Source organism: Xenopus laevis, chromosome 2S, assembly GCF_017654675.1.
Source record: "Xenopus laevis strain J_2021 chromosome 2S, Xenopus_laevis_v10.1, whole genome shotgun sequence".
Taxonomy (NCBI): domain Eukaryota; kingdom Metazoa; phylum Chordata; class Amphibia; order Anura; family Pipidae; genus Xenopus; species Xenopus laevis.
The window spans coordinates 23,268,796-23,390,691 of NC_054374.1; the positions used below are offsets into that span (position 1 = coordinate 23,268,796).

At 41.1% G+C, this 121,896-nt stretch overlaps 1 protein-coding gene across 1 annotated transcript; it reads left to right on the forward strand.

Moving 5' to 3' along the window:
- Positions 1-77,532: 77,532 nt before the first annotated feature.
- Positions 77,533-120,983, forward strand: abcg1.S (ATP binding cassette subfamily G member 1 S homeolog). Its single transcript, XM_018248534.2, has 15 exons — positions 77,533-78,068; positions 83,672-83,906; positions 104,338-104,455; positions 106,226-106,358; positions 107,078-107,128; positions 108,520-108,665; positions 111,013-111,136; positions 111,452-111,566; positions 112,445-112,590; positions 112,693-112,794; positions 114,219-114,387; positions 115,982-116,082; positions 116,942-117,100; positions 117,924-118,042; positions 119,014-120,983. The coding sequence occupies exons 1-15, from the start codon at positions 78,021-78,023 to the stop codon at positions 119,240-119,242; spliced, it is 1,995 nt and encodes a 664-aa protein (XP_018104023.2). The 5' UTR covers positions 77,533-78,020; the 3' UTR covers positions 119,243-120,983.
- The last annotated feature ends 913 nt before the right edge of the window (positions 120,984-121,896 follow it).

A 121,896-nucleotide genomic window follows, 5' to 3' on the forward strand; every position in this document is an offset into this window, starting at 1 on the left:
CCATAAAGCTTGTAGTTGAATTTTGCAGTAGGTCTCTGTTATGGAAACCTAACCACGGCTACTTGAGGTGTCTGTTGATTGGCAAAGAGAACAGAAGCTGTCAACTCACATTTTCATGAATATCATTCTGTGAGGTGTTCCCCATTTATTGGTGTGTTTCCCCTTCACTTTACCACAATATTCAATCAATATCAATCAACAAACAATAGCACTGCCCACTGTGCCCTTATTTTGGATATTGCTTTGGCAATGCAGTCACATGAATTGGATAGACCAGCATGTCCATCCACAGTCTCCAATGTTTAGTTAAGGACATTTGTGCTGCTTTACATAGAACTTATGCATATATTGGAACATTCCAATTATGCTCCATGTCAAAAGTTAGTTTGGAAGATTTAAGCTCATCCTTCTTTTCATCCTTCAGATTTTTGGCAGTGTTTATTTACAGCCATAAATTTAATACATACGGCTCAGTGGAACATCCCAATTATGCTCCATGTCAGCAGTTCATTTGGAAGAGTTACGCTTAGCCTTGTGTGTCAGATTTTTGACAGTGTTTATCTACAGCCATACATTTAATACACAAGGTTTAGTGGAACATTCCAATTATGCTCCATGTCAGCAGTTCATTTGTAAAAGTTATGCTTAGCCTTGTGTGTTAGGTCTTTGTCAGTGTTCATTAACAGCCATAAGTCTAATAAACAAAGCTCAGTGGAACAATCCTATTATGGTCCATGGCTGTTTTTTTTTCAATGAACACCTTAGTGGCCATGCATTTGCACCAACCAACAGTGGCGTCAGTTATTCAAACCCCCAAAAGCTTGCCTCCTTGAATTTAGATGTCCCTTTGGCCTCGACTATTGTGCTGAAGTCTGGCACTTGTTTTAGTGACATTTCTATACGTCTTGTTACACAAGCTATGTCAGGGAAGGTTAAACTCATCATTACACCCCTTTTGCACACAGTGTGATGAGCTGCTATTCTGGAGGAACCTGAAACTGGAAAGGAGAGCATTGATGGGAAGAGACAGAAGCTTCTATTAGTCACAGTCCAGTGTCATTTTGCCATTTGCTTAGTTATGGGAAAGGGCAATACAAGCAACAATCACTCTCCATAAAAATAAGCACAGCATGCACACCTTTTGTCAGCACATTCTTTTGGTTCAAATAGATTTAAGTCAGAGAAAGCTGCTCTTTGTTCAGTAGAAACACAAATATCCTGAAAGCCCGAAACCATAAAGTCAGAGAATGAACAGTGTATAACTGAATTCGTAAATGGGGCGTTCCAAATTCAGAGCATGTGCCAGTAAAGACAAATTCACAGCATACATGGTATACACAATTATACACAATTAGTTGTCAGTTAAAAAATATGGTTTTAACCCCTTGACCGTGACTGGTAAGATGATCAGTGACTGTACACATCTGCACTGTGATTGGCTGTTTGCAGTTTAAAGTGAGCCAGCAAGCAAATAGAGCCAATCACAGCCCAGTGCGGGATTGAAATAGAACAAGGTTGGGCCCACTGAAGTACACATGCACTTACCTGTCATTATCAGAGATTGTCAGTGACAGTGGTAAACAAGGGAGGGTGCGGTGAAGCAAGCAGAGAGCAAGCACTTTGACTATGTCATGTGTCTGATATGGGTTTGTGTTTGTGGGACACAATTCGCTGCACCTATGTGATTAAAGGGGTTGTTCACCTTTAAATTAACTTTTAGTATTATGCAGAGAGTGATATTCTGAGACAATTTGCAATTGGTTTTCAATTTTTATTATTTGTGGTTTTTGAGTCATTTAGCTTTTTATTCAGCAGCTCTCCAGTTTGTGATTTCAGCAAGTTTGCTATGGTCCAAATTACCCTAGCAACCGTACAATAATTTGAATAATAGACTAGAAAATGAATAGGAGAGACCTGAATAGAAAGACGAGTAATAAAAAGTGGCAATAACAATACATAAGTTGCTTACAGAGCATTTGCTTTTTAGATGGGGTCAGTGACCCCCATCTGAAAGCTGAAAAGAGTCAGAAGACGAAAGCAAATAATTCAAAAACTAAGAAATTTTAACTTAAAGGAGTAGGAAAGGTTTAAACTAAGTCAGCTTTATAAGAAAGGGCTAAATAAATATACCCGTAAACATTAAAATAATTCTGCTCTGAGTCCTCTGTCAAAAGAAACACAGCAGTTCTTTCCTACTATTGTGTACTCATGGGCTTCTGTATCAGACTTCCTGCCTCCAGCTTAAACCTCCTTGCCCCAGGCAAGAGCATGCTCAGTTTGCTCCTCTTCCCCCTCCCTTCTCTGCTGTAATCTGAGCCCAGAGCTATAATTGAGCAGAGAGAGAGTCGGGCAAAAAGTGATGTCACACCAAGCTTATACTGCAGCTGCTATCCTAAACAAACAGAGAGCTTCTAGAGTTTTTTACTCAGGTATGGTAAAACGTTCTACAGAATAAATATAACATTCTAGCTTGCACTAATGCAGCTAATCTATTGCCAATAAAATGCCTCCGTAGCCTTCCGTCTCCTTTAAACGTGAACCACCCCTTTAAGCTTGTTACTCATGAACGAGTCAGATGATTTTCCTGAGATACACTGTAGCTCAAACTGCAAGCAACTCTGGCAAATAAAGCAATCCATGTACTTGCACTGTCAACTTTCTCCTCTCCAGACTTTGTTATTATTGGCAGAAAAAATTGACCTTATGGGAAGGTTAGAAAATCCCACTGGGTGAGGGACACATCGCCTCAGTTTGCATTACTTTACAATCATTGGATTGTGGCCAAATGATCAAATCAGCTCGATTAGACCCAGCACATAGGTGACCAAAATGGACAAGATCCTAATTTATCAGTCAATACAGGGATTTGGTTGTGTTGAGCTATTAAAAAGGTTGCGGGAGCACTCCAAGTAAAATGCATGATTGTATATTTAAATACTTATCTGGCCAAATTAGCTACAAACATACAAGAAAGAGGGGATTGATCAATGCACATTTCCTGGTCCTCTATTTTAGTAGTAATTCAGTATCAACGCAGGGGCATATACTTTCAACAACATGAGCTTTTAGTTACAATGTTACATGATCATATGGTGACCAGGGTATGTAATCAAACTCCTTTATTTTGTATGTTTGAGTTACGCTACTAGTCTTGACAAGAGTATAAAACATTTGTTGAATAAAGATTATTTATTGCTTTCTCTCACATTTGATTTTCTTTTAGTCTACTTGCCTCCGTAGGATTTTCGTTCCCAAACTAAGACGCCTGGTTAATGACCGGGACACAGTCTGAAGGCCAGTTAGGCTGAGATTTGAGATGAATTCTTAGCGATGTCACTTTTTGATCCTTCAATGTCGGCTCTTCCTATCATTGTGAAGCAGCATTGACCAAGCGTTGGATTGTCCACCCTGATGATGGGTGTGAGGACTCAGCGCGCACGAGAGCGCACGCCAAGACGGACGCCGGCGCAAATTCGCATGCGTCTTCGCGCGTCGCGCGCCGAAATGGATGCAGGCGCAAAAACGCCCGCTAATGTGAAGGTGCACTGCGTGATGACGCAGGACGCAGGCGTCATTACGTTTGACGCCAAAATACCCCTTTAAAAGGACGCTCAAGGAAAGGCTCTGTGCTTGTTGATAATTTAACCTGCTCCTGAACGTTTGGAAACTTTGAGTCTTGATTCTGGTTTTGACTCGGCTTTGGATATCGAACTCCGCCTGCATTTGACCCCAGCCTGTTTATCCGTTACGACTGAACTCTGCCTGCATTCGACCTCGGCCTGCTTCCCGATTACGACTGAACTCCGCCTGCACCGACCCAGCCTGCCCCTCGACTATTGTTCTGCCTACTCCGCCTGATTACTGTCGTCTGCTATATCTTGTGTCACTCCTGCTGGACCTCGTCTCCTCACATCTGGACTCTGGACAGGTGAGGCCTGACAATGGGTTAAATATTGATGTAAACCTATGAGCATTTCTGTAATAGAATAATATTTAGCAAACTACTTCCTTTTATGAAAAATAGAGCATTCCTAAAAATGTCCCCATACAAAGAACAACTGTGCAAAACAATGTGCACATCCCCTTCTTTCAGAAAACAAATCTTCACATTCTTTATTAAAGATGTGATGTTAAATAAGATTGAACATAGAAAATAATAATAGTAGATGGGAATACTGAGGGTATGTAAAAACTTGACAAAAAATAGGATGTATGATATAACTTTTTTGATTAACTGTCATAATTGTTTTATTTGGATTTGCATTATGAATTTTTATATGCTAATATGGACTACAAGCGATCGGATTATAATATGGACTGAGAAAATCATGGTCACTGCAATTTGAAGACAAAAACAGGACGCGTGACCATGGTAACCACTATGTGTAAATAGGTGCGCTGCAAGAACATAGTAACATAGTAACATAGTAAGTAAGGTTGAAAAAAGACATGTCCATTGAGTTCAACCTTTTTTTTTTTTATTAACTACCTATCTGCCAGTTGATCGAGAGGAAGGCAAAAAACCCATCTCAAGCCTCTCCAATTTGCCTTAGAGGGGGAAAAATTCCTTCCTGACTCCAAAATGGCAATAGGACTAATCGCTGGATCAACTTGGACTATAAGCTATTTCCCATAACCCTGTATTCCCTCACTTGCTAAAAAGCCATCCAACCCCTTCTAAAAGCTATCTAATGTATCAGCCTGTACCACTGATTCAGGGAGAGAATTCCACATCTTCACAGCTCTCACTGTAAAAAACCCCTTCCCAATATTTAGACAGAACCTCTTTTCTTCTAATCGGAATGGGTGACCTCGTGTCAGCTGGAAAGACCTACTGGTAAATAAATCATTAGAGAGATTATTATATGATCCCCTTATATATTTATACATAGTCAGCATATCACCCCTTAAGCGCCTCTTCTCCAGCGTGAACATCCCCAATTTGGCCAGTCTTTCCTCATAGCTAAGATTGTCAATACCTTTTACCAGCTTAGTTGCCCTTCTCTGTACCCTCTCTAATACAATAATGTCCTGTTTGAGTGATGGAGACCAAAACTGTATGGCATATTCTAGATGGGGCCTTACAAGTGCTCTATACAGTGGAAGAATGACCCCCTCCTCCCATGACTCTATGCCCCTTTTAATACAGCTCAAGACCTTATTTGCCCTTGATGCTGCTGACTGGCATTGCTTGCGATAGAAGCCTTTGAAGAAGTCGGAAGTGACGAAACGCGTCAGGCAGGGCGGAGTGACGTCATCCAGAGTGCTTCCAGGAAGAGATACGGTGTGGTACTGGCCCACGTGACTCCGTTACGGAACACAGCAAACTGGACAGTTGCACTAGCGTCTGAAAAGACTGTTAAGCGCCTTATATCTGGTTTTATGTGAGTGTAACTTTAAATTTTTTTTATGTATATTAAAGCGATTTTACACTATTAAAAGCACATCTCTCCATATAAAACGTCTGTAAGTACCCAACCATTTTTTGTGGCGGATCACAGAAGGATAAAAAACTAATGTGACTGGGTCCTGCTGAATGAAAGAGCTGGCTATACACGCGAATGTGTAAATAAAAGCAACCTCACACAAAAGGGTGTTGAAAAACAAACAAACTTACTACACTATATTGGAAAATTATATTTTTCCCTCCATTTCATTTTCTCTTGTCTATCCCTGAACTTCCTTGAGAAGCCCTGTTTCACAGGTTTTTGTATATTTTCTGTAGGGTGTTTCATCCTGGCAGTTCTAGAGGTCCAGCAGCAAGTCACACCTTGCAGGAAATATTTTCCCAACATTTCTGGAAATGTACAATACGGGGCAGATGTATCAAGGGTCGAATTGTAAATTGGAATCTGAATTTTTGAGTGTCAAAATTCACACATTTAAATGTTAATCCTCCTATTTGAATGTAAATTTGAACGTGAGATTTATCATGCCTCGACCATGGAAACAGTCCTAATTAGAATATTCGCCACGTAAAACCTGCCGAGTTCATGTACAAGTCAATGGCAGACGTCCGTTGAGCCATTTGGAGATGTTAATATAGCTTCCCTGACATTCAAGGTTTTTTTTTCGGGAGAAAAACTCGATTCCTACAAATCTGAATATGAATTTTCAGGTTGCAATCAGTTGATCAAATAGTAGACATTCAAATTTTTTCTTAAAAAACCTCCCTGTCGAATTGTGAGTATATACGAATTTTAAAAAATTCACATGAATTCAAAATAAATGATAAATGGGCCTCTATGTATAGAATAAGGAAGGTATAAGGATTTCCCTAATGCAGTTACACCGGATGTATTGATAGGGAAGGGCTTGTGCAATACTGACACGGGTTTGTGCACCACTGACTTGGTACAAACTTGGACAATGAAGGTGGAGTGTCACATGATACACTAGTTATGACTTATTGCTTGGAAAGTCCCTTTGACAGACAAGGTCATTTTGAAAAATATTTTACATTAGTGCCCCCTTGCCCTGGCTGGGACATCATAGAAGGAGTGCTAAAATGTGCAATTTGCCAATTAGTTCCCATGTGGTCATATCATATCTTCGTTTGGATCAAGTACAAGCTACTGTTTTATCATAATAGGAAAAAGTAAATCAGTTAGAAAAATTTGGATTATTTGGATACAATGGAGTCTATGGGAGACTGCCTTTCTGTAATTCGGAACTTTCTGGATAATGGGTTTCTGGATAACCGGTCCCATACTTGTACCTTGTATTTGATCACAATTATAGGTGGCTCAGTCATTGAGGGGCAGAGTTATCAAAGGTTGAATTGAAAATTCAAATTTTTAAATCTGAATTTTGAGTTTATTTTAGTGTAATTCGACTCGAGTTTAAAAAAAACACCCAAAAGGAAACAATTTCCCAGTGTAATATACATTCATTACATATGGTTAAAGTTATGTGTAAAGGTAATGGCTGCTGAAACAAGTGTGTCGCTTGCTAAAGTCAGAACCAACAGTGCAGACAAATACTGCTTTCAGTTGCAAAGCTTTTCATGGACCTGTCACAGATTTATTTTTCTCCTTCCTGCTAGAGACCCTCCGTTGACCCAACGTGGCCAAACCAGTTAATACAGGACTATCCTAACCCCAAGCTGTGGTGGTGTCACGATGGGTAACCGAAAACCCAGATGCCGGTCACAGCTCACCCTTCTGCCTATAATAGCCACCTTTTGCTTTGGGTGGAGCCCTCTGCTACTCAGGTGCAGCCAGGTCTGAAAGTGGGAGGATAAGGGCAAAGGTTCTGAGCAAGCAAGGGAACCAGATCATATAATGAGGAATGAGGTAGCTTACAAGGTCAGGCAGGCCAGGTCAAAACGAATCGTAATGCTGTACAAAGTCGGGATCCAAAAGAGAAGTCAAGCAGGCAAATAAGGTCACGATACAGGTAGGGGTCAGAATCAGATTAGCAGAATAGAATCACTCCTAGGAACTATACTAGATAGACCTATGACGGGCATGGAAGAAACTGAGAGGTAGGGATTTATAGACTGGATAATTAGAGATAATTAGAGGTTAACCACCTATAGTCATCTTCCTGCCTGAAAAACTAAGGATATTATTAAAGTGAACCAGGAACCCAGCAGTCAGCAGTGAGAGACAAGGAGACCATACAGCAAACTATGTTTCAAATCCAGGCAGGATGTTACAGGTGGCGCGTGGTTCAAGGGGATGCCTATACACCTCTCAACCACCTGCCCCATCTCAGTGCACAATGTTGAACCCAGCTTTATTTAGAGCTATGTGCAGTGTTGCACTCTTACCCTTGTACGTTGTCCCTGGATTGAAAAAGAAAATAAGCACGTTGGTACTAAGGATGAAACCCCTTTACATTGAGCTTCCTACTTGTGAGCACTACATCCATGGATAGGGGGCAGTTATTGTACCATTTACTCCTCTGTGCCTTACTCTATACACAACCTGCTCTCACCTTTTAGTTGTAGTGTCATTGTGTCAGCATCCACCATCACACACTTTTCTGGAAAAGAATGAGCTTCTAGCTGGACTTTCAGGTGTGTCTAGGAGCATGTAAGCAGTATCGACACATCTAAAGAAGGCCATTCATTCACACATTACATTTTACTGTAGTTTCATACGATTAACTGTGCGTTTATGATGGTCCGCCGCTCTTCACCAGTATCAATAAAGTGTTTGGGGATTGGGTAGGTCAGAAAATTTCATTTGTCGATTCACCATGTTGGGCAGTTCAGGTCACATCAGCAGATGAGAAAGTGACGAGGAGCTGCACGAATGACTGGACCATACCATGTGTCGCACCTTCAGACAAATCGAATTCCTGCTAAAATGAGGCTCAGCTTTGGCTGAATTCGGTGCATCCTTGGTTATAAACGTCCCCTTAGGAATTATGTACTTTACCCATGTTACATTATCTTTATACTCCCATAATATTATAGAAAAATACCTGTTCACATTGCCATGAGTCTTTGTGGCTTTTAGAAGGAGAAGGTGCTGGAGAAATGTCATATAGTTTGTAGAATGAGACAGTTATATTAACAAGGTTTTTATTGTTGAGTAAATATGGGCGTTCTTTCCTCCAAAATGCCATTTCAATGGTTTTTATCTTGTTTGTCAGCGCCAGTGTGTATTGCATTTCTGACCTTTCGATTAAGGGGTGGAGGGACTGTTGTGCTTAAGGCTGAATGTTAGTAAGTATGGCAGCTTTCATTCATAAATAAAACAAGTTGTTTTTTATACTAGAGTTTATTGTGCTCACAGGGTTATTGGTCACCTGGATAGCTGGTTGTCTTTGTTGGATGGGCTTAACTTATTATAACTTGTCTAGACTTATTTGGCCAATCCATCCAAAAGGTACCTCAGTTCAGCCACGAGTCCCCCCAATCATCCCTAACAATGAGAATTCAGATAATCCTAGAAACAGAGAACATTTACAAAAGGGTACAATGGATGAGGACTGTATGGTGCCATTTAGTGATCCAGTTCAGTTACCCTCATCACTCCATCACAGGCTAGCTATTGACTGACTCTGGTGCCACACTAAACACGAGGGAATAATGCCAGGATGTGAGCATGCTGTACTTTGGAGTGGAATTCACTGGCACCAAGGGACATGTGCACATTGACTCACAAAAGGGTTATCCTATATTCTATGAGACTCTAGATGCAAATGCAAGAACACTAAGGGGTGTAAAAGCTTGCTTCTAGGGTCTGGATGCTCTGTGCACCTCATGCCAGATAAAACCCCAGTGGAGGGTGCAGAGGCTCTATCTATCTTACAAGTCTGAATGAGATACAGGTTGGGCGGCAGGATTTCCCCAGCCACTCCTCATGACTGCAATGCTGCCAATCAAAGGCAACACTGTATGTATTAGGGGAACATAGGTTTCTGCAGTTTGCTTTGGAGCACTGTGGAGCTGTAGCAATTTTTTTGCCTGCACCTGCCGATGCTGATTTTTGCACTTTGTATGGGATTTTCTATCCAGTGGAGCCAGAGCACTAAAGGGGTGCGCTCTTGCACATCTGCCATGGTTCAGTTTAATGACTCATATAGACTTTTACTGTAATTACTCTAACAATCTGGTGCAACCTTCTGGCAGAGTGATTACTATGCAATACTATGAAGGGGCAATTGTGAGCCTTTTGCTGCCAAAAGTTGGAAATAATACCAGCGGCAAAGTGCTCACTATAATGCAGTGTGCCATTGCCCAAAACGTCCCCTGCTTACTTAATTTAAAGGGATTGGAACACTACAAGAAGTCTATTTGATGTGATTAGGAAGGCTGGGGCAAGATGTCTGAGGAACGATGGAGACTGAAAGGGCAAACTGCAATATTAATATTGCCAAATGAAAGGCACAATGGGAAACTATAAATAAAAAGCACCACACAGTGCAACAAAGGCCTACAAACTCTAAACAAATTCCATTTGGTTAAATGAATACACACTCTCCCCCTTGTATCATTCACAAATATATATAAATATTTACATAGGCGGTAAAACCATTTATATTATGTCCTACCATAGACCTAAGCAGGTCACATGAAGGCCAACAATCAGATCACACAAGACTGGATATGGATGGATATATATGTGGATGTTAGAGCATTGCAGAGTACATTTAAAATACTCAAGATTTGTAACCATAGTGAGGAGCATTGCTCATCTGCTCTAACCCTTCTAAATTCTCTGAGACCATGAAATAGAGATTATTTGGAAAGTTCTGCCTATTCTCTTAAGAAAGAAAACAAATGTCAAATGCTTCTCTATTGCCATTAAACAAATGGAGCATGGCATTGACACCCAGGGTTGGCTGTAGAGCCAGTGTTAAGGCAGCTAATAAGCTCTGCAGACTTATTGCCAGAGAGAGAAAGTGTGACAACATATATAATCAGCACCAAGTCTAGCAGCAAGGTGTAAATCCATTGTTCAGATGCACTGTTTATTCTAAGTACAGGAGAAACAGGTAAAGCTAGACACAGAGAAGGATGGACAGAATGTGGGTAATAAACTGATATATATGATATTTAAAAGGAGGCACAAGGTGCAGAACACCTTTCAGTTACTGTAAGTCAATTTCTTGGCTCAGGGGCCAAATCACAAGATATAAATTGGATTATCATGGTTTGGCCCAGCATTTTGGTGGCCAATTTGGGCAATGGTCCCATTAGTATATATGCCCATCTTAACACTTTCCTTAACACAGAGCTCTGTAGTGCCTTACTTTATCTTCAACTCAAGCCTGGCAGCTACTATATATTGGCACCCAAGACATGGTGCTTTATTGTCCTACCCACTGCCCCCAGTCAGTCCTTCCATTGCTGCCACTTAATCCTGCAGCCAATACCCACTGATCTAATCTAAAGAGAAGAAATACGATGCTCACTTTATTGTAGCCAGGGAGTTCTCTATTTGAGGTAGAGGGTGCAAGCATTAAGTTGCCAGTAATCTGCACAGTAACGGAGGGACCTGTTTTTCTTCCGAACGAGGACAATGTGCAAGGACCAAAGACTTTCCCTAATGCCACTTCCTTTCAACATCTTGGGGGGCAACCTTTTCACCTCTTGGCACAAGGCAGGCTGAATGTTTTGCTACCGATCAATCCATACCTTGATCCACACTTGCCCTATGAAGGCTAGCAACCTTGTCATTCATGGTGGCAGCTCTTGCAATATTTTGTTTAGGACTCGAATGGCTCCTCCCCCCTGCAGTATCAGTCTCTGGGGCATCCACTGTCACCATTGGTGGAGCCTCTTTTTCCAATCATATTTCCCTCTTGGCTCCACTCAATAGCCTGTCTCAGGATAACATGTAGTAAGAGACTGCTGTCCACCCTGATCTTATCTGTCAGGGCCGTCCTCAGGGTGGGGTCATGGAGGACCGCTGGTCATGGACGCTTATTGACCACAACTAGGCATTGGCATCGGCTTTAGTTTATTCCAAATGTCCACTTCAACCCCCCCCCACAGACTGTGCTTCCCACCCCACTGTGCCTTGCACACCTCTGGTTTCAGACCTGATACATTGTGCTCTGTCAAATGATTCCCATATTCCATCCAAGTTCCAACTCTAAGCTCTATTATGGAGTTCTGTCTGTGGGTGCAGATACAGTGCAGCTGGGGGAGGGGGGATGTGCAAAGTGAATAAAAGCACAGTGCTTTATGCAGGTTTTTTGTGGGGGGGACTTTAAATCTTACACCCTCAGTTCTAAATTACCCCCTAAAGGGCAAGTTTACAAGGGTCCAGATGAAAAAAGCTTTTCACTGCAGTTTTCATAGAGAATTTTTATTTTTCATAATTCTGTGCATATATGTTAAATTAATTCTGCAATTTATTCTGTGGAAAATGGTGCCACTAAAGGCTCATCATCCTCTGGAGGCTGCCATTTCCCTAGGGCTTACACAAACGTTACTATAAGGATGTTGAACAAACACCCCGCTAGTGACCATGTCAATGAAATTCATTTGCTTATGTACACAGCCAGTCCATACACAAACTTGAACAAAACGCAACTCATCACTACTTCTTGTTGCATCACAAAAACTGATCTCTTTTGTCTGTAAATCTAATGCAAGTCCTCTAATGCAATAAAAATGTTTTTCTGGGAACAGATGCTGCAGAAGTAGCACATACAGTATCTACAATGAATGCCTACAAAAACAAAGTGTTGGTCTGAAAAATTCTTGACATTGTGGATGTTTTGGAACTGGAACTCAGAGTTTTTGTTATCCACTCAGATAAATCTGCTGACATTTTTAAAATGTTTTACTGCACTGTAAAAGGCACTAATAAGGCAAAGGCACATTGGAAGATTCAAGGAATTTTTGTCACCTCAACAATTTCCAGCCCAGCAAAATTGTTGGGCCTGTGGGTTCAGACAATTGTCATTGGAATGGATGAGAGGTGTTTTGCTGTGCTGTAAATCACTTTGGTGGCAACAAGTCTGCAATTGTCTTGGTAAAACCAAATTGCTCATATGCACAACTGGACCTCTAGTGAGAAGTTCTGTCTGGTGCATGATCCTCTGGGGAGATGGGACACTCAAAAGGGAAATCAAGTGAGGAACTAGACCCTCACGTTTATTGAGTCAATCAGATGACCAAACAAAGTTTGGTGGCTCCTTATTCAGGGGATGCCACAAACCAATCACTCATTAACCATTCAGATAATTGACTTCTTGCCCTATCATAAATGTAAATGAGGCCCTTTTACATCACTATCACCCAACCTATTGTTTAGTCGATACTCTGGGCTGAAATGCCATAGACTGTTTACCTACATAATATAAACTATGAAACCAATACTGTCTACTTTGCCTCAAACTCCACAGCAGCTAAAGAACGTCCACTACATCCAGACAGGGACCTGGCCAGAGCCAAACATAAACCGCAAATTAAACAACAATATATTGATCTGATTTGTACCAACCACAGAAGGTATAGTTGGTTTCACAGAGGTCTGGAGACATGAAGTTAGGACCCCTGGTGAATCATTATTCTCAACTCTTCAAAGTCTGGGTAGATCAAAGAAAGCATTTCTCATTGCACAGTCCTTAAATTCTACCAGCTGAGCAGGTTTAAAAGATATATTTGTACAAGTACAGGTAGATTAACTGTCCAAATAATTGGAACACTTAAGCCTTAGCAGTAATAGCTTTCAAAACTGAGATACTCTGCTGTTGGGTTCTTATTACACTGTAACCCTGGCATTTTTTGCTATGCTGTATTTTTTATTAAGTTGACAAGGATGTCATGAATGGAATTACTACAGTATTGCAAAATGTGTGCAGTGCAAGTCCTAGTAACACAGTTGTGGAAGGTAGTAAGAGCCACATGAACTCACCAACTTTTTCATGGTGGTTCTAGCCTGGGTTAACACCAATTTGGTTCCTATCAGTGAAGAGGAAGAGGTCATTGGGATATACTGGGAAGAGCCTGCAAGAATATCCAATTCGGTTCAGAATGTTTGGAAGTGTCTGAGTTGTAAGGCCAGTCTTGTCAAAGGAAGGAGCTGCCTTAGCCAGGCTGAGGAAGAATGTAGTAATAAGACTGAAGAGGGGTTTTTCATGAGTAGAGTATTTACTCACCACATATAGGAAGTGGCAAGGTGCACCGCCCTGAGCCCACAGCTTGGGGAGCGGACAACCGTGAGTAAATATGATGGCAGGCAATCAAATAAAGGCAATCTTCCAACGAATTGTAGAAATCAAGTAGAAAAGATTTATTGTGTCCTCCGTCTTACGTGTTTCTTGTTACAAACACTTAATCATAGGCTTTTAAGGAAGAATGAACCCAATAATATGTCAGAAGAATAGAGAAAAAGGCTACACTGCAGTCAATAGCTCTATGTGTAGCACCAGGTACAACTGTAACTCTACTGCCATGTGGAGAAAAAGCATAGTGTGCCATAGTCCTAAGGAGAGGAAAATGATATTACAGAGCCATTACTCAAATGCTTATGCACAGTAGTAACAAAAGGAATCGGGAAAAGGGACACTCCAGAGCCGGGCAGACAATCTTGCGTGTCTGGAAAAGGCAGAGAATCAAAAAACCAACAAAAAAATACGTGCACCCAGGAGGGGTGATCAGTTCAGTGTCATTTGGGTTTTTTCATAGTTTTGACTCTGATGTGACATAAGACTAGTGATGAGCGAAATTCTTTTCCAGGTTTCATGGCAAAAGAGACGCCCATAGACTCCAATGGGTGAAAAATTTTGTTGCACATCCGAAAAAATAGTTGCCCATAAACTTCAATGCATTTGGCGATTTTTTTTTGCTATTTTGCGTAATGGGTCAGATTTAAGTAAGACATGAGATCTAGCGTCATGATACCAGCATCAAGGAGGCACAGGAGACCCAATATGGGTAAAGCTGGCCTTGATACCAGGTTTAGTTGCACATTAGATGGCATCTACAATAGTCTTGCCCAAAAAGGCTATTACAGTGTATGAAAGCTAACAACTACCATAGTGGGTATTGTGATTGTGTACAAACTATTGCGAAAGTAATCGGGACTGTCTAAACTCAAAGAAATTCCAACCAAATAGTAGGGCTAGTATGTACACTCCGGGCTAGAATGTACATGTGATAGACGCAAAGATCTGATCGTACGAATCGAGGATTCGAGGACCGGCATTTTTCGTCCAGCGGAGATCGGTCGTTTGGTCGATCGGACAGGTTAAAAGATTTCTGTCGGCTGCCGATAATATCTCTGCGTGTATTGCCGATCATACGATTTTCAGAGGGAGACTGTCACTAGCTTTTGTCGGACATAACTATCGTACGATTGCTGTCAGGGGCAGAACATCGGCTGATCTGTTCTTTTGTACTTTATTTGATCTGAATGGTTAGTGGCAGGTCGGGAGATGGGGACGTCCGATCGTACGATGATTCGTATGATTGGATCTTTGCATCTATGGCCAACTTAAGGCTCCTAAATCCCCTGGATAGTAGCAATTTTTGTATTAGTGTCCCCTTGATTAGATTAATTGTCATTGTTATGATGCCCCATAGCTACAGTATTTCAGGTACTCAGCTTCTCCCAGAAATGTCTTGGAAACACACCTGCAGTATGTGTTGGTTGTTATGTTTGGGAGGAACTGTGAATTTAACAGCTTTACTGTATTAATAGTATTTGGCTGGAGTTTACAGTATGGAGCTCCTGTCTGATAACCATCTCAGGTAACAACTCAGTGTGGCTCCAGTGATTAGTGTTAGCCTATGTGTTTCCTTCTACATCATGGTTTCTTCATTTCTTAATCCATGGTTCCCCAACCTTTTTTACCATTGAGCCAAATTCAGTTGTAAAAGGAGTTGGAGAAAAATACATGAGAAATACACAATTTCATGGGGGTGCACAATAAGTGCTGTGATTGACCATTTGGTAGCCCCAATGTGGACTGGCAGCCTACAGGAGGTTCTTTTTGGCAGTACCACCTGGTTTTTATGCCACCAAAACTTGCCTTCAAGCCTGGAATTCAAAAACAAGCACCTGCTTTGGGCCACTGGGAGCATCATACAAGGGGTATCCACTCACTGTTTCATCCCCAGCCACTATGTGGCCCCTATGTGCAATGCTATATGAGCACTCTACAAGTTACACACATACCCTTTTCTACACATACACACTTTTTAGGGTGTCACATATTTTGTGCCTACATACTTCCCCCAACCCCCTGCTCATGAAGACAGTGCTGCAGATCTGAACACAGGTATTAAGGAAATGAAAACAGGTCTTGCACAAAGCAGGGTGCACATGACAAAAAATGTGTAAATGCATTCAATCTCTTTCATTTTTTGGTGCTCTCTTCTTTTAATGGTGCAAATATAGTATAATAAACATACACCTTACCAATGTAAGGGTTATACTGCATAATGTGTAACAAACTGATAGGGTAAACCAACTTATTTTCGTTAATGCTCCCAATCCTCAACTCAAACAAGTTGGAAAGAAAATCACCATGGCAGAAATAGACACATCCTATAAACCCTACACTCAGTTCTGTACCTCTGCTCCTGATGAACAGTAATTCTGTCCCATTATTACATATAGAAGAGCGGGACATTGCTTTGCTTTAAAGTAATCATTTAAGTGAATGTTTTCAGAAAGTAGAAAGGATGTGCTTCCCATGTTTTGCCTATGGCAGGTATCTTTTTAGAACATGAATTATCAGGGCTTAATGCACACCTTCCTGCACCAGTATCTCCCACTGACCACGCGTTTTGCATGGAGTGAATAGGAAACAGCTGCTGACACCGAAAAGTGATTAGATCGATGTTATTAAAAGTGTACAGATGGCACCACGCTTGCCCTAATATCTGTAATAAAGCGCAGGAATACAATAAAAATTAATATATACAATATATTTTTAATACTTTGATAGGATCTTATTTTTCTAGAGCTACAGGTTAAAATCATAGTAAGGTTTGAGTTGCCTTGCGGGCTAAAGAATTTCCCAAACATGTTTATACAAGGGATTTACCCTTTACAGAGTTAGGATCACGTGACAAGGCAAATGTTTGCACTGGGATTAAACCAGTGACAATCACTTCTGGGCTTGGCAACACTTCAGTGCTGTCATATAAAGGGCAAAGCATTAATTTCTAATGGAGCAAAATGGGTGTTACTATAGTAGGAAGCTGGCACACTGGCATTGGGCCCTACTCCCATGCTCCCTATGAGAAAGTCAGGGGGAAACATGTTAGGCAAGATACCTATCTCCCCCATAAAACCCTATGGAATACACCCCTTATGGAAAAATTTGAGGGCAAAGGTATTGTAAATAATAAGCCATTAAGTACCGTTAAGACAGAGGGAATGTATCCCATTTAAGGAGTAATTATTTAGCTACAGACCAATTTGTATGAACATAATATATATAATTTGTACTAGAATAGAACTTACTTTTCATTTGACAATTCAATAATTTCTATTTTTTTTTATTATAGAGCGGTAAGGCCTAGTGTATTCCAGCTGCTGGAGAAACACCAGAGACCTGTATTTGGTGCAAGTCCTTTTTCATACTTGGAAATCATCCTTCAATGCTTGTGTGCTTGAAAAGAAACCCGGAGATGTGTCAAAATTTTCCACATTGCACCTGTTTATTTCACAAACCTATAAGTGTACATTTGTTTTTTCAAAAGATGGAAATGTCCTTTCCGGTGTTTTGATGGTGTTTATTTTTCTGTGGTTGGAAACCGCTGCATGCATCATGGCGTGGAGTTCAGTCGACCATGCACAGGTCAAGTTGAGGGATAAATGATTGTGCTTGAGGACAATTGAATGCGTATTAGAGTCTCACCCATGCAGGTTTTCAAATTGCACTGATCTGTGTGCTCACTGCTGATTGCAAATTTACTGAAATGCGTGTGACCCTGTCTCTTATTCATAGGGCTCATTTATGAATGCAACTGCAGGGTGCAGAATGTAATTCTGAGTACAAATCACAAAGGAGTTATTCCCAGAATTCCAGTGTAATTGAGACCTCACTCTGAGATGCAATCAAATCAGGTGCAAGTTGTGCCTAGTGGTTTCAGAGTGGTGGTTACAAGCTCTCGTGCAAAGTAATGTTGGTATCTGATCCACTGGGTGCAAGCCCATTCATCAGAGGAGGTAGGATGTGTGTGGAAGTGCAGGGGTACATTTTTATTCAATTACCTTCATGAATTGCTTGAATAGTCACTCTTCATCAGAGAATGTTGTCTTAGTGAATTAATGCAAGGGCATACATAGAGTTTGTATGTTGTGTTGTCAAAAGCATTAATACTGGTGTTTATATACCACAGCACGTTTTTCGGTTAGGTGGTTTTGTCTTTTTCAGAAGTTCCCAAGCACTTTACCTGGTTAAGTTGACCTACTTAACAATAGGTCAAGGGGACCTTTATGATCTAGGATGCACTGAATTCAGCCAAAGTCTAGTTAAGGACTACTGTCTAGTTGTATAACTATTTTCTTATGACATTGTCACGACCGGCACCCAATTCCAGAACAGATGCCAAGTACCCTGGTCTCGGCTCGGCTTCACCAGTAGTGTGACCACCGTTGGGCTTCGGGAGGAGCCCTCAGCTTACTTGGGTGCCACCTGGACTTAACGAGGGGAACAAGGCGAGATGTTCTGGCTGGCAAAGGGGCACGGCTGTTAGCAGAGTCTTTTGGGCCGAAGGTCACAGTACAAATGGAGCAGGCAAGTGAATCGTCAAACAGGCTGGGTCGAGGCAGGCAGATATCAAGAATTGTCAGGCAGGCAAGGGTCAAAACTGGGTAATCAAACAGATGGGGTCAGGCAGAAAGAGTAGTCAAGATGAAGGCAAAAGTCAGGATTCGGATATCAGAATTGTCAGGAACAGGCAGGGATCAAAACCAGAATAACAGACACAAGTTTCACAGGAACAGCACAAGGCTTCATAGAATCAAGATTCTTTCATGGGCAAGGGGCTGTACACAGAATGGCCCTTAAATAGTTTAAAGTTTCGCGCCAAACGTGCGCCAAAAACGTGCTGGCGCAAACACCCCAGCGTGCCTGCGCCTCTAAGAGATGCGCAGGCATGCAGCGCGCGCCCTGGAAACAAAATGGCGCCGGCTCAAGGATCATGCGGCGGGCATCCCCGCCGATGGCATGGCGGGCTACCCCACCGCACAGGTATCCCCATACCCCTTACAGACATGTTGTTCTGGCCAAAGAATCTAAACATATGATTTTGACAATGTTTCCTCCCTAGTAGATACAACTGACACAGCTTATTGAGTTCTGCCCATGAACATAAAATGATTTGCTGGTTTTTTTATAGTGTCCCTGTAAACCAAACATATATGCTGATGCCATTCCCTTACCTAGGCTTACAGCAATAGTAAAAATAACAAAAAAGTGCACCTTTAGTAAAGCACTGAAGAAGATTTTTCGTTATCCATATGTTTAAGTCTAGTGTTATATTATGAAGCCAAAATGGCAAACTAATCTCTTTATGTGTGATAACAGCCAAATAGCCACTCAGCTGAACGGAGATGGGGCATGGAGCGTATCCACTTTTCTCAGCATGAAAAAGATATGCAGGCTGAGAACAGCTGATCCAGTGCTTTGTCTGTCCTTGGCCTTAACGTCTATGGGAAACTTGCTCAAACCTTGACAAATGTTCTTTGGAGTTTTCACTTCCTAGCGCAAGCGGTACTCTTGACCAAGAACCCTTTCCCACCAAAGAAAGAATATTGGTGTACTTAAAATTAATGAGGCTTAATCACACCACTGAAGTTTTGCATCACCCGAGACAAGCTATTGAAGGCACTGAGGTGAGCAGTAGATGTTCCAGCCCCAGTATTAATCCTTTCATTTTTATAGGTATAAAAATTGAAACAATAGCAAGTGAATACCATGCCCTGTGTAGGAAGTAGGATGGCTGGTCCTTTGTCGTCACTCGTATAGAGAACAAAAAAAGGAAAAAATTAAATAAACAAAGTGACTAAACACAAAATGTACTCATTCAGCCCAGGTGCATATTTTACACAAGTCTTTCCACGATTTGGGTAAAGTTTTAAGTCATAGGGAGACAAAACAGGTTTGTCTTCCTATTAAGGAAAGATTGCCATTCAGTGACGGTGATTAGTTCAGCAGCCTCTCCCTCTTACCTCACAGCTCCTTAAATTGGAGGACAGCGGAGCTGCATGTCAGTACTGTCATTGGTGCTACTGGGGTGAGGAGGAAGACTCACAATGGCGCGATGGATTTATTTATTCACTATTATTGCCATCAACGGTAAGTCTCTTCACTATTTTCCTTTTTTTTGGTGCCAATCATGAAACCAGACTTGGCTGTCCACTGCCTAAAGAAGAAAAATAACCAGTCAATGGATTTTGTAATATATATACAAATTTACTTTAATAAAATCCGAACGCCGTGGGTCACGTTTCAGTGGTGCTCTATCTGGGAAGTTTGCTGCTCAACAGTTGTGCAGAGATCCAAATAAATCACAAAATGTATGCACATTTTGCTATGTGTGTGCCATCTGAATCTTCTTAGTTACTGCTGTATATACAAATTTAGACTAATTACAGTATCTGTCAATAAACTAAAATTAAGATTTCATTTGAGAAATTCCGTTATTTATATTTATTTATATTTAAATATATTTTTACTATATGTATACCATTAAAGAAAGAATCTTATTCTTCGCAAGATATTTCCAGAAAAATAACCACATGTTGAAATATAATTTTTTATTTTATAAGTATCACAATTAATTTTTTCCTGGTATCTATTTAAATTATATAGAACTAATAGAACTAACAAACAACTAATTATATATATCAAATTAATTAATACAATTAAATAAATTAAATATATATTTAATATATTTAATTTCATATACTGAAATTGTATATATATATATATATATATATATATATATATATATATATATATATATATATATATATATATATATATATATATATATATATAAAAATTGTATAAATATATAAAAAATATAAATAAAATTGTAGTACAGTTATGGGACTTGTTATCCAGAATGCTTGAGACCTGAAGTTTTCGGGATAATGGATCTTTCCGTAATTTGGATCTTCATACCTTAAGTCTACTAGAAAATCATGTAAACATTAAAAAAACCCAATAGGCAGGTATTGCCTCAATAAGAATTAATTATACCTTAGATGGGATCAAGTACACTCTACTGTTTTATTATTACAGAAAAAAAGGAAATAATTTTTAAAAATTTGGATTATTTGGATAAAATAGAGTCTATGATAGATGGGCTTTCCGTTTTTCAGATCTTTCTGGATAATGGGTTTCTGGATAAAGGATCCCATACCTGTATATTGTTTGGGCTTCCTAATTATTTCCTACAATTGCAAAGGCATTAGTAGGATGATTATTTGTTATGTTTCAGATGAATTATTTAGCCAATAATTGGAATTTCTAAAACATTACCTACTACCAGGTTCCGCTATATATAATGTGAAAATGTATATATATATATAAATTAATATAAATATATATATATATATTTATAAAACTGTGGTTGTACCATCCTTTAGAACAATCATGTCCAAGTCCTGGAAAAAGGATTAGCATGGGTTTAAATGTTGTTAAGTGCCGACTCTGAGAAGCTCCACGTAATCTTTGCAAAGTGCAGGTTAAAACTTTTTGGTCAGGTGTTACTCAACCTCTAGTAGTCATTGGGTTGCTGGTGTTTTTTGTTCAACAGCAGTGGAACCCAATGGTGTAACTAGATATTACTGGGCCCCACAGCAAATTATTTTTCAGGCCCCAAATATGTCTAGAGGTTGACTTATTTTATCAATATTTATTCAAAATATATATGAATTAGGACCTCATGGGGCCTCTATACCTCCTGGGTCCCCCCTGCAGCTGCAGGGTCTGCTTCCTCTTTAGTTACACCCCTGGTTGAACCATTCCAGGCACAGTTACCCTGATGAGTTCAGGCAGTCTAAACGATAGTACAAAAAAAACCATAATTTGCATTATATTAGCTGTGTTTATTATATTAAATGTACAAATGAAAAAAATAGTAGAGAGAACACTTATCCATCCCACATGCAGCTCGTTGGACAGTGGTGTTTGTCAGCCTTTCCATTTCCAGGGGAGAACCTTACAGCATAGTTATTTACATTGCTTTGTACTTGAGAGTAGTAATACAAACACGCTTGAGAAAACACTCCGTTACAAAGAAGGACGAGGTAAAGATCAAAGGATGCCCTTATTGTTTGCACTGCTTTGTAGAAGAGTTTCTGCAGCTGCACAGGAGCCATTATAAACCTGGAGCATCTATTTTTCATCCTACATTCACTAAACACATACGTGCAAATACATATATGTAGCAAGCAATAGGCAACGTAGATTCTGAAACATGAAACTGTTTTCCTAGATGGAATCATCAGTATTGACTTATGGCTCTACAGGTTAAGACTATAACTTTGCCCCCCCCAATATAGGAAGTCTTAATATTTAATATTTATTTCACGAAAACAAAGGAGAGATACATAATTCTAAAGAGGGTGCATTGGCCCTGAAATACAGACCATAGTTTATTGTTCACATAAAGGGGCAAACATTAAACATTAAAACATTAAAAAAAAAAGTTTAGCAGTTTCCCAAGAAAGAATGTTGTTTATCATGTAACAGATCATGGTGCCCCAAGGAAATAAAGTGAGTGATTATCTGCGTTTTGTAAATAGAAAGCTTTTTCTTTTTAAGCTGTAGTAAGTTTTGTTTGGTTAAAGAGAGTTTAATAACCAGACCAAATGTGATGTCTTCTGAATCTCTCAACAGATTTATTTACAGCCTCAACCCTTGCTCAGTCAAGCACTGACTACACAACTACAGCCAGTTCTTCAAATACTTTATCCACATTAAGTTATTCAGTGACCATTATCACAGACTCACAGTCATTAAGCACAACTGCAGTGACAGTATTGTCCTCAGCAGTTAGTTCAAGTGCAGTCACATCTTCTGTCTCTACCGACACACCCACTGAAAGTTCCTCCAAACCTTTATCAACTGCTGCAATTACATCTTCTACCCTTGCTAATACAGCTGCTGCCACTTCCTCCAATCCTCCATCCAGTGCTGTGGCTACAGCCTCCACCACTTGTAACAGAACCGCTGCAAGTTCCTCCAATTCTCTGTCCAGTGTTGCGGCCACATCCTCTACCCTTGATAACACAGCCACTGCTAGTTCCTCCAATCCTCAGTCCAGTGCTGTCACCTCACCCTCCACCCTTGGTAACACACTGGCTGCAAGTTCCTCCAATCCTCTGTCCAGTGTTTCTGGCGCATCCTCCACCCTTGATAACACAGCCGCTGCCAGTTTCTCCAATCCTCTGTCCAGTGCTGTGGTCACATCATCCACCCTTGGTAACACACCGGCTGCAAGTTCCTCCAATCCTATGTCCAGTGCTGCGGCCGCATTTTCCACCCTTGGTAACACCCCAGCTGCAAGTACCTCCAATCCTCTATCCAGTGCTGTGGCTACATCCTCCACCATTGGTAACACAGCCGATGCTAGTTCCTCCAACCCAATGTCCAGTGCTGCAGCCGCATCCTCAACCCTTGGTAAATCAGCCACTGTCAGTTCCTCCAACCCTTTGTCCAGTGCTGCGGCCGCATCCTCTACCCTTGGTAACACAGCCACTGCCAGTTCCTCCAATCCACTGTCCAGTGCTGCAGCCGCATCCTCCACCCTTGGTAACACAGCTGCAGTCACTTCCTCCAACCCTCTGTCCAGTGCTGCGGCCGCATCCTCCACCCTTGATAACACAGCCAGTGCCACTTCCTCCAACCCTCTGTCCAGTGCTGCGGCCGCATCCTCCACCCTTGATAACACAGCCACTGCCAGTTCCTCCAACCCACTGTCCAGTGCTGGGGCCGCATCCTCCACCCTTGGTAACACAGCTGCAGTCACTTCCTCCAACCCTCTGTCCAGTGCTGCGGCTGCATCCTCCACCCTTGGTAACACAGCCGCTGCCAGTTCCTCCAACCCTCTGTCCAGTGCTTGGACTGCATTTTCCACCCTTGGTATCACAGCCACTGCCAGTTCCTCCAGCCCTCTGTCCAGTGCTGCGGCCGCATCCTCCACCCTTGGTAACACAGCCACTGTCGTTTCCTCCAACCCACTGTCCAGTGCTGCAGCCGCATCCTCCAACCTTGGTAACACAGCCACTGTCGCTTCCTCCAACCCACTGTCTAGTGCTGTGGCCGCATCCTCCACCCTTAGCAACACAGCCGCTTTCACTTCCTCCAACCCACTGTCCAGTGCTGCAGCCGCATCCTCTACCCTTGGTAACACAGCCACTGCCAGTTCCTCCAACCCACTGTCCAGTGCTGCAGCCGCATCCTCCACCATTGATAACACAGCCTCTGCCAGTTCCTCCAACCCACTGTCCAGTGCTGGGGCTGCATCCTCCACCCTTGGTAACACAGCTGCAGTCACTTCCTCCAACCCTCTGTCCAGTGCTGCTGCCACATCCTCCACCATTGATAACACAGCCTCTGCCAGTTCCTCCAACCCACTGTCCAGTGCTGGGGCTGCATCCTCCACCCTTGGTAACACAGCCACTGCCAGTTCCTCCAGCCCTCTGTCCAGTGCTGCGGCCGCATCCTCCACCCTTGGTAACACAGCCACTGTCGCTTCCTCCAACCCACTGTCCAGTGCTGCGGCCGCATCCTCCAACCTTGGTAACACAGCCACTGTCGCTTCCTCCAACCCACTGTCTAGTGCTGTGGCTGCATCCTCCACCCTTAGCAACACAGCCGCTTTCACTTCCTCCAACCCACTATCCAGTGCTGCAGCCGCATCCTCTAGCCTTGGTAACACAGCCACTGCCAGTTCCTCCAACCCACTGTCCAGTGCTGCAGCCGCATCCTCCACCCCTGGTAATACAGCCACTGCCAGTTCCTCCAACCCACTGTCCAGTGCTGCAGCCACATCCTCCACCCCTGGTAATACAGCCGCTGCCAGTTCCTCCAACCCACTGTCCAGTGCTGCAGCCGCATCCTCCACACTTGGTAACACAGCCGCTGCCAGTTCCTCCAATCCTCTGTCCAGTGCTGCAGCTGCATCCTCCACTCTCGGTAACACAGTTGCTGCCAGCTCCACCAACCCTCTGTCCAGTGCTGCAGCCGCATCCTCAACCCTTGGTAACACAGCCGTTGTCACTTCCTCCAACCTTCTGTCCAGTGCTGCGGCCGCATCTTTAACCCTTAGTAACACAGCCTCTGCCAGTTCCTCCAACCCTCTGTCCAGTGCTTGGACCGCATCCTCCACTATTGGTAACACAGCTGCTGTCACCTCCTCCAATCCACTGTCCAGTGCTGCAGCCGCATCCTCCACCCTTGGTAACACAGCTGCTGCCACCTCCTCCAACCCACTCTCCAGTGCTGCGGGTGCATCCTCCACCCTTGGTAACACAGTTGCTGCCCGTTCCTCAAACCCACTCTACAGTGCCAGTTCCTCCAACCCACTGTCCAGTGCGGCAGCCGCATATTCCACCCTTGTTAACACAGCCACTGTCACCTCCTCCAACCCACTCTCCAGTGCTGCGGGGTCATCCTCCACCCTAGCTAACACAGCAGTGGCCAGTTCCTCCAACCAACTGTCCATTGTTGCACCCACATCTTCCACTCTTAGCAACACAGCCACTGCCACTTCCTCCAACCCTCTGTCCAGTGCTGCTGCATCCTCCACCCTTGGCAACTCAGCCGTTGCCAGTTCCTCCAACCTTTTTTCCAGCACTGCAGTATCGACTTCTACCATTGCTAACACAGCTGCTGCTAGCTCCTCCAGCCCAATCTCCAGTTCTGTGGCCACATCCTCCACCCTTGGAAACACAGCAGCTGCCAGTTCCTACTCCAACCCTCTGTCCAATGCTGCAGCCTCTTCCTCCTCCCTTGGTAACACAGCCACTGCCAGCTCCTCCAACACACTGTCCATTGCTGCGGCTGCATCCTCCACTCTTAGCAACACAGCCACTGCCAGTTCCTCCAACCCACTGTCCAGTGCTGCGACCACATCCTCCACCTTTGGTAACACACCTGCTTCCACCTCCTCCAATCCTCTCTTCAGTGCTGCAACCACAACCTCCACCCTTGCTAACACAGCCGCTGCCAGTTCCTCCAACCCTCTGTCCAGTTCTATGGCTGCATCCTCCACCATTGCTAATATGCCCACTGCCACTTCCACCAATACTCTGTCCAGTGCTATGACCACATCATCAACCCTTCCTAACACAGCCACTACCAGTTCTACAAATTCAGCAATGATAACAGGCACTACTAATTCTGCAACAACAGCTGCAGCATCCCAAACTACCTCAGGCATGATAACAAGTATGTTCCCAGTCAGCACACCAGGAATAACCACATCAACAACCACTACCAGTACATTTATCACAACCATGGTACCATCAACACCTGCAATATCTGCAGCAACCAGCACTACCACTGCATCAACAAATACAACATCTGTGGCACCATCCAGTGCTACAACCAGCACTACCACTCCATCAACAAATACAACAACTGTGGCACCATCCAGTGCTACAACCAGCACTACCACTCCATCAACAAATACAACAAATGTGGCACCATCCAGTGCTAGAACCAGCACTAACACTGCATCAACAAATACAACAACTATGGCACCATCCAGTGCTACAACCAGCGCTACCACTGCATCAACAAATACAACAACTGTGGCACCATCCAGTGCTACAACCAGTGCTACCACTGCATCAACAACTACAACAACTGTGGCACCATCCAGTGCTACAACCAGCGCTACCACTGCATCAACAAATACAACATCTGTGGAACCATCCAGTGCTACAACCAGCACTACCACTGCATCAACAAATACAACAACTGTGGCACCATCCAGTGCTACAACCAGCACTACCACTGCATCAACAACTACATCAACTGTGGCACCATCCAGTGCTACAACCAGCACTACCACTGCATCAACAACTACATCTACTGTGGCACCATCAACACCTGCAATATCTGCAGCAACCAGCACTACCACTGCATCAACAAATACAACAACTGTGGTACCATCCAGTGCTACAACCAGCACTACTACTACATCAACAACTACAACAACTGTGGCACCATCCAGTGCTACAACCAGCACTACCACTGCATCAACAACTACAACAACTGTGGCACCATCCAGTGCTACAACCATCATAGCTACTACATCAACAACTACATCTACTGTGGCACCATCCACATCTACAACAACCACCACAACTACCCCAACAACCACAACCACTCCAACCTCAGCAGCACTTTCTGTTTGTGGTGAGTTGCTAATAGATTTAATTATGCCTTATTTATTTAGTGTACTATAATTATGTGATGGAAATAATCTGTCATTTTTGTTATTAGCACAAGCAACCGTGTCTGTTGTCCTAGCCAATGTGGCAAGTGATGAGATTCAGATCATAACAAATGCTCAAGGAGGACCAAGTGGAGCTCAATTCAATATGATCATATCTTCTGGCAATCCAGTTGCTCAACAGACAACAACTTCTAATTCAATAGTTACATTCTCCAGCCTGCTTCCATCTACTCAGTATAATATAACCGTTCAACAACAGTCTTGCCCAATGAATGCCGACTTTATCACCAGTGTTACCACAGGTGAGTATTATATTCATTTTATATCTAGAATACTATACACTATGTAATATTAAGTCATTGTTTTAAGTCTTAGAACACAATTCCTCAAGGGTATCTTCCATTATACACTCTGCCCTAGCTTGTGGCACCCTTGTAGTAAACACTTTTGTGCTTTGTATAGGATAAATATCACAAGAATTCACAAGTTATTCAGCTGTGAACCTGACAGTAGTTTCTATCATCAGGACTTTTTGACTAGGTATAAGGACAAAATCGGGTTATATATAGTTTTGGGGGCCGATTCACTAACTTCGAGTGAAGGATTCGGAAAAAAAAAATTCGAATTTCGAAGTGTTTTTTGGGCTACTTTGACCATCGAATGGGCTACTTCGACCTTCGACTACGACTTTGAATCGAAGGATTCAAACTAAAAATCGTTCGACTATTCGACTATTCGATAGTCGAAGTACTGTCTCTTTAAGAAAAAACTTCGACCCCCTAGTTCGCCATCTAAAAGCTACCGAAGTCAATGTTAGCCTATCGGGTAGGTCCCCATAGGCTTTCCTGAGTTTTTTTGGTCAAAGGATAATCCTTCGATCGTTCGATTAAAATTCTTCGAATCGTTCGATTCGAAGAATTTAATTGTTCGATCGAAGGATTATTCCTTCGATCGTTCGATCAAATTATTTGCGCTAAAATCCTTCGACTTCGATATTCGAAGTTGAAGGATTTTAATTCCCAGTCGAATATCGAGGGTTAATTAACCCTCGATATTCAACCCTTGGTGAATCGGCCCCTTGATGTTGGCTCGTCTTGAGGCATCAGTTGCACAACTTCATCAAGCATCATTGTTTTGTTTGCATTTAACAGCACAACTAATTTACCCTTTGCTTTGCAGTGGGAAGAATCTTCGCTGCACAAATTCGAATAACTAATAGCGTATACACGGCTGAGTTTGCAAATAAAACCGGCACAAAATTCAAAGAATTTGCAAAGAACTTCACAAATGAAGTGAGTTGTATCCCTAGCTGCTTTTTCACGTACCATATACTGTATTTTTTGTCTTTCTCTGGTATATATAGAATTTTCAGCCCCCATAGCAAAATGTTTCCATACTGAAAAATCTATTGCGAACACGAAAAAACAAAGTAATTTCAGTTGTTTTTGAAATGTTCATTGGGAGTTTTGCTAATGAAGATTTGATTCAGTAAATTTATGATGATTTCCCCCATGCTTTGTTTTCCCCACGTCATTAAAGGGGGTTTTAACTAAAGTCTGAAATGCCACAGTCTGCCTGCCCACAACCATTTCTGAAACAATTTAATGTATCTTTGCCTTACGTCCCCCTTCTTAGGTTTCAAAGAATTTCGACGCTGTTAGCATGGCCAAGTATAAGGCTGGGAAGATGCGAGTGGATGTAACAGATCTCAAGAATGGAAGTGTTGTTGTTGACTTTAACATAATCACAGACGTAGCAGAAAATTTGACAACAAGTAACGTGTCCCAGATCTTCACCGACGCACTCAACAAAAGCACCACATTTGCCGTTGACCCTCGTTCTTACAGTTTCAAAGGTATGGACTTTTATTTATCCATTGGGCTCATTGCGTGTCTTTGGAAAACTTAAAGTTTCCATATGTCTTATATGAAAACTTTTCATGAGTATGTATATTTTTAACAAAAAAAATAATAACAGTAAAGTAAAGTCTTTTTATTTCACAGCTGCAAACTCTGACCCTGTAGAAAACTCTACAAACTGTAGAAAAACTGTACAAAAAACTCTACAAAACTGTAGCAAACTCTGACCCTTTGCAGCAGTTGCAAAGAAGCCAATCCTAATAAAGTATGTGGTCCATCATAGACAAATAATAACAAATTAAACTTTTCTTACAGTTCAAAATGCCTGTGGCACCGGAGTAAGTCCCTGCTCTCAGTATGCCACCTGCACATCTGACAATGGGGTTGCTTCATGTAAATGCAATACAGGGTTTAATGACACCAGCCCGTCTGCTCCTGGACAAATCTGCATAGGTAAGACAAGAACTTATGATATGGTTACTTATTGTTACTAAACAGGGGAAATTTTGATTCTGAGACCTTACTCATTTTCCTTTTGCAGATATAAATGAGTGTTCTGTTGGTACCAACAATTGTTCAAGTGTTCTTCTGCTTAGGAAAAAAATTAGAAACCTCAAATAACTTTTATCACATCTTTCCTAAGCAGAAGAACATCAGAGCAGCCTCTTTCTTTCTCCTGACAACTTCCTTGACTACTTGGTAGTCAGACTGGTGGGAAACTGACCAGCAGGTGGCGCTGTTGTAACAAAATTCATTCATATTAACAGTACATGTATCCCTTAATATCTTAGTATTAAAAATAAACAAATAATAAATGTACAAGTGCTTAGAATAGCACCCTCATCAATTTTACATTCACTTATTTTAAAGGTTTACTTATCCTTTAAATACATTGTGCTGTTCTAATGAGGTATTTTGAAAGCCTCTAGCAAGTAATGTAGTAGTACTCCTACTTTGTTATCTCAGGGAAAAAATGATTCAGGTACACTCATACTGTACCATCAATGGGAATCAATATGGCAGTCTAGGGATGGGCGAATTTTTTCGCCTCGTTTCGCCGAAAAAATTACGCCCATAGACTCGTATGGCAGCGTGCGTCAAAAAAAAAAGATGCGCGTCAAAACAGTTTCGCCGCGCGTCAAAATTTTTTTGACGCCCATAGACTTTAATGGGCGTCTGCGACATTTCGCCGGCGGCGAATTTTTGGCGAAGCGAAACGGGTCAAATTCGCCCATCTCTGTATGGCACTCATATTTTAAAATATTAATATACAGAGAAGAAATGTGTGTGCAAAAATGTATGTCCTCATCCTGTACCATCTAGAGGAAACAATATGGCAGCTTCCATATGTATAAATAAAATTATATGAATATAGAACATTCAGGGGCACATTTACTAATGGTCGAATATCGAGGGTTAATTAACCCTCGATATTCAACCCTCGAAGTTAAATCCTTCGACTTCGAATATCGAAGTCGAAGGATTTAGCGCTATTCGTTCGATCCAACGATTCGAAGGATTTTAATCCATCGATCGAACGAAATTCCTTCGATCAGAAATTGGCTAGAAAGCCTATGGGGACCTTCCCCATAGGCTAACATTGATGCTCGATAGGTTTTAGGTGGCGAAGTAGGTGGTCGAAGTTTTTTTTACTTCGACAGTACTTCGACTATCGAATGGTCAAATAGTCGAACTATTTTTAGCTTGAATCGTTCGAGTCGTAGTCGAAGGTCGAAGTAGCCAATTCGATGGTCTAAGTAGCCAAAAAAATACTTCGAAATTCAAAGTATTTTTTATTCTATTCCTTCACGCCAGCTAAGTAAATGTGCCCCTCAGTATTCTCTATGTCAGGGGCATAACTACAGTGGAAGCTGCGACACTGCGGCTGCAGGGGGGGGGGGCAGGAGGTATAGGGGCCCTAATTCAAATACAATTTTAATAAATATTGTTAAAACAGGTAAACCCCTAGACATTTTTGGGGCCTGAAAAAAAATTTGCTGTGGGGCCCAGAATCTAGTTATGCCACTGCTCTAGGTACAGGCTGGTTTGCTATGCATTCATATTTAATTATTATGTTTACAGTGATTCCTACACCAACATCTACATCAGCAACAACCACTGTTGCCGGAAGCAATGTGATTGTGGACTATTCGTGGAGAACGGCGACCATTGTGATGGGTGTGCTTCTGGGAGTTGCTCTGCTATTGGCCGTGCTGGCCTTGGTTGTATGTCTTTACTCAAAGAAAAGGATTGGTATCTACAAGCCCAACATCCGTGAGAGTATCAGAAGCTTTACTTATAATTACATATAAGGGCTGGTGCAGAAGTAGCCAACAATGTATTTATTATGCATCTCTAATCAAATATATAACTATCTAATCTATGTTGGGAATGAGAAAGAAAGAAGTGTCTCTTTTCTAAATATATTTTGAAGTGCACTGTATTCTGCCTGCTTGGTGTGTTGTAACCTTGCAGAACACAGGCTTGAGTGTTGGTAACTTAATGCAACTTGAGGAAACAATTCTTGGCACGAAAACGTCTATATGCACTAGAGTAGTGATCCCCAACCAGTTGCTCCCAGTGTCCACACATCAGCTGCTTATTTTTGAATTCATGGCTTGGAGGCAAGTTTTAGTTGCATAAAAACCACCTGTACTGCCAAACAGAAACTCCTGAAGGCAGTGGCTCATCACAGTGGCTACCATTAGTCAATCACAACCCATAATTGGGACCCCCAGGAACTTTTCGCATGCTTTTGTTGCTCTCCAACTTTTTTTTACATTTCAATGTGGGTCATGGGTAAAAAGGGTTTGGGATCCCTGCACTAGAAGGATACGAGGTGGCGGCTAAGTACAGCACCCATGGCACGGACACCTTAAATCGAAATAGCAATAAAGCTATACGAATGTCCTTTATCTTGCACTTTAACCCAAAGCTCATATTTTATTTGTATGATCTTTTTCTGTTTTTTTTATAATTTGGCCATGGCTTCAACCACCTAAAGAAGGAGCACGTTATTGCAAAACATACATAGAATGCATTTCTTGCCATAAATGAGTTACCAGGGTTATCCACCGATGTTCTACAATAAATTTAGCTTGATTAAAGAAATGATAAGAATATCTCTTTTACTAATCTTGGTTGGAGACGAGTCTTCTTATCAAATGCATTGACCAGACACCAACTTTTTGGCTTTCGAGTTGCTCTGGAATAAAACTACCCCTATCTGCTAATTTGATATTATATTTGATTGTATAAAATCTTTCTAAAAAGAGCAAACAATATCTGAGGATTCTGTTACCCGGATAGTAAAGGGTGGGATTTCATTTCAAATACACCTGCAAAAAACCCAATATTTAAGTCCAAGGCAATGTTTATTGGTTGCATATAATAATAATAATATAATGTAGAGGAATCATACCAAACCCTTATATCATATAATATGATGTATACGTTACCTTCATCTCATTTCAATTCATTTTGATCACATTCTGTTTAGCTCACATGATCCTGAACAATGTCTGTTATCTTGTATTAATTTATAGAAGATATTAAAATATTTATTATGTACAAATGCTCCAAATAATTTATTTATTATTTTGTTATTTAACATGTACAGAATAAATAATATTTTTAGTAATACCTGTTGTTAATTGCGCTGAATTATTTGCAGAAGTTAAATGTCTGCCTGGATTGGTTGTTATAGTAGGTATTTTCAAGAAAGGTTTGTGTGTCTTTTAGAAAGTAAAGCAAGAAATCACACATTGTTATTATTATTACTCTCAGCAGAGTGTTGTTCCAGAGACTGGTCGGAATGTAATGTTAGAAATTCTTCTAATACAAACTTGAGAGAATTTCAGAGTCTTTTTTAAGCCATTCTTTGTATCATATAGAAGAAGTTAAAATTATTGAGCAATATAATTTTTTTCTTTCTTCAACCACATTACTATAAGTGCACCTAGTACATAGAGACATGCACACTTCCTTTATTCAAAATCCATCTTTGTGATCCTATATATGATTTAACCTCAAGCCAATTAAATGTATTTTCATATCTTATGAAAAAGTATCCAGAAACTGATTTGAAGGTGCACAATGTCTGCTCAACTGCAAAATGAGCCAACAGAATTCAATGACAGGGACAAACGCACACACCATGCACTTGATGAAGGACTTTTCACTATAATAAAACATTCAAAGATTTTTGCAGAAGCAATAACATGGAGTTTGCCTTTGTCCCTATCATGTAATTCAACCTCCTTTAGCTCATACATAAAGTTACATGCAGATTATATTTTCAATAGAATCCATGACAGCAAATAAACACTTACCCTATATTGTGGCCCAGTTGGTCTTCAGTCTAGGCCATTTATAACAAGGTCATACATATACTGTATAGAAACATTTGGGTAACAGTCACCCTGCTATAATTCCAGGGGTACCCATGGCACAAATAAGCACTCACCCCAAATATCCCCCTAAATGGCATTCAGGCTGGGCCCCCTTAGCTCATAATAAGGTTACAGATATATAGAAACTTGGGGTAACAGTCACCCTGCTATAGTTCCAGGGGTACCCAGGGCACAAATAACACTCCCCCCTACATATCCCCCTAACTGGCCTTCAGGCTGGGCCCTCTTAGTTCATAAAAAGGTTACAGAGATATAGAAACATTGGGGTTACAGTCACCCTGCTATAGTTCCAGGGGTACCCAGGGCACAAATAGACACTCACCCCAAATCTCACCCTAACTGGCCTTCAGGCTGGACCCTCTTAGCTCAACTGAAATTAGTTAAAATTGAAAAGCACCTTTACTCCACCAACGGTGAATCCTGACATTACACTGTTCAAACATTCTATTGAACAGGAGGGATTAAACAGAGCTTTTACCTGTATGTACAAGAATAATCTAAACAAGCAGGAACGAGCGGCCATAAAAACCCTTACGAGTGACACTGGCATTGTTATCCTCCCTGCGGATAAGGATGGGGGTACTGTTATACTGAATTATAGTGACTACAGGTCTGATATTATGAAACAACTTGCGGATACTAATGTCTATACATGTTTATCTGGTGATCCATTGAGCCAATTTAAAAATAAAGTCCATAATACAGTGTTAAATGCCTTTGAGGAAGGATTGATTAATGCACAGTTGAAAGTTTTTTTGATACACGAACATCCTAAGTGCCCTGTGCTCTACACTTTGCCAAAAGTACACAAGAGTCTGACGAGTCCACCGAGTCAACAATTGTGTCTGGCCGTGACTCTTTACTCCATCCAATCGGCTTGTATATAGATACTATTTTACAGCCAGTAGTTACAGACATCCAGGACCGCTATGGGTACCGCCATGGCACCGGCCTATGCCAATTTATTCATGCATCAGTATGAACAGCAATATATTCTGCCAAAGTTTAGAGACAGGTTACTTTTTTTTCGTCACTATATTGACGATTTGATCATTGTGTTGCGTGGTACTAAAGTACAGTTTACTAAAATGGCCAATCAGCTTAAAGGGATCCTGTCATCGGAAAACATGTTTTTTTCAAAACGCACCAGTTAATAGTGCTACTCCAGCAGAATTCTGCACTGAAATCCATTTCTCAAAAGAGCAAACAGATGTTTTTATATTCAATTTTGAAATCTGACATGGGGCTAGACATTTTGTCAATTTCCCCGCTGCCCCTGGTCATGTGACTTGTGCCTGCACTTTAGGAGAGAAATGCTTTCTGGCAGGTTGCTGTTTTTCCTTCTCAATGTAACTGAATGTGTCTCAGTGGGACATGGGTTTTTACTATTGAGTGTTGTTCTTAGATCTACCAGGGAGCTGTTATCTTGTGTTAGGGAGCTGTTATCTGGTTACCTTCCCATTGTTCTTTTGTTTGTCTGCTGGGGGGGAAAAGGGAGGGGAGTGATATCACTCCAACTTGCAGTACAGCAGTAAAGAGTGAAGTTTATCAGAGCACAAGTCACATGACTTGGGGCAGCTGGGAAATTGACAATATGTCTAGCCCCATGTCAGATTTTCCCATGACAGTATCCCTTTAACTCGATTGATAGTCCAGTAGGTTTTACTTATGATATGCATCCCTTTTAAATTAATGTCTTGGATGTTACCCTTACTTTGAATGGTTCTTCATTGGACCATTTTATCATAAACCCACCGAAAAAAATGTCCTTCTTCATTATGCTAGTTGTTTCCCTAATCCCATGAAAATGTCCCTACCAATTTCCCAATTTTGCAGAGTTCTGTTCAATCAGTAAGTGATAAGCAAATTTTGGATACGTGGAACTGTGGTTACACTGATAGAATACTAGGTGTGACCCTAGAGAAAGCACATAAATGCCATCAGGGGTTAACCATGCCTAACGCTAGCCAGTAAAGTTTAATTTTTACCACAAAATTCAATTCTTGTACTAAAAATATGGGCAGATTCATTAAAAAACAATGGAGCATCATATAGGCTGATAAAGATCTGGCCAGGATCATACCACATCCTCCTATGATTTGTAACAACCTCTTGGTGACCCCCCTGAAGCCAAGCTTGTACATTATTACCTACTTACAGGTCCTGAGTCCTGTTTGCAAGGTGAAAGGGTACTGGGAATTCTTCTCTGGCAGTGCCTTCACCTAATGGAATCTGGGAATACACCTGCGGGTGGCCCCCTTAGGAAAACATTCAACACCCACTTTGCTTTTATAAAAACATCAACTTTATACAAAGAAAGTGTAAATTAAAGGGTAAGTAAAACTGTACATTTGCATTCATACAATTTACCCACTACCCTGGGAACCTGTGGCAGTCCCATCCTGGCACCTCCCTGCCAGGCAAAGTCCCGCACTACTCCCTTTGGCAGAATCAGAGAGTCTCAGTCCCTTTCCCCAAAGAAGTATCAATGTCCCAGTTAGCACTACCTGCCCAAATACCTTTCCCACTGGAAAGTACTTGCTCCCATGTGGCAGGCACACAAACAGCCTGTTTCCCAAACAGGAGATTGCTGGATCCTTATTCTTTTTCTACCCTCTCTCAAGCAACACTCACCAGGGGATTCACACAGACGGGTAGGCTCACACAGAGCTGGAACAGGCATCCACAGCTATGAGGTCTTTAGAAACTCCAGATTCTCCTAGCCGAGCACACAACAGGGCTTTACATCCTTCAGGGTATTACTCCCAACGCAGTCCATAACGTGAGCATGATTACCCCCTTGACTCCTCACATCCAGCTCCCAATGTTGTCTATAAGGTGAGCACACAGAATTCCAGATTTTGGAGCACCAGACCCTCCAAGTCTAGCTCCCAGGCTTGGGGCCGCCTACCCCAACCTCAGAGGCCGACTGTCTCTACATCTTGCAGCCTGAATCACTATATCCTCATGAAATAGTATCCAGCAGTAAGAGAAAAGAACTTTATTAATGGCTGCGTGAGCACATGGCATCTCCTTTTATAGTGGTGCAGCAGTGACACCTTGTGGCTTTCTTCAGTATCTGTCATGCTGCACCAGCACAAGGGCTCTTGCCCCTGCCAGAACCCAGGAAACCCCATAGCTCAGCCCAACAGGGGATTTCCAGAAATGGGGTCACTCTGTAGAGAATTAACCCTATGGATCCCTACATTTACTTTTTTAGTTATTTGCAGTTAATACAATTTTGAAACAGTGCTTTATTCATGTTTGTTGTATTAAGTAACAATTGATTATCTACATGTCACTGACTTTCTGAGCTACATGTTTTTATACAATGTAATTTCCCTAGTCATGTACACATCCTATCGGTGTTCTGGTTTTAATATTCATAATTTTTTTCTACCTTGGTACAGGGTTATTTTCGCCTTTAATTTACACATTATTTGGGTGGATGGGTGTGATTGGATGTTTTCTTCCTGTTCACATGATTTTGCTATTCATGATTGGGTGAGTGCTTCCATATTTTACCTATTTAATGTGATCATTTTATAACTGCTACGGTCTTGATAAAGGTCTTAGAGAGAGACTGAAACGTTCTAAAGCAGCAAATGAACAGCACTCACAGGTCTCTTATGAGCAAAAAGAAGTGTTTTTATTCCAACATTTCGGCTCAAATGATGGTTACAGTCCTGCAAGAAAGACGCTAAGGGAAGTGAGGATGATACTAACATGGGTAAGGAGTTTAATTTGCGAAACTCTGGCATTACTGGGTGAGATGTTCATCCAAGTACTTGTTTTTAAACATTTTTTACATGTATATACACAGGGGAGAATAATACTACTGTTGCAGCACTAATTGGGGGATTTTGTTCCATATAGATGGGATGTGCAAGTGCTTGGGTCACTATCACAATAATATTAATACACACCCACTTGAGCTTCACTGTTGTCACGATATATACTTAGTCACTAATGAGGTGCACACCTGGTTATGATGTCCTGGTTGTGTTTTGGCGCCATTACTGTCTTCTTAGTTGGATGTTGTTCGTGTTGTGGGGATTTCCCGATGATGGCTCAAGTCTAAGTGCCGAAAAAGGTGGAATAAAAACATTTATTATTGTTTATAAGAGTCCTATGAGTGTGGTTCATTTGCTGCTTTAGATATTTATCTTTATAACCAGCACCCAGGCATTTGTCATATGGGCTCTTAGTACTGGGGTGTTTTCTGAACAAGGATTTTTAGTGAAGTGAATGCATGTAACTGCTCAATACTGATTATTGGCAAAAACCAAATTGGTTGTATTAGCTCGTTAAGCCTTGAACTTCATAGGCAGGTGTGTCCAATCATGAGAAACGGTATTTAAGGTGGCCAATTGCAAGTTGTGCTTCTGTTTTTCTCTTGTCTGCAGAGTGACAGTATGGGATCCTCAAAGCAACTCTCAAAAGATCTGAAAAAAAGATTGTTCAGTATCATGGTTTAGGGGAAGGCTCAAAAAAGCTATCTCAGAGGTTTAAACTGTCAGTTTCGACTGTAAGGAATGTAATCGGGAAATGGAAGGCCACAGGCACAGTTGCTGTAAAACTCAGGTCTGGCAGGTCAAGAAAAATACAGTTGCGGCATATGCAGAGGATTGTAAGAAATGTTACAGACAACCCAAAGATCACCTCCAAAGACCTGCAAGAACATCTTGCTGCAGATCGTGTATCTGTACATTGTTCTACAATTCAGCGTAATTTGCACAAAGAACATCTGTATGGCAGGGTGAGAAAGATGCCCTTTCTGCACTCACACCACAAACAGAGTCGCTTGTTGTATGCAAAAGCTCATTTAGACAAGCCACAGTCATTTTGGGGACAAAATTGTAGTTACATACTGTAGTTAAATTGGGTTGAAAAAAGACAAAGTCCATCAAGTTCAACCCCTCCTTCCATACACACACCCCTCCATACTTTCACATAAATTCTATGTACCCATAGAATATAGAGTTTATATCACAATAGCCTTTGATATTATGTCTGTCCAAAAAATCATCCAAGCCATTCTTAAAGGCATTAACTGAATTAGCATCACAACATCACCCGGCAGTGCATTCCACAACATCACTGTCCTCACTGTGAAGAACCACCTACTCTGCTTCTACTGAAAGTTCTTTTCTTCTAGTCTGAAGGGTGGCCTCTGGTACGGTGATCCACTTTATGGGTAAAAAGGTCCCCTGCTATTTGTCTATAATGTCCTCTAATGAACTTGGAAAGTGTAATCATGTCCCCTCGCAAGCACCTTTTTTCCAGAGAAAACAACCCCAATCTTGACAGTCTACCCTCATAATTTAAGTCTTCCCTCCCTCTAACCAATTTAGATGCACTTAGTCTCTGCACTCTCTCCAGCTCATTTATATCCCTCTTATGGACTGGAGTCCAAAACTGCACTGCATACTCCAGATGAGGCCTTACCAGGGACCTATAAAGAGGCATAATTATGTTTCATCCCTTGAGTTAATGCCCTTTTTTATGCAAGACAGAACTTTATTTGCTTTAGTAGCCACAGAATGACACTGCCCAGAATTAGACAACCTTTAATCTACAAAAAACCCTAAATCCTTCTCATTTAAAGAAACTCCCAACACACTGCCATTTAGTATATACAGTAACTTGCATTTATATTATTTTTGCCAAAGTGCATAACCTGCATTTATCAACATTGAACCTCATTTTCCAGTTTGCTGCCCAGTTTTCCAATTTAGACAAATCACTCTGCAAAGTGGCAGCATCCTGCATGGAACCTATAGTTCTGCACAATTTAGTATCATCTGCAAAAATAAAACAGTATTTGAAACCAATATCATGGAAAATCTATGGGATGATTTGAAGCAGGCTGTCCATGCTCAGCAGCCATCAAATTTATCTGAAGACTGCTCCAACTGCGCATGTGCCGAAACTACGCTTACTTACCAAAGATTACAGAGGTGCTGGAAGATGTCGACCATTAGCTCAGCTGAATCTGCAACGAGGGGTAAGTACAGGCTTAAGGGCATTTACAGGTGTTAACACACCTGTGGGGGGAACAGGGAGGGGGGACTATGGAGGGTAGGGGGTAGGGTTTTTATTAGTTGAGAGGTTTAATTCCCCTTTAAGAATAAAGATCTGCTTTAAAGTGCTTTCCTTTTTAACACATGCAATTATGATTCTTTCACAGTACTCTACAGTCCTATGGCACTGCATTTGCAGATAGTTCTCTCTGAAAATGTCCATTCTTATTATCCTGTTACCTGTTGTCCAATACGATGGGTGTGAAGGAGGCTTGATCTGTTCAGTGGTACTGGGTGTGCTGCAGTGGTAGGAGCCGTTCAAGGTTGCAGCTCCTGGTGCAAAGAGTCACTGATATCTGGAAGGCAACTGAGGATGTTTTAAAATAGGCAAATGCATCCTTCACTTTTTCTCTTGTTCATTTCTAAGAATACAGTTCAATCTACTTTACTGGTTCCTTAAGTTGGGTCCTCCCCATTGGGGTTTCAAGTAGCAAACTGTCTGCCAGTGACAATAAGTTTTATTAATGATAGAAATAACCAACTTCCGGCATAGCCTCAATTCTGGGGCATTGTCGCCAAGTATTTGGCGTCATCTATTGGCTATGATCCAAAGCAGCAAAATCATGGAAGAGAATGGAGACCAACGTTTATAGGACTACACTGACACCTACTGGAGAGTATGTTACCCTGTAGGGCATTTATCTTGTGCAGTTTTCCCAGCACGTCCCTTAACTTCTTATCTAGTTGGCTCACCTTCTTACGTCAGACTGTAAAGGCCAAATATTTGACAATTCACATAGTATGAAAGAGGCCACAAACATCCGCATCATGGAGGCACATAGATGTAACTAGGAGCCCTTTGTGTGGCAGCCAATGTGGCAGATTTTCAATGAAGATGAATGAACGAATACCAGTTCGGTAGATGCCATGGAATGTAATATATAAGGCTTTGTGCGGATCAGTTGCAGAGCAAGGCTCACGAGCAGCTTCCACCAGCGACAGACTAACCTGAAGGTGAGGCAGGAAGAATGAAAAGAGGCCGGAGAGTCTGGACGAAGTAACAAGGGTGAGATGGACGAGGTCAAACAGATCCGGGTCAAAGGCAGGCAGCTCAGGTTCGTAATGAAGTCAGGCCGAGGTCAGATGCAGGCAGATCAGGTTCGTAATGAAGTCAGGCCGAGGTCAGATGCAGGCAGATCAGGTTCGTAGTGAAATCAGGCCGAGGTCGGATGCAGGCAGAGTTCAAGCGAGTCAGGAATAGCCGAGTCAACAACAGGAGATCAAATATAACAAAGCTGGGGTCTCTTGGAAATGAACTAAGATAACCTAGCAATTTGTTTGTATGTCAACTGAGTTGATATAGGCCCAGCGTAAACTCGCATGCACAGAAACGCAGGGCGACGCAACGCACGAACATACGCACGTGCGCCGAGACGCGCACGCGACAATGCGCATGCACATCAAGGCGCACACTCGTGCACGAACGCACGGGCGCGTCTTCGCTGGCGACTGCGACCAACTACTTGCCTGCAGGGATGAATAGAACCTGACATCCCCTCTACACAGCGGTGAGTGGCCTTACAGTAATAACCGCGTGTGATTGAAAAATCCAGGGTCCACCTTGTACAGTTCAGTAAATCCCATTTTTATGATGACGGTGCCATTGTACCAATACTTGATTGTTTTTCAACAAACAATTAAAGGGCAACTACACTTTCTAATAAATACATGCTTTACCCTCTATGCCCAACTTAAGTTGCATTAGTTATTATTTTACTCAAACATTTGTCTTTATTTCCATAGTCATGGTATACAAGAAGAAGGAATTATATATGTCCCAGATGTTCTTAAAGATCCAGATCACCTACCCTTAGTGTGGGCTTTACAATAGGGCAATAAATCTATGGGACCACTCATGCCATTGAGGCACAGAACAACAAGACAAAAGCATGGCTCCCTCCTTTGCAAATATTTTAGTAGTCGACCCGATTCATAGTAGTTCCTATAATTGAAAAGGGATTACAATCTCAGCCTGCCAATTATAGACCAGTAAGTTTGGTGGGAAAATTAATTGAAGGCTTCTTAAGGGATCACATTCAAAATTTGGTCGGGAATTGTAAATGGAATTATGAGCAGCATGGCTTTATGAAGGATATGTCGTGTCAAACTAATTTGATTGCTTTTTATGATGAGGTAAGTAAGATGCTGGACAGTGGGGGGGGCAGCAGATCTGATCTATTTGGATTTTGCCAAAGCGTGCTTTTTTAGTTTCTAAACAAAGAGCTGTTGGCTACTGGCTACAGGTTTGGGCACAGAGGGTGGTTATTAATGGTGAATTCTCTACTTGGATTAATTTCTTAGTGGGTTCCCTCAGGGCTCTGTATTAGGTCCACTTTTATGTAACTTGTTCATTAATGACTTAGGGTATGTAATGTATCAGTGTTTGCAGATGACACAAAACTATCCAATTAAAACAGCCCAATTAATTCCATCCAGGATGTGGCATCCTTGCAACAGGATCTTGACAAACTGGCAATCTGGGCAGCTAAGTGGCAAATGAGATTCAATGTTGATAAATGTAAAGTCAGGGGCGATCCTGGTCCCTCTGCCACCTGAGGCAGCAGCTGTTGCTGCTGCCCCCCCTCCCCCGGAAATTCGCTATTAAAGTACCAGGAGCAGCATTTTTGCCTGGTACATAGTGGGGCACTGCCGCCTGAGGCGACAGCCTCAACTTGCCTCATTGGCGATGCACCCCTGTGTAAAGTCATGCACCTGGGATGTAAAAATATCCAAGCCATTTATACCTTAATGGGACTGCACGAGGCAAATCCATAATGGAAAAGGACCTTGGAGTAGGGATGTAGCGAACTGTTCGCTGGCGAACTTGTTCGCGCGAACTTCGACCGTTCGCGTCCGCCGAATGTTCGCGAACGTCGCGCGACGTTCGCATTTTGAGTTCGCGTTCGATTCGAATACAAATCGTTCGACCATTCGAATTCCTTCGACCGCTAAAAATCGAATGATTTCCATTCGTTCGAACGATTGTAAGCATTCGATCGAATGAAAAGCATTCGATCGAATGCTTCGATCGTTCGATTCGAATGAAAATCGTTCGATCGAACGATTAAAATCCTTCGATCGTTCGAATCGAACGATTTTAGCGGGTGTTCGTAGTTCGCGAACTGTTCGCGAACGTTTGCAACGGCGTTCGCGAACACCAAATCGGCAGTTCGCTACATCCCTACCTTGGAGTCCTTGTAGATAAACTTGGGTGTAGCAAGCAATGTCAGTCAGCAGCATCAATAGCAAATATGAACTTGAGCTGTATTAAAAGGGGCATAAATTTGCAGGAGGAGGGGGTTATTCTTCCACTGTATAGAGCACTGGTAAAGCCCCATCTAGAATATGCCGTACAGTTTTGGTCTCCAGTGCTCAAACAGGACATTATTGAATTAGAGAGGGTACAGAGAAGGGCAACTAAGCTGGTAAAAAGTATGGAAAATCTTAGCTATGAGGAAAGATTGGCCAAGTTGGGTTAAGTAGAGGCGCCTAAAGGGTGATATGATAACTATGTATAAATATATAAGGGGATCATATAATAATCTCTCTAATGCTTTATTTACCAGTAGGTCTTTCCAGCTGACACAAGGTCACCCATTCCGATTAGTAAAAATGAGGTTCCGCTTAAATATTCGGAAAGGGGTTTGTTACAGTGAGAGCTGTGAAGATGTGGAATTCTCTCCCTGAATCAGTTGTACAGGCTGATACATTAGATAGCTTTAAGAAGGGGTTGGATGGTGTTTAGCAAGTGAGGGAATACAGGGATATGGGAGATAGCTCATAGTCCAAGTTGATCCAGGGACTGGTCCAATAACCATATTTGAGTCAGGAAGGAATTTTCCCCCTCTCAGGTAAATTGGAGAGGCTTCAAATGGGTTTATTTTGCCTTCCTTTGGATCAACTAGCAGTTAGGCAGATTATATATAGACTTAAAAGGTTGAACTTGACGGATGTGTGTCTTTTTTCACCTTAACTTTCTATGTAAAGGCCAGGGGCATAACTACAGAGGAAGCAGACCCTGTGGCTGCAGGGGGGCCCAGGAGATATAGGGGCCCCATGAGGCCCTAATCCATATACAATTTCAATAAATATTGGTAAAACAGGTCAACCTTGAGACATTTTGGGGCCTGAAAAATTATTTGCTGTGGGGCCCAGTAATATCTAGTTACGCACTGGTAAAGTCCATTCTGTGAGAGAGAGAGAGAGAGAGAGAGAGAGATCCATAGAAAACTGTATAGTTAAAAATGTGATCCCTACTGTAAGTTATAAGGATATTAGATATTAGAAGTCACTGAGGGGTTCTGTGAATATATAAAGGCACAAGGCTGCAGGCTGAGTTATACAGGGAACTCTGAGTATCACTCATGTATTATAAGGGATAATGTACCCCCTACTTTAAATGATAAGGATATTAGAAGTCACCGAGGAGTTCTGTGACCATATAAAGGCAAAAGCTTCAAAATTTGTAGTAAAGGACAACTAGAACCTGAGAAATTATTTGGCTACAATGAATGTACCTTAGGCAAGAGTTCTTGTAGAACTAGAACAGAGGTTAATTATATCCTATGAATTTATGAAGACTCGGAGAAGACAAGAACCCTAATTTCTTAATAGTAAAGGTTTGTACTCGCCCTTCCTAAATCTGACAATCATATCCTGGGAAACCATTTATTTGTGCCACCTTGGACTACAACCTATTAAACTGGAATAGAAGGAACCAGCCTTTTGCATATATTTTGCCCCATCTTGTTACATGAGCTCAAAAATTTCTCTAACCAATGGACATTTACCAAGCATCTCCCCTCTGGCTAGTCCTGCAGTGAGGCAAATGGTACAGCACTTGTTATCCAGGATGCTTGGGACCTGGTGTCTTCCGGATAAGGGATCTTTGCGTAATTTGGATCTTCATACCTTAAGTCCACTAGAGAATCATGTAAACATTAAATAAACCCAATAGGCTGGTTTTGCTTCCAATAAGAATTAATTATATCTTATAAGTACAAGGTACTGTTTCATTATTACAGAGAAAGGGAATCATTTTGGATTATTTGTATAAAATGGAGTCTATGGGAGACGGCCTTTCCGTAATTCGGAGCTTTCTGGATAACGGGTTTCTGGATAACGGGTCCCATACCTGTACCTTGTACTTGATGCCTGCTTGGCCCTGCCCTGCTTGGGTTTCTGGATTACAAGCCCCATACGTGAATCGCCTCCTCAAGGCAGGAGTTGACTCCATTTATCCCTTGGGTACAGGGCCCTGTACTTTGCACTTTCCAGGTAATTATGTTCAATTGATCTTATAGTAAGATTTGCTTTAATGGGAATCTAGATATCTGCATTGGATCCCACTCTTGGAACACTTGTTTGAATGTTATCAAGACAACTGGGGAAATCCCAGATTTATACTACAGCCCATACTGCACCAGGGCAAAGCCTGTAACGTTAAACAGTCTCGAGCAGCAACTACTTGTCTCTCATTCCTCGAGATCCCAATAACCCCCAGGCCGTCTCTTTTACTCCGTTATCCTACGTGACCACTCCAGAACCAAGATCTGCATTGTCTATGTCAGCAAAGCTTTCCAACCATATCATCTGTGTATATTACACGGGATATATATAGCCTTGCTCAAGCAAAACAATGGCATGCATGTACGCACAATATGGGTTATTTTTAACCCATACAGTCAATTATTGCTTGTGCCTTGATGCTTACGTAATAATCCACCAACTAGAGGAAATAAACTTATTTTTAAAGGGGCATTGAACACCCAAAAGGAAACTATTTCCCAGTGTAATATACATTCATTACATATGATTAAAGTTATGTGTAAAGGTAATGGCTGCTGAAAGCTGAGTGTGTCGCTTGCTATAGTCAGAACCAACAGTGCAGACAAATACTGCTTTCAGTTGCAAAGCTCAATGTTGAACTCAGCGCTGTATTTAGAGTTGCACCTTTACCCTTGCACTTTGCGCTTTGTCCCTGGATTCAAAAAGAAAATAAGCACTATGTTAATAAGGATGAAACTCCATAACACTGAGCTTCCTAATTGTGGGCACTACAGCCATGGAAAGGAGCAGTTATGGTACAATTTGCATAGTACTACTCTGTGCCTCACTCTATACACAACCTGCTCTCACATTTTAGTTGCAGTGTCATTATCATTCAGCATCCACCATCATATTTAACATGGAGCAAAAGGAGTTGAATGCTAAAAACCCTCTATAAATGGATTGCGGTGACCCGCCCTTTTATGCTTTAATACTTTTGTAGCTAGCACGCCTTGTCATGTGAAATTGCCTTTCTTCCACTTATACAATGCATAAGGTTGGGGAGTCATGATAATAACCGGAACATTGCTTCTGTATGGGGCATTATCCAATCTCAGAAAGAAGGAATTTACTGACAGTGCTTGTTGCAGGAGAAGAGAAGACTTAAGGGGGAATTTACATATATAGGAATGAAAAGTGCAAAGTGGAATTAATTATTAGAGTGCTGTCTGTGTTAGGTTGTGCTCTATCCAAGAGGAGCAGATTGGCGAGACACATAGATATCACCCTCCCCCCCCCCTTTCTGAGCTTTGTTGCCACAGAAGGGTTCAGGCTTCAATGGGGACCTGTACTTAGTGGCTGCCCTATGGCAGTGTGCAATAACAAGAGGTGGTAGTTGTGACTGGTTGGGAAGGGTTGATGGGGGGGATCTGAACAGTGTTGCAGTTAGGTGGGGGGTCCTACAGGTTAGGTTCTTTGTTGGGCCCAAATAACCTCAGCCCAAACCTGCCAGGTTGCACTTTTAGGGGAGATTGTGGATGCACACCTAAGGCCAATTTCAAAAAGTTTAAAGCCCTGTCTAAATGATTCAAGTAAATATGCAAGTGCATGTAATTTTGAAACAGGGTTTTTTTGTTACAAAGTTATGATCATAATATTGATAAGCCACCATACCACGTCAAGGTAAAACCCCACATGGTGGTCCCTAACTTATTTATCTTAAGTCATAGTAAAAAAAGGAACATTACCTCTCTGTGTAGTAACAATTCTTTATGTAAACATCTCCTGTGCTTTGGTTTCAAACTCTGTGCTAAATCTTCCCCCGCCAACTGCTAAGCGGCTTTTAAGAGGGAGAGACTGCCTTAACCAACGCCCATTTTAGAAAAGTAGAAGTCAGGTGTTGTAATTAAAAACAAAGTAGAGTGATATGTGCAGTTGCACAATAGTGTGTATCCATGTGTAAGTGAAATGTGAAGGTGTGTATGGTAGTGGTAAGGGAAAGTGTATGTGTATTTGGGAGTATGTATGAAAGTAAGCATATAAATAAGTTAGGGACCACCATGTGGGGTTTTACCTTGACGGGGTATGGTGGCTTATCAATATTATGATCATAACTTTGTAACAAAAAAACCCTGTTTCAAAATTACATGCACTGGCATATTTACTTGAATTACTTAGACAGGGCTTTATACTTTTTGAAATTATACTTTTTGAAATTGGCCTTAGGTGTGCATCCACAAACCCCCCCCATATTCAGGTTGCACAGGTTGCGCAAATTCGCCACCGTCACGTCATTTTGTTACTTCGCTGATTACTAACGGGTGCTGGCGTAAATTCGGTAGCGAAGTGGACCTACTCAAGCGCTACTTCGCACCCTTACGCCAGGCGAAGTTGCGCTATGGCGAAAGGACGTAACTACGCTAATTCACTAACTTGCGCATTTTACTGAACGTTAACTCTTGCGCCAGACTTGCCTTCACCGCCTCAGACCAGGCGAAGTGCAATAGAGTAGATAGGGATTTCTTCAAAAAAAGTTGAAATTTTTTCCAAGTCCCAAAAAACGCTGGCGTTTTTTTTTTTTTTTATGGGTGATAGGCTGAAAAAGATCATAGATTTTTTTGGGAGTACCCTCCTTCCCCCCTAAATTTCCTAACATATGGCACCTAAACTATACAGTGGGCACATGTATAGGGCAATATAACAGCTCTATTTTATTATATATACTTTAAGAAGCTTTCCCAGGCTTGTGTAGTGTAATGTATTTGTTGCTACATATACGTCCATTGTACTTTAACTTGGCGGCGTATGCAAATTAGGCATCGCTAGCATAACTTCCCTTTTCGTGATGAATTAACGCTAGTGCAACTTCGCTACCGTTCACCTCCCCGAGCGCAACTTTTTTAGTGAATTAGCGGTGCCGTGGCGAAACCTCGCCTGGCGAAGCCTGCGCTAGCGCAACTCCGCCGATGGCCTGCTGATCTTGACCGGTGTCAATAAAATGTTTGGGGATAGGGTAGGTCAGAAAATGTCATTTTTCGATTCACCTCATTTCCAGTTCAGGGCACATCAGCAGATGAGAAAGTGACGAGGAGCTACACGAATGACTGGACCGGACCATACCATGTGTCGCACCTTGTACGCTCTTTATCTGTTCCACCCATTAGAATGTTTGTCCTGTATATGGCTGCCTTTACCCTTACCGGCCTTCTGGTTGAGCCCTCTTTGTTACTGCTGCAAGATCTCCAGGGGCCTGGGTTTTTATAAAGCAGAGACATTGCAAAGGATAAGAACTTTTAGGGGCATAAAGTCAAAACCATTGGTTGCCCATGGAATTCAATCCATTTTGGAGCATAGACACTTGCATTTACCCTATAAATACATCATCAGCTAAGTTTGGCACATCTGTATTTCAAGAGGAAAGTGAGGGGGAGGCACGTAGACACCCCCTCCCACCCCCTGCCTGTTCTCCTAACTTGTCTTGTCTAAAATAATTGCTGCAGGTCTATGTGAGGTACAGAGTGCAGAAATATCTTATGGGGCAACCCTTTCACCTCTTGGCACAAGGAGGGCTGAATGTTTTGTACCACTCAATCCATACCTTCTTCACCTCCCCTACGGAGGCTAGCAACCTTGTCCAATGACTCACACAGCTCTTGCACCATTTTCTTTAGGCCTCGAATGACTCCTCCCCCTGCAGTATCAGTCTGTGGGGCATCCATTGGCCCCACTGGGAGATCCTCTTTTTCCACTCATATTTCCCTCTTGGCTCCACTCAATAGCCTGTCTCAGAATAACATGGAATACGAGACTGCTGTCCAACTGGATCTTATATTTCAGGGTCCTCCTCAGAGTGGGGCTGTGGAGGCCCCCTGGTCATGGAGCAGGCTTATTGACCACAACTAGGCATAGGTTATCAGCTTTAGTGAGTTTATTCCAAAGTTCCATTTCCCCCCTACAGACTGTGCTCCCCACCCCATTGTGCCTTACACAGCCTCCTCTTCCTACCCACCTCTAGTTTCAGACCTGATGCATTGTGCTCTATGAATGTCAGATGATTCCCATATTTCAGCCATGTTCCAACCCTAAGCTCCATTATGGAGTTCTGTCTGTGGGTGCAGCTCCATGTGGGGGAGGGGTGTGTGCAAAGTGAATAAAAACAGTGTTTTATGCAAGTTTTTTGGGGGGAAGCTTTACATTTTTTTTATTTTTCATAATTCTGCAAATAATTCTGTAGAAAATGGTGCCACTAAAGGCTCATCATCCTCTGGAGAAATGCCATTTCCCTAGGGCTTACACAAACATCACCGTAAGGATGTTGAAGAACACCCCGCTAGTTACCTTGGCACCAGGCAATTAACTTCATTTGCTTATGTACACAGCCAGTCCATACACAAACTTGAACAAAACACAACTCATCACTTCTTGCGTCAGTAAAACTAATCTCTTTTGTCCCTACAACAACATTGTGATTGTCCTCTAATGCAATAAAAATGCTTTTCTGTAGACAGAGGCATCAGAAATAGCACATATCTACAATTAATGTCTACAAAAACAAGGTGTTGGTCTGAAAAATTATTGACGTTGTGGATGAATTGCAACTGAAACTCAGAGTTTTTTGTTATCCCCAGTAAAATACACTAATAGGGCACATTGTGAGATTCAGGCATTTTTGTTACCCCAACAATTTCCAGCCTAGCAATATTGTTGAGTCTGCAGGTGCATGTGTGGCTTCAGACAATTGCCATTGAAATGGATTAGGTTTTTTTTTTGCTGAGCTGCAAATCCCTGGTGGCAACAAGTCTTCAATTGTCTTTGCAAGACCAAATTGTTCATCTGCACAACTGGACCTCTGGTGATAAATTCTGCCTGGTGCATGATCCTCTGGGAAGATGGGACAATCTAAAGGGAAATTAAGAGAGGAAATAGTCCCTCGTGTTTATTGAGTCAATCAGATGATCAAACAACATTTTGGTGGCTCCCTTATCAGGTGATGCTACAAGCTCACCATTGAGATAATTGACCTCTTGCCCTATCATAAATGTAAATGAGACCCAACCTGCCCTTTAGTTGATCTTGAATTATAATTTCCAGTACCCTCTAAGGGCAGAGACACACCTGGAGATTCTTGGCGATTTAGTTGCCCGGTGACAAATCTCCTCTTCTTCGGGCGACTAACCTCCCCGAACTTCCTTTCCCGCCGGCTATAATCAAAATCACCGGTGGGATGGAATTCAGAGCGCTTCATTTTCCAAAGGGTTGCCCTGTAACATATTGCTGTTATTCAAATTCTACAGATGGCACCACGCTTGGCGCAATATCTGTAATAAAGCACAGCAGTAAAATAAAAATAAATATATACAATATATTTTGAATACTTTGATAGGATCTTATTTTTCTAATGCTAAAGTTTACAATCTTAGTAAGGTTTGAATTGCCTTGCGGGCAAAAAATGTTTATACAAGGGATTTAGCCTTTATAGAGTGAGGATTACGTTACAAGACAAATGTTTGCACTGGGATTAAACCACTGACAATCACTTCTGGGTTCGGCAGCACTTCATTACTGTTATATAAAGGGCAAAGTATTCATTTCTAATGCAGCAAAATGCTTTTTATTATTATGCCACAGCCCAATTTGTATGAACATAATATATATAATTTGTTCTAGAATAGAACTTACTTTTCATTTGACAAATCCATCGTTTCTAATTTTCTTTTATTATAGAGCGGTAAGTCTTAAAGGAAATAATGGCCCAGTAACATGGCACATATGGAGTTTTTATGTTGTGTTGTCAATAACATTAATATTAGCGTAAATACAACCACACTTTTTAGAAGTTCACATTTCCCAGAATCCCAATCTAATGAAGATCTACCCATCTATAGGTATGGAATTTTGCTGGCATATTGCTGAATTAAAGAATGGAGTATATTAGCTGACAATGGGTTTACTGTATTTACACCAGTATTAACTTTTTAAAAAATTCACATATAAATGGCACGTGTTCCCTTGCCCTTAGACGTTGGAAGACTTATCAACTCGTCTTAGATAGGAGGTATAAAATGAATCTGGCATGTAAAGACGTATTAAGGGGAGATAGTATCCTCAGGATGAGAAAGAATGACAGGTGTTTCTGACCATATTAAAAGTCCACAATTTAAGAGGGCATCTACATATATAAAACTTTATGAATTCCCATCCAGTCAACTCTGAGGAAGTGCCACACGGGCACGAAACGCGTTAGTTTCTGCACATACCCACTGCCATGTACCTCGCACTGTGTTTTTGAATAAAGCCGCATTTTCAAAAAGCGATTCTCCTTAATACTTGGATCAGCGACGGATAGCGGGTTTCATCTCAATACAGGTATACCGGACGGAAGTGGCCGGGTCCCGCGAGAGCTGCGATCCACATGGAGAGACTGCACGGCTAATGGTGAGCTCCGCTATACTCATACATCCTTAATTTTTGTTCGTTAAGGACAGTGTTGATTCTATACATTACCATTACCTGATGATACTTATGAAACTGCACTTACTGCTATAAAGAACTCTTTCGTGCCAAGAGTAAATGTGGTTGCTTAAAGATATAAATTCCAACAACGTGGACATCGTAATGGCGAATCCACAGAACAATTTGTAGCAGCTTTGAGAGAGCTGGTTGTTAACTGTGCTGGGAATGTACATATTGTGAATTCAGCACTGTGCCCTAATAATGCACAGTCACAGGCAAAATACAGTGCTAAGGAAAGGGATTCACCTACACTGCAAAACCGTGCAGCAAATACAAATAGAAAATACTCCTTTCGCCGTGGTTCAACACAACACAATACTACAAATGTCACAGTATTAAGTGTGGATAAAGCTGGTACATTTATTCCAGACAAGTTTATATGCACTGTCAGTGTCAGTAATGCTTCTGCTGACAAGGGACACTCCATTAACCTGATGTTTGATACAGGTTCAGCTGTTTCTATACTACCAAAGGATATTTTCTTGAAATACTTTGCAAAAGATCCGCTTGTTGAACCTGCCTTGAGACTGGTCAGTTACTTAAAGGATCCAATCCCTGTGCTTGGTTGCTTGCCATTGACTGTACAATTTAAATCAAATACTGCAAAATGTGACTTTTACGTTGTAAATAAGGGTACTGCTATACTTAGAAGTGATCTCTTTGCTGTATTAAACCTACAATTAGTTGATGGTCGCATTACTACAGCACCAGTGCCTGCCACACAGCCAGTTTCTAAAATTTCTCCACAAAGCAACACTTCATTGGGCTGTACAAAGAACTTTGTACACAAAGTTAAGTTGAGACCAGATGTAAAACCAGTACCATTTCCTGATTCAGCATGGGAAAAACTTGCTATTGATATTGTCGGTCCTTTTACAGATGCTCCTATGGACTGCAGATTTCCTATAACCTTGAGAAACTATTACAGTAAATGGACTGAAATTGCATTTGTTTCTCATATAACATCAGCTACTGTAATAACATTTCTGTCTACAGTCTTCAGCAGAGAAGGTAATCCAAAGGAGTTAATATCAGACCGCTGACCACAGTTTGTCTCATCTGAGTTTGAATCCTTTCTGAGAGAGAGGAATATTGTGCATAGGAAATCTTCAGTGTATTACCCACAAGCAAATCGAGCGATTCAACAGTCTGAAATAAGCAGTACAGACTGCAAATCTTAATGGGAAATCTTGGAAAGTATTTACAACAGAGTTCCTACATAACTACAGAGCAATGCACCATGCAACAACCCAATCATCTCCAGCTGAATTATAACATGGCAGACAGATGTGCACTAAGTTACATGTTGCAGACATCAAACTTCCACAAAATACTGTGCCTACAAAATCTACTGCTTACATTGTGTAGCAGCAACAAGCCAAATGCAAGGCTTATACTGACAGAAAACGTGGTGCCAGAGAAGTACACTTTCAGCCTGGATCTTTAGTCAGAATTAAGAAACCAGGAATACTGAAACAAGGACAATCTAAATGTACTACACCACTTGAAGTGAGACGCCAGCGAGGACCATACACATATGAACTGTCTGATGGACGCATATGGAATGCAAGTCATCTTGCTCCTGTTAGATATGACTTTGGAGAAGCTCCATTTGATGAAGGACATTTTCCTACTCTTGATGTCAACTGCAATAGACCTGAAAAAAGTGAAACTGTAAGGCGTACTGAGAGAGAATCAAAAACCTACCTGCATGGACCAAGGACTTTGTTATGTGAAGAATGTATAATATTGTTTTAAAATGCATACTGTTTAATTGTTGCTGTTTATTATAGTTGTCCAAATGCTTTCCTATTATAGGGGGAATATGTGGAGTTTATACAAATGGCCTGTAGATGTCACTGTGCTCAGACTTATACTGTGCATACTTTCTGGACATCTTAAAAGTGAAAGTTACTGTTGTGTAATGGCTGCACTGAAAATCTCAAGATTTCGCATGGGAAAATTTATGAGCTGTGTGTGCCAAGCAGAGTTAAGATGGCCATAGACTCAAAGATCTCATCATACGAATTGAGGATTCGTACGATTTTCAGAACGTGTGTGGAGAGTCCAGACATTTTTCGTCTGGCGGAGATCAGTCGTTTGGTCGATCGGACAGGTTAGAAAATTTCTGTCGGCTGCGGGTAATATCTCTGCGTGTATTGCCGATCGTACGATTTTCAGTGGGAGACTGTCACTAGCTTTGTCTATCGTACGATTGTTGTCAGGGGCAGAACATTGGCTGATCTGTACTTTTACTACTTTATTTGTTCGGAATGGTAAGACTTTGATCTGAATGGTTAGTGGCAGGTCGGGAGATGGGAAAGTCCGATCGTACATTGATTCGTACAATTGGATCTTTGCGTCTGTGGCCAGCTTTAGGGAGTAGCCGAGACAGAGCTTTACCCAGGATGGTTGGTTGTGCTGGGGATCAGGGCCGAGAGACAAAGCAGATGCTAATCCTCCACCTGCTTGTCTTGTATGTGGGGATTATTTCATACTTTCATTGCACAAAAAATAAATACCATCAATGGTCAATGGTATATCCATTGAATTATTCAGGTAGTTGTTAGCTGAAACTGAAAAAAGTGTGAAGGTGTGATGCAGTTGTTATGGTACCATTGTGACCAGGTCTCACTTTCATACCTGTGTGAGTTTCAACCAACACCTACCTGAATAGTTCAATGGAACCATTGTGATTGGATATTGGTGAATATTTCCTTAAAGGGGTTGTTCACATTCCAAACACTTTTTTTTTCATAATAAACAAATTTTTTTTTAATTGCTTTCCATCTTTTACTTTTTACTGTTTTCCCAAAATGTGTGTCTCTGGGGCAGCTTAGTGATCCAGGAGCATCTGGACTGTTACAATTTGCTACATTTAGTTGATACAATTAGTTTTTCTTAGCAGTATATGGGGAATATTAACAACTACTGTATCAATTCAATTCACCTTCCTCTGGATTAGCTAAAAGATCAGTTAGGCTACTTTCACTTACACACAAATGTTGTGTTGATGGTTGAATGCAAGTTTTTTTCTCAGCCTCATTTACTGTTATATTGCGTTTCTTTGAAACTGCAGTAAAAAAAGCAGCTACTGTTTTTTGCAAGGGGACCAAAATATATCTGCATTATACTTTATATGTATACAATCTCCCATAAGTGACAGCTAACATATTCCTTGTGTTTTATGTGAAACAACCCAATCATTAGCCCTGATTTCCAGTAATGTGTATGAACTGAACCTTTTCTATAATTTTGATAATAAAAGAGGGCTATGCATGTTATTTTTAAAATAGTCTGGTCTTTGTCCATGTCAAGTGAAAAATGATTTCAGATCGAAGTGCATCTTTAGACAAAAATTCACCCTGTGTGCTCAAGTGAATGACAACTTTTGCCAATGCTTATAATATGGGGCTAAATAAGATGTTTCCCCACCAGTGGAAACTCACAGGTGAAGAAAATGTTGATGTAACATTAGACTTAGCCTACCCAAACAAAAAAATCACCCTCTGTCTGTCTAATTCTATCTCTTGCTATGCAACACACCTATGGACTTTTCCATTCTCTTCTCCTTATTATTTCTTATCTCATCTCCCTCCATGTACTGTAACTTCTCTTTTCCTTCCCAGTGAGGAGGGCTGCAGATTCTGTGGCATCTGCCTCATTCTCAATCCTGGATTTAAGATATAGTAAGTCACAAGGGGTTGAATAGAAAATGAACAATAAAAAGGGTAAGCAAAAGAGAAAAGAGGAGAGAAGTAGAAAGAGTATAAAGTTATATGAGAAGAAGAGATATATGGTAAAGGAAGAGCAAATATAAGTGATTATTGGCATACATTTCCTTATGGTCCCGTCAGATGAATCCAACACATACACCTGCTCCCTTAATTTGCCAGCTATACAGATTGTGTCTTTTTTAGCAAGCTCCTGAAAATGGACAAGCTTCTCTAGATGTTGAGGCTGGGGGTTACTAAGGTCATTACCTAAAAAAAAGTAAGAATAATGTTCTACACAACAGTAACAATGGTGATTTGCACCCTCTACATTTATAGGTCTATATGTTGAGCTTAAATAAAAAATAATGTTTTTGTGTGTGTAGTACTGTGCATTCACTTTACCTGGTTAGCTGTCATTTATAGGAGATCTTATACATACAATTTATCTATGGGTTTGCACACTCCCAGATACAAAAATTCAAAGACGAGAGTGGTATATATAAAAATAATGTTTTACTTTTATGCAAAATAAACAAAGGGAACAGTTCATTGTTAAATTAGCAAACGTTATGCCTCTACATCATACAACAGTACATATTAGATATACCACCCAATAGTGCAATAGAGCAAAAAAGGTGAAAAAAACGGGCAACAAGGAGCGGATACACCTACCAAGAAATTGAGAATAGCCCCAACGTTTCGGCACCAAGGCCTGCCTGTCAAGGGGATTTTAAAGGCCTTGGTTCCGCCTAAATATTGGGAAGGGGTTTGTTACAGTGAGAGATGTGAAGATGTGGAATTCTCTCCCTGAATCAGTGGTACAGGCTGATACATTAGATAGATTTAAGAAAGGGTTGGATGGTGTTTAGCAAGTGAGGGAATACAGGGTTATGGGAGATAGCTCATAATACAAGTTGATTCAAGGAAGAGTCCGATTGCCATTTTGGAGTCAAGACGGATTTTTTTCCCCCTCTGAGACAAATTGGAGAGACTTCAGATGGGTTTTTTTTTGCCTTCCTCTGGATCAGCTGGTAGTTAGGCAGGTTAAAAAAAAAATTAAAAGGTTGAACTTGATGGAAGTGTGTCTTATTTCAACCTTATTTACTATGTTACTATGTAAGTTGACCTTTAAATCTATTGTCTAGTTTTATGACTATTTTCTTATGACATGTTGTTGTGGCCAAAGAATCTAGACATACGATTTTGACAATGCTTCCTCCCTAGTTGACACAACGGTCACAGCTTATTGAGCTCTGCTCATGAACGTAACACGCTTTGCTTGTTTTTTATAGTATCCCTGTAAACAAAACATATATACTGATGCAATTCAGAGTTTAAGAACCCTTACTGTATGAGTCAGGCTTACAGCAATAGTAAAAATAACAAAAAGTGCACCATTAGTAAAACACTTCTAACAGTTTCCCAGCACTGAACAAGTCTTTCCTTTATCCTCATGTTTGATTCCTGTGTAATATAATGAAGCCAAAATGGAAAAAAAAATCTCTGTATCTACAGAAAATTGGTCTCAAAGGGCTGTGAATCAGCATTCTCATTGGTGAATTATCTTGCATCTTTAATACCCATGTGGAGTCGGTTTAATGTATTATATCTGACCCCCCCCCCAAAAAAATTGGCTATTCAAACAAGCAACTTCACATTTGAGAACAGATCAAAAATTGACTGCGGCAATACACTTGAGGTACGTCGATTTCCGAAGTAGCACGAAGTTTCCCCGTCAGACAACTTTGGGCAACTTCAGAAATCAAAGCGCCGCGAGTGCATTGGCGCAGGAGATTTTTCATTTTAGCAGGCGGAAGGCAGCTCGGGGAGATTTTCGCCCCAAAGAAGAGGCGATTAGTCGCCAGGCGACTAAATCTCCACGAATCTGCCCGTGTGCTAAAGCCCTAAAGGTTAATTAAGCAGATATTTTGGTGACCACTTGTTTTCTAACTAAAGATAATTATAGCAGCAACTATAGCTGTGACTGTTACAATATTCGAATTTGCCCGTATCTTGGTTATTGTCCCAGGAGACCCTAAGATAATGTGGAAGGATACTGAACATTAAATCTCATTTGTTCAAATGGAAATCTTTCCACTTACTTTAGAATTCTCAAGAGTTGTAGGGCACTCTTGAGTTGTTTTATCTTCAAAGCATTAGATTAGTTGTTAAGCTGTTCAAGCTTCCGTTGAATTTCCATGTATTGGCCAGGTCCTCATAGAATGTCCAACAATATGTTCATAGTTTTCATGAATATCTAAGAAGCAAATACATAATCATACCAAATCTCACCCTAACTGGCCATTCTCTAAACCTTTCACCTTTACTAGCTTTCTAGCAAGATGAATTTAGCAGAGAATTATTTTTTCTCCCCAATTATTACCCTCGCTGGCCTTAAATCTAATATAAGTTCTTGGGTGTTTTTACTCCCTAGAACAAGCGGTCTTTACCAAGAATCCTTTCCCACCATAGAAAGAATATTGACTTACCTAAAATTAATGGGGCTTAATCACACCACTCAAGTTTTGCATCACCAGAGACAAGCTATTGAAAGCACTGAGGTAAGCAATAGCTGTTCCAGCCCCAGTATTAATCCTATCATTTTTAAAGGTAAAATAAGTGAAACAATAGCAAGTGAATACCATGCCCTGTGTAGGAAGTAGGATGTCTGGTCCTTTGTTGTCACTGATAGAGAGAAGAAAAAAAGGAAATATTAAATAAACAAAGTGACTAAACACAAAATATACTCATTCAACCCAGGTGCATACTTTACACGTCTTTCCACGATTTAGGTAACGTTTTCAGTCATAGGGAGACAGAAAAAAGGTTTGTCTTCCTATTAAAGAAAGATTTTCATTCAGTGACGTTGATTAGTTCAGCAGCCTCTCCCTCTTACCTCACAGCTCCTTAAATTGGAGAACAGCGGAGCTGCATGTCAGTACTGTCATTGAAGCTACTGGAGTGAGGAGGAAGACTCACAATGGCGCAATGGATTTATTTATTCACTATTATTGCCATCAACGGTAAGTCTATTCACTATTTTGCTTTTTTTTTGGTGCCAATGATGAACAAGACTTGGTTGTCCACTGCTTAAAAAAGAAACATAACCAGTCAATTTTGTAATATATACAAATTTAGACTAATTACAGTATCTGTCTATAAATATATATATATATATATATATATATATATATATATATATATATATATATATATACACACATAAATTAAGATTTAATTGGTGAAACACTGTTAATGATTTTTCAAGGGACTAATATAAAAATAGAAAACTAATCTGAAAAAAATGAAAAGCTTCTTTTTTGTAATTTCAATTATTTAATTATTATTTTTATTTGAGAATAATTTTCCCCTGGTACTTGTATTTAAATATATTTTTACTGTATTTAGTTTTGGATATATATAATTATACAGGTATGGGACCTGTGAATGCTTGGGACCAGGGTTTTTTTTAGATAACGGATCTTTCTGTAATTTGGATCTTCATCATGTAAACTTTAAATAAACCCAAAAGGCTGGTTTTGCTTCCAATAAGGATTAATTATATCTTAGTTTGGATAAAGTACAAGTTACTGTTTTATTATTACAGAGGAAAAGGAAGTAATTAAAAAAAATGAATTATTTTATTATAATTGAGTCTATGGGAGACAGCCTTTCCATAATTTGGAGCTTTCTGGATAAGGGGTTCTGGATAGGGGATAAGGGTTCCTGTAATAGTATTTAACAAGGTGAAATGATATAACTTTTTTTTTTAAATTGAAAGTGACTAAAATACCATTAAATAAAGAATATTATTCCTGACAAGATATTTTCTGAAAAAATAATCACATGTCATATGTTGGAATATTTTTTATTTATAAGTATCACAATTAATTTTTCTCTGGTATCTATTCAAATGCAAATCTATATAACTAATTTATATATATATATATATATATATATATATATATATATATATATATATATATATATATATATATATATATATATATATATATATATATACTGTATATATATATATATATATATATATATATATATATATATATAATATATATATATATATATATATATATATATATATATATATATATATTATAATCAAATATATATTTAATATTTAATTTCATATTTTGAAATTGTTTCCAAATATATATATATTTCATCTGTTCTGTTTTGAACAATTAGAAACATTAACAATTGCATATTTTGTTACTATAGCTGCTCTTTAATATCAGATGAATTGTTTAGCCAATAATTTGAATTTGTTTCTATAAAGGGGAAAGCAGTCTATGTAAATATTAAAAAACAGTTTAGTAGTTTAGTTTCCAGAGAAGGAATGTTGTTCATCATGCAACAGATCTGCATTCAAGGTGCCCCAAGGAAATTAATTGTGTGATTATATGTTTATAAATAGAAAGCTTTTTCTTTTCAAGCTGTAGTAGGTTTTGTTTGGTTAAACTAATAATAATCTACCAGACTGATTGTGATGTCTTCTGAATCTCTCAACAGATTTATTTACAGCCTCAACCCTTGCTCAGTCAAGCACTGACTACACAACTACAGCCAGTTCTTCAAATACTTTATCCACATTAAGTTATTCAGTGACCATTATCACAGACTCACAGTCATTAAGCACAACTGCAGTGACAGTACTGTCTTCAGCAGATAGTTCAAGTGCAGTCACATCTTCTGTCTCTACCGACACACCCACTGCAAGTTCATCCAACCCGTTATCAACTGCTGCAATTACATATTCTACCCTTGCTAATACAGCTGCTGCCAGTTCCTCCAACCCACTATCCAGTGCTGCAGCTGCATCCTCCACCACTGGTAACACAGGCACTGTCAGTTCCTCCAACCCACTGTCCAACACTGTGGCCGCATACTCCACATTTGTTAACACAGCCACTGTCACTTCATCCAACCCACTAGCCAGTGCTGCGGCCGCATCCTCCACCTTTGGTAACACAGCTGCTGCCAGTTCCTCCAACCCACTTTCCAGTGCTGCGGCCGCATCCTCAACGTTTGCTAACACAGCCGCTGTCAGTTCCTCCAACCCACTGTCCAGTGCTGTGGCCGCATCCTCCACATTTGCTAACACAGCCACTGTCAGTTCCTCCAACCCACTGTCCAGTGCTGCGCCCACATCCTCCACCCTTAGTAATACAGCCACTGCCAGTTCCTTTAACCCATTGTCCAGTGCTGCGGCCACATCCTCCACACTTGCTAACACAGCCACTGTCAGTTCCTCCAACCCACTGTCCACTGCTGTGGCCACATCCTCCACATTTGCTAACACAGCAACTGTCAGTTCCTCCAACCCACTGTCCAGTGCTGCGCCCACATCCTCCACCCTTAGTAATACAGCCACTGTCAGTTCCTCCAACCCACTGTCCAGTGCTTCGGCTGCATCCTCCACCCTTAGTAATACAGCCGCTGCCAGTTCCTCTAATCCCCAGACCAGTGCTGTGGCCACATCCTCCACCATTGGCATCACAGCAGCTGCCAGTTCCACCAACCCACTGTCCAGTGCTGCGGCCGCATCCTCCACCCCTGGTAATACAGCCGCTGCCAGTTCCTCCAACCCACTGTCCAGTGCTGCAGCCGCATCCTCCACCCCTGGTAATACAGCCGCTGCCAGTTCCTCCAACCCACTGTCCAATGCTGCGGCTGCATTGACCACCCTTAGTAATACAGCCGCTGCCAGTTCCTCTAATCCCCAGACCAGTGCTGCAGCCACATCCTCCACCCTTGGCAATACAGCCACTGTCAGTTCCTCCAACCCACTGTCCAGTGCTGTTCCCACATCCTCCACCCTTGGTAACACAGCCACTGTCAGTTCCTCCAACCCACTGTCCAGTGCTGCGGCCACATCCTCCACATTTGCTAACACAGCCACTGTCAGTTCCTCCAACCCACTGTCCAGTGCTTCGGCTGCATCCTCCACCCTTAGTAATACAGCTGCTGTCAGTTCCTCTAATCCCCAGACCAGTGCTGCGGCTGCATCCTCCACCCTTGGCAATACAGCCACTGTCAGTTCCTCCAATCCACTGTCCAGTGCTGCAGCCACATCCCCCACTCTTGGCAACACTGCCAGTTCCTCCAACCCACTGTCCAGTGCTGTTCCCACATCCTCCACCCTTGTTAACACAGCCGCTGGCAGTTCCTCCACCCTTAGTAATACAGCTGCAGCCAGTTCCTCCAACCCACTATCCAGTGCGACGACCGCATCCTCCACATTTGTCAATACAGCCACTGTCAGTTCCTCCAACACACTGTCCAGTGCTGCGGCTGCATCCTCCACCCTTGCTAACACAGCCGCTGCCATTTCCTCCAACCCTCTGTCCAGTGCGACGACCGCATCCTCCACCTTTGTCAATACAGCCACTGCCAGTTCCTCCAACCCACTGTCCAGTGCTGCGGCCACAACCCCCACCCTTGGTAAGACAGCCACTGTCAGTTCCTCCAACACACTGTCCAGTGCTGCGCCCGCATCCTCCACCCTTAGTAATACAGCCACTGTCAGTTCCTCCAACCCTCTGTCCAGTGCAGCGCCCACATTCTCCACCCTTGCTAGCACACCCGCTGTCAGTTCATCCAACACACTGTCCAGTGCTGCGGCCGCATCCTCCACCCTTGGTAACACAGCCACTGTCAGTTCCTCCAACCCTCTGTCCAGTGCAGCGCCCACATTCTCCACCCTTGCTAGCACACCCGCTGTCAGTTCATCCAACACACTGACCAGTGCTGCGGCAGCATCCTCCACCCTTGCTAACACAGCTGCTGCCACTTCTTCCAAACCTCTGTCCAGTGCAGTGCCCACATCCTCCACCCTTGCTAGCACAGCCACTGTCAGTTTCTCCAACACACTGGCCAGTGTTGTGACCACATCCTCCACCCTTGCTAACACAGCCGCTGCCAGTTCCTCTAACCCACTGCCCAGTGCTGCAGTCGCATACTCCACTCTTGCTAACACAGCCACTGTCACTTCCTCCAACCCACTGTCCAGTACTGTGGTCGCATCCCCCACCCTTGCTAACACTGCTGCTGCCAGTTCCTCCAACCCTCTGTCCACTGCTGCAGCTGCATCCTCCACTCTTAGTAATACAGCCACTGCCAGTTCCACCAACCCATTGTCCAGTGCTGTGACCACATCCTCCACCCTTGCTAACACAGCCAATGCCAGTTCTATAAATTCAGCAATGATAACAATCACTACTAATTCTGCAACAACAACAACAGCCGCAGTATCCCAAACTACCTCAGGCATGATTACAAGTATTATCCCAGTCAGCACACCAGGAATAACAACATCCACTACCACTACATCTAGCACAACCATGGCACCATCAACACCTGCAATATCTGCAGCAACCAGCACTACCACTGCATCAACAACTACAACAACTGTGGCACCATCCAGTGCTACAACCAGCGCTACCACTGCATCTCCAACTACAACATCTGTGGTACCATCCAGTGCTACAACCAGCGCTACCACTATATCAACAACTACAACATCTGTGGCACCATCCAGTGCTACAACCAGCACTACCACTGCATCTCCAACTACAACATCTGTGGTACCATCCAGTGCTACAACCAGCGCTACCACTATATCAACAACTACAACATCTGTGGCACCATCCAGTGCTACAACCAGCGCTACCACTACATCTACAACTACAACATCTGTGGTACCATCCAGTGCTACAACCAGCGCTACCACTACATCAACAACTACATCAACTGTGGCACCATCCAGTGCTACAACCAGCACTTCCACTACACCAACAACTACATCAACTGTGGCACCATCCAGTGCTACAACCAGCGCTACCACTACATCAACAACTATATCAACTGTGGCACCATCCAGTGCTACAACCAGCGCTGCCACTACACCAACAACTACATCAACTGTGGCACCATCCAGTGCTACAACCAGCACTACCACTACATCAACTGTGGCACCATCCAGTGCTATAACCAGCACTACCACTGCATCAAAAACTACATCAACTGTGGCACCATCCAGTGCTACAACCAGCACTACCACTACATCAACAACTACATCAACTGTGGCACCATCCAGTGCTACAACCAGCACTACCACTACATCAACAACTACATCAACTGTGGCACCATCCAGTGCTACAACCAGCGCTACCACTACATCAACAACTACATCAACTGTGGCACCATCCAGTGCTACAACCAGCGCTGCCACTACACCAACAACTACATCAACTGTGGCACCATCCAGTGCTACAACCAGCACTACCACTACATCAACAACTACATCAACTGTGGCACCATCCAGTGCTACAACCAGCGCTGCCACTACACCAACAACTACATCAACTGTGACCCCATCCAGTGCTACAACCAGCACTACCACTACATCAACAACTACATCAACTGTGGCACCATCCAGTGCTACAACCAGCACTGCCACTACACCAATAACTACATCAACTGTGGCCCCATCCAGTGCTACAACCAGCGCTGCCACTACATCAATAACTACATCAACTGTGACACCATCCAGTGCTGCAACCAGCGCTACCACTACATCAACAACTATATCAACTGTGGCACCATCCAGTGCTACAACCAGCGCTGCCACTACACCAACAACTACATCAACTGTGGCACCATCCAGTGCTACAACCAGCACTACCACTACATCAACAACTACATCAACTGTGGCACCATCCAGTGCTACAACCAGCGCTGCCACTACATCAACAACTACATCAAATGTGGCATTATCCAGTGCTACAACCAGCGCTGCCACTACATCAACAACTACATCAACTGTGGCACCATCCAGTGCTACAACCAGCGCTGCCACTACATCAACAATTACATCAACTGTGGCACCATCCAGTGCTACAACCAGCGCTGCCACTACATCAACAACTACATCAACTGTGGCACCATCCAGTGCTACAACCAGCGCTGCCACTACATCAACAATTACATCAACTGTGGCACCATCCAGTGCTACAACCAGCGCTGCCACTACATCAACAATTACATCAACTGTGGCACCATCCAGTGCTACAACCAGCGCTGCCACTACATCAACAACTACATCAACTGTGTCACCATCCACATCTACAACGACCACCACCACTACCCCAACAACCACAACCACTCCAACCTCAGCAGCACTTTTTGTTTGTGGTGAGTTGCTAATAGATTTAATTCTGCCTTATTTATTTAGTGTAGGATAATTGTGTTATGGAAATAATCTGTCATTTTTGTTTTTAGCTCAAGCAACCGTGTCTGTTGTCCTAGCCAATGTGGCAAGTGAGGAGATTCAGATCATAACAAATGCTCAAGGAGGACCAAGTGGAGCTCAATTCAATGTGATCATATCTTCTGGCAGTGCAGTTGCTCAACAGACAACAACTTCTAATTCAATAGTTACGTTCTCCACCCTGCTTCCATCCACTCAGTATAATGTAACCGTTCAACAACTGTCTTGCCCAATGAATTCCAACTTTATTACCAGTGTTACCACACGTGAGTATTATATTCATTTAGTAAGTAGAATACTAGGAGTATTAAGTCATTGTTTTAAGTCTTAAGAACACAATTCCACAAGAGTATCTTCCATTATAAACTCTGCCCTAGCTTGTAGTACTCTTGCGGTAAATATCACAAGCATTCTTGTGTGAACTTGATGGCAGTCGTTTCCATCATCAGGACTTTTTCACTAGGTATAAGGACAAATTGGATTATATATGGTTTTAATGTTGGCTTGTCTTGAGGCACCAGCTGCATAACTTCATATCAAGCATCATTGTTTTGTTTGCATTTAGCAGCACAACTAATTTACCCTTTGCTTTTCAGTCGGCAGAATCTTCGCTGCACAAATTCGAATAACTAATAGCATATACATGGCTCAGTTTGCAGTTAAAACGAATGCAATATTCAACGAGTTTGCAAAGAACTTCACAGATGAGGTGAGTTGTATCCCCAGCTGCTGTTTTACATACCATATACTTTTTAGCTTTACCTGGAAATATCAAGAATCTTCAGCCCCTGTAACAAAATGTGACCATACTGAAAAATCTATTGCAAACAAGAAAAAACTTAGTTATTTCAATTGTTTTTTAAATGTTCATTGGGTGTTTTGCTAATGAAGATTTGAATTGGTAAATTAATGATGATTTCCCCCATGCTTTTTATTCCCCAAGTGTATCAAAAGGAGGCTTTAGCTAGGGATGCACCAAATCCAGAATTCAGTTCGGGATTCGGCCAGGATTCGGCCTTTTTCCGCAGGATTCGGATTCGGCCGAATCCTTGTGATGGCCTGAACCGAATCCGAATCCTAATTTGCATATGTAAATTAGGGGCAGCGAGGTAAATCACGCATCTTTTCATCAAAAAATAAGATTTTTTTCCACTTTTTCTTTCCCTGCCCCTAATTTGTATATGCAAATTAGGATTCGGGTTCGGTATTCGGACGAATCTTTCATCAGGGATTCGGCCGAATCCCAAATAGTGGATTCGGTGCATCCGTAGTTTAAGCTATAGTCTTGCCTGAAATGCCACTGTCTGCCTGCCCACAACCATTTCTGAAACAATTTAATTTATCTTTGCCTTCTGTCCCCTTCTTAGTTGTTAAAGAATTTCGACGCTGTTAGCATGGCCATGTATAAGGCTGGGAAGATGCGAGTGGAAGTAACAGATCTCAATGGAAGTGTTGTTGACTTTAACATAATCACAGACGTAGCAGAAAATTTTACAACAAGTAACGTGTCCCAGATCTTCACCGACGCACTCAACAAAAGCACCACATTTGCCGTTGACCCAAGTTCTTACAGTTTCAGAGGTATGGACTTTTTTTTTTTATCCATCGGACTCATTGTGCATCTTTGGAAAAGTTTCCATATGTCTTATATGAAAACTTTTCATGAGTATGTATACTTTTTAACAAAAAAATAATAACAGAAAAGTGGTCTTTTTATTTCACTGCTGCAAACACTGATCCTGTAGAAACCAGGCAGCAGTTGCAAAGAAGCCATTCCTAATACAGTATGTGGTCCATCATAGACAAATCATAACAAATTAAACTTTTCTTACAGTTCAAAATGCCTGTGGCACCGGAGTAATTCCCTGCTCTCAGGATGCCACCTGCACATCTGACAATGGGGTTGCTTCATGTAAATGCAATACAGGGTTTAATGACACCAGCCCGTCTTCTCCTGGACAAATCTGCATAGGTAAGACAAGAACTTATGATATGGTTACTTATTGTTAATGATACAAAACAGGGGAAATTTTGATTCTGATACCTTACTCGGTTTCCTTTTGCAGATATAAATGAGTGTTCTGGTGGTACCAACAATTGTTCAAGTTTGGCATCATGTACTAATACCATAGGTAGCTACCAATGCCAATGCTACCCTGGAATAACAGATGGGAACTCCTCCAATCCTGGACGCCAATGCATTGGTGAGTACGTAGACCATTCACCTAGACAGAAGCAGTGAGAAGAGGAATCAATCACTGACTCTTATAATGGATAACAAATTGACAGTAGGGAAAATCCGGCAGGTGGAGTTCAAATGCCACTTCTTTCGTGAAGGCCAGTTTAGTTCTGTAGAATGTAAGCACAAGGTTATCAAAGCTTTGTTCTACACCATTGCATTAATACATTATGATGTGATTTTCATGTTCTAGGAAGAGATTTCCAAACATTTGAAGAATGTATCTAGTTGTCTATTCTAGTGTTGTTTAGTGCTGGCACATCCGCTGCTCATGTATAATTAATATCATTTTGAAATAATCATAAAAGTGAAAGTTGCAGCAAAGAACTACAAGATTGAATCAATCGTTAATAACTACATTGAAGAGTTTCATAATATAGAGTCTGCAATATATCTTTACACCATGCCCTACTTTTCCATTTTATGCAAAATGTTTGCTGAAATTAGAGGCAGATTTAACAAAATTCCCATTTTCAAATTCTGGAGGATTTTTGAATAGAAAAGAATACATTTGCCCACTTTTGTAATTTACATTGATGATTTGTTTTGTTTTTATTCCAAGATATTAAGGGATACATGTACTGTTAATATGAATGAATTTTGTTACAACACCACCACCTTCTGTTCAGTTTCCCACCAGTCTGACCACCAAGTAGTCAAGGAAGTTGTCAGGAGAAAGAAAGAGGCTGCTCTGATGTTCTTCTGCTTTGGAAAGGTTTGAGAAAGGTTTTTATTTTTTCCTAAGCAGAAGAACATCAGAGCAGCCTCTTTCTTTCTCCTGACAACTTCCTTGACTACTTGGTGGTCAGACTGGTGGGAAACTGACCAGCAGGTGGCGATGTTGTAACTAAATTAATTCAAATTAACAGTACATGTATCCCTTAATATCTTGGAATTAAAAATAAATAAATAATAAATGTAGAAGAATAGCACCTTCATCAATTTTACATTCACTTATTTTAAAGGTTTACTTATCCTTTATATGCATTGTGCTGTTCTTCAAATTCTTTATTTATAATTTTAACAAGGGAGGGGGAAGGGGTACAGAAAAAAAAGGGAGAGGGTTGGGAAAGAAAGGGGAACATTTGTAATAAACATTTATACATTTGTAATATTCAAATCAGCAAGTCAAACAACGAGTCATAGCTTAATTAAAAAAGTGATATCGATTTATACAAGAAAATCAATAGATTACAGCAACAAGTCTATATAACAGCATTGTGCTGTTCTAATGAGGTATTTTGAAAACCTCTAGCAAGTCATTCAATGTAATAGTACTCATTCATATGTTATATGTAATCTATACCTTCATACTGTACCCTCTATGGGAATTGATGTGGCATACATATTTTAAAAATAAATATACAGAGAGGAAATGTGTGTGCAAAAATGTATGTCCTCATCCTTCTAGAGCAGGGGACCCCAACCTTATTTACCTGTGAGCCACACTTGAATGTAAAAACTGCAGGAGACTCTATTGGAGTATACCAGTGTCTTTATATATCCACAACTTGAATTTAAGCAAGGAATTTCAAAATGTGCCCTTACTATGAGGCCACTGGGAGCAACATCAATAGGAGTGGAGAGCAACATGTTGCTCTTGAGCCACTGGTTGGGGATCACTAATCTAGAGTAAATAGTATGGCATCTTCCATATGTATAAATAAAGTTATATGAATATAGAATATTCAGTATTCTCCATGTACAGGCTGGTTTGCTATGCATTCATGTTTAATTATTATGTTTACAGTGGTTCCTACACCAACATCTACATCAGTAACAAGCAAAGTGATCGTGGACTATTCGTGGAAAACGACGACCATTGTGATGGGTGTGCTTCTGGGAGTTGCTCTGCTCTTGGCTGTGCTGGCCTTGGTTGTATGTCTTTACTCAAAGATAAGGAAACCCAACATCAGTGACAGAAGCTTTACATATAATTACATATAAGTGCTGGTGCCAAAGTAGCCAACAATGTATTTATTATATATCTCTAATCAAATTTATAACTATCTAATATGAAATTTATGTTAGAAGCAAGAAAGAGAGAAATGTCTCTTTTGTAAATACATTTTGAAGTGCACAGTTTTCTGCCTGCTTGGTGTGTTGTAACCTTTGCAGAACACAAGCTTGAGTGTTGACAACTCAACGCAACTTGAGGAAACAAGATGTAAAACCTCTATATGCACGAAAAGGAAAACAAGGCAGTGCCTTAAGAAAGCCCCAATGGCACGGACAACTAAAACAAAAATAGCATTAAAGCTATGAGAATGTCCTTTATTTTGCACTTTAACCCAAAGCTCTTATATTTTATTTGTATGTCTTTTTTCTACCTCTGCATTTTCAGATGTATTTTCTATGTAGAACAGACATAGAATTGCCACAAATGAGTTACCAGGGTCACCCACCAAAGTTCTACAAATTTAGCTTGATTAAGGAAATTATAAAAATATATTTTTTACTCCATCGCCATCTTGGTTGGAGACGAGTCTTCTTGTCAAATGCATTGACCAGACACCAACTTTCTGGCTTTCGAGTCGCTCTGAAATAAAAATATCCTTTATCTGCTAATTTGATATTATATTCAACTGTATAAAATCTTTCTATAAAGGGCAAACAATATCTGATGATTCTCTTACCTGGATTTAATTAGTAACAGAATAGTAAAGGGTGGGTTATCATTTCAAATACACCTGCAATAAACCCAATATTTAAGTACAAGGCAGCTCTATTTTTTCATTGTTTGCATTTTCCTATTAATGATATTAAATAGAGGAATCATACCAAACCCTTATATCATATAATAAGTTCATTGTGATCACATTATCCCATGATCCTGAACAATGTATGTTATTAATTTATATAAGTTATTAAAATATTTATTATGTACACTTGCTCCAAATAATTTATTTATTATTTATTTATTAACATGTACAGAATAAATAATATTTTTTGTAATACCTGTTGTTAATTGCGCTGAATTATTTGCAGAATTTAAAGTTCTGTCTGGATTGGTTGTTCTGAAAGAAATAGTAGATATTTTCAAGATTTTGTATGTGTTTTAGAAAGAAAAGCAAGAAATGACATGTTTGTAAGTATTATTACTCTCAGCACAGTGAGAGAGACTGGTCAGAATGTCTTTTTAGAAATTCTTCTAATATAAACTTGAGACAGCTTCAGAGTCTTTTTAAATACATCCTTTGTATCATATAGAAAAAGTTAAAATTATTGAATATAATTTTTTTCTTTCTTCAACCACATTACTATAAGTGCACCTAGTACATAGAGACATGACATGAACACTTCCTTAGTTCAAGATCCATTTTTCTGATCCTATATATGATTCAACCTCCCTTAGCCAAGTAAATGTATTCTTCCTATCTTATTAAAAAGTATCCAAAAACTGATTTCAAGGTGCACATTGTCTACTCAACTGCAAAATGAGGCAACAGAATTCCACGGTAGGGACAAACGCACACACCATGCACTTAATGAAGGGGCTTTTCACTATAATAAAACATTCAAAGATTTTTGTGGAAGCAATTACATGGAGTTTGCCTTTGTCCCTATCATAGAATTTAAACTCCCTTAGCTCATACATAAAGTTACATGCAGATTAAATTTTCAATAAAATCCATGGCAGCAAATAAACACTTACCCCATATTGTGGCCCAGTTGGCCTTCAGTCTAGGCCATTTATAACAAGGTCATGCATACATAGAAACATTTGGGTAACACTCACCCTGCTATAGTTCCAGGGGTACCCAGGGCACAAATAATTGCTCACCCCAAATCTCCCCCTAACTGGCCTTCAGGCCGGGCCCCCTTAGCTCATAACAAGGTTACAGATATATATAGAAACATTGGGGTAACAGTCACCCTGCTATAGTTCCAGGGGTACCCAGGACACAAATAATCGCTCACCCCAAATCTCCACCTAACTGGCCTTCAGGCTGGGCCCCCTTAACTCATAACAAGGTTACAGAGATATAGAAACACTGGGGTAACAGTCACCCTGCTATAGTTCCAGGGGTACCCAGGGTACAAATAAGCACTCACCCCAAATCTCCCCTAACTGGCCTACAGGCTGGGCCCCCTTAGCTCATAACAAGGTTACAGATATATAGAAAAATCGGAATAACATTCGACCCTCCTATAGTTCCAGGGTACCCAGGGCACAAACCCTTTTTCATAGATATAAACAAATACAAGAGTCCTCTGCACTCAACCCATTATCAATATATTTAAGACAGAGACATTTTGTGCATACAGCTACTGAAACCTTATTCATAGACATTTACCCCTTGAACATTGATTTATGTGTATGAAAAAGAGTTCACAAAGTATTAAAAAAAAATCATTATATTGTCTACAAAAGGAGTGAGGAGTGGCAACATTTTAGGCATTGTTGGTAGTTTGCATACCAGAATCTTCTTATTTTACAAGACTCCAACACAAGGAAAGTTCTTCAGAATAACTGATTTATTTATTAGACAAAATAAAAAAATTACCAAGTTTTTATTCATTTCATAGAGCATTCACTGTAAGGAAAAGTACACGGAATTGCCATACAGTACATGGTCAAGACACTCCTTACATCTGAGCAGGTGCAAGTATTATTGGAAAACATGTTGCTCAAGAAACGGTTTCCTGTGCCCAACAGTTTGCAAGCCTTGTGGTCTAACACTACTAAAATATAGCCAGGGTGTGTTTGTGCAGTTCTGTAGCTATAATTCTTAGTTACCATATTTGGGGGAGGGCATTATCATTTTATATTATTTTATTAGTCCCTTTATATAGACTATTACCTATCATTGGTGGGTGATTCTCCTTATTATTTCATCAATATGTGAATGTAAAATTGATAAGGGTTCTATTCTAAGATATTTTGCAATGTATATTGATTTTTTTTTTTAATTCCAAGATATTAAGGGAAATATTTAGTTAATATGTTTTTGCTACAACAGCGCCACCTGCTGGTCAGTCTCCAGCCAGTCTGACCTCCAAGTAGTCAAGGAAGTTGGAAGGAGTTACTTGCAATGTTTCTAAGATCTGTGCCTCCAAAGATGCCCCAGTAGCTCCTCATCTTCTTTTCTGCTGATTCACTGCACATGCTCTGTGCTGCTGTCATTTACTGAGCTTAGGGACCCACTCACAATATACAGTACACATAGAATAGAAATGTCACAATATAAGGCTGATTAGTAATTAATACATATAATTACTACATGGCAGCACAGAAACCAGTACAATTAGCATCAGGATTTAATAATCAGCCCTGTAGCATCAGCTTATATTACAGACAAATTCATTTTCTGCTGGATAATTAGTGACGAGCCCTAAGCTTAGCTTCTCAACAGCTGCTCAGAGCCCACTGAGCATGTGAGTGTCACAGACACTTTCCGAGATGGTGACCCCCTGTGACAAGTTTGAAGTCCTGGATCATATTGACAAGCTGAAATGTTAGGCTGGTGCAATGAGTTCAGTATATAAAATATGGCATTTTTATCCACATTTATTTTTAGGGTTTAGTTCTCCTTTAAGTAATACATGTTGCATTGCAGTTCTAGTAGCGACCAATAGGCAGTATACTTGCACCGTGCTTCCAAACTCTTCTATACGAAATTAAAATGACTGTATTTTAAATAAAACAACAATGGAACCTGTTATAAGGTATGAATCTTGAAGTACTGCCATCATTTCACTTTATAATAATTCTCTGTAATATACAAAATTACCAGCAGGTGGATGCATTGCAGTACATGTACTTTTTATACTGTGCAACATAATCAATAACCTTGCTGCATGTAAGGAATATAATGATTAGTTTGAGGGGTTGGGGATGCTTGTCCTTCCCTATTTCCTTTATGTTTTCTCATTCCTCTTCTTTTTGCCCATATTCTCCTGTCCTCAGTTTCTTTCTTGGCAACCTTGGGTGCCAGATTAGGGCATGAAAAGGCAATAATGAGAACTGGAATCCTCTGTCTCCAGAATCTTGATTCCCTACTAATGGACAAAGCTGAAAATAATTGGGCATGACCCAAATGGATCGGGGTGTGGCAATAAAGTCATTATTTTTATTTTGCACATTTTTATCGAGCTTCAGATATCCGAGCCCATAGCACAAAGCTTGCGCTATTCAGTATGTAAGTACCAGCAGTTTACAGGGCTGTCAATAAATATGAAATAACATGACTATCTTTATTATTGGGTAAGGATTTGTCGTATTTACAAAAAATGCGTCAGGCTTGGGATTTTCTCTACTGTTTGGCTGGAAAGAAATACATTTTTATGCACAACTCCAAGCTGTTGATTTATGCAGCTCTAAAAGCTGTATTTCATGCTTATTGATTTATGACTTTGTTCTTTATAAAAGATCAGGCAGCCTGAGAGACAGAAATACTATAGGAATAAATAGGGATGACAGGAGCAATGAATGGCTGCTTAGTGTGTGAGCAACTAAGTGCCTGCCAATGTGCATTTATTTTCCAAACCCTGCAAAACCCATTGGGTAAGGGAGTTATTCCAGAAATCAGGAGGGAAATAAACTGCACAGTATATTCTATGTGGACACATTTAGATGCTCAATGCTTAGTGATCCATACAGATCTGCTCTATAGTGTGATTAGATTTAAGGGCATATTAGCTAAGCTTGGTGTAAGTGACAAATGTTCTAATGACAAGAAAATTGCATCCTTTAGAAGTTGCATCTGGCACAAGGCATTGTGAACAGTGCCCCCGTCCCCATGGAATAGGGGCCTGTTGACAAAATATATATTCTCCAATGAAAGGTACGGACTAATAGAGCCTGCACTTCAGTTGGCAGTAACAGTAGTGTTCTTTTTTAAATTAAAATATCCCCCGCCAGTGCTAGGCCACCGGTACCTAGAGGGAGCTTGCGGTTCAAGCAGCCATGTTGGGGCACATGCATGCGCATAATGAGAAAATGCCACAAATTGCTTATTATGCGCATGCATGTGATGTCAGAAGCATGTTATGTGCATGCAGGGCCACCATACAACAATATTTTCAAGGCCCCCTGTGCCCCGCCCATCCCAGCCCCCAAGCCCCACCCCAGATCCCGCCCACTCCACATCACAGTTAAAAGACCACACAGGCATCAGCATTAAAAAAGGTAACACCCCCACACACACAAATTATAAAAAGCTATTGGGGACCAGGGCCCCCCTATAAGTTAAAAAACATGGGCGCCAGGGCCCCCCATAAAAGTTTAAAAAAAAATTGGGGCCCCAAAGAATATTTTTTTAAAAAACATTGGCCGAATCGAAAGTAGAGGTCGATCTTGAATGCAGCATGAAAAACATGACACTGATGACCCGGTAAAGTGGGGGTGAAGGTAGCCTGTCTGTGATTGAAGGAGGGGCAAGCTGTCTGCCCTTAGGTCAGTCACTGGGATTGCTAAACTGTCCATCCCAAAGTCTTTCCTTACTGGGGTACCCAGGCAGAGTATTGACTCTGTTAGGTGGAAGATGACCTGCAGGCACTTTCTGACAATGTAAAGGTACACGGGACATTTGATTGTTGTGGTCATCGGGAACCTCACCCGCAGGTATATGCTTTGTGGCTTTTTTCACCCATTGTACAGAATGCTGTCCTCATTAAGAAATGTACCAAGGTCGAGTGCAGATGGATCCAAGACAAGCCCCATAGAGGGCAGAGGCTTTAGTAGGCCCGCCGCAGAGCCTAGACCTGCCAGGTTAGGTTCTGGATGACCATAACAACCCATTGTACCCTTGTGCCTTTACATCAAAAAGGCAGTGTCGGTAGCCCAGGGTGGGGGTGAAGATAGCCTGCCTGTGATGGAAGGAGGGGCAAGCTGTTTGCCCCTAGGTCAGTCAATAGGATTGCCTAGGATTGCCTCCAAAGTAGTAGTCACTCTTGAATGCAGCCAGACAAAAATGGAACGGTTCTGTACAGGCATAAACAACAGGAAACCATCAACTTTGAACTCGGGACATTAAGGGCGGACAACAGACGCTTTAGCTGTTCGCACCACCAAGCCGAATACTGCTGGGGAGAGTTCCAGATGACCACAACAAGCAAATGTCCCTTTGTGTCTCTACATTGACTGGCAGTGCCAACAGTCCATCTACTGCCTAATAGAGTCAATAGGAACCTTGGATTCCTCACTAAGGGAGGCCGCCCATACCATGGCCACATTTTGCCCTTACTTTGCCCATAGCTTGCCCATACCTTGCCCATACCATCAACTTGGGTTTTTTTTTCCCATACAAAACCCTTTTTGGGGTTTGCCTAGCATCAGCCTGCAGTTGACCTGGGCAAATTGCTTTTAAAAAAAAAAGTATTCGAGAAGCTGATTAGTGAAGGTTGGTTACTCGTTTATGTAGCCTGAGGAAATATCTGTTACTTATAGCTCAAAGAATAGGCAACTTGCGGTGATAGGTACCAGGCAGGCTCTAATTCCTGGCCATTGTGGAAAAAAACAGGCAATTTGCTGCATGCGCCAGTTTTGCAGACTCCAAAGTAGTAGTCACTACTGAATGCAGCCAGACAAAAATGGAAGGATTCTAAACAGGCATGAACAACCCTGAAAGCCATACAGGGATTCAAACACGGGACACCAAAGGAGGACAACAACCTAATGTCTCCTTGTGCCTCTACATTTGCTGGCAGTGCCGACAGTCCATCTTCCACCTAATAGAGTAAATATGAACCCTGGGCTCCTCACTAAGGGAGGCATCCCAAATGGTCGAGTGTACCTTGTCCATACCTTGTCCATACCTTGTTCATACTTTTCCCTTACCTTGCCCATAGCTTGCCCTTACCTTGCCTTTGCATGAACTTTGCCTATTATCAGCCTGCAGTTGACCTTGGCAAATTACATAGTTACATAGTTAAATCGGTTTGAAAAAAGGCAAAGTCCATCAAGTTCAACCCCTCCAAATGAAAACACCATCCATACAGACACCCCTCCATGCTTTCACATAAATTAAATATATACCCATACCTATACCAACTATAGAGTTTAGTATCACAATAGCCTTTGATATTATGTCTGTCCAAGAAATCATCCAAGCCATTCTTAAAGGCATTAACTGAATCAGCATCACAACATTACCCGGCAGTGCATTCCACAACCTCACTGTCCTGACTGTAAAGAACAACCTACATTGCTGCAAATGTTTTCTTCTAGTCTAAAGGTGGTGGCCTCTGGTTGGTGATTCTGACTGATCTGAGTCCTTGCCTTGTTTCTGTGCCCTTGTTCCTGATCCCTGCCTGGTACTGACTTCGGCCTAAACATTTAGGGGTGCAAAAACATGGACCTTAATGTCCATTCCAAATGTGCTTGTTTCTGACTCTAATCTCACCTGGCACTAGTTGGAAAGTATGGTGCCTATGGGTGTGAAGAGGTAAATACAGTGCTCAGTTGCACCTTCAGCCTCTGGTGCCCTTGAACAGGCGTATCTGAATTTTGGGTAGGGGACTGGAGAGTTTGAATGCTTACATGTCTTCCCCTACCCACCCCTCATGAATACAGAGGCAGCTCTGCGTTCATTGGGCAGACATAGGTCTTTGTGTTTCATTGTTGCATTTGATTCTGAGTTGCAATATATTTATACAGGCCAACTCCATTAACGTTATCCCTGGTCTGGCCAGTGTTACACTCACTTTTATCTTCTTCATTTGAGGAAGGGGATCCCTTCATTTCTGCCATACTTAATAAAGTACCCTTGTTTTCATCACCTGCTGATAACTGGAGCACCCTAATTACCTGTCTACATGAGAGGAGTAATGCTCCCTATATATATAGATCGACAACTAAGTATAGCAGAGCACATCAGATATAAATAGCTATGGTAATTTGGCATGTCACTGCCTTAAGTTGCTTAACTGTGCATTTTTAAATGGGCTTATAAATAATACAGTAAAATAGCAGGTATAGTAGGGAGAGATGGTGTCTATAGTAACAGCAGGATAATAATCTCTGGAAAGCAGGTCTGGACTGGGAGTCAAAATAGGGCCTTGCATTCCAAGTACACAGAGGTCCAAAGAGTCCTCCACCAGTCCACTAAATAGTGACGGTCTATGGGACCTTACAGCAGGCCCTCTGGCGTTTGCCAGAACCCACAGATTGCCAGTCCGGGCCTGCTGGGAAGGGAGTGTGGCTGTGGGATAGTAGGTATAGTAGGGAGAGATGGTGTCTATAGTAACAGTGGGATAATAGTCTCTGGGAAGGGAGTGTGACTGTGGGATAGCAGGTATAGTAGGGAGAGATGGTGCCTATAGTAACAGTGGGATAATAGTCTCTGAGAAGGGAGTGTGACTGTGGGATAGCAGGTATAGTAGGGAGAGATGGTGCCTATAGTAACAGTGGATAATAGTCTCTGGGAAGGGAGTGTGACTGTGGGATAGCAGGTATAGTAGGGAGAGATGGTGCCTATAGTAACAGTGAGATAATAGTCTCTGGGAAGGGAGTGTGACTGTGGGATAGCAGGTATAGTAGGGAGAGATGGTACCTAGAGTAACAGTGGGATAATAGTCTCTGGGAAGGGAGTGTGACTGTAGGATAGCTGGTATAGTAGGGAGAGATGGTGCCTATAGTAACAGTGGATAATAATCTCTGGGAAGGGAGTGTGACTGTGGAATAGCAGGTATAGTAGGGAGAGATGGTGCCTAAAGTAACAGTAGGATAATAGACTCTGGGAAGGGAGTGTGACTGAGGGATAGCAGGCATAGTAGGGAGAGATGGTGCCTATAGTAACAGTGGGATAATAGTCTCTGGGAAGGGAGTCTGACTGTAGGATAGCAGGTATAGTAGGGAGAGATGGTGTCTATAGTAACAGTGGGATAATAGTCTCTGGGAATTGAGTGTGACTGTGGGATAGCAGGTATAGTAGGGAGAGATGGTGCCTATAGTAACAGTGGGATAATAGTCTCTGGGAAGGGAGTGTGACTGTGGGATAGCAGGTATAGTAGAGAGAGATGGTGCCTATAGTAACAATGGATAATAGTCTCTGGGAAGGGAGTGTGACTGTGGGATAGCAGGTATAGTAGGGAGAGATGGTGCCTATAGTAACAGTGGGATAATAGTCTCTGGGAAAGGAGTGTGACTGTGGGATAGCAGGTATAGTAGGAGAGATGGTGCCTATAGTAACAGTGGATAATAGTCTCTGGGAAGGGAGTGTGACTGTGGGATAGCAGGTATAGTAGGGAGAGATGGTGTCTATAGTAACAGTAGGATAATAGACTCTGGGAAGGGAGTGTGACTGTGGGATAGCAGGTATAGCAGGGAGAGATGGTACCTATAGTAACAGTGGGATAATAGTCTCTGGGAAGGGAGTGTGACTGGGATAGCAAGTAAGGTGCAAATAGAGTGGAGAAGCTGTAGGGAGAAGCTGCGCATAGAGGGGAGAAGATGCGCATAGAGGGGAGAAGCTCGGCGAAGCTGTTGCACATACAGAGCTGTGGGGAGAAGCTGCAGATATAGGGATTAAGATGCGGGAAGAATACCGTTGCACATACAAGGGAGAAGCTGCACATAGAGGGGAGAAGCGGTACATAGAGGGGAGAGGCTGGGGGGGGGGGCAGGTACATGTACAAGGGCCATAGCAAAAAAAAGAAAACAAGAGCACGTTTGGTTACAGCAGCAGAGCCCGCCCCCTTCTTTACCCATAGCCAATGAGGAGAGGCCCATTGCACAGTGTTGGCTGGAGCAGCTGAGCGAGGGAAACATTCAGTACGAAGGCTTCGGAGCTCATTGTTCAGCACCACACGGCCTGGGACAGCGCCCTGAGCTCCCGCCGGGGAATGGCCTGTCTGACCGCAGCTTTCACACTGGGAAACAACAACTCGCTGGTAAGCGCCGCCTTCCCCGGGCACCGAGCGTTGACGCAGTAGCTGCACTTAGCGATTTTTCCCCTGCACTCACCGTGTCTGTTATACTGGGAGGGGGATAATGAGGGTGACAACAGTTTCAGCGTCAGCTCCTAGTCTGTCTGTATGGTATGCTACACAGTGTATATTGCTAGTGGCACAGGCTTTATTAATGGGCTTCTCTCTGTGCTATAGGCTGACATATACTTCATTGCTATTGCATGGCCTGGGATGGTTTGGGCTGTTTGTATGGGGGAGTGAGTGGCAAGTTGTGGGTGGATATAGCTTTTGCAATGCTCAGTATAATGGACTGGTCCAGAAGTAGCCAGGGACTAGCAGTGAGGGCAAAACAGTGCTGGATGTGCCTCTGGGCTTGTGCTGGGAATAGTCAAGGTCAGGGGGTGTAAATTAGTTTTCTGTAACCCTGTGAGTGCTGTGAGTGCGGAGAGCACAGATGAGACAAGGTATAAATGAGCAGGGGTTCATATTGTAATAATGAAAAGGTCAGGGGACTTATTCAAATACAGAAAAAGCAGCTGGAACATTCAGGAAATAAATCATGTCAATGAATTTGTTACCATTAAAACAGTTTGTGCAAATGAACGTGACAGGTTTAACCCCAAACACGCCGCGCCTCGCTAGAGAAACGTTAAAGCCAACGACCGCTCTAACCGTGACATCACCTGATTCTGCAGCCAAAGGGTTAAAGGCAGACGTTGCTTGTAAACACGCAGACACTCATTTCTCACTCATTTGTTTCAATCGGCCCCTCCAGGGAGAAGGTGCTGCTCCTTATTCACATTCAGCTTTAAAGAAAGTGATTTTCCAGTGTCCTGTCCTTTGTTTTGTATGTGGATATGTGCTGGCGCTGCTCTCATTATAGATGGACTCTTGTAACCCCCCAACCCATAACTGATTATTCTAATCCAGGGCAATTGGACCACTGGGATTTGGAATTATACCCTTTTCTGGCTAATCCCCCTACATGACCGGCTAATCCCCCTACATGACCGGTAATCCAGAAAAGCTCTGAATTACAGAATGGCCAATGGCCATCTCCCATAGACTCCATTGTATCCAAATAATCCACATTTTTTAAAAAAGGTTTTCTTTCTTCTCTGTAATAATAAAACAGTATCTTGTACTTGAGCCAAACTAAGATATAATGAATCCTTATTGGAAGCAGAACCAGCCTATTGGGTTTATTTAATGTTTAAATGCTTTTTTTAGTAGATTTAATGTATGAAGATCCAAATTAAAGAAAGATCTGTTTTCCAGAAAACCCCAACTCCTAAGCATTCTGGATAACAGATCCCATACCTCTATCACTAACTGTAGCTGTAGTTCAGCAGCACCCAGGGGAGGTTACAGTTGGATATCTGTAATATTTAGTATAAAACAAAGGATTGTTTATTGAACCATGGAAAATGTCTTATATACCCACTCTAAACCCCCAAATTGTTCATCTACCTTACCCTATAACGGTGTGGAGTATATTACAGGGTCCCACCATCACTCCATGCAAGGGGGGATCCTTAAACAGTTTGGTGGGTGGTAGGTGGCCGTGGTGGGTGCAGTTGGGCAGGAGGAGCATGTCGACCATATTGGGTGCACTATTATGTCACTGCTGATTAAAAATCTGGGAAACACTGAAATTATTCATGCATTTGGTGCATTGTACCAAATGGGGTAGGGGGGTATAGGATAGCTTTAGCTATGTCTGTTTTTTGGCCCATTGGGTTGCAGCTCTTAAAAATGTCTGCACCTGCCGTTATCCCCCTTCTCTGTAGGAGAGTCTGACCGCTAGTTACCTCTGAGCTGTGCTGAGTTGCTGTTACGGGATTCACTGAGCATGCGCTGTGTTAGCTCAATGCATCTCAGGCTTCACATATATAACAGGCAGGAGCTGGGAGTTTCGGAGCACTGTATTAACATAATTTAAAGGAAACTTTCACCTACACTAGTAACATGTACCAGCCATAATGTAAGCAGCCTGACCAGCTACATAAACCTTGTTTTTTTCTGCTGTTTTTCAGTTCTGTACTAAAAGACGTATGTTTCATTCCAAGGGAAAAGCAGAATGATTGTAACAGTTTATTCTTCTTTGCCTTATTCTTCTTCTACCCTCTCATTCAAACTATTGTTTTTTTGTATGGTTAAATACTTTAGCAAGCAGACAGCAGATTAAGGACATGGGGAGTCAAATACCAGTAGGAGCTTCTCCGTTTTTATTTAGCCCATATTTTAACATTCAGAAAAATTAAATCGAGATTGTTAAGACTGTTGGGGCTGCACTCCTTACAGGGGCAAATATGTTGGAGGGGAGCAACCTGATAAACTAAGGTGACAGGAATACTTATTTGTGCCCTGGGTACCCCTGGAACTATAGCAGGGTAACTGTTACCCCAATGTTTCTATATATATCTGTAACATTGTTATGAGCTAAGAGGCCCCAGTCTGAAGGCCAGTTAGGGGGAGATTTGGGGTGAGTGCTTATTTGTGCCCTGGGTACCCCTGGAACTATAGCAGGGTGACTGTTACCCTAATGTTTCTATATATCTGTAACCTTGTTATGAGCTAAGGGGGCCCAGCCTGAAGACCAGTTAGGGGGAGATTTGGAGTGAGTGCTTATTTGTGCCCTGGGTACCCCTGGAATTATAGATTAGTTGACAAAGAGGAGACTAGGCCCATACTGTAAGAAAGACTCTAACATAGCAGAATGAAAACTACATGAGATTGTTTGTTCAATTTTTCCATTGGCTGGGAGACAAAAAGGATTGTAGGCGTCAATTTTCTCTGCTAACTGGCTGCCAGCGAGAAGAAGCATGGGGAATAAAAGAGTAGAGTTTAAAATAAAACCTATTTAGCTTTTGACTAGTCAATACCATTCAGTACATTCTGCTCTTCATCCCTTTGGTGTAAGCAATGTTTCAGGAGAATATGACAGAGAATCTAAAAACAAAGTAGCGCAATTATTAACCTATAGGATTATACTTTCAAGCCTGCTTGTTGCAGAGCAGCCACAGAAGCTTCTTTTTGGCAGTATTTGTGTTTGCTTTTATGGCTGTCTGGGAAATAGCTTCCCTGCCGGAGACACTGCAGTTTTATTCCTGGAAATTGCAAAAGGTTAACGCCTTTTGTTCTTGAGGGCAGGATTACTTTGACATAATTTCTATAGTGTAGAAGAACATGGAAACCTCCAGTTGTCAGGGACTGCTGGGAGTTGTAGTCTAATGAATGCAGGAAGTCTGTAGCACATTGTGCTTTACCCATTGCTCCCACATAGTTGAGTTCAGGTGAATTAGCTGCTGTTGTGCAGGCATTCTTGAATAATGAGTAAAATAGGCAGTAATCCATGTACAGTGTACATACATTCAAGTGATTCTATATTTGGCTCCATTTCTAACTTACACCAACTGCCAAGCTGCACCGTGTGCTAAAGAGATGAGATTTTCAACTCCAGCTTGGGAATGACTTTCAAGAGCTGAGGGATTCAGGGATAAGGGAACAGTAACCTCTAAGGATGGGCGAATTTGACCCGTTTCATTTTGCCAGAAATTTGCAACCAGCGAAATGTCGCCAACGCCCATTAAAGTCTATCGGTTTCAAAAATTTTTTGATGCACGGCTTTTTTTTTTACACACAACGCCATACAAGTCTATGGGTGTCATTTCTGCGGCGAAACACCGTCAAAAAATTCGCCCATCCCTACACTCTCACATTCTTCATTTCCAGAGTTACTTTACACAAAACCTATTGGTTCCAATGGCGTTCGTTAGGGGTTTTTTTTGTCTTTTTCTGAAATATTGACCTTTTCAAGGTCTGGTTTGTGGGGCCATTTCTGTCGTTAGTGGCGTCTGCTTCTTCTGTAGCCTGAGCTCAGCAGTGTTCATAGTCCATATCAGTGCACACTAAAAAAGTGGCAGTTATAGACAGGACGGGAGACCTCCTGATCTTGGGGTCACCAACAAGGAGGTCACATCTAGTGATGGGCAAATTTATTTGGCCAGCTATGGATTCGTGGCTTTTCTACAATTTTTTTTGCAAAACTGCAACAAAAATTGGCATGTTTTTGATGCCCATTGACTTAAATTTGGTTTGTGAATTTTTTTCTGTTTTGCTTTGCGGAAAAATGTGCAAAACTGCAAGAAAATTTGCTAAACTGCAAAAAAATCACAAAATGCATTGAAGTCAATGGGCGTCAAAATTCATTTCTGTGTGACTATTTCTTCGCTCCAAATTCAATGGGAGTTTTTTTCTTTAGGAGACTTTTTTTTGTCCAAATGCATTGAAGTCAATGGGTGTTTTTTTTGTCGCTGCATTTGACTTCAATGATTTTTTTCCCGCAGTTTCTGAATAATTAGAATACCATCTGGTCTGATTGGGGGTTAAAGGAGAAGGAAAGGTTAAAACTAAGTAAGCCTTATCAGAACGGTCCATCTAAATATACCAGTAAACCCCCAAAGTAATGTTGCTCTGAGTCCCCTGTCAAAAGAAACACTGCATTTCTTTCCTTCTATTGTGTTCACATGGGCTTCTGTATCAGACTTCCTGCCTCCAGCTTAAACCTCATTGCCCTGGGCAAGAGCATGCTCAGTTTGCTCCTCTCCCCCCACCCCCTCCCTTCTCTACTGTAATCTGAGCCCAGAGCAGGGAGAGACTCAGGCAGGAAGTGATGTCACACCACATTAATACCGCAGCTCCTATTCTAAACAAACAGAGAGTTTCTAGAGCTTTTTACTCAGGTATGGTAAAACATTCTACAGAATAAATATAGCATTCTAGTTTGCACGATTGCAGCTAATCTATTGGCAATAAAATGGCTCTGTAGCTTTCCTTCTCCTTTAAGTGGGACATGGATGACCCCAATTTCAGGACTCAACAAAGACACTTTACACTGCTGCAACCAGTGCTTTGGACCTAGGTGTCTTATTATGGGTACAATAGGTATATGTATGCCATTAAAGTGCACAAGCAAACTTGTTTTTGAGCCTAGTTTTTGTACATGTATGGGAACTGTTATCAAGAGAGCTCTGAATTACAAAAAAATCTGTCTCACATAAACTATATTCAAATAATCCATTTTTAAAAATAATCCCCTTTTTGCTGTAATGATAAAACAGTACCTTGTACTTGATCCCAACTGAGATCTAATTAATCCTTATTGGAGCCAAACCAGCCTATTGGGTTTATTTAATGTTTACATGATTTTCTAGTCGACTGAAGGTATGAAGATCTAAATGACGGAAAGATCCATTATCCGGAAAGCCCCAGGTCCCATACCTCTATTAGAAAATGCAGTGCCCTGTGAGTCCTGAAAGTCAGGCTGCTGTTTCTTAATTCCCGCGGGAGCATACAGCAACCCTACTGCCTAAAGATCTCCTTAAACAGCCACTGTAGTATTTTCAGGCTGCTGTCTCCATGATTACAGCATAGAAAGCAGTAGAGCACCAGTCCTTGAATATTGGATCCTGCAGATGTTACTGACCCGTTATTTTAAAACAACAAAAATGAATGTCGTTGTCCCTTACAATGCCACTGTGGCTCTGTATTTAGGACAACACTGTCTTGCTCTTAATTTTCAGAACCCTCCTGTGGTGATGGCGGATCCAAAATCAGTCTGCGTGTCTTTGGATGAAGTGGTGTCCAACTGCACTGGGACTCAGGAGATTCCACTGCTTAATGGACACTTAAAGAAGGTGGATAACACCCTCACTGAAGCCCAGCGCTTCTCCTCCCTTCCCAGGAGGCCAGCAGTGAACATTGAATTCAAGGATCTTTCGTTTTCTATCCCAGAAGGCCCGTGGTGGAAAAAGAAAGGTAACAGAACTCCTTGCAAAAGCAGAGGCCGGTGTTTACTGAATTGTGTTATTTGGAACAGTATTCTAGTGATGGGCGAATCTGTGCCATTTTGCTTCGCCGAAAAATTAGTGAAATGCTAAGTCAACAGGCGTCAAAATAATTTTGATTCGCATCAATTTTGACGGAGCGACAATTTTTATATGTGTGACTATTTTGTCCAAATGCATTAAAGTCCGAATAATTTTGACGCGCAACAATTTTATGCCCGTGACTATTCTGACATGCGCCAATTTTTCGCCGGCGCAAATTCACTGCAAATGTGTGCCTGGTGAATTAATTCACCCATCACTACAGCATTATAGTATCTTGGGATGAACAGGTCACTTGTGGGGCTCATTTGCCTATACTGGGCAAATTTGCACCTGGGCAATAACCCATAGCAACCAGTTATTGGCTTTTGTTCAGTCAGCTGTAGGTAGAAGAGTAAAAGAAAAAATGTGATTGGCTGCTATGGGTTACTGACCAGTTGCAAATTTGCCCAGTGTTGATTAATGAGGCCCAGGATGCAAGTTCTTTGTAGTCTTTTGGGAGCCAATATTGAGGACAATATGGAAAATGTGTAGGGAAGAAGATACAGGGGTGATTCTGAGGCCACCCTGTTCTCCTGATCCATGCTTACCATATCAGTGTCGGAGTGGGTAAAACGGGGGCCGCATCACTAGTGCAATGAGCACAATAGAGCTGAAGTTAAAACCCAGAAATTTGTCTCTTAATTGGCCACTCACTGCTGCCTGAGGCAAGGATCTTACCTTTCCTTATGGCAGGAGCGGCCCTGGGAAGGTAACCCTCCAGCTCCAACACAACTCTCCAGTGGCAGGATCCCATGGTATTACTGGTAGCTGGTAGTGATGGGCGAATTTATTCGCCAGACGCGAATTCGCGACAAATTTGCGCGATTCGCAGGCAGCGAATAAATTCGCGAAACGCCCGCAAAAAATTCGCCAGCGTCACAAATTTTTTGCCTTTCGCAAATTTCACGGGAAATTTGTGAATTTTCCGGCAAAGCAAAATGGCACAAATTCGCCCATCACTAGTAGCCGAGACCTGACAGCATCACGAATAAAAAAGACACTTTGCACATTGCTCTGCTTCAGTACATGAGCCCTTCTAATGTAAGAATGAAACAGACTGGTATAGAAACAAACCAACTGCAAATGGAGACTGTCTCCCTAGAACATTAGCATGCCCTTGCTAATTGTGTGCTCCATATTCCTCTAGGGTTATTTATCCTGCTTTGCATTAGAACCTTTTCTTCCAAGAAAGGACTGACTAACCAAATGCTGCTCGGCGCCCCAGGAGGAATCTTTGTGCATTAATTATTGGCATTAATTATTATTGCTGCTATCTGAAATCACATCGCTGCCATGCAGAATGAATCTCATGGGGAACCTCAGCCCTGCTGTAATAGGTTTAACATCATTTGGCAACATCTTACCTTTTCTCTTTTTAAAGTACAGTATAGACCCCAAGCATCACTTTCTCCAGGGCTGGAGGTGTGTCCCCTGGTACAAAATCTTGAAAATCCCCAGACATTGATGGCAGCTCAGACTTCCAAGAGTTTGTTGGACAGCCACGTGCCTTTCCCTGCTGGTTACAGACAGAGATTTTACTGTTGCACAATAACGTTCATTACTTTTTCCAGTAACAGGGTTGAAATCTAAATTACAGGCTGCCATTGAACTCTATTAAACCGGTTGGTGGCTAACTGCTAATATAGATAAGCACAGGCTTCTACCTGATGATTGCTACCTGCAGGCATATAACGGGAAATGATTCATGAGTAATAACAGCTAGTGCACATGTTAATCTGGCTCAGGCACACTTCCAGAAAGAAATAATCATTTGTGTTTTCAATCTTTTAAGATATTAATTTTTACAGTTCATTGCTGTTGGACAGCAGTATGGCATGTCCTACCTGGAGCTTGGTCAGAATATTTTCATTAATAATAAAAGCAGTCAAAGTCAGTTTTAAATGGGGAGAGAAATTAGAAAAAAATAATTCTTAAAAGAGGTGGTTCATCTTTAAATTAACTTTTAGCATAGTGATATTCTAAAACAATCTGCAGTTGGTTTTTATTTTTTACTAGTCATGGTTTTTGAATTATTTATGTTTTTATTCGACAGCTCTACAGTTTGGAATTTCAGCAGCTACCTGGTTGCTAGGGTCCATTATTACCCTAGCAACCAGGCATTGGTTTGAATGAAAGACTGGAATATTAATAGGGGAGGACCTGAATAGGAAGATTAATGATAACAGTAAAACTGTAACCTTACAGAGCATTTGTTGTTTTTTTTAGATGACGGGGGTCAGTGACCCTCATTTGAAAGCTGAAAAAAATCAGAAGAAGAAAGCAAATAATTCAAAAACTATAAATAAGAAACTCCTGCACAAATAAAACTCCTATGTATATAAGAGATATATTTTATAGTATCTCTAATCTATATATATATATTCCTAGTTTTATTTGCGCAGGATGGATGGGAATAATGAGCTCTGTATAGTTAAATATTCAGTCGGGATAGAAAGAAATTTCAGCTCAGAAATTAAAGCCTACACTGCATAAACATGCTATTATTTTACCTCATTGTGAGCAGTGATGAATTGGAGTCTAGAGAATGGGAAAGGATCTGTAGGCTTGTGCAAAGTAAAAGCTTTGTGAATTTGCCACAAAGGACTTAAGCTTTTTATGTGGCCGGACTCTAATCTTTCTGAGTTTGATATAATGACAGACAGTTTAATGCGCAGTAACCCACGTTATGTTCCCTCATTGACTCAGAGCCCATCCTTTGCTTAATTTCAAGGTGGATTTATGTGATGGGGGTAAAAAATCACCAAGCCGTGTTGGTATTTTTAGCAGTCTACTATATTTTAAAATGTTGAACGAGTGCTGAGAATGTGGGATGGAAAAGCTTTTATTTGCGGAAGTATCGGAGCCGCCATTGATTGTGACAGTTGCCAGTGTTCTGAGTGTCGGTTCTCTGCAGGACAAAGGAGTTACTTGCTGGTACTGGTATACAGGGGTGCTTTAAGGTGGTTCCAAAGTGCCCGAATGAGACTTGAAAGTACATTTCCTGAAGGTTCTTGTGTCGGTGGATAGCAGCTTTGAAATATGTTGTGATGGGTTTATATTCACTGTATGATTTACAAGCAACTCTATGGGAGTCACTATCAGGGCCGCCATCAGGGGGCACAGGGGGTATGAGTGTACTGGGCCCAGGCCTGAAGGGGGCCTGGCAGTGCTGAACATTTGAAAGAGCCGGGCCCCCTTAACAGCGTTGAAGCCCGAAGCCGTGCCGCCTCCTTCCAAAATCCTGAATGCGGAAGTGCCAAAAAGCCGAAGTCTCGAATGCGGAAGTGCTGAAAAGCCGAACAGCCGAAGTTCTGAAGCGGCGAAAAGACCCAAAGTCACGAAAACAGCCAAAGCCGTAGTCCCGAAGTGGCACAAAGACCCAAAGTAATGAAACAGTCGAAATTGTGTGTGTGGGGGGGTTACCTTTTTTAGCACTGATGTCTGTATGGTCTTTTAACTGTGATGTAGAGTGGGCAGGATCTGGGGCTGGGCTTGGGATCCTGGGGCGGACTACCCAGATGGGAATTAGAGGCGAATTTGGCTGTAACACGAAAATTCGCCGGCATCTAAAAATTTTTGTTTTTGTAACAACAGCGCCACCTGCTGGTCAGTTTCCCACCAGTCTGACCACCAAGTAGTCAAGGAAGTTGTCAGGAGAAAGAAAGAGGCTGCTCTGATGTTCTTCTGCTTAGGAAAGGTTTGAGGAAGGTTTTTATTTTCCCCTAAGTAGAAGAACATCAGAGCAGCCTCTTTCTTTCTCCTGACAACTTCCTTGACTACTTGGTGGTCAGACTGGTGGGAAACTGAGCAGGTGGCGCAGCTGTAACAAAATTCATTCATAGGGAGGGCACATGTCTAGGGCATTAGAGGATACCTTTTGTCTTTATTTTTATTCCTTGGACATGTGTAATAATAAGTGGCCACTTCAAGCATTTACACCAACATCTCTAATAAAGACATTTATATGTGACCTATATGTACCCGTCCTATTCAAAGTGTAAGTGTGTTAATGAAGTTTCACTAGGCAGAAATGAATGTTAGCCAAAGCTCACTATGAAATGCTTGTAGTGACTCCCCATTTTGTGTGAACTGAAAGTCACTAAGTCTAGTCTATTTACGCCACTGGGTGACAGGCAATTAAGAGAGTGATTTTGCTATCATTTGTAAACTGCACTTCCCATGATCCTATGCAAGCTGTTAGGGCAGATCATCATGAAAACCATACAAGCAGTCCCCAGGTTACATACAAGATAGGGTGTGTAGGTCCGTTGTAAAGATGAATTTATATATAAGTTGGTACAGGTACATTTACTTATTAAATGCAACTTAGGCTTATGTTTGTCTTAACATAGTACAGGTATGGGACCTGTTATCCAGACCTGGGGTTTTCCAGATAACGGAAATTTCCATAATTTGGATCTTCATACCATAAGGGCTCTTACACATGAGCGTTTTTACCTGCGCTCCCCTGTGTTCCGTTTTTCGGCGTTCAGCCGCAGGGGAGCGCAGGAATAGACGCATTTAATTATTTCAAATGGGGCTGTACTCACACAGGCGCATGTAGGCGCCGAACGCAGGAAAAATGCAGCATGTTGCGTCTCAACCTGCGTTCGGCGCCTACATGCGCCTGTGTGAGTACAGCCCCATTTGAAATAATTAAATGCGTCTATTCCTGCGCTCCCCTGCGGCTGAACGCCGAAAAACGGAACGCAGGGGAGCGCAGGTAAAAACGCTCATGTGTAAGAGCCCTTATGGTATGAAGATCCAAATTATGGAAATTTCCGTTATCTGGAAAACCCCAGGTCTGGATAACAGGTCCCATACCTGTACTATGTTAAGACAAACATAAGCCTAAGTTGCATTTAATAAGTAAATGTACCTGTACATATGTAACATATATATATATATATATATATATATATATATATATATACATACAGTATATATATATATATATATATATATATATATATTTGTTTAAAAAATTCTAGCCCATTTAAAAGTCAGATTTAAGGTTGATGAGAATTTAACCCATTGCGTGCTGCATGCTAGTCTCCCGCTGGCTGCGTTCGTTGTGCTCATCCTCTGCCTTCTAATCATGTGGAAGTGGATGTATTTATCCAGTTCTTTATAATCAAGCACAGGATTTGTCCTACATTCCCTGATAAACCCCAAGGAGAGCGGCCCACAGCCCAGTGAGCAGGTGCACTGCAGTAGAATGGAGCTGCTGTGTGAGCAGAATGGGAGCTGGTTTCTCAGGGCCAATGCACTCCAGTAACCTCCAACCGAGATGCTGCGTCCTATGGCAGAGCATTCTGATTGGCTGTTGGATGCCTTGTTGCTAGGAGGAAAAAGAATACGGAATAAATGGAGTGGAAGGATTGTGCCTGCTTCGTTTTTTCCACCAGCTGACAGTTTATGGTGTCTGTTGTTTCCCCCACGTGAATAAAATGCATATTGTTTACAAAGGAGCATTGGCCTATGGGTAGTGGGGCAAATTGTTAGCCATCTGCTTGTCAGGACAAGCCAACTGCCTGCCAGTGTATTGCCTGGAGCCTTAACCCTCGCTGCAATCTACTGCAGCTTATTCTCTATTGCACCCTATGCGGGAAAATGCAGATATAGAATTATATGTTGTATAACTGATTTATATGTTTATGACTGTAATGAGAGACAGTGCAGCAGCTGCTGAAAAGCTCCCAGCATCCTCCCCTTCTATGTTGAGAATTATTGGTTAATAGTCAGCTGGATTGATCGTGTATGGCTAATTCTGCGCATGTGCATGGTGATTGGAAGGTTAGAGGGGGTGCAAAAGCATTTTCACTATGCTCCCCAAAAAAACAGAGGTCCCATGGGGGGGAAGTGATTAAAGCACAAAGCATATTAAGCATGTATAGCAGCAATGTCCTTCAACTGTTACATTGCTAGGGATTCTGGGAGATGTAGTACAATAAGAGCTGGATGTTATGAGCTGCAGTTTTCATGAACAGGAGCTTGCATAGTGCTCCTTGTCAGATGGTATGCCCCATGGAAACAGCGCTCTCTAGTGGACAAATTAACAAGACACGATAACAATGCTTTCATACTTTTCCTGAGTTTTTATAAAAGAATAAAGCAGGGAAAAAATGTGAAATGTCCCTTTCCATAATTCATAAAGAGAAGTAGAACCTTTACCCCCCGACCCCATTAGAGTTATACATTGCCCAGTTTCCTCGTTTGTATGGTTTTTATTACGATAGGTGCAACCAGTTGCCAATTCACAGGTCTTGCTCTTGTCTGGGGCAAATTGATCACCAACATGGTAAATGGAATCATGATGCTACAGGCACAACACAGCAGTTATCAACCCAAAACACAAGTTAACAAATAAACAAATTCTACTTTCAATAGCAATAACTTATATTTGAAAGTTGCTTAGTACTGATGGGTGAATTTATTCGCCAGGCATGGATCAGCTGTGAATTTCTGCTTTTCGCCACCCTCGAATGTTTTCGTGAAACTGTGGCGAAAAATTCATGCATAAAAATTTTTCGCGTCAAAATGATTTGGACTCCCATTGACTTTAATTCTCTTGGACAAAATAGTCGCGCCTATAAAGATTGTCGTCACAATTGCCGCGCGTCAAAACAATTTTAGCTCCCATGCAAGTTGCAAATTTTATTGGGACGCATTAAAGTTAATGGGCTTCCGAATAATGTTGACGCGCAACAGTTTTGACTCTGGAGAATTTTTTGCTGCAGTTTCGCAAATTTATTCACCGGCATAGAATCATGGAAATTCGTTGTGAATTCGCGCCTGGCGAATTTATTCGCCCATTACTAGTAGCTGCAAGAAGTGTAAACTACAAGAAGTAGCCAGACAGTTGGATTGAAGGAGAACACTGACAAAACTAGAAGACTGTCAGCATTAATATTCAAGACCATAATTGACTGTAGATAAAGCAACATCAACATAGAAGAGTTCAAGCAGGGACAGTAAAGTCACAAAGGATGGATGAACGAATGTGGCTGTCAAAGCATTTACATGCAAGGCAAATACACTCTTTTTGTGAAAACCTAAAGAAATATCATTGTTGCCTCAAAAACCCTGGAAGGTCATGTCTGAGAAGGCCAACAGCTTCTGCCAGCGCTTGCAAGGGATCATCTGCATGTTCTTGCCAAACTTTTATCTTCCATGAAGACCCATGGAGACAAGTGAAGGGGGAGTCAATGGCCACCCTTGCAGGGAAGAGATTAGTTAAAGCTGTATGGTCTAGCTAAGCCTGAAACGTATGACCATGCTCAGATCAACCTAGGTCAATGGTTTTCCAACTTTTTTCATTTCAGGCCTCTGTTCAATGTTGAATCTTTGGTCAGGGACCCCCTTTCCTAATAGCAATTTTATAAAAAAAAACGTTGTTATGTTAAAGGATCAGTAAACCTTTAAAATATGTGAATGTACAATTGATGAGGGGGCTATTCTAAGCACTTTTGTATTTTACATTGATTATTTATTTGGTTTTTATTCCAATATATTAAAGTAAATATGTACTGTTAATATCATTCTGACCACCAGGTAGTCAAGGACGTTGTCAAGAGAAAGAAAGAGGCTGCTCTGATGTTCTTCTGCTTAGGAAAAAAATGAAAAACCTTTCTCAAACCTTTCCTAAGCAGAAGAACATCATTCTTTCTCCTGACAACTTCCTTGACTACTTGGTGGTCAGACTGGTGGGAAAATGTCCAGCAGGTGGCGCTGTTGTGACAAACTTTATTCATATTAACAGTACATGTATCCCTTAATATCTTGGAATAAAAACAAAATAAATAATGAATGTAAATTATAAAAGTGCTTAGAATAGCACTTATTTCACTTATTCACTTGTTTCAAAGGCTTACATATCCTTTAAGAAACACTACCAAGATTATCTATGGCAGAAATCTCACCCAAACTGGTTTTCCAACTGGCCTTGAACTATCTTGTAGAGCAAAAAGGCAATCTCTTGAAATCTCTGGCTCATCAGCCTTATCCTCACCTTTGGCTTGCCTAATGGGCTGTTTGGGGACCAAAACACCTAACGTAATTTATGATGCCTTGCGAGAAGGTGGATTCATGCGCAGGTTGTCCAATACCTTTGGGCCAGTTTGGACACAGTTTTAGGAGAAGTGGATTAGGGTAAGGGCAGTAACACCTTATTGAGTAATTTCCATTAGTAACAAACTAGTAAATGCTACTTCTGGCTGGTTGCTCAGGGCTACTAGCATTGGAGCTGTTTTTGTTTCTACTGTTGTCTCTGCTCTTAACTAATCATTGCACAAGAGCCTAATTTATTTTACCTCCTGCCAATACAATGGAAGCGGGTGGGTTGATGAATTAATGGTATCAAGCATACAGTATGTGACACTTTCTCATACCCATAATTAGCAGAATAATAGGAAGATGAATGCTTGGATAATATAATTTTAACTCTTGCATTTGTAGTTAAAGCACATAATGAGCCCTCGGGCCCCAGAGCTGATCCCTGCCTGCCAGAGTGAGAAGGCAATTAAAGATTGGCAAGTATGAAAATCACTGACAAACGAGTATGAGTACTGCAAGATAACTTTATAGGGTGCTGCCATCTGTCTGCTTCTGACATTTTAGCCAAAAGCAATGATGTCATTGCTGCAGCAGGTCCAGGATTAAGGATACTGCAGGGTGCCGATCACTTACGCTATATAGTATCTGGGATTTAGGGGAGGGCATGGGAGAATAAGGTCCCTCGGAAAATCAGAAATAATATGATATTTCCAGGTATTTTCATGTTTTTCATGTAATTAAAGTGCAAATGATTGTCTCTAAGCTGGGTTACTTCAATATCTATTGTTTTCTCCCTCCTGTAGCTGCCTTTATAAGGGAACTATATCCAAAAACTATTTTTTGCATAATCAAAGAGAATGTAATTGAGAGCAGTTCTTATTTAAAGGGGAACTGAAGCTTAACAAAGAAGTAGGCTACAAATGTTTATATTTTGGGCTTCTGTGCCAGCCCAAGACATCCACAGCCCTTTAGCAAGGAAAATCAGGGTTTACAAAGATACTATCAGTAGCTTCACATCTTCTTTTCTGCTGATTTACTGTACATGCTCTATTGCTCTGTGCTGCTGTCAGTTCTTGAGCTTAGGGACTGACTCGATATACAAGATATATAAAATATAAAAGTCACAGTACAAGGCTAATTAGTAGCTCAGAAACCAGTGGCATTTGCATTTGAATTCATTGAGCCCTGTAGCATTAGCTTCTATGACATGAGAACCTAATTTTCTGCTTGATAATTTGTGAGGACCTCTAAGCTTAGCTTCTCAATAGGGATGGGCGAATTTGACACGTTTCGCTTCGCCAAAAATTCGTCGCCTGTGAAATGTCGCCGATGCCTATCAATGGGCGGCAAAATTATTTATTTTTTTGTCGCACGCTGCCATACAAGTCTATGGGCGTCATTTCTGCGGCGAAACACGGGGAAAAAATTCGCCCATCCCTACTTCTCAACAGCTGCTCAGAGTCCTGCAGCGGGTCGGGTACCTGCAAAAAAGCAGGTACCCTGCAGGAAAAGGGTTGGATTTTCAGGTGCGGTATAGATGCCTCAATATACAGTAGATGCGTCTTGTCTATATTTCTTATGTTATATTGTATATATTTTACTCCTTTTAAAATATTACAAACTGTTTTTCTATCCCACTTCTGATGATGTCACTTCATGTGGCATATTAAGTTCAATACATAAAATATCACATTTCTACCAATGTTTGTGTTTAGAGTTTAGTTCTTTAAATAAAGGCCTTCAAAGCCTCAGAAGCTGGAAAGTCCTGCCCTAAACCATAGCCAGTGATTTTCTATCATGTTTTTTTAATAAAATTTCAATATTTGTGCTAAGGATTATTCTGTATTTTATAACTAAAATCAGAGGAGACAAAAAGAAAGGAAAATGAAGCTGTATGTTTTAGAAATATTTACCATAAATTAATATTGAGCCTACAAGGCATCGTTAATGAGCAATAAGCTGATGAAAGAAGTGTCTGAAGTGTTCACAGCATATAAAGGATGAAATTAATAAACAAGGCACATGCAAATATAATATACTGTATGTACAGTATACTTTATATGACTTCCACAGAGGAATTTATTTGGCATAGGATATATTGAGCCTATGGGGTTTCCCCTTACAAACTGCACACCTGGCTGACCTGCACCAAGTATACTATATGGCCAAAAATATTGCGACACCTGCATGTCCAACATCTCTTTCCAAAACTAAGAGGATTAAAAGTTGGTCCACTTTTGGAGGCTATAACAGCCTTAACTCTTCTGGGACGGTTTCTACTAGATGCTGGAACATTGTTGGTGGGATTTACTTCCATTCATGTCTAAGCGTTTGGGCACTGATGTTTGGCGATTGAGCCTTCCACTCCCATCTAATCAATCCCATTCTGTATGGACATGGCTTTGTGTATGGGGGCATAACATTGATAAAACATGAAATGGCCTTCCCTAAACTGTAGTATGTTGTATGTTACAGTGGTACCTACAGAAGGGTTATCCAGATAATATTGACTGAATAGTAGATGAAGTACACTCACACCAACAGCAAGAAGCACATAGGCCTATACATAGTGCATACATTACTCCAGAAACATTGTAATATTGTAGTATTTTTGTAAGTTTGCCATAAAAAGCTTGTTGGCTTTCCTGAAAGTCACTTGGTTTAGACCTGGTTGTGGCAGAACTATTTATTTTGCTGGTTGAATTACAGTGCACTGGCAAAGCAGTAGGCACATGAGCCCTAGGCAATATACTTCCTAATAATACACAAATTAATTTCAGCAGTCAGTGCTTGGACACCAATTAGGATCAACTGCCCTGCACAGTGAATACTGTGGGCCTTGAGCACCAGTAGTAATATCTAGGAAGTGTGGTTGGTATTGTAGGGTAAGTCAGGGTGGCAGTTTGGGCTTGAGCATGCTCAGTTTGCTCCTCTCTCCCTCCACCTCCCTGTCCCCCCTCCCTGCTGTAATCTGAGCCCAGAGCTATGAGTGAGCAGGGAGAGATTCAAGCAGGAAGTGATGTCACATCAAGCTAATATGGCAGCTGCTACCCTAAGCAAACAGAACTTCTAGAGCTGTTTATTCTGGTATGGTAAAGCATTCTACAGAATAAATATAGTGTTCTAGCTGGCACTATTGAGGCTAATCTAATGGCAGTAATCTGCCTCAGTAGCTTCTTCTTTAACTATAGATGGCCTTGGCTAACCCATAATGACTTCTCTAAACTCCAATCCAGTCTTTGCATTATATCCAAGAATGTTCTTCAACTCCTTGCTGACTTCCACCATATTGAATTTCCTTCACCATATGGAAGATCAACAAGATTGAAAAAATTAAAAGCCTCTTACATGCAGTGTTATTCAATCCAAAGGACTATATATATATATATATATATATATATATATATATATATATATATATATATTGTGACAAAGAGCTATGTCCCAATAGGCTGCCTGTATATGATGGGAGGTATATAGCACCCAGCCTGAGGTATTGGCTCCTTTAAATCTCCAGGGTAAGACAGGTTAGGACCCTGGAGCAAGGATATAGTTCAGTATGCTGCCCAATTAGTCCGCAGGTGGGGCTGTTTAAGGGAGCCTGGCGGGGAGTGGGTGTGTTGTACTGGGAGTCAGAGAGAACCTCTGAACACACGCTGTGAAGTGTTTTGTGAAACAAACTGTGTGTTTGACTGCAACTCCAAATGGCAAATGTTTGTTACCACCGCAAGGAACTTTCCTATGGACTGTAACACTGCAAACCGGTGAGGTTTACATTATTATTTGACTGTTTAGCACGGAAATTGTGCCTGTTTAAGTTGTCCGGTTTGAACAATAAAACCCCAGGCAGGAGCCTGTTTCACTTTTGTTGCAAACCTAAGCCTCCTGTTCTCCTCTGTAAGAACTGTTTTACCTGAGCCCTACCGGCTGCTTTGAGCTATTCCCCACAAATGGTGTTTCGGATGCGGGCAACAGAGAGACAGTGAGCATAATAGGACAACCATTGTTAAAAGGGCAGTGCTATCTGCTGCAGACTGTGGGAGTTGTAGTTCAACAACATGGAGGAACTTGTGTTGCAGCTGGCCAAAGTCAATGCTAGTCAGCAGGAGGCAAATGCTGCCCAGCAAGAGACCAATACCATCCAGAGGCAGAGTATGGCCACCCAGCAAGAGACTAATTGTTTGCTTGCAGCTCAACTGACAGCATTAGCAAAGGCGGTTGAGGCTGATCGACAACTCTTGACGGATGTGGTACAGCAGATGATTGCACTGGGGTCCAATGTGTCGAGTGGGGCCCCTAACACAGATAGCTCCATTAAGGCCAGTCGTTTTCTGCAAAAGATGACGCCACATGATGATGTGGAGGCATATCTGCATACTTTTGAAAGGACTGCCGAGAGGGAGTCTTGGCCCAAGTCCCAGTGGGCAGGTCTGGTAGCGCCTTTTCTGACTGGGGATTCGCAAAAGGCATACTTTGATTTGACCATAGCCGATGCCAAAGACTATGACAAGTTAAAAACGGAGATACTCCACCGCTTGGGTGTCACCTCAGCCGTGCGAGCTCAACGGGTGCACAAGTGGTCATACCAGCAAGAGAGGTCTCCCCGTGCCCAGATGTATGACTTAATTCATCTTGTGAAAAAGTGGCTGCAGCCAGAATCTCTGTCAGCTCCTCAAGTCGTGGAAAGGGTCACTATGGATCGCTTTCTGAGAGCTCTTCCGCCATCCTTGAGGAGATGGGTGAGTCATGCAGATCCCCAGACAGCCGATCACCTGGTGGAAATGGTGGAACGTTATATTGCCGCTGAGGACAACTTAGGATCGTTTCCACAACACCGCAAGCCAGCCACAAAACATCCATCTGCAAGGTCCCCAGGAAAAGCCAATGATTCGTTGCCTCAGGATACTGGGGCTGACCAAAAGGCTATAGAATGGTCTAAAGGAGCTGACAAAACTCAGCTGTCCCCTCCAACCAAGGGTCGAGGCCAAGTGCAATGCTGGCGATGTAATGAGTGGGGTCATGTTGCTGCCAGGTGCCCACTACCTGCAGAGCCCATGGATTGTCACTCGGCTCAGCAGGTGTCGTTGTTTGCTCACCCTGCGTGCACCGCAGACACTGACTTGCATATGGCGGTGGTAAAGGTGGGTGGAAAGTCTGTTCAAGCTCTGTTGGATTCCGGGAGCTTAGTCACAATGGTGCACGCCAGTTTGGTAAGCCCAGACCAAGTTAATGAACGTAATCTTGGGGTGCTCTGTATTCATGGAGACTGTAAAAGTTATCCCACTGCTATAGTGACATTTGAAACTGTTACTGGTACTGCATGTCATGAAGTGGGTGTTTCCTCTGTTTTGATGCATAGTGTAATTTTGGGACGAGACTTTCCCCTCTTTTGGAAGCTCTGGGGAAAGGAAGGTTCTCCACAGGGGTCTGAGAAAGGGATTCCTAAGGATGCACCAGGGGTTTGTAAACCTAACTCAGAGGTAGTAACTGAAGGGGAGACCATGCTTGAAGCAGATAATTTTCCCCTAGAGGTACTAGCAGGTGAAACAGAGTTGCCCTTGGAGCCCTCCGAAGCATCCGATATGCCAGACTTGGAGGTCTCTCGGGTTAACTTTGGAACAGCCCAAATGAGGGACCCTACCCTGAATAGGGCCTGGGAAAATGTTAAGGTAATTAATGGTGAACCTCAGGAACCTGGGGCTGAGAGTGTATTCCCTCATTTTTCTGTCAGTCAAGATTTACTGTATCGGGTTGACAAAGTCCAAGGGGGGGTGGTAGAGCAGTTGTTAGTGCCCCAGCCCTATAGGCGAATGGTCTTGGACCTGGCCCACACTCACCCCCTGGGTGGTCACCTACGTCAGGAGAAAACCCAACAGCGAATTTACAAAGGTTTTATTGGCCCGGTATATTTGCGGAGGTGAAGGGGTATTGTGACTCTTGCCCAGAATGCCAACTGTCTGCCCCGGTACCTCACTTCCGTAGCCCTCTAGTGCCATTGCCTATCATTGAGGTCCCATTTGAAAGAATTGCAATGGACTTGGTAGGGCCACTGGTTAAGTCAGCTCGGGGCCATCAGTATATTCTCGTAATTATGGATTATGCTACGCGGTATCCTGAGGCAGTCCCTTTAAGAAACACAGCCTCCAAAAATATTGCTAAAGAGCTGTTCTATATGTTTACCCGCACTGGCATTCCTAAAGAAGTCCTCACAGACCAGGGTACACCCTTTATGTCTCGGGTTATGAAGGAACTATGTAAGCTCTTGAAAATTAAACAGTTAAGAACTTCTGTTTATCACCCCCAGACTGATGGGTTGGTAGAGCGCTTTAACAAAACCCTGAAAAACATGTTAAAGAAGGTGGTAGATAAGGATGGGAGGGATTGGGACTGTCTCCTGCCATACCTTATGTTCGCCATTAGAGAGGTGCCCCAGTCATCCACAGGTTTTTCGCCCTTTGAGCTATTGTATGGTCGTCATCCCAGGGGTCTCTTGGATGTAGCAAAAGAGACCTGGGAGCAAGAGGTAACACCCCATAAGAGTGTGGTGGAACATGTTACCCTCATGCAGGATAGAATTGCTGCAGTCATGCCCATAGTCAGGGAACACATGCAGCAAGCACAGAAGGCCCAGAGTCGGGTTTACAACCGTTCAGCTAAGGTTCGAACTTTCAACCCTGGGGACCGAGTATTGGTTCTTGTCCCAACAGTTGAGAGCAAGTTCCTGGCTAAGTGGCAGGGCCCGTATGAAATAATCGAGAAAATAGGTGAGGTGAACTATAAAGTTTACCAACCAAATAAAAGGAAGAAAGAACAGCTTTACCACGTAAACTTAATAAAACCCTGGAAGGACAGAGAAGTCCTCACGGCTATAATTCAACCCCTTCCTCCTACCCAGGACGGTATACAAAAGGTGAAAATAGCTGAAACCTTGTCAGAGCCACAAAAGCAAGAAGTCAGGGAGTTTCTGCAAAGAAACACTGAGGTGTTTTCTGACATACCAGGTTGTACAAATTTGATAAAACATGATGTCATTACTGATCCTCAGGTTCGGGTCCGCCTTAAGCCCTATCGGATCCCAGAGGCCCGTAGACAGGCAGTCGACGAGGAAGTGCAGAGGATGCTGGATTTGGGGGTAATTGAGAAGTCTGTAAGTGAGTGGAATAGTCCCATTGTGCTTGTTCCTAAACCAGATGGGTCTATACGATTTTGCAATGACTTCAGGAAGGTAAATGAAGTCTCAAAGTTTGATGCTTACCCTATGCCAAGGGTTGACGAGTTGATTGAACGACTAGGTCCTGCTAGGTACATAACAACTCTTGACCTAACTAGAGGGTATTGGCAGGTACCAATGTCAGAAACAGCTAGGGAGAAAACAGCCTTTTCTACCCCACAAGGGCTCTTCCAGTATGTTCGTATGCCATTTGGCCTCCAGGGGGCCCCAGCCACGTTTCAAAGAATGATGGACCAAATTCTTAGACCTCATCAACATTTTGCCTCTGCTTATTTGGATGACGTGGTCATTTTTAGCAGGGATTGGCAAAGTCACCTCCCCAGAGTACAGGCCGTCCTAAATTCCATTAGAGAAGCAGGCCTGACGGCAAATCCCAAGAAATGTGCCCTAGGTTTGGAAGAAGCCCGTTATCTGGGGTACACTATAGGGAGAGGTGTTATCAAGCCTCAAGTGAACAAGGTGGAGGCAATTAAAGACTGGCCCCAGCCACTCACTAAAAAGCAGGTTCGTACTTTTCTTGGTATGGTGGGCTATTATCGTAGGTTCATTCCAAATTTTGCAAGCAGGGCTGCTCCTTTGACCGACCTGACCAAAGGGAAAGGGTCCACAATGATTAAGTGGGGTCCAGAGGCAGAGGAGGCATTCCATGATTTGAAAGTGGTTTTATGCCAAGATCCAGTGTTGGTCGCACCAGACTTCAAAGAGAAATTTGTTGTGCAAACTGATGCCTCTGGTGTTGGATTAGGTGCGGTATTGTCACAGTTAGTTGGGGAAGAAGAGCATCCAGTGGTCTACTTGAGCAGGAAGTTGACCCCTGCAGAAAAAATTATAGTATTGTTGAGCGGGAGTGCTTAGCAATTAAATGGGCACTGGAAGCTTTGCGGTACTACCTTCTGGGCCGCCAGTTTGTGCTCATTACGGACCACTCTCCCTTAACCTGGATGTCACAGGCAAAAGAAAGAAATGCAAGGGTCACACGTTGGTTCCTTTCCTTGCAGAATTTCAATTTTACAGTGGAACACCGAGCAGGCAAACTGCAAGGTAATGCAGATGCCTTGTCAAGGGTCCACTGTATGGTGGCTAATGGTGTCCGAAACCCCGGGTTCGAACAGAGGGGGGAGGTATGTGACAAAGAGCTATGTCCCAATAGGCTGCCTGTATATGATGGGAGGTATATAGCACCCAGCCTGAGGTATTGGCTCCTTTAAATCTCCAGGGTAAGACAGGTTAGGACCCTGGAGCAAGGATATAGTTCAGTATGCTGCCCAATTAGTCCGCAGGTGGGGCTGTTTAAGGGAGCCTGGCGGGGAGTGGGTGTGTTGTACTGGGAGTCAGAGAGAACCTCTGAACACACGCTGTGAAGTGTTTTGTGAAACAAACTGTGTGTTTGACTGCAACTCCAAATGGCAAATGTTTGTTACCACCGCAAGGAACTTTCCTATGGACTGTAACACTGCAAACCGGTGAGGTTTACATTATTATTTGACTGTTTAGCACGGAAATTGTGCCTGTTTAAGTTGTCCGGTTTGAACAATAAAACCCCAGGCAGGAGCCTGTTTCACTTTTGTTGCAAACCTAAGCCTCCTGTCTCCTCTGTAAGAACTGTTTTACCTGAGCCCTACCGGCTGCTTTGAGCTATTCCCCACAAAATATATATATATATATATATATATATATATATATATATATATATATATATATATATATATATAGTCAACTACAAGAGGTCCTCTGCACTCAACCCATTAGCAATATATTTAAGACAGAGACATTTTGTGCATACTGCTACTAAAAAATGCCTTACCCTTTAAACAACACAGGGATTGTTTGTCCATATATTGCAATATATTTAAGCTGGCCAACTACGTCAAAGTCATCCCATATCTGGCCAGTCCTACGCTTAATTTTCATCTGATTCATTAAGAATTCAATTGCTTAATTATACATTTTACAAAGGGACTAAGTTTTACCTGCAACTTACTAGCTGCTTTCAAAGTAAACCTCCATACTTGGCTGCCCTTTTATTAGACACCAGTGGGATCACCTGACTATAGCTGGGAGGGGGTGGGAGCTACAACATGGAGCTGGTCACTGCTCCTGTAGAACTATAACAAACAAGGGAAAGTTGTGCTCACCACTATTTTTTAAAAACACAACTTTCCCTTGTTTGTTATAGTTCTACAGGAGCAGTGACCAGCTCCATGTTGTAGCTCCCACCCCTCCCAGCTATAGTCAGGTGATCCCACTAGTGTCTAATAACTACAACTGGATTTCTATACAATGGACATGACAGCAGCACCTGGTTCCTGTTAGTTTTTGAAGGTGTGCGAGAGACCTTTTTCGTTTTTTATATATATATATATATATATATATATATATATATATATATATATATATATATATATAAACAGAGCTGCTTGCAGTAGCTCAGTCCTCTCTACACAACCGGCTATTGAATCTCAAAAGATGCCGCTGCCGCAATGATCAAAGACCTGCCCATCCCCATCAAAGATAAATGATAACTGATAAATATTTATGAGGCAGAGAAAGGTCATTAAAATAATATTCTGCTGTGAATATAAACGATTGGTAGGAAGAAGGTTTCTCTTGAAATGCAGAAAGCAATACTGCCTCTAACAAGAATGTCAAGCCTCGTTGCATTCAGTTTCTTATCAACGCTCGGCATCTGTGGCCAGCCATCATATAGGTGCTAACGCTGCACATCTCATGTTTATTTATAATATAAATACAAATATTACGATTAATCACATAGACAGATATAGTAATACTAGGGGTGTGACACCAAGGCTTTCTCAGTGGTCATAGATCAATGGTCAATTTGACAGTGTTCTTATTCCCAAAAACCTAACAATAATTACAGTCAAGAATGCCCCTAGTGATTTGTCCCAACTGTGGGAAGTGCCATTTATTACTTTGGTCTCACTTTCTATGATACCATGAAACTCCCCCTGCGCTGTTGGACCCCTCACCCTTTGACTTTTTGAACCAGTGCTTGGATGATCTATGGAAAGTGATAAAGAAACTTGTGATCAGCCATACAGAAAGACCATCCATTGTGGCTTAGGCAAGATTTAAACTGCAATCTGAGCCAGTACTTTTTGGCTAACCCAACTAGGGCTCCCATTTTGATCATATGGAGAATAATAAGAAGGAACCATGGCAAATGATCCCTTTAGAAATTTTAACAATATAGCATAGTTTTTTTCCATATATGATCCAGTTGAGTTTTCACATTAGCATTGCCCTAAAATAAGTTCTAGAAATTCATTTTATGATTCAGCTGCTCGCAATTGTTTCTGTTGCCATGTAAAGTATAATGGTTAATGGGTGCGCAGGGAAAGTTCAGTGACCTACATTGCACAGACCAATCAATAATTGTCAAGGATGTGTAACAATGAGGGTGCTGAGACACTCATATGGATCCTACTAATGCAAGGTTCAAATTACCTTTCCATCTATGTATTCTTACACTGTCAGTTAATCACAACTGTTTTCACATGCTCTGGGTAATCCAGTAATACACGTTAGATCTTTGCTTTTATGATCAGCCCACCAAGCTACTTAATGATTGGTTGCTATGCGTTAATAGAACTGGAGAAAAATGTTTAACATGTTATTGCACACATTCTTTTACCACATAGGAGGGAACTATGCACACTGCAGCTATTTACTATGATTCCCAGGCCACAGTTATGTGAGTTGTGCATATTCCATAAGAAGGTTGTAAAATTCTTCAATCATTTTTGACTGGCCCGCTAAGATACCAGGAAAATTCCCGGTGGGCCCATTTGGCCTATTTCGTGGTCATTCTCTATATCTTTATGACAAAAACAAGGTTTAATAATTTAAGAATAGATCAAGTAGCTATAAGAGACAAGGAGAATAAAGAGGTTGAGTTAAGAGAGGAGGAATAATAGTTTGGAAAGTGGGCCCACGGTCTAAAGTTTTCTGATGGGCCCCTGGAATCCCAGTCCAACATGGGCTTTAATTTATTGCAACCTGCTGCAAAAAAAATCCCTCCACCTGTGCCTGACTTGGTCTCCAGCTGTAGAGCTCTTTTTTGTCCTTTTTCCTATAAGAACAATACACCACTGGCTGTCCCATGGAAAAGGAATAATCCAGGAATACAGCTGAGTATTAGAATCTGAAGAAAGAATATAGACTCAGCATAAGGAGTTATTTGCAGGTGCAGTGTGCACTTTCACTGGGCACACATCTACCTCGCCTATTATGAAAACCCTGGAACTAGTGCCAGGTTCAGGATGGTAGTAGCTCCAAGGTTCCTCGAAATCAATAGTCACAGTCACAGTTGCCCAATCTTGAGACGAGTCAGGATGGACGCAGTGGCAGGCACATGGAATTTCATTAATATGCATTGTTCATTTTGTTAGTAGATTATAGTTTCCTTTCCTTTTTCTCCCATAGTTTTGGATTTGGCATTGACACTCAGGCAACAGTCGTCAATTCCTCTGACTGGCACAGGAGACTGAAAAAAGGAGATGCTTTAAAAGAAATGGGCTGCGTTTTATGTAGAGTGTGCTTGCCTTATACACAGAGCTAAATTGGAAGCAAATTTATAAAAGTCAAAGAGAAAAGTACATGCAAATCATTGTTCTTTCACCTCTCAATATTTCCATTAACTAAATACAAAAGGAAAATACAAAAGGAAAGGTATAGTGGAGCGCTGAATCCACATTGTAATTACATCTCTTAAATCCCTGCAACAAACCTCCCCACACCAACTCCCCATCACTCTTGCCATTTATATTGGCTCTTACAGGGTTCCTGGCAAATTATAAATGGCTTCTCTGCTGATTTCTTTAGAGATGACTCAGTCATAACAAGGTTTCATTTATTTTGCTATTATTGAAAATGTACTCAATCATGATGTCTAGGCTGTACTAAAATCATCAAATTGCCCCGTTTCCCTTGTTTACTCAGCCCCCTTGAGGTTGTGATTGTTTTGCTAAACGTTTTAATACTTCTATTTCTGATTCGTTCTTTCCTTCAGGCTACAAGACCCTACTGAAGGGGATCTCAGGAAAATTCCATTGTGGAGAACTTGCGGCAATCATGGGACCATCAGGGGCAGGGAAGTCAACTCTAATGAACATCTTGGCAGGTTACAGGTATGTGACATGTGTGGAATGATCAATAACCTGGAGCTAGCCTATTAGCACTAGAGCAAGTAGCCAAAGTCTTTGAGGAGGGATACGGTTTTCATGATGGAAGGTGGTGGAGCAATATTCTGCCTATCGACTTTTATGAGGAAATTGTCCTGGAGTATGAGGTGTTATTCCTTAATTATCCTGGAATTTGGGGTGTAATCCCTAAATTGTCCTGGAGTTTGAGATGTTATCCTTCAATCAAAGCTGGTTTGTGATTAGCAGGGATGAGCTAAATCCGAAATATTTGTCCAAATCCTGAACTGAATCATAATTCGCATATGTAAATGTTCATATTTCAGTATAAAAAAAGTAAATTTTCGTAATCACATGACCTTTAGTCATGATTTGGAGAAACAAACCCTTAATAAAAAACCCTACCCCTCCCACCCTACATAGACCCCCTCCCTTATCCCCCCCAGCATAGCTGCCCCCCCCTCGGGCAAATGCCCCTAACTCTTTACCTACCCCTCCGTGCAGATTCTGTCCAGCTGTGTTCACGGCAGCCATCTTCTTCTCTTCGGGAATAAGACCAGCGAAGCGGTGCATGCGCAGTTGGAGAGATTTTCTGTTTCACAACAACTGCGCATGCTCCGAAACTCACGAAAATTGCCGATGCGCCGGTCTCATTCTGAAGATTACAAAAGTGGCTGAAGATGGCACTGCTGGACAGAATCTGCATGGAGGAGTAAGTAAAGAATTCGTGGCATTTGCCTGGGGAGAGGGCATCTAGGCTGGGGGATGAGGGAGGGCGGGTTTATGTAGGATAGGGGGGTAGGGTTTTTCTTTATTAAGGATTTGTTTCTCCTTTAAGGATTCAGATTCAGGTTTGGCCATGCACTTAAATTCAACTGAATTCAAATCCTGCCAGAAAATGCTAGGATTTGTCCAATTCCCCCCCAAAAAATCTGTGATGATTAGGGAATGCTTCCAGGGGTTGGAAGGAATCATTATTCCCATGTTACTTCAGCATCAGATAAGGGCGGGCAACACTTACATAATGTCATCTTTTAACTGTTGCCTTACTATACCTATATACTCTCCTTTATATCTCCATTATATGTCACAGTCTTTTGCCTGATTTAGGGTACTTAACACAGCTGCTTTTGAATAACATTTTGGATTTAGTCCAAAAGCAGAGCTGACATCTCACTGTTGATTCATATAAAGAATTTACCAGCATCAGTGATGGACAGTTGCTTACTCTTTTAAGTATTTACAACCGATGGATCGCTGGTAACCTTGGGTAACAAATGACTGTGCTTGGTATTCAGCAGTGTTGGAAGAGCCTTGTTCTTTTGCTCTCAAGTTTTCTATGTTCTCATCTAAGAAACTTCTTTCTGCACCCACTCAGTAGACCATTAAATGATAAACATACAAGTGGATCTTAAAACAGAATGCACATCCCTGAAATTGACACCTCCTTATCTCCCACCTTGTCATCTTTCCTTCTTCAATTTCTCTCTAACAAAGTTAAAAATGATGTAATGTATCAAGTCAAAAGTTAACAGGTATGATTAAATAAGGGATCTACAAATTTTGGGATATGATTAGTTTGAACCCATGTCAATCATCAACATATTATCTAGAGAATTAAACTAATCGCGGTGCTTTCAAGCGCTGCAGAAACAGTGGCAGTGGTGCAGTTCAGAATTAGGACTGCAATTACTAGACCATTTCTACTGGCAGATAAACTTCTATCAAACCATTTAATTTTTTTAATCTTTATTTCAGGGAGACTGGTATGAAGGGAGAAGTCCTCATTAATGGTCAACCTCGTGACTTGCGTTCCTTCCGCAAAGTGTCCTGCTACATTATGCAAGATGACATGCTTCTGCCCCACCTGACAGTGCAGGAAGCCATGATGGTAATGGTGCTTTAACTAATACTCCAGGGGGTTTATATCTCATATGAATAGTCACAATGGATCATAAGCAACACTTTTTGTATGAAAATTAACTACATTGCAATTAGTATTTAATATTCAACCTTGATTTGATTCCACCTTATGCCCCCTTATATAGGGGCATAAGGTGGAAGGATATCCTATCTAGACCAGTTACTGCCCAATACTCTTTAATAGCCATCTTTAATATAAATGCTATGAGAGTTTTTTAGGCTTGTTTAGTTCCTTGCAAGAATCCAGCAGGTTTATAGTCTGGATCTCGCTTGTTACCTTTACTTTAATTTGCTTAAATGTTTGTTGCATGAAACCGTTTTGGAAACACTTGTTTTGTTCATATAGATAGAAATGTATTTAATGATATATATATACAGTATATATTCTTAAACATCCAATTGAAGCAGAGAAGCAAAGGAGAACTATTACTGTGAGCGCTGCAATTAAGCTGGTTAGTAGAAGCAAGAAAATAATATTTGAGTTCCTCTGTTGATTAATTATATTGCCCAGAAACACTGGGGGTGGGTATATCATTCTAAACACTTTACTCTTCATTACTTAGAAGCATTGGGGAGAAATGATCATATTTTCTAATATCTGTGTGTTATTTCATAGTGCTGGTTGATGCTGTGCATGCATGGCAAGAATAAAATGAATTAACATGATATTGACGTTCATGTCTCTAGGTTTCTGCCCACTTAAAGCTTCAAGAAAAGGACGAAGGCAGGAAGGAAATGGTAAGTACCGTCTGCCAAGGCTGATACACTTGAGAATTTTATTCTGTTGGGAGGAGAGTAACCATGTTCCTTCTAGTTTTAGAATTTCTGATGATAACAGCATTTTTTTCAACTGGGTTATAGTTGGAACTTGGAGTCAGAAACTTGTATTTCCTCATCTATGCCTATGCTTCACACTCACATTTCTACTACAAGGCCTCAGTGTCAAGTTGTTTACAATAGAGGCTGAATTGGTGACACCTGGTGCATTGGTGACACCTTCAAACATGAAAAACCCACCACTAAAAGGACTTGCAAAGGCTCGTACAACCCATTGCTGCCTTTGAGATATGGAGGCACAGCCCAAAGTTCTCACTACTGAGAGATATAATTTTAATGTATTAAAATACACAAGGTTTCCAACCAATCTAGCAATTTAAAGCAAACATTTTGGTTCCGGTAGTTCTGGCCTGTCTGAAATCCTGTCTAAGTACGAGAGTATCTTGTACTTAGGCAGGATCTCTGCTCTTAGCCTTTATAACATATACAGTATATCACTAGTCTTTTAATCTAATGATTGTCATAGTCGATGTAAGGTTCTGTAGTGGATCCTAGAAAGCCCAGTACAAACAAGGTCCAAAGAAAGCACTAACTGATATATTGCTATGGCCTGCTTGTAGCAAGTTACAAGCAAACTCACCAATAATGTATGGTGTAGATACTTAAGCCCCATCCTTCAGCTATGGAAAAAGGAATACCATTAATTACCATGGGTAATCACACCCAAATGACCCTACAATCAGGACAGGAACACTTCAAGACCAGTCATATGTGTTTAATAAATATACTTAATCCTTGGCTCATCCTGGTTCACCATGTTTTTTTAAATAATAGACCTGGAGCACATTCCCATAAATCCACATGATCACATTATAGATATCAGAGTTTTAGATTTAATATATATAAATGATATCATTCTGGACACTGTGCTAGCACAGCAGATGTACTTATTTGACTATTGTACCAAGTGGTTTTACTAAAGATGGACAGAGAGGCACAATTATGCTAAACCAAGGATGACTAGTTTATGCTAAACCACGTCCTCACAAGCTTTCAGGGTGACCGGGGGTATGACCTACTATTTAATACTCTGTATTAATGTATCTCTCAAATAAAGCTGTCTGGTTAATATCCTGAATGAATCTGAATAGTTCAGGTTAGGCCCAGGGGGAACTTTGGGCCCAGGCTCAATTTGAGTAAGTATTTATTCAAATCCAAGAAAGATTTACTCATTGTGGGTGAGAATCTTATATCCCTGGAGGACTGTAGATATAACACCCATTACTGCATGCATCTATATATACAATATGCCTCAGCATTATGTTCATTTTAATTATAATTTTGGACCACAGGTAAAGGAGATCCTGACTGCTCTGGGCCTGTTGTCATGTGCAGATACTAGGACTGGAAACCTTTCTGGGGGGCAGAGAAAACGCTTGGCAATTGCATTGGAATTAGTGAATAATCCACCAGTGATGTTCTTTGATGAACCAACCAGGTACATTTGCATTGATGCCAAAATCACCTAATACAGTCTGGTTCACTGTAAATGGCCAAACATTATTTATGACACATGACCAGTATCTCCATGCAAAATAAGATACAGCCATGTGCTTTGCTTCTGAGGTTCTCCTGGCATGGCCTTCCTATTCCACAACTCCTGGGGTGGTTGTCCAGTTGATGTACAACCCCCCATGCCTTTCCTCATGGGCAGTGCATCTGTTTAGCTCTCATAAAGCAGGTGGTAGAGAACCTTCCTGGCTTTAGTGTTTTGGTATATGTCTGCTGGCTATGGAAATTGGCTCAGCCTCCCTGTGCCCTAAATAAAACTCTTTAATGAACATATCTTTGGGTAAAAGAGTAAAATATTGTAATCAGGTCCAATGTTCAGGTTTAGATAATACTCAAGGCAGTAACCTACTGATTATGATGAAAATTAAATTGTCTCAATATCGCCAATGTTTACATAATTTGTATCCAGTCCCTTTGTCCCAATAAAAATAAAGATAGCTAATTAGGTCCAATGTTCAGGTTTAGATAATACTCAAGGCAGTAACCTACTGATTATGATGAAAATGTAATTGTCTCAATATCGCCAATGTTTACATAATTTGTATCCAGTGCCTTTGTCCCAATAAAAATAAAGATAGCTAATTAGGCATTAAATGTGTTGTGTTCAATAACCAAAAAGCAGTCTCGTATCGGCAATTAAAAGGAAGAGTGTGGTTCATTAGGAGGCACAGTGGAACACGAGATACGGATTAATTGCTTATTAATTCCTACTAGATAGCCTGCATGCCCTTTCCTTTAAGTGGTTTATATTATTAAGATGTTGAGTTACTGACCCCAAAAATAGCAGTTGAATGGAGGAGCATTCAGGCAGATCTTTAGCTTTGCTTCTTATACAGACAGAAACGATCCCCCAGACATTTGGTAATATCACTTTAATTTCCTCACACTGGTATAAACTTTTATAGAGCTTCTGCCATCAATGTGGCCTTGATTGCTACAAGCCTGCAATCAATCTGTCCTACATACTTACACATATCTGAGTGTATTGCCATCAAATACGCAGATAGTTGTTCAGCACCAGATATTTACATCTCATAAGTCTAAACACCACTGACCCCTCAGGTAACCTATTTTTTACTTGAGTTGCTGAAAATAGAAGGCTGACGTTGCTCCCAAGTTTAAGAATATAGTGGCCTTCATTAAGGCTAAGTGGCTATGAAGAAATGATAGACACAGGTGGGAAGCCAGATGCAAGTGCATTGTGTTCTGACTGGTGTGACAGTGGTTCAGGTTGGCTTAATGCCAACAAATGACTGGGCTAAAATACAGGTTCCACCTGTACCTAGTTTGTCTAAACATTCTTCCTAATGTGTCTATGGGCCTGTTCCTGTTGGGTTTACTCACCAGCCACACATCACTTGATCTGCTTGTGCTGGGGCTGATTAAAACACAAGAGGTCTAATTTATGAACACACTATAATGAGTATGAACAATTTTCTAGGCTCAAATCACAATATTTTTACCCACAATGCAGTATTTTACCCCCAAGCCTGTTACGGATTGCCTACAATGCGCCTGTTTGAGTAGAAATTAAGTCAATATCATGCTGGTTGTTTCAGAGTTAGGATGAAATCTCTCCAGTGACTCATCTGATTTCCTTGGCATCAGTCCTAGGAACTACCTAGTGGTAGTTTGAGAGTTCCATCCATTGGCGCAGCATTGTCAACAACTAATCAATTTTGCATCCATTCAATTTCTTACCACTCCCACTTATGTTCATAAAAGAGCCTTAAGGCCATTAAAGGAGAAGTAAAGCTACGGAGGCATTTTATTGCCAATAGATTAGCCGCAATAGTGCAAGTTAGAATGCTATATTTATTCTGTAGAATGTTTTACCATACCTGAGTAAAAAGCTCTAGAAACTCTCTGTTTGTTTAGGATAGGAGCTGCAGTATTAACATGGTGTGACATCACTTCCTGCCTGAGTCTCTCCCTGCTCTGGGCTCAGATTACAGTAGAGAAGGGAGGGGGACGGGGGAAGAGGAGCAAACTGAGCATGCTCTTGCCCAGGGCAATGAGGTTTAAACTGAAGGCAGGAAGTCTGATACAGAAGCCCCTGAGTACACAATAGAAGGAAAGAAATGCAGTGTTTCCTTTGACAGAGGACTCAGAGCAGCATTACTTTGGGGGTTTACTGGTATATTTAGATGGACCTTTCTGATAAGGCTTACTTAGTTTTAACCTTTCCTTCTCCTTTAAATATTGTAATAGCCACTAAATTCCCCACAATGATCCCTGATTCTTGTCTAACTCCCAATGGGTTTTTCTTACAGTGGTTTGGACAGCTCATCCTGTTTCCAGGTTGTCTCATTGATGAAGTCATTGGCTCAGGGAGGCAGGAATATTATTTGCACCATCCATCAGCCCAGTGCCAAACTGTTTGAGCTGTTTGATCAGGTGAGTAGTCCTTCCAGCTCTCTGCTGATGTTACATGCTGATAAGATGACCCAACTGGTTGCAGGAGACCTCACAAGCTTAACTCCTACCAGTTTGGAGGAAAACTTAATTTTATAGCTCAATAAAGGCATTTTATCCTTCTGTCATGGGTATTCTTGCATTCAGCACTAAGCCTTACTGCCTCTTCAAGCATAGAAGTAAAAATAAATCTAACCTTTTCCCATTCTTGTTATTCATGCTAATGATATGGAATGGGCACCATCAGGCAGCTATTATTACATGTCCTAACCTTATTCTTTCACTCTGATTTTGCAGCTGTACGTATTAAGCCAAGGACAATGCATCTATCGTGGGAAAGTGTCAAACCTTGTTCCGTACTTAAGGGTTTTGGGATTAAACTGCCCCATGTATCACAACCCTGCAGACTTCAGTAAGTAACTTACACGACCAATGGCTGTCTCCCTCTCCTATGATTAGTTTTCACTTAATTGTAAAGGAATAAGTGTAAATGTGCAGAAAAAAACATGTCTTTGTGCATAGAAAGTAGTTGGCAAGTTTTTACCACTAAGTTGTAATTAAACCAACGGCTTAGTGATAATGAGAGGGTTCAAATCTATGTAATTAAACTCAGGACATAATCCATACGTAGAGAGACATACGCAGTGGTTTTCATAGGAACTTGGCACTGCTTTACAGAGATTGGTCATCATTCACATCAGTCACTACCCCAGTGGAGCTCACAATCTGAGGTCCCTATCACATTGACTCATGTCAATTTTATCAGGAGCCAATTAACCTGCCTTTATATTTTTGGAACCTGTAAACCATTGCCATCTTGTAGAGAATAGTGTTTAAAGGGGTAGTTCAACTTTACATTAACACTTCTTCTGCCCCTTTCATGCATCAAATCATTCAAGTCATTCACTCCCCAGAGGAACAAAAAAATCTATTGATCTGTGAAGCTTTTTTTTTTTTTTAGTTTTCTCAGTTAAAATGGATGCTAGCAACCGGATAGATCTGAAATTCCAAACTGGAAAGCTGAAAAAAAGATAATTTATTAGAAAAAATACATTTTTAAAAAATTAACCAACGAAGGCCGATTTAAAATTGCCTCTAAAAATGCATGTCAACATTATACAAAAAGTTAATTTAAAGCTAAAATGGATTGTACGGGTTTTTCCTCTGCGTTTTTTTTTTGTTTAGCTGAGCTCACCCTCTGGTGGATAAATTATATAACACATTCTTTTCATTTAACACATAAAATAAAGAAATACTCTAGTATTTAGTAATGGCTTTCTTCTGGTTTAGTTATGGAAGTGGCCTCAGGTGAATATGGAGACCAGAACCCTCGCCTGGTTCGAGCTGTGCAGGACAACCTGTGTGATGCAGAACCAAAGAGAGAGTATTGTGGGGAGAATGAGCTGAGCCCCTTCATGTGGCACAAGCCTGATGAGGTGATATCAATAGTGCATTGATTTTCCTTGTCAGCCATTATTATTATTCTTGTTGTAATATTAACTTTGCCTCTTGAGTTAAACTCGACATTTCTTACACAGGACTCCTCACCGACAGAAGGTTGCCACAGTTTTTCGGCCAGTTGCCTCACTCAATTCTGCATCCTGTTTAAGAGATCCTTCATCAATATCATGAGAGATTCGGTACGTGGTTCCATGACTCAGTCGGTACAGCTATGTATAGGGAGCAACTCAACTATTTCTTAATTTGACTTAGAGAGAGAGACTAGTGTCAGGAAGTTTCTGAAATTCTTTCAAAATCAGTAGCCGTGCAGGATTCATAAAAATGGAAATAAAACATCTATACTGGAAATCTGAACATGAATATAAATGGCCAAAGGCCATTCATAAAATGTTTAATACAATTTTTACGATTTGTTTTTTCCGTTGTAATTTTTTTATTTTTGGGGGGGGTTTGGACCTTGTGCATCTCAGTAGTAGTAATGGCTGAAAACAAGTATATATTTGCCTGGATATGACTTCTAGGGGGTTATTTATCAAAATCCGAAAATATCTAATTTTTCTGAAATCTACTCAGGCCAAATCCTCACAGGTTTTTTTCCCATTATGTATCAATATATTTTTCCAAAGATTTCCTGTGTTGAAAAAAAAAAACAGCAAAAAAAAAAGGGAAAAAAATTCGAAATTGTACAAATTTTTCCAATTTGACACCCAAAAACAATTTTTTTGCATGTTTGCCCGAAAACCACTAAATCTTCGGATTATTGGAAGAAACCCAATGCAGATTAGGATATCTTCAGGACTTTTCCCATTGACTTCTACATGAACTCGGCAGGTCTCAGTTGGAGTACTTTTTTATTCTGATTTTTAACACTTTCTGGGTTTGATAAATTCTGAAAAATTAAAAAATATTTTCACAAAAAAATTTGGATTTTAGGGCAGAGACACACACGTGAAGATTCGGCGAGATTAGTCGCCCGGCAACAAATCGACTTTTCTTCGGGGCGACTAATCTCCTCGAACTGCCTTCCCACTGGCTAGAATATAAATTAAGCCAGAAAGTTCTGAGTTGGCCAAAATAAAGACCATGTGATCTGGGGAAAGTAGAAGACCCATTAAAGCCAAGGCTGATATGCAGCATTTGCTTGTGATACACAATATATGTTCTTCATATCTGTTTCAACTATTTCAGTCTTCATTCAACTCTTCCTTGGGGCTTGTTGTAAATTGTGAAGGGGCAGAAAAAATATTGTGCCGTGTTTACCCATTCTAGTTAGACCCCGATACAATAAGTTTACAGTAAATAAGAAATGTTTTGTGCCGCATAAGGATGATGATGGGTGTGTAGTTTTTCAGATTTGGGTTGGGATTACTCACCCCCACTTGTGCACTGCAATGGATTAGCCTAAATGAATAAATAAAGGGAATAAATCGTATAAAGGGGGTAGGGGGCATCAGTTCTAAAACCATAGCAAGCAAACAGGAGTTGTTGGTCATATGTTTGAATGTAAATATTTCTTTGGTACAGGGTTTGTTGTGATCACGGAACCGACTTGTTGATCCGATCCAGTGCATTTTTTTCAGTCATGGTTTGTTCTCACTTTTAGGTGCTGACCCATATGCGAGTAGCCTCACACATAGGAATTGGGATCCTGATAGGCTTACTGTACTTAGGTATTGGCAATGAGGCCAAGAAAGTCTTGAGCAATTCCGGCTTCCTCTTCTTTTCCATGCTCTTCTTGATGTTCGCTGCTCTAATGCCAACTGTATTGACTTGTAAGTAAACATTGTATTTTCTATTTTCTGTCCTCCCAGAAAGTAAGTGAAGTACGTGTTAGCGGTTGTGGTTGATAAGCAAGAAAATACTTGCATTATGGCTATTACTTAACAAGTCTTTATTTCCCCAATAGTATATAATATTAACTGACTGATATGACAGTGTAAATTCTCTCAAGGGACCCTTATACTGAAGCCAATAACAGAAAAGGGCCCCTGGCTCACTGGATACCTTTGTCTTGTCTATATAATGCCTCAACGAAACTTCTGCACCTTATTGGTGTATATACCAAAGCATAGTAGTGATGTCTTTAGGCTGAATTTATGCTCCAAGAAACAATAATTTTTATTGCTTCCTTTTTTGCCTAATACACCTTAGTTTGGGTAAAGCACTCAGCTGGTAGGGGAACACAGTATAGGGGGGTTATTTATCAAAGTCCGAATACCAAAAACTCGAAAAATTAGAAAAAAACCTTGGATTTTTCAGAATTTATTAAACCCAGAGGCTGCAAAAAGTCAGACCTGCTGAGGTTGTATATAAGCCAATGAGAGAGGTCCCTATCCTATTTGGATCCGATTATTGTGGGCTTTTTGGCCACCAATTTAAAAATTCTGTCTTTTTTGCGAAAAATCCTGAAAAAAATAATTTTTAGGAAAAAACTCGGAATAAATCGTTGGTTTCCCTGAACAGATTCATTCATGCTTTTAAAATAATAAATAAAGTCAAATTGTGGATTCTAGTTTGGGCAGACTTTAAACTTAAAATTTGGATTTTGATAAATAACCCCCTTAATGTCAATATATAAATGTCATGTTAGTGTTATTTGTTTAGTAGTAATTCTAACAGATTCAGTTTTAGTATTAAAGGATAAGTAAACGTTTAAAATAAAAGCAAATGTAAAATTGATGAGGGTGCTATTCTAAGAAATTTTGCAATGTACGTTCATTATTTATTTAGTTTTTAATTCCATGATATTAAGGGATACATGTACTGTTAATATGAATGAATTTTGTTACAAAAAGCGTCACCTGCTGGTCAGTTTCCCACCAGTCTGACCACCAAGTAGTCAAGGAAATTGTCAGGAGAAAGAAAGAGGCTGCTCTGATGTTCTTATGCTTAGGAAAAAAATAAAAACCTTTTCTCAAACCTTCCCTAAGCAGAAGAACATCTGAGCCTCTTTCTTTCTCCTGACAACTTCCTTGACTACTTGGTGGTCAGACTAGTGGGAAACTGACCAGCAGGTGGCACTGTTGTAACAAAATGTATTCATATTTACAGTACTTGTGTTCCTTAATATCTTGGAATAAAAACAAAATAAACAATGAATGTAAATTACAAAAGTGTTTAGAATAGCACCCTCCTCAGTTTTACATTCACTTATTTTCATGGTTTACTTATCCTTTAATGATAATCTAATGATAATCAAGACAATAAACACATGTGATTTGCTGTAGGAAAGAAGAGACAGGATATGAGTCCACAGGTTTGCATATACTAAATATAATAAATTACATAAGAATTGCTCTACTGTTGTTGTTTTATTATTGGGATAACTTTTGGTTATACAACATTTCTATTCAATTCAATCAACAGTTCCTCTTGAAATGGGAGTATTCCTCAGAGAACATCTGAATTACTGGTACAGCCTGAAGGCCTATTACTTAGCCAAAACAATGGCTGATATACCTTTCCAGGTAAAAAAAAAATAAAACCTACACAACAGGATTTAACAGTCATTTTGTCTTACATAAAGTTTAAGGCTTACTCAATGGAATGAAGGGTACAATGCTCATGGGGGCATATAGTCATTTATATTGCCCTTGATAAGTGACACAGGTCTCTGAATTCTGTTTTGGAGTTTAGAAATGAGGGGCGAGTGGGGAGGCACATCAGTCAGGGGTGGTAGATGAAGCAGGCTGCAATGGGGGTTTTTCCAGTGCATGATGCAGTTTTCAGCCAGACAGGGAAGACCTACTTACTAAATGAGTAATAAGCGGTGCACTCTTCAACTTCTTCCCACAGTCATTCTACATGACCCTTTTAGCTTCACATTCCAATATTCTATATTCTTTGCTTGTGAGCAGCAGTTGAGCTTAGAATATGTGGGCTCATTTCTGGGATATCCAGTTTATCAGTTCAAGGCCAGTTGATTTGATATTATCAGGTCTGACCCAATTTTTATATTGGCAAATTGCATCACTAGGAATATGTGCCCCATCTTCTTCCAGTCTGGCCAGTGCTCCCACCCATGAAATAATGAGGGTTTTCTGCCAGTTAGATTAATTATTAAACTAATTATTGTAATTTATTTGCAGCGCTACAGCCTATTCTGTAGCATAGCACAGTATTATATATATATATATATATATATATATATATATATATATATATATATATATATATATATATATATATATATATATATATATATACTTTCCCATAATGAAGTAAGTTTTTAGAAGTCAAAAACAGCAAAATAGGTTAAAATTCTTATTATTAATACCAAAGATAATTATTAGAATGAGTGACCTCTATGGAATTCTCTATGTATAGATCATGTTTCCAGTGGCTTACTGCAGCATTGTGTACTGGATGACCTCCCAGCCATCAGATGCACTAAGATTCATCCTGTTTGCTGCTTTGGGAACAATGACATCCCTTGTTGCTCAGTCTCTAGGACTCCTCATTGGAGCAGCCTCCACATCACTGCAGGTATTGCCTACATAACATTTTCTTAAGGTTGTTTTTTTCGGGTTGTGCTTTTATAAAGTCCCATAACTCTTCAGTGACTTCTAATATCCTTATCATTTACAGTAGGGGGTACATTATCCATTATTACACATGAGTGATACTCAAAATTCCCTGTATAACTCAGCCTGCAGCCTTGTGCCTTTATATGGTCACAGAACCCCTCAGTGACTTCTAATATCCTTATCATTTACAGTAGGGGGTACATTATCCCTTATAATACATGAGTGATACTCGGCGTTCCCTGTATAACTCAGCCTGCAGCCTTGTGCCTTTATATGGTCACAGAACCCCTCAGTGACTTCTAATATCCTTATAATTTACAGTAGGGGGTACATTATCACTTATAATACATGAGTAATACTCATAGTTCCCTGTATAACTCAGCCTGCAGCCTTGTGTCTTTATATGGTTACAGAACAACCCCTCAGTGACTTCTAATATCCTTATCATTTACAGTAGGGGGTACATTATCCCTTATAATACATGAGTGAAACTCAGAGTTCCCTTTATAACTCAGCCTGCAGCCTTGTGCTTTTTATATGGTCACAGAACCCCGCAATGGCTTTTAATATGCTTAGAATTTACAGTAGGAGGTACATGTTTATAGTTATACAATTTATAGTATACATTGGATTTTATACTACATACTCGTAACACTGTACAGAAAGTGATAGAGCATGGTCCCACTGTCTGTTTGAGGTACTGCAGTTGAAGGACTGGTTAAAGTTGAACTTAAATAACCACCATGACATTCAGTTAGAAAGCTGATTCATTTATTTTGCAGGTGGCAACTTTCGTGGGTCCTGTTACTGCCATTCCAGTTCTTTTGTTTTCCGGTTTCTTTGTTAGCTTTGATACCATTCCAAGTTACCTTCAGTGGATGTCCTACATGTCCTATGTCAGGTATGGTGCTGTGCATAGATTATACTATATGTAACGTGTAACATTATATCAGCTGTTTGGTCAAGCAGCTTGGTTTGTGAACAACAGGGGGAGCATCATTAATTTATTACGACCAGGTATAATATATTTACTTTATATGATATAAGGTTTAAGTGTGCAATGTGCAAGTTGATTTGCTGGTTCTTTTTAGGAGTCTGACTCACTTATAGTCAAGAATAGACTAAATAACGGTTAAAAATTTCACCTCTTTAATAAAACGTTACAGTATTTATAAGTTCATTTAACGTTTATATTCAGAATTTGTGGAAGCAAAACATGGACATCAAGAAACAGCTTGCAACTAATTTGCAGCCCTGTTTGCTCAAAGAATAAAAACTCTGGGCTTCCATTATTTTGCCATCTTCTGGTATCTTCTTGTATTTAAATGCCAATATGTGGCCTGCTCAGATAGAACCTACTTAAATATCATTGATATTCTAAAAACTCCACTAGTTCATGTAATCCTAGAAGCTGTATAGATATATAGATAGACAGATAGATGTACATGTATATACATGTGGTATACATGTGGATAGACATACAGTTAGGTAGGTACTGTAGATTGATGGATACAGATTGTCAGGGCCTAAAAGGCTCTAGTAGGTTGGAGATGGGACCAAGAAGGAAGCCATATGCAAAGAAGTTAAATTTGTGGTATCCAAGGGGTTTAGAGAGTTCATAGTTGTATCCAGGTAACAAGATCTGGGCAGGCAGCAAGTAACAAAGTAAAAGTCATAGCAGGAGGTCAGATACTGACAGATCAAGTCAAAATAACAATTTGGAACACTCAGTAACTCTTAGCAAGAAGGACCTATATTTGGCATTTGAATTCAGTGCCAAGCATAATGATGTTACACACCACAGTATTACAGGGAGTGCTCCTGACACAGATGAACTTTATTACAAAGTAATTTGCGTCTTACTCTTTACAGATATGGATTTGAGGGTGTCATCTTGTCCATTTATGGTCTTGACAGAGAAGATTTGCACTGCGAAAAAGATGAAACCTGTCATTTCCAAAAGGCAGAAGCCATTCTGAAGGAACTGGATGTGGAGAATGCCAAACTGTACCTGGACTTTATTATCCTTGGAATATTCTTTGTCACCCTTCGCCTCATTGCTTATTTCATCCTCAAATACAAAGTCCGGGCAGAGAGGTAAAGATGAGACAAGCAAGAAAGGTCAACCAATCTTGTCTGTTAAATGTCAATGGGATGATTGCAATGGACCTAATTATTGTCTTACTGTATTAGGCAGGTCATTGCCCTGCTGTACAGACACTATCAATGCCTGACTTTCTGGAACTGTGTTGGGTTAGTTGCTTTATAGCAAATCCCACTGGGACACTACTTGGGTTTACTACTTGGGTTACAAGTCTTTCTAGATTTACCTAGGAAGGAATAGAAGAGAATTGTACAATGAACCTACAGTATTGCCCCGAGGAGGGGAATCTTAAAATGTGACCTTGTCTTTGAAATGTCATTAGTTAAATTATTTCTCATAGGAATGACTGCTGCACAGCAGCTATAGATAATTGTAACTGATGAAGCTCTGCTTGGGAATCCTTCAAGTATTATTTTCATTTTCTCTGGAATTGTAGTACTCAAGATGGATTGAGCCAATGGCTGTTGCCATACAGTGGTAGTTGTGATGCAACAGAATGCACCTTGAATAAACCATCCATATTAGTTTTTGATTTTTTAGAGTTCTACTTAAGAGAGTTGGCCTCTAATTCAAAATAAATGAGAGATAGAAGAGGATACATTTCTTGGTTTAACCAGCAAAGCAATGTCAACTGGTGGCTGAGACTTGACATAAAATACCTTGGCTACTGGAGTGGAACCAATTTTCAGTTAATACAATTCAAGTGAAATCAATCAATGTCATTGTGAGCCTCAGATTAAAGGTAAACTGATTGACTAGACTTATATTTTTGAACTGGATCTGAAAATCTAAACCTTAAACTTAAATCCTTAAAATATTTTAACATGGCGACTATAAGTACCTTTAATTCAGTTATTTGCTTGCATTGCACTACAACAAATGCTTATAATGTCTTTTTTCATCTCAAATGATGGTGATTATAATGGTGGTTAGAGCTTGTGATGTGCGAATAAATTAGGCAGGTGCGAATTCATGACAAATTTCTGCGTTACGCCGCCAACGAAAAATCCACATCATCGGAAAAAAATGGCGTGCGTCAGAATAGTGGCGCGTAAAAAATTTGTCACACATCAAATTATTCAGACACCGATTGACTTTAATGCATTTGGACAAAATAGGCGCGCATAGAAAAATTTAGTAGGCTTTAATTTTGAAGAGCGTCAAAATTATTTTGACACCCATTGACTTCAATGCATTTTTTTGCCAAATGTTTTGGTAAATTCGCAAATTTTTCGGCAAAGCAAAACAGGAGAAATTCGCCCATCACTGGTTAGAGCACCAAATTCCGTTGTTGATGTCACATTAGGAGATAATGTCACTATGATGATGTATGTATGTCATTATTTCTATTACTGGTGCGGTGCTTAACTTCCCATAATAAGTTTTCTTAATTAACTTGGACTAACAGTACATTACCAGTGCTATATGGGCCAAATATTTCCCTGCACTATATTTGCTTCCCAGTGATCCTTTATAAACATATACTGGCAGCATAATGTAGCAGAATGTGCAATGACATGCCAGTGCCAAAGAATTATTGAACCTGTTTAAATTAAATTGTAGGGCTAGCAGGTTTCTGAGATCTTTCTTTGGATATCCCAAACCTAATGAATCCCCACAGCCCCAAGAAACGCATTGTTCCCAAGCAACTTGATTGTTTGGTTGGTCTGTACCCTTCTAAAGTGAGCAAACCATTGCCCTTAACTACCTCATCCACATGCGTGAATGTTAACCAATGTAGACTTTATTTCATTAGAAAAATGCACTTTAAAATATTGTTTAGAAATGGCACCTGTATGAAAGTATATAACAGGCTGGAAACATATTTACTTAAAGGAGAAGGAGGCCTTGGAGGTGCCAAATGTTGGACATCCCCAAGTTAATGTATTTACTTACCTGAAACCCCGGGCCAGTGCTCCTATCAGCAGAAAACTGCACCGCACCAGTTGCCTAGTTTGTTGGCACAATAAACCACTTTTCACAAGATTCGGAGTTCAAACTTGTTTACCAGTGAGCCACATTGAAATGTAAAAGAAGCGCAAACATGAAAAAAATCCCTGGGGTATCAAATAAGGGTGGTGATTGGCTATTTGGTAGTCCCTAAGTGGAGGCTCTATTTGGCAGTACACCTGGTTTTTATTTATCCAAAACATGTCTCCAAGCCTGGAATTGAAAAATAGGCACCTGCTTTGAGGCCACTGGAAACAACATCCAAGGGGTTGGTGAGCAACATGTTGCTCTTGAGACATTGGTAGAGGATCACTGCCCTAGAGTATCTATTTTGTTGTTGCAAATGCATCAGCATTTGTCAAGGTTTTATGCTCACACATACATTTCTACTGAAAACAAATTCTTTGCCACCATTTCTCATTTGGCATCCTTTCTCCATTCTATCAGTACAGTTCATGTGACTCCCCTCTCTTGGATCTTCTGTAAAACATCTGGGTGAATGTATGCAATTAGTTTTGTTTTTTTAATACAAAGCTGTTAGTTAGTTATGAATCCTGACCCCCTTATAATTGCTGTTTGCATTTTCCCATGTGCTAGGACTTGACTCCAAATTAAATGAAGTTTTGGAAGGCCTTATTCTGTAAATCATAGTACCCTTAAGTCTCTAACTTGTTTGTTGTTACAGATGTGTTTGTATTTAT

Bases quoted from the DNA above. Each gene is read 5' to 3' on its own strand.
- abcg1.S (XM_018248534.2), top strand. From the start codon at position 78,021: ATGGCCTGTCTGACCGCAGCTTTCACACTGGGAAACAACAACTCGCTG. The intron at 108,666-111,012 runs GTACATTTGCAT...TTTTTCTTACAG, and splicing joins TTCTTTGATGAACCAACCAG to TGGTTTGGACAGCTCATCCT. The intron at 114,388-115,981 runs GTAAGTAAACAT...TTCAATCAACAG, and splicing joins AATGCCAACTGTATTGACTT to TTCCTCTTGAAATGGGAGTA.